This window comes from Pleurodeles waltl, chromosome 3_1 (assembly GCF_031143425.1).
Source record: "Pleurodeles waltl isolate 20211129_DDA chromosome 3_1, aPleWal1.hap1.20221129, whole genome shotgun sequence".
NCBI classification, from domain to species: domain Eukaryota; kingdom Metazoa; phylum Chordata; class Amphibia; order Caudata; family Salamandridae; genus Pleurodeles; species Pleurodeles waltl.
Genome location: NC_090440.1, coordinates 1066532033 through 1066676211, shown reverse-complemented (window position 1 = coordinate 1066676211; position 144179 = coordinate 1066532033).

Sequence of the window (144179 nt, the reverse complement as noted above, 5' to 3'; positions counted from 1 at the left end):
GGAGCCTTTCTGCCACCCTCTCCTTGGTCCGGGAGCAGAGGTCATACCACCTCTTCCTTATGTCCTCAATTGTCCAGTGGCTCACACCCAGGGAATTAATTTTCTCTTGCATTTCGTGCCAGATTTTCTTTTTGGTGGCCTCAGGAACAGTGTGGGCTGCTCTCCCAAAGAGCTCATCATGGTGCTGACAATATTCTTCGGTCAGCACCTCAAGCTCCCTCTCAGAGAATTTCATTTTCCTTTTTCGGGGGGTTCCCTCCATGGCTGCTGCTGCTTGTTCAGTGTGAAGACTGGCAGTTATAAAAGGGTGTGGTCCTGCCTCCTCCCAGGTGTATTTGTTAACTTCCTGGCTGTGATGTCATCATCATGTGCCAGGAAGTGTTTCCAGAGTGTTCTGGTGTGCTTTCTGGAGTGTTCTGCTGCACCTGCAAGCAATTTTGAGGGTACTCGCAATTTGCGACACCCATTCGCTAATTGCGAGTTCGTTTTTTGCACACTCGCAAACAGCGACCTCGCAATCTCCGGACTCGCACACAGCCTTGCAAGTCCGGCTGCGAGTCGCTAAATCGGACCGGTTATTTTCCTGGCATACCAAATTGCGAGTCTCATTTTGCGAGTCTCATTTTGCGAGTCGCATTGACTCGCAAAATGCGACTCGCAATTTTTATTTTTCCTACATCTGGCCCATGGATACATATTTTTAATGAAATGTGTTATATCAAGGAAAGAGATTAATAGGCTTGTGCTTCACAGTGAATCAAAATATTAAAAATTTTCTGTTGTATTACAGATATGTGTTTTTTGATCATCAATAAGTACAACAATAAAAACATCTAATTGGACATTACTGTATTTCAACATACTTGTTCGTCTCTGTAATATTATACATTTATGTGTGCTTTGGTCTAATTCCATTTGCCTGCTGATTGGCTGCTGACTACATGAAGGTTTTATTTCACCACTTCTGCTCCTTTGACACTTCTGTTATATTGAGTCATGCACAGATATATTAGTGCCACTTGCACCTTCTTCACTTGCTGGTGTTGTAATGGCAGACCTTTGAAGTGAAGTAAGGCTCACTTTAACTTCCAAGACGTAACAAATTTTTTTAACGTCTTATTCAGCAAAGTATTTTATTAGGTTATTTGGGCCTCGGAATGTAGTAATCTGAAGCACATTGATGTGGTGCTAGTGGCTAGTATTCCAACAGACCCTTATTGCCATCGCAGTCGGGCCACCGCCAAAGCTGTGGTCCCACCGCAACATTACGACCATGGCGGTTGTCCCATGGTCGGACCGCTAGCGCCGCCACTTTTTGACCACCCAACAGCCTGGTGGTGCCAGTGATCTCAATCCACCACGGCAGCACTGCAAGCAACGCTGCCCTGGGGATTATGACCCCTCGTCTCTGCCGGCGTTTACATGGTGGTTTCACCACCATGTAAAAGCATGTGGAAATGAGATGCCAGAGGTCCGAGGGGGGCCCGTACTGCCCATACACTTGGCATGGGCAGTGCCATGGCCCCCCTGCCCAACCATGTTGCACAAATCACTGTCTGCTTTGCAACCCAACCTGATTCCTTTTGATCTAAGAAACTATCGGCCGATTTCCTCCTCTTGGGATAAGCAAAATACTGGAAAAACATGTTAATGTAACTATAGTGGAATTCTTAGACAAATATGATATCCTGCATTCTACACAGATTGCTTTGCAGACAGTGATTGGCACCCGATGCACAACAGCATTGCCGCCGGCTATATTATGAGCCAATGTCAATGTTGTTGTGTGTTTCCCACTGGTCCAGTGGGTGAAAACTTTGTTTCCGCCCGTTGAACCAGCAGGAAACTCATAATATGGTCACTGGAGGGCTGCTGTATAGGTGGTAACCCAACTGCAGGAGTTTGGTGGGCTGCCTTTTCCACCAGCCAAATTCATAATTAGGGCCTCAGTCAGTATTTTAATGAAAATATCAGACTTGAGCTGCTTATCCCACTCTTTGCTCCTCTCTTCCATATAGATTTAACATAGTGCTTCTACAACACCTGCCAGGTCTGAAATACTCTTGGACAATTATATAAAACCTGTGTGATTAGTTTATTTTGTAAATCAGTTACCCTATGCGACAAATGACATATCGCTCTATGTTGTTTTTTTTTGGACAGTTAACATAGTACTCTCCAGTTTCTGAAAAAATATTGTGCTAAGGGAACTGTATCTTTCTGTATATTTTGTTCAATTCTCTTAGGCTTCGACCTGTTTGTCACAGAATCTAGTCCAGGCTGTCTATCTGTGACAGAAACAGTAGCAGCAGTGGTAGTTCTAGTTTTTGGACAATTGTGTCCTCAGAAGTTGTTTGTGGCAGGATGTGTTCTGGTTCAATATATTCCAGATTCAGTACTGTATAGATCTCATCATCTGTGGTGTTTGTGGGAGTATCCTGTGGTTCTTCTGCCTGGAACGTTGCAGCTGCCTCTTTTTGACATTCTGCAGTGACAGTGTTGATGGTTTCTTTGTGTGGGAAATACATTAAAAGAAAGCATTATTAACTATTTCTATTTTATACTTCTGTTTCATTTGAATATTCTCATATGTGTTATGTCGATGATTGTTACTCAACTATGTAAAGTATTTAGTTATAGTTTTATTGCAATCTGTAATATACCCCAAACTACATTTCCCACAATGCGTTGCAATGTTGCTACATGTACATATATAAATAGCTCGATAGTGATATAGATAGATAGTTTGATATTTTTCACAATTTTTTTCAATTCATGAAATTGACTTCTGAAAATAATACAGTAGCTATTACACAACACTAAACGTACCACTTAAAATGACTCCTGTGCTCAAAGCGCCAACTGAAGATTTATTGCTGATCGCTTCTGGATGAAATGCTGTCGCAATTAGCTCTTCCATTTCACTAGGTAGATTTTCAGTACTCGGCCCATCTCCATTCGCAGTTGTATTCTTTCACATTGATGCTAACCTCTCCGTTCTTACACCTCTTTCTCACTTCTTCTGAGGCACTGTTGGTGACTCAATCTGCATTTCTAGTATCCCTGGATTGCGCCCAGATAATCTTTTGTAGATTCTGGGTCACTGAATTAGGCATTTCTAAAACATTTTTCCTTTTCAGCCACGCACTCACGCACTCAACAGGTATTTCAAGTTCAGCATCGCTTCTTTGTTTCTGCTAGCATCCTGTGCACTCCGGTAGCATTCCTTTGTCAACTCAAATTTGTCAGTGTTAGCACCTACCTACTGCACAAACTTGCTTGCTCCTCTGCTGCAAACACAGGCATTCTGCCTTTTTACTTCATGGTTTGCTGATGACATCATGAATGGACATGGTAGCATTTGCAATTTGTGACTGCTATTCGCAATTTAGAATTCGGTTTTAGCAATTCCTTATTTAGAGATACTGAATTACTATGGCGAAGATCTACGTAGCTTCATTTTTGGGATTTCCTAATTACAAATCTTTGCGATTTGCAATTAGAAAATTGTAAACAAGTATGTACTACACTGTGTTTTACACTGTTTGTGTTTCCCACTGGGTCCCAATCGGCCTACCCTTATGAATATTCATGAGGTAGTTTGCAAAATTCCGACCCATTGGGAACCGCTAAAAACACAAGGATGGTGGCCTGCTGGGTACAGCATACCACCATGTCTGTGTTTGCTTTTAAAAAAAATAACTATTTTTTCTGAATGCAGCCCTTTTTCCTCAAACGGGAATGCAGTTGAAGAAGAAAAATTAAACATTGGCGTTTCATTTTTTAAGAGTAGGTAGTGGTCCATGGGAAAAAACGTTTTTGCATGCATTCACAAAGGGGAAGGTGGCCTTTGGGGGCCCCTTCCCATTTGCGAATGGGTTACCACTAAATTGAATTTGGTGGTAAAAAGCGAATATTTTGTGACCGCAATTCGGTTGCAAAACGTTCATACATACCACTGTGAATCACTATTCGGAAGAGATGCCCTGACACGCCTTTGCCTAATACTGAATCGCTACCTCATTTTGTGCTTCAGTAATAGGTTACCAAATTGTAAAATAGGGTTTAGTACATAGGAAAAGGCTTTTGTTGGGTTGTAAACTGCCATTTTCGTTTGCAACCTGAAAAAAAGCTTCCACATCTGGCCCTATGATTCATTAACAATGGAGATCAAGGGCAACATGTATCAAGCGTTTTTGCATTCGCAAATGGTCAAATCGCAAAATTCGGCCGTTTGCGAATGCAAAAAAGGCTTTCAAGATGTATGAAAGGCATTCACTGTGCAATTTTAAGGAATCGCTAAAATATTGATTTCCTAAAATTGCGACCCCATTTAGAGAATTGCAAATTGCGATTCTCTGAATAGGAAATCGCAAATAGAGAATTCCTATTTGCGATTTCCAAAGCACATGTATCAAGCATTTCCTAAATGCGAATTGGGCATTTAGGAAATGCAATTACCACCAAATCCAATTTGGTGGTAAGCATGTGCAAATTTTGAAAATGCATTCTAAATAGATTTTTAAAATTGACATGTAGCGCACACATGCCCCCAAGGCATGTGTGTGCTTCACATGTCCCCCAAAATATTTTTGGGGTGCATCAGAATGGGCCTTTGCATTTCCTAATTCGCGAATTCCTAACTGGAATTCACAAATTGGAAAATGCAAAACCGTTTGCACCTCTGGGCCTATAGGCCCATAGGGTTGAACGGGGTCGCATTCTCTATTTGGGGTTCGGTAATAGCATTTGCAAATTTTAAGAAATCACTATTACCGATTCGCAGAATTCATACATACCATTTTGCATTTCTCAAATAGCGATTTCTTAAAATTCACTATTTAAGAAATGCAAATCGGTTTTTGATACAGCTGGCCCTAAAGTTTATTACGTTATAAATAGGAAGTTGCAAACTACAAATTGGTATCATTTGGTATTTTGCAATTTCTTATTTGTGTCTTTCATACCTGACGCAATAGGGGCATAAAAACATGTCTCTGGGCTGAGCTAGTGAAGTACATTATGTGTCCAGCGTCTCTATACACACACTTTAAATATTTAAATACCCCTCTCATTTCAGAGGCAGTAAGTTCCTACAGTTACTTAGCAAATCAATCAAGAATAAAACGTCAAACAACACAAGTGATACTAACTAATACGCAAGTTAGACATCACCCAAGCACTCCATGATAGGAATATCTAATTAGCGCGAATAGCAAATCTACCCTCCAATTTTGTAAAATGCCCATCATTCTTTGCTACTTATTCCGGACATTTACTTTACAGGCGTACATTCGGCTCTTGTTATCCTACAGCGCACAGAAAATGCAAGAAAATGCTAAATGTATTTTATGGTGTCTATTGTCCTCTGGCGCAGCCTAACCAAGTAAAGTGCACCACTTCATACGATGCACACCATTCTTCGGCTCAAATTCCAAACGCGCACACGTGCCCTCACTGCACACGAATAAGCACTACCTGTTAACTTCTGGCATGAACTCTGTGTTACCTCACCTCACCCACCTGTACGGTGCCAATCGTCCTCTTGAGCCAGTCCACTCACGCACACCCCACATAGCAAAAACCCTGCATAAGACAGCAATCAAGGTAGGAACGTGCAGCTTAAGGCCTCCAGACGTAGTTCATGGCCCTTATCATGCAACACTTCATAGACAATTATGTCGTCCAATCTCAGCTGGGAAGACAAACTGCAAAGATTTCTCACTATGTTTAAAGCGAATCTCGCCGCCCTGCTCTTCTTTTTAAATACATCCACTATATTCTGAATAATAGGCACCAAGGCAGACTAGGACAGATACATATAGCAGTATATTTAGGAACTCCTAGCGCCATTCCAATGCCACATTGGTGTCATTTTTTTTACGCTAATGTGGTCTTAGTAGGCCAAAAACGCTGTGCCATACTTACAAAAAGGTCAATACATGCATTGTGCCACTTTGTAACCCTTGGTGCTACATTATGCCTGCACCAGGCATTATGTATGCAAAATGGGCGTACCACCATTAGGGGCACCAAAAAAATTGTAATTTGCGCCATTTCTTTGGCACTTTTAGCGCCTGCTCAGGAGGCTTCTGTTGATTCTGGGTGCTCTGCAGGATTAGCGTCAGAACGTTTTACGCTAATCCTGCAAAGCGCCGGACTAGCATAAAAATTCAGATGCTTGTCCCCTAACTACGGCCGTAGTGTGCAGTATTTTAAAAACGATGCACATATGGTGGCATTAAGGGGGCTCTAAGGGGCGCAAGAAAAGTGCACTGCTCTGTGTGCAGTGCCACTGTTCATATATATGCCCCATAGTGTATAAAACAGTGATTTATAATGTGCAAATTCCACTTAGAAACATGGAGTAGATACATCACATTAAGGGCCAAATTTAAGAAGGACCTAGCATCAACTATCGCCACATTAGCACCATTTTTCCTGCACAAATGTGGAGATAGTGTGGCAAAAATGCTGCACCATATTTACAAAGTGGTGCAATGTATGCATTGCACCACTTTCTAAACCCTGGCACCACATTACACCACATTATGCCTGCTCCAGGCATAATGTATGCAAGGGGGAGTGTTCTCCCATTAAGGGGCCTGCAAAATTGGTGCAGTGAAATCTGTGAGGTTCCACTGCATCATGTTTAGCAGCATTTTTAACACCTGCACAGAGACAGCGTTAAAGGGAGGCACACCATTATTTTTACTAGCCCTCTAGTGCATCCCTTAGGGCCCCCCCAGAGCCACTATGTGTGTGCCGTATATGACATACGGCGCACCATGGCACAAGTTAGGGACAAAAGCATCATCATTATTGATGCTATTGTAGTACATTGCAGGATTAGCGCCAAAAATGTTGCTACTAATCCTGCAAAGTACATTGGGCCAATTAGGAATAGCCACTAAAAATAGAGCACTGGAATCTAACAGGAGAACGCCCACCTTGCATACATTATGCCTGGTGCAGGCATAATGTGGCAGAAGGGGTTAGTTACAAAGTGGCGCAATGCATGATTGCACCATTTTTTAATTATGGCATGGTGAAGGACCACGTTTCCTAAATACGGGCCTAGATTCACTTCTATACTTGTAACAGGGCAAACATTTAACAGGATGTTATGCATCTTTGAATCCAATGAATCACTTGTCTGTGAGCACTTTTCACCTATATTCTACACACCTCTTTAAGGCAATAAGTAGTTTTCAGCTACTAGAACAGAACTGTAAAGTACTATAATTCTCTGAACATATTCATTCTTACATCATGGATAAATATGAAACCAAGCATCTCGACGCACAGCACTATAAAAATGAATCTGACACAGGAACAGGCTGAGGAGAGCCCCTTTGCGCACAACCTTTTCATTTCAACGGAATGTAGCCCATTTTGTTGATTTCTGTGAAAGGTTACATCCACATCAAAAATATCATCTTGTTCCTATGACCGCTATGCTGACTCTCTTTTATTTTATTTTTTGATTTTTTCCCATAAACTTTTCAAAAGTCATAAATTAATAAAGCTTGACGTCCGAGCATACTTGAGTCCAGACACCAACAGCCTCTTTTTGGCACTGTCATTCAACATGGTTACAGAGGCTTCTGCTAGTCAGCTAACTACAATTTGCGCTCTCGTCATGCATGGCTTATGAGATATCGCATATTACATCGCTCACGAAAAGTTCAATTACATCAATCATGACATCACTTTTGACATCTCAAATGATATTATTGACAACAGCAATGATGATGTCACTGATGGCACCATCCAAAGTACTGCTACTCGTTTTAAGCCTATTTATATGTATATCATTACTATTATTACTATTTATATCATTTTTTTTTTTTAAGTTGGTGAGAAAGGGCTTGCACTCATATACCAAGGAATGACTCTGCGTACAGATGTGCTTATGTCGAATAGAAACAGTGTAGGGCCTGGAGCCGTGTCAACCTGAACATGGTGAGAGTTATATTGTGCACGGTGTACCTACCTGTGAAGTTTCAGGAGCATTCAGTAGTTCTTATTAAACAAGATAAAGCACCTGGTGTGGGTTGTAGAGGCACATGTCTAAGCAGGTTGCGGTTTAAGGCCAAAGCCTGTTATCAAAGACCTGTGTGAAAAGCCAAAGCTTCTGTTCACAATAGAGTATCCACTAGTGGACTTGTTATACAGTCCTATAGAGAACTCCTATGTAAAGTATACATTTATACGGTCAGAATGTTTATTTGCAGATATCCTGTGAAGATTTTGGGCCATTGCAGTGTTGAATAATGTACCAAATAAGGGTGACACTTTTAGAGACAGTTTAACTCCCAGTGTAGTTGTAACAATGGCTTTAAGACTGTATGACATTCTTGGCACCTCAGGAATGAGTACTGTGTATTTTACCAAACTACAGGAGGTTGTCCATAGGCCCTGGATGATGATGTCTTATGTGTAGCAAATGCATGCCTTGATTTTAAATTGAGGATTGATGAAGCAGAAAATGAAGGTTTTGATTTATTAACGCATAAACGTAGTGTGAAATAATCATGTGTGATATTAACCGAACTAATAAAGATTGTACGGGGACAAAATGTGCCCTCAGAGTAGTTTGCCAACATTTATAAGCGTGCTTTATATAACGTGGTGTATTAGAATTGCACTAATCCGACATAATCATAAACGTGTGCTACGATTTGCTTGTTTGAAATGCTTTAGCTTAGCAGTCTCACGGTTTAGATGTTCGTATTTTCCAATGTGCTATTAAACGTGTATTTCTGCTTGAAGCTGTACTTTTCCACAGAAACTGTTCACATGCTTATCTTAAAGTTTCGTGCCAGCCTGGCATATTTTCTCTTTAATTCAAGGTCGACTTGCAGGTGCGGACAATGGAGGCTCTGAAAGTGAGCTAATTGGGAGACAATGTTGCGATTTGCGTACCCATCTCCAAGGATAATGTATGCTTAAGTAAAAGCTTGAGAACTGTCGTTTTTGATTGGACAATTTGAAGCTAACCTATGAACCCTCCAATGGAGACCCTACTGGATTCGAACTGTTGTCTATAAAAACCAGGTGCACGAGAGGAAAGCTCTCTCCATTTTTGGACATCCCGCCATTTTGCAGACTTCGTAGCTATTATGGCCCACTTTGCTGCGACGCCATTTTGAGAGACTTTGATGCTTTCTCTAGTCGAGAGAAAGAGACTTTAATGATTCTTGCCCTAGAGACTTTAACTTTGATTGTCCCTTTGCATGAAGTAGTAGTCTTAATTTGCCGCCGTGAGGCGATTGCCTCGTTCACCCCTGCCCCTTTGTCCCGTCCCATGCTGATCGAGAAACGGTACCTGTGAGACGAAGACTTCCTTGTACGCTGATCGTAATTGGTAAATATGAAAGGAAATTGTAAAATTGCATTGTGTTCCTTTTAGGTAACCAACTGCTGATTTTTGATAAGATCCCTAGCTAGGAGTTGTTTTCTAAATTAATGTTGCTAAATTGTTTTGCATGAAGTCCCACATGCCGATGCTAATTTGAGGTTAGACGAGGATTCCATATATCGCACGATGCAATTTGAGATCTTGTTATGCTGACTAAATGTACGCAATTAGTTCATTACAGATTATCGTATTAGTGCTTTGCATTGCTATTATCGAATGCCTTGTGATTCAAATGCTACATAGATTGCACTTGTTTCGACGATATGGACAGCTATTAATGTTCATTTATGTTTATCATTTGGTGTTGAGACACATCTATATTGTGCTAGCTTTGTTAATATAGGGAAATAAATTCACTAACTTTGCAATAAACTGGTGTGGTTATTCCTGACTGAAAGGTCAGGGTTCGCCGAAATGTATTCTGGATTGATCGTTAAGTGTTATGTTGATCAAGGTATTGCTTATGTACGTTATTGATTATTGATCTGATGCGATTGATTGATTAATAGTACAGAGAGTTCCCACTTAGTCAAAAGATTCATCGGCCTAAAGAGCGTCCGGACACAGGTAAATTGTTACCACGGTTCGCTCTATCAGTAGATGGTAGCAGAGGACGGTTTCGTCTTTTGGGACCCTGTACTATTAAAATACATGGTGTTGAATTAACGGTTACGCATTTTGAGGACACATCGAGAAGTTGAATTAGATTTTTCTTGGATAAAATAGATTGAAAGAATGATGATGGGCTAGGTCCACCGCGACTTTCCCGGGATCTCGGAGCTTGCGAATGGAGAGAACGGAGGTGTGGAAACAGCGTTGGCGGTACTAGTGATGGTATGAGTGAAGTTAGGGTTTTGCGCTTGCACAGCTTATTGCCGCAGGGTGTGTGAAAAGGTTGCGAGGATTTTTTTCTTTTAAAGGATAGCGGAGGTGCGACTCCGAGTGTAGAAGTAGAGAAGTCGTCGAACTTCGTAGAAACAGCGGAGGTGCGGCTCCGAGTGTGAGAGTAGGGAAGTCGTCGAACTTCATGTGCGTGTGGCGCTTTGTGCATAAAAAGGTCCACGTGGTTGTTGTTGTTGAGACGGGCCCTGCGAGGTCAAGAGACTCCGGAGTATGTTGATCCATGTTGTGGTCTGGGCGGTTTAGTAGGTTGATCGGGCGTGGTCAACAAGTCGGTACGTGTGTTAGGGAGTGAAAGAAACTTCGACTTCGGGCTCTGACAAGATTCTAAGTGCACTAGAATAGATCATTGACAAGTTGAGAGTAGGTCTGCAGGTCAGATTTGCTTGCGAATGTGGGGACTGAGAAAGACGGAATAGCGGCCGAGGCTAGTGAAAGGTCCCTAAGGTCCTGAAGCGATTGTGTTACCCTTCCTGTAGTAAACCGACAGATCTGTTTTAGTTTTTGGTAGCTCGCGATACATGCAAGAAGTTGTTACGAGAGGAGCTGAGTGAAGGAGGACTAGCCGCGAGGCTTTGTCAGCCGCAGTGTGTGTGAGTGTGACGTCACTAGGAACCGCGCTGGGATAGGTTGGTTGGAGAGAAGGGTCGCGCACGGATTGGACGCAGTCCGTGGGGCTCGTTTGAAAGGGGAAAGGCAAGCGAAGAGTATTCCGGGAATTAAAGTCACCTATTGATTACAAATTTTGTGGAAAAAAAAAGTGACCTATTGATTATAAACTTTGTGAAATAAAAGGCGAGAAAATGAAATTCCTTAAAGCATTTAGGAGTGCGATGAAGGGGGAGTCTTACATTAAAGTGAGCGTAGGAGAGGAGACGCCGCCCGAGGGCACACCAGCTTACATTGTAATGGAGGAAAAAGGGGTAGCTCCGTGTCTTTGGCTAAAGCAATGGCACAAACTGACAGAGAAACATGGGAGCGTAGCATTCCCGATACATGGGACATTCAATATAAGGATCCTAGAGAATTTGAGATTCACGATGTATGACATGAAGGTACCTCCAAGGCCGGCACAGTTTGGGGCTCTAGCAATCTGGGAATTAATGGCTAGACAGCAACAGAAGAATAAGTTTGAAACAAGGATGAGGAAGGTAGAAAAGACACTAGCGGATGCTAGGTGGGATAATGCGCAGAAGGTGTGGAGGTCAGATGTATTGCAGGGAATAAAATTGTTTCCCGCAATTACTAAGGAGGAAGAGGAGACAGGTAAGAAAGCTACCTGTAAGACAGACAGGAGGTGTTCCAAGGATAGAGAGGACGAGGAAAAATTGAGGAGAGAAGAGGAGTTAGAAGATGAGGAGTTAATAATGCAATTGCTGAACGACCGTCCACCACCTTAAGCGGAAAATGGACAAGGTCCAAGTACCAGTTCTGCCCCTCCGGCACTGGTACAGAACAGTGAAACCCAGAGTTCAGGAGCGTCATCGGGATCTAAGGACCCGAGTTTACTGTTCACCCCGCAGATACCGCAGGTTAGGAGAATATATCCAGATGTGCCCATAATGAAACCAGCAGAAAATTACCAACTGCAGATGCCAGGGTACTACAGCAGTGACAATAGTGGAGGAATGGTTCTAGAACAAACAGTGAGGGGAGTACAGAATGGTCACAATCCAACAACGACACAGGCTGAATCAACTCAGTTTATGATGCCTCAAAAGCAGATGCAGGGAGGAAACGCTCATGGTCAGATGACGGGGAGTCAGATGGGCATGCCGACAATGATGACCCATAATATGGGGATGAACATGCCTCAGAACATGGGAAATGGACAGAACCCAGACGCGATATCACTACCCATTACTGTAGGTCCACCGGTACCTCTGTATAGTCAGCCTAACTTAGGTATGAGCGGTCAGGGATCAATGCTGCAGAATGGGACAGAAAGGAGGTGCATAGAGAACACTCCAGGGATAACTCCTATAGCGGCTCAGCCAAGTGGATCTGGATCCTTGATGGAGTTTAGTCCCATATGTGCTCAGTCTACACTGGTGAGGTCGAGCCCCCCACTGATAATACCTTTAACATCGAATACTGAAAAGTTGCCGCAACCATCAATGGCAGTCGATGTGAATGCTACACTGATGGGGGTAAATGCGCAACAGCTGACACAGTGGTTCAACAGTCTAAATTCCACACAAAGTTCAGCCAGTGGGAAAGGAGAAGACTATATGAATAGGGTCAGGTTGAACATGGAAGCACAAGAATTGGTGGAAGGGACTATGGGTGTGAATAGGTTAGAGTCCTACACGGAAGAAGAGCTGAGATACCTATGTCCAAAGATTACGAAAGGAGTGAACAAGGTACATAAAAGTTTGCAGGAAGTAGCGGACAGAAACGGGATTGACATAGGGAAGACGAAACACTTGAGCAGGAGCTATAGGTTGGATTTTGGGACCACAGATTTTGAACACATGAGGTCAGCAGGCATGAAGGCACACCTTAGAGAATTGTTGCAGAGTGCCCAAGTGTGGAGGTGCTTAGACAAGTGGGAAAGCAGGTGGGTAAAGAGGAAGGATAAGAGGAGGGACAGTGCTACAGAGCACAACGAGAAAAGACCGCAGAGCAGCGAGACAGTAACCATGTTACCAATGAGGGAGACAGCAGGGGGAAAATTAATACATGTACCATGGCACAGAAGCGACATTCAGTCATTTACGGATGATTTTCCCAAACTGAGAGAGAAGCCGATTGAATGGTATCAACAGACTGATAGGTTTGTGAAGCTTGCAAAATGTCTCTGGGAAGACCTGAACACTCTCTTTGAGATTGTGGTTCCAGCAGATTTGTGGGAGGATTGCAAAAGAGCTGTAGGTTGGCCGACAAGTGAACCAGAAAGAGACAGGGAGACGGGTGCACCATCACCTATGGTGATGAGCTTGTACTATAAGGTGATTGAGCATTTGAAGACGAAGGTTGCCGCGAAAAATGTGGATTGGCAGAAGATTGATCGAACTGCCCAAGAGGCTAAAGAATCGATTCATAGTTACTATGAGAGGTTGTTGAAGGCGTTCAAGAATTACAGTGGCACGGAAACAATTGAGGCGAAAGACATGCTCCATTTTGTGTTCAGATTTGTGGAAGGGTTGAGACCAGAGATAAGTCAGATGATAAAGTCGCATTTGATTTGTTGGCAGTCTAAACCGATTGATGAAGTCTTGACTTATGCGAAATACTGTAGCGACGAAATTGAAGTGAAACAGAAAAAGCTGAAAGAGAAGGTGATGATGATGCAACTTAAAGCAGCTCAGACAGGTTTGCAAGGTCTGCAAGGTTTGCAAGGGATGCAAGGGTTCCAACAGCAGGTACCGCAACCGCAGCCGCAGTTGCAGGGAAACATGGCATTTCAGCCACAGGCGAGAGGCAGAGGCAGAGGAGGTTTTGTGAATAATGGTCCGGATTTAAACACTGTTGTGACGGGTGTGCAGGCAATGAAGAAGGTGATGCCGTGTCACGTGTGCGGAATTGTAGGTCATTGGAAACGCGAGTGCCCGATGGTGGTGCAGGAAGGTGCAGGTGCAGGTGTCGGTCAGCAAAACAATGATGTCAATGCATTTCAGACAATGAGGGGACCGAAAATGAGAGGTCCAAACCCAAATTTTCAGACCGTAAATCAATTGCAGGGATTACAACCTATGCAGCCGCAGCAGATGCAGATGCCTCGTATGCAGATGACGCAAATGCAGCCGATGCAACAGCAGTTACCCATGGTACCTAATCAGCAAATGCAAATACCTTTGGCACCAATGAGTCAGCAGCAAGTGATGGTTCCTCCACAGGTCTCGGGTCAGGTAATGAGTACAAATGGCACCGTACAACAGTTCCCATTACACAGTGAGAGTGGAATAAACAATGTATGGGAGAGTGAGAGCTCAGAAGAGGAAGGAGATTGTGTGCTTGCAGCATCCTTAGAAGTTGATCAAAAGGGTCCGTACGTAGAGGGAAGAGTAATGGGTCATCGTGTTTCATTCTTGGTGGACACGGGAGCCACACGTTCAACTGTTAAGAGCAGTGAAGTACCAAATTTGCCACTCTCAGGGAGGACAGTTCAAGTGGTGGGAGTAGCAAACAGGCACCTGACGAACCCAATAACTGATCCGGTACCAGTCAGCATCGGTAACTATCAAGGGGTACATCAGTTTGTGGTATGTGACTCAAGCCCAATAGCACTGTTAGGGAGAGACCTATTATGCAAATTGGGTTGTTCGATCATGTGTTCGAACGAAGGAATAACGATACAGACGAGCAGTGATGGGGAAGAAGAAGACAGTGTAGAGGGGGACGAGATGGAAACGGTAGATGAAGAGTATCCTCTGATTTGTCTTTTCCCGATGATAACTGAAGAAGATATTCCAGCTGAATTACGGGAAACAGTCGGAAAGGAAGTGTGGGACATGACAGGGAAAGAGGTGGGATTGATGAAAGGAGTGGAACCAGTGAAAGTGACGGTAAAGCCCAATGCGATCTTTCCCCAGACCCCACAATACCACATGCCACAAGATACCCTCATGAAAGTTGCCCAACTCATTGACGAATTTGTGAAACAGGGGGTACTGAAAGAAGTGTTAAGTAGTCCATGTAATTCACCAATAATGGGACTAATAAAGCCAAGTGGAAAGGTCCGACTTGTGCAAGACTTGAGGAAAATAAATGACATCATAGTCAAATGCTGCCCTGTTGTACCGAATCCAGCTGTGATAATGTTTCAGATCCCTTGCAATGCTGAGTGGTTCTCAGTCATTGATTTGTCACAAGCATTCTTTTCTGTGCCTCTTCATGAGGACAGCCAATTTCTCTTTTGTTTCAAATTCCTAGACAGAGTGTACAGTTGGTGTCGAATTCCTCAAGGGTTTTCTGAGTCACCGTCGATATTCAATCAGATTCTAAAGAAAGACTTGGAAGAGTTAGAGTTGCCATTCGAGTCAACCCTAGTACAGTATATTGACGACTTACTGGTTGCATCAAAGACAGAAAGTGGCTGCACAGCCGATACCATTGCTCTGTTGAACCATTTGGGAAGAAACGGACACAAGGTGTCTCCTTCCAAATTGCAGTTCTGTCAGAAGAAAGTGAAATACTTGGGTCACCAGATAGAGAAAGGATCACGGAGAATAATGAAGGAAAGGATTACAAGTGTACTTCAAATGAGTCCGCCTAAGACGAGAAAGGAGGTGAGGAAGTTCTTGGGAATGGTGGGCTACTGTCGCCAGTGGATTCCCAACTTCTCGACTCTAGCGAAGCCTTTACTGAAACTGACCCAGAAGGATGCTTTGGATCAAATTGAGCTGAAAGGAGATGAGATGGATGCCTTTGTTGAATTGAAAGAATGCATGTGTAGGGCTCCAGCTTTAGGTATGCCTGATTACACAAAGCCTTTCACATTGTTTTGCCATGAACGTGATGCATGTTCTTTGTCTGTCTTGACTCAAGCCCATGTTGGCGTAAACAGACCAGTAGCGTATTTTTCAGCTACTTTGGATCCGGTCGCAGCAGCACTCCCAGGGTGTTTGCGCGCCGTAGCAGCAGTTGGTATCAGCCTCACTCAGAGTGAAGGAATAGTGATGGGACACCCAGTAACTGTCATGGTCCCTCACTCAGTTGAGATACTTTTGACCCGCTCCCGAACGCAGCACATGACTGGAGCAAGACTCACAAGGTATGAAACGATTATTCTGGGCTCACCGAACGTGCAGCTGAAAAGGTGCACTACGTTGAATCCAGCTACCTTGCTTCCTGGAGAAAATGCTGAAATTGAGAACGCTGAAGACGTCGAGCATGACTGCCTTCAGGTGACTGAATTTTGCACAAAACCTCGACCGGACATCAAGGATACTAAGCTTGATGAAAATGACCAAATTCTTTTTGTTGATGGATCATGTCTAAGAGACGGGATGGGGATTTTGAAAGCAGGATACGCTGTATGCACTGTAACAGGGGTCTTGGAAGCGGGATGGCTTCAAGGAGTCTATTCTGCACAAGTAGCAGAACTTGTAGCCCTTACCAGAGCATGTCAACTGTCTGCATTGATGAAAGTCACCATTTACACTGATAGTCAATATGGGTTTGGGATTGTGCATGACTTTGGACAACTATGGTCACAGAGAGGGTTCCTGACTTCTTCAGGATCCCCAGTGAAGAACGGGGAGAGAATAAGGGAATTGTTACATGCCATTCAAGTGCCAGCTGAAGTTGCAGTGGTAAAGTGCAGTGCTCACACGAAAGGACAGGACTATGTTTCTCTGGGAAATGCATATGCGGATCAGGTCGCAAGATTTTGTGCCTTGAACTGTATATTACTCAGAGATGAATGGAATTCAATAAGTGAGCCAGAACTCGAACCAGCTGAAGCATTTGCCTTGAAGGTCGTAGATACAATAGAGGAACTAAAAGCACTACAAAATAATGTCAGGGAGGATGAAAGAGATTCCTGGATCAAATCACAATGTATAAAGAGACAAGACGAGTTATGGGTTTCACATGAGGGAAAATTTGTTTTGCCAAATAGTCTCTTATCACAGCTTGCGCGGTTCTATCATGGGCAAGCTCACCTAGGGAGAGATGCCATGATAAGATTGTTCAAAACTGACTGGTTTAACCCCAGATTTCGTCAAGCTGCAGAAGCAGTTTGCCATCGATGTGTCACTTGCCAGCAGATGAACCCAGGGAAGGGAACAGTTGTGAACGCGAGTCACATTGGTAGGGCAAGCGGGCCTTTTAGTCGTATGCAGATGGACTTCATTGAGATGCCTGTGCATGGAGGTCTGAAATATGTGTTGGTGATTGTGTGCATTTTTAGTCACTGGATTGAGGCATACCCCACACGTAGAAATGACAGCCTTACAGTTGCCAAGCTATTATTGAGAGAGTTGATACCACGTTTCGGATTCCCGATCTCTTTAGAATCAGATAGGGGAAGTCACTTCAATAACGAGGTGATAAAGTTACTCTGCGAAGCACTGAACATTGAGCAAAAACTGCATTGTAGCTATCGCCCTGAAGCATCAGGACTGGTGGAGCAGATGAATGGTACATTGAAATCAAGAATGGCGAAAATATGTGCATCGACAAATTTGAAATGGCCTGACGCATTACCCTTAGTGCTAATGTCAATGAGAAACACTCCTGATAGAAAAACTGGATTGTCTCCGCACGAAATTCTCATGGGCAGGGCTATGAGACTTCCTGCAGTTCCTGCAAACGCGCTTTTGAATATTACAGATGATATGGTGTTAGACTACTGCAAAGGTCTGGCTGACGTGGTTCGCTCTTTCTCTCACCAGGTGGAAGCAACCACCTTGCCACCGATCCAAGGTCCAGGAAACGCACTGAAAGCAGGTGACTGGGTCGTGGTAAAGAAGCACGTGAGGAAGTCGTGCCTGGAACCCCGTTGGAAAGGCCCTTTCCAAGTGATCCTGACGACAACTACCGCTGTGAAGTGTGCGGGGGTTCCCAACTGGATTCACGCCAGTCACACAAAGAAGGTGCTGTGTCCCACAGATGAGGAAGTTGAAGCGCTGAAATTGCCAGTGCCTGATAAAACAGTGCCGAGTGCTGAGACAGAACAAAAGCGAACTGAAAGCGAACAAGCAGCAGCAGGAGAAAAAGAGATATTATTGGAGAACGAAGAGTCCGACTCACTTGGGGAAGACCAAGGAGAAAGTTCAGACAGCGACGAAGAAGCTGCAGGTGACAAAGAGCCTGAAGCAGCTGAGGGTAGCAAAAAGCCTGAAGCAGCTGAAGGTGACAAAGAACCTGAAGCAGCTGAAAGTGATACAGAGCCTGACGAAAGTAACGGTGACGAAGGGCTCGAAAAAGGTGAAAAAGCAGGAGAGCCTGATCAGAAGGGGGCTTTCCCAGAAACAGACGATACAGAAAAAGAAAAAGAGAACGTGATCGATTCCCCTGAAGGAGGGGACAAGGCAGAGCAGGACGAAAAAGTTCAAACCTCTACAGAAAAGGTCGCAGGTCCATCAAATGGACATGGTGCAAAGAGGAGACTAAGTATATCACCAGTAAAACAAAGGTCCGGAGAAGGTTTGAACGACGGAGAAAGGCCAAAAGTAAAAGAGAAAAGAAAGGAAGTGTCTGTCGTGATACCAACCTCGAGTGAAGAAAAAGACTTGACAAAAGAGGAAAGTACCAGCGAGGCAGAATCGAAAAGAGAAGCAAAATTGAAAAGGAAAAGGATACCGAACAGAAGGTATTCTGGTCCTGAATGGGCATATGCGGTCAATGACGATTGGACTGACGAGTTTGTATCTCTAAGCATCGAGAACGAAGAAGAGGAAGAGATACCAATAGAAAAGAAAAGTTTTATGGACAGTGTTGATTGAAGGGGTGATAAATGACATTGCTTGCTACAATCTAACGTGAAATAAACAACCAGCTGAGACATTGCTAAACCGGATGAGACATTTGCTAAACCGATAAAGACTGAGTTATTGCCGAATTGAGACAAATGCTGCTAACCGATAAGTGACTTGGCCTCTTGAAGAAGACGGTGTGAACATTGCGCTCGCTCAGCTTTGTAACTGAATTGCTAAATAAGTTTCATTTATAAGTGCTTCTAACTCTCTGATTCTATACAGATCATGACGCAAAACAATAGAAAGAAATATTGTAAATATGTGTGTATAGGCTTGGTAGTTACATGTGTACTAATAATAATGGCGATTGTTCTTGGAATACATGGAAAGGGTGAAAATGAGACTATTGCTGCTTCTACTTTTGCTCCTGTTACTGTCACTGAACTAACCGCATTGAAAAGGCTAGCACTGGATGAGAGACTCTTGCATGAAAGGAAAGAGCTTTCGTATAATGTTTTCTATCGCTTACTAACAGAATATGTTGAGACAATGGATGCGAAAGATTGTTATGTGTGTACCCAGATACCGACATCAGTAAAGGAAGGGGTGACATATCACCACATGCCTCTTACATACGGGATTACATGTAGAATAGTAATGTCTAGGTTTTATGGTCAAACTAACATACAGTATTTTTACTCAAATTATGATGTTACCTTTGCTTATGTTCCTATAATAGCGCAGCTAAGCCAGACTGCAAAAGATTGGGATGCTAAAATTATGAGGGAATTTTTCGAGCCAATGCTACCTTTTGAAACGGCTCACGCTCATAGGGAAAATCTTACCTGCTCACTCTCTCCAGTAGAAATAAGCTTTTTAGATCGCACAGATGATAGAAGGGCTCAAATGAAGGCGAAATTAGAAAAGGAGTTACATAAGAGGACTTCAGTAGATAATTATGATTTTGCTGCAATAAAGACACAAGGGAAGATTGCTTTAGATGCTTGGCATGTAGGGAAATTTTGTATATATCGAGGTGAATCTTATTATGACAACATTTTTGTAGGGGCGAGTGAGTGTAAACATACGTTTATCTTTAAGGCCAAATGGACATTCATGATGGACGGACTTGACCCTGTCATTCCAGGGGTATATTACATTTGTGGGTATAATGCCTATTATCGTCTTCCAAAGGGATGGTGGGGAAGATGTTATTTGGGTATAGTGTTCCCAAAGGTTTATCAACTGGATGACCTATCGATGATTTAAAAGACATCTGGATCCCATCGTATCCAGAAAAGAGAGACCGCAGCTGCTGTGGTAGGTGATATATTTGGAGCCATGATTCCTTCATTGGGAGTTGTGCTGAATTCCATCAAAATAAGAAAGTTGTCTACTATAGTGGATAACATGTTGACAAAGTTTTCAGGTGCTATAATCCTGATAGATGCTGAACTTGCAGCGGAAAGAGCTATGACTCTTCAAAATAGGCTTGCTTTAGACATTCTTTTAGCAAAGGATGGAGGTGTTTGCAAAATGCTTGGTGCAAGACACTGTTGTACCTATATACCTGACGATAGTGTGAAAATTAAAACTATGTTTGCTAATCTAACAAAAGAAAGTGCAGATTTGAAGGAACTGAAAGAACCAGGAGTGTGGGAGAAGGTTGGAAAAGGACTTGCTTCAGTGGGACATTGGATTGGGGGAATTTGGAATGGAATATTACTAAAAATAATAGAGGGAATTTTAATAGTGATAATTTGTATATTTGGAATTTGGGGAATAAAAAGGGGAATAATATAGATTATGGAAAGAATTAAAAGAAGAAAGGAGGAGAAAATTATGAAAAGAATGGCAGAAGAATACAAAGCGCAAACTAGGGGAACTAAAAGGAAAAGGGAACTGACAGAATTTTAATGGAATAAAATTTGTGGGCTAAATTTGTGTGATGACAAGTAGTCATCAGAGGAGGGATTGATGAAGCAGAAAATGAAGGTTTTGATTTATTAACGCATAAACGTAGTGTGAAATAATCATGTGTGATATTAACCGAACTAATAAAGATTGTACGGGGACAAAATGTGCCCTCAGAGTAGTTTGCCAACATTTATAAGCGTGCTTTATATAACGTGGTGTATTAGAATTGCACTAATCCGACATAATCATAAACGTGTGCTACGATTTGCTTGTTTGAAATGCTTTAGCTTAGCATTACTTTAGCGGAGGCTTTGGCCTAGTGGCCTGGTCTCACGGTTTAGATGTTCGTATTTTCCAATGTGCTATTAAACGTGTATTTCTACTTGAAGCTGTACTTTTCCACAGAAACTGTTCACATGCTTATCTTAAAGTTTCGTGCCAGCCTGGCATATTTTCTCTTTAATTCAAGGTCGACTTGCAGGTGCGGACAATGGAGGCTCTGAAAGTGAGCTAATTGGGAGACAATGTTGCGATTTGCGTACCCATCTCCAAGGATAATGTATGCTTAAGTAAAAGCTTGAGAACTGTCGTTTTTGATTGGACAATTTGAAGCTAACCTATGAACCCTCCAATGGAGACCCTACTGGATTCGAACTGTTGTCTATAAAAACCAGGTGCACGAGAGGAAAGCTCTCTCCATTTTTGGACATCCCGCCATTTTGCAGACTTCGTAGCTATTATGGCCCACTTTGCTGCGACGCCATTTTGAGAGACTTTGATGCTTTCTCTAGTCGAGAGAAAGAGACTTTAATGATTCTTGCCCTAGAGACTTTAACTTTGATTGTCCCTTTGCATGAAGTAGTAGTCTTAATTTGCCGCCGTGAGGCGATTGCCCCGTTCACCCCTGCCCCTTTGTCCCGTCCCATGCTGATCGAGAAACGGTACCTGTGAGACGAAGACTTCCTTGTACGCTGATCGTAATTGGTAAATATGAAAGGAAATTGTAAAATTGCATTGTGTTCCTTTTAGGTAACCAACTGCTGATTTTTGATAAGATCCCTAGCTAGGAGTTGTTTTCTAAATTAATGTTGCTAAATTGTTTTGCATGAAGTCCCACATGCCGATGCTAATTTGAGGTTAGACGAGGATTCCATATATCGCACGATGCAATTTGAGATCTTGTTATGCTGACTAAATGTACGCAATTAGTTCATTACAGATTATCGTATTAGTGCTTTGCATTGCTATTATCGAATGCCTTGTGATTCAAATGCTACATAGATTGCACTTGTTTCGACGATATGGACAGCTATTAATGTTCATTTATGTTTATCATTTGGTGTTGAGACACATCTATATTGTGCTAGCTTTGTTAATATAGGGAAATAAATTCACTAACTTTGCAATAAACTGGTGTGGTTATTCCTGACTGAAAGGTCAGGGTTCGCCGAAATGTATTCTGGATTGATCGTTAAGTGTTATGTTGATCAAGGTATTGCTTATGTACGTTATTGATTATTGATCTGATGCGATTGATTGATTAATAGTACAGAGAGTTCCCACTTAGTCAAAAGATTCATCGGCCTAAAGAGCGTCCGGACACAGGTAAATTGTTACCACGGTTCGCTCTATCAGGATCATGTGGAGTCTTCAAGAGTGTGAGCCATTGAAGGTGAATAGAGAATTATCACTATTTTGTGTAGCTTGTTCAAGGTTTAATAAGACAAGTGGTTGACTAGTATAAAATGTAAGCAGGTATTTTGTTTGTTATTTGGTTAAATGCCAGTCAAAACAAGAAAACTTCCCTCAAATGTGGATCAGTTCTGGGATTTCCTATATGTCCTTCTTACAAAAGATAATGGCCATTATCTCTTGAGTGATAAAAAAACATAAGTACAATAGTGGCTTGTTGAATTACTTGCAATCCACAATGCCTAGAGCACACTGTTACAATCTTCGGATGATTTAATCAATGATGTTGTCAGTGGTGCATCAAAGATGCTATTTAATGTGCCACACTTGATGTTATAAATGACGTCATATGCTGTGCGTGGTGGGGGCGCAGTTATAGTTAATTGACAAGTGATTTTTTTTATTTTTATTCTAGCATCTGTGACATTCTATCATCCAACTACAACTGTGTTTTAACCTTTGCTTTTTCAGTGAATTTCTGGGGTTTTCTTTTATTTAAGTTGATATCTTAATACCACCTATCACTGAATATCCGTTTTTTTGCTCATATTCTAAAAGTATCATGAGTAATATTTTCTTCAGGTAAATACCCCAACTGTGTATGTCATAAGGCCATGCATAGTGGGGGTTTTGACAAGGCCTCATCTCTAGCCAGACCTTGCGGCCTACACTTTGCAAACATTCTACCTAAGCCCTTCTGCCAACAATCTCTAGTTGTGTGCAGAGGATGTTGCAGGGCTTTGCCAAGGGACAGTCTGATATTTAGTTGTTTTTTCTAAGGAGGTTTTTCTTATCTTTTTTGCTTCAAAACATTGTTAAACTTTGTTAAACCTTTTTATTTCTTTTAACATTGATGAAAGACTGTTTTTTAACTTTTTATTCTATAGGTAATTGCTTTTTGTTAATATCTTTGGTTTTTTGCACGTCTTTGTGGTCTTTTTGATATAGTCCTTCTTTGTTTTCACAAAAAATATTTTATTTGTCTTACCAGAATATATGTATGACCTTGAGGTAGTATTTTTAATAAATAGCAAAATATTGAGTAAAATTGCCGTCGTCCTCCTCTTCCTGTTGACACTGTACTCTCACTGGTGCGAGATCATCGCCTTATGTTGCTTCCTTAGTTCGTTCCAGTTCTCCACAAGCTATGTGACTGGAGTGCATAGTCCACAGGTATTTTCATATCCTGCTCGTATCCATGGAGTACTGCCCAGAGTTAACCCACTACAGCACCCATTTGCACAAGATGCATGTAACGTCTTGGGCATTCATTTATTCTTGATGGGCTGGTTGTGAAAGAACGTCTACGTCAGTGGTTCCTTATCAGGGCTAGTTGGTTGTGCTGCGCAGAAAGTAAAAGCAGTACAATATCACCATCTTCTGATGTCCCATTTGTTGAGGGGTCAGCGGATGTTGTTGAAGGTTGCTGCTGGTGTGGAGATTTTCCTGAGGCTATGATGAACTTCGATTTTTTTTCACAGTACTGTTCCTCTGTATAACATCAATGTGTTAAAGATGTTTAGAAATGTGCCTTTGTTTTTTTGTCAGAAGCTTATTATTTGAGTGATGTACTCTGGGTGGCCAATCAGATGGCTGCCTACATTTTTATATTTGTTTTGGTGTCCGATGAGTTCTGTAATATTTTTGTGAGGTTCAGTAAGCCAAGTGTAGAGTGCCAGGTCTCTCCAGCGAGCCCTTTACTCCCTCCACAGATTAATCTGTTAATTGTTTTTACGTTTGAAGCAGTTGTTTGCTGACAGACCGCAATAGCTAAGAACCTGTGACTGTACTATTGTACCTAAAAATGTAGGTAACTGTAAAACCACTGGTAGTTGGTTGCGGCATCTCATATAGAATATCACTTGGTTTAAATCTTGTGCAGTCAGTTCTTGTTTTTTTACTTGTCTCTTTTTGTTGGCGAATATTCCAAAAATGACATGGGGAATAGTATCAGGAGGAGACCAGAGACACTTGAGTGCCCTCTCAGGGAGGAACAGCATCTAAGCTCTTCTCCCAAGTCAGTTGTATGAGAGTTCTTCTTCATCCTACTTAGAGAAAAGAATATGGGCCGAATTTCAAAAATGTGGTGCTGCATCCAATGCAGCGCCACTTTTCTTGATACCCCTGCATCCCCTAAATGCCACCACGTGTGTACCATATTTATGATACAGTGCACCATGGTGATAGTGCTCCACTTGCGTCAAATATCTTGACACTAGAGGAACAAAGTGCAAGGAGGCCAATTAATTGCAATGGATGCATCCTTTTAACGCTTGCTTCCAGCAGGTGTTAAAAATGACCCCAAAAATGGCGCAATGAAATCTTGTAGATTTAATTGTGCCATTTTTGAGGGCCCTTCTTGCGCTGGAATGCCCCCTTTGCATACATTATGTATGGCACATGCATAATGTGGCACAAAGCATTACTAACTGGTGCAATGCATGTATTGCGCCACTTTGCAAATATGGTGTAGGGAAAAGGTGACCTGAGCGGCGCCTTAGGGTAAAAAAAATGACACTAAGGCAACACTATAGTGGCGCAAGGGGCTCTTAAATCTGACTGTATGTCTGCAAACCTGGCCTTCTGCATATGGTGCCAGAGAAGTTCAGCAGAGGTACCGTACAGAAGTATTTGATAATTTTGGTATGCTAAAGCATAGCATAAGTGGTAGTTAAATACTGTAAAGCAGAGATAACAAGAAGATGAAGGGGCGTCTACTTCTTCTGATGCAGTGCTGAGTCTAAAACCTTGAGATCCTGTTCAGTCTCAAGCCCTTGTCATCCAACAACAGAACTTCAACCCTTTTTTATTCAACCATGGGGGTTTTATTGTATTCAGTGTTCTGAAAATAATGCCTGCTGGTGAGCAAAATACCACATCTCACAACAACCAGGTTTCTGCCCATCGAGCACCCTACAAAATTCTTTTTGTACCCATGTTTTGATGTCCTATGTTGTTATTATTTTTAGTTAAACCCAAACAAATAGAACATTTAGAAAAATACAAACTTAGAGACATATTATAAAAAAGGGTTCTTGCTAGAACTACCTTTATTGGGTAAAACATAGGTAAATGTTTGCTGTTTGTCATATATGCCCCTAACAGTTAAAGTATATTACTATGAACTTGTGTTCAGAAGTAGTGAGGTTAGATTTGCAGAAAGGAGTTACAATATTTTGCATTGCCTTTTTCAAAACTAACAATAGTTTGTGAATGACCTATTTGCAAATAGGTTGATTTGCAAAATATTGAAATGTAGTTGCTCATCCTCCTAATTCTTTCATCAATATTATGATAAATGCTACAAATTGGAAAGTGATTTTCTGTCATCACACAGATGGTGACCTCCTGAGGTCAGTAGGCACTGTGTTTGTGACCACTTCACCAAGTTACACAGTAGGATTGGAAACAAGTCCTGGTCTTGAAAAAGTCTCTGCATTTAAGCAGTTGGGGCAGCTAACCCCCACCTTTGACTGCATGCAGCAGAGATTAGCCACAAGGGGTAGTCAGCAGCTGGGCTGTATGTTCACCCTTATGGGGAGCAGTCAATCCTCGCTCTGTAAAGCCTTTGGCACAGCAGGGCCAGCCTGGTCTACAGCCAAGACCTGCACCCAACCATCTGTGTGGTGCACCATACAGTTTGGCTGCAAGGCTAAGCATGCATCCAGTCCCACAGGGAGTTGCCAACCTGTGCTGCTTATGGCCCTTAGGTGCACATCTAAAGCTAGTGATGGGTCCTGACCTTCATCTTACCGACCATGAGACATCTAACCCCTGCTCTTCATGACCTCAAGGGCATAGCTTGGTCAGTAACATTAGGTGGGGGGGGGGGGTGAGATTCAGATTTTCCAACAATCACACTGGTATATAATGTTCAAATATATTACACTAAAGCAGGGCCCATGAGAGGGGTTAAAAGTGCAGTAGAAAGATGAATGTGGATTGGTAGGGGTACTAAGTGAGAGAAAACAGAATAGTTTAAAAAATAACCAACATTTTTGAAGACAATCAAAACAGAGAGGTAGAAAACGTGTGTGCTTCTGTCTGCAGTAAAACAACTTGATGAAATCTGACAGAAATCTCACAATACCTGACTGGAAACCCTTTTATCCAACTATTTACAAGTAAATACATTTATTAAGGGTGAATTAACACCCCAAACACTGCATCAAAGCTATGCCCCTGGCTGTGTTGGATTTGCAAGACCATGCATCTGACCACTGGGGTGGCTAAACCCTGCTCTGCGCAGCTGTGTGGCATGCACAATGGGGATTGCCCACAAGTCTTGGCCTGCATTAAGTTGCCTTGGCTAACCAGTGGGGAGAAACTAATCCCTGCTTCATATAGCCTTTGGCTGTGCACATAGGTATTGGTCGCAAGTTAGGACCTGTTCCCTGTCTCCAAGGAACAGCCAACCACAGGTACACATAGCCTTCTTCCATGAACACTGGGGGTTGGCCATAGACATAACCTGTCCTGGAGTTTCCAAACTTCACAGCAAACAGCCTTTGCTGTGTGCAGTAGGGATTGGCTGCAGGATTTGGCCTGTGGCCAGACCCTGTATCCAACGTGCCATGGAGAAACCAACCCCCACTGCACACTGCATTCACAGAAGGCGGTCAATCTCTTTTTTTAAATAATGTTATGGTACTGTGGCACTCCTGTAGCACTATCACTAGTACAGTAGTACAATGGTGCTTCAATGATCCTCACTGGGTTCTGTCTTAATACAATAGTATGCCAGACATAATCAGGTTTACAAAAAATGAAATAATGGGGGGTCTCTAAAAGACACCTACCCATTTTGGCCCATTAGTCGAGGTGTGCTCACCATTTCGTAGACCCCGCTAAAAGTTACTTTATCTCCTGCCATCCGCTCCACCACCCCGATGGAAACCTTTTCCTGCAGGATGAAATACAAAAACGTATGCCTGGCATGTTGCCACCCTCAATCACTATCCTGAGGAGAATACTGCCTTTCCCCACTCAATGCACAAATACACAGGGGCATATTTAAGTGCTCCTAGTGCCTCCTTGCGCCACATTAGCATAATTTCTTTTTTACGCTAATGTGGCCCAAAGAGGCCAAAATCGCTTTGCCAAATTTACAAAGTGGCTCAATGCATGCATTGCACCACTTTTAACCCCTTGAGCCACATTATGCCTGTGCTAAACTTAATGTATGCAAGGGTGGCATTCCCCCATTAGGGGGCCGAAAAAGGGCACAAACAAATATAAAAGATTTCCTTGCATCATTTTTTTGGGCATTTGTAACACCTGCTCCAAGCAGGCATTAAAAGGCGGCTGTGCCATTTTTTAAATGGGCCCCTGTGTACTGTTCAAGGTTAGCGCCAAAATTTAGGCGCTATCCTACAACAGTACATTAAAAGCATCAGAAATTCTGATGCTATTGCCCCCTATCTTTCCCCATGGTGGATCGTTATTTCAAATATGGTGCAAGCTGCAATCTTTTACCACCACCCTACAGCTTCCCTCCTCTTCCCCACCAGAAGCAATAACCTGTGAGCAAAATGTACAATGCTTTGTTTCTGGTTGCCCACGGCATAATTCTGCAAATCAGGCTCTTTGCAACCAGAAGTACAAACCCCATTTTGAGATTCGGTAATTCATTATCGAATTGCAAAATGTTTTTGGGAGTTCGCTAATACCATTTGCGAATTTTAAGAAATCGCTATTACCGAATTGCAAAATTCATACATACTATTTTGCATTTCTTAAATACCGATGTCTTAAAATTCACTATTTAAGAAATGCAAAACTGATTTTTGATACATCTGGCCTTAAGTCAGGTAACCATATAGTTCACCTCTAGAGGGCATAACCGTATTATAAGAAAATGGCAGAATGTAATGCAATGTAACCATATATCTAGGGCCATATGGACGAACACTTTTTCCCATAGACACAGAATGGGTTAAAACCTTTGCTACATTTGGCCCTTAGTCCCTTTAGGACATAGGGGCATATTTATACTCTGTTTGCACCGAATTAGTGTCATTTTTTTTTACTCTAATTCGGTGCAAAACTAACTCCATATTTATACTTTGGTGCTAGACACCTCTAGCACCAAATTTATAGATTTAAAGCCATTTTTTGAAAGTGGAGATCTACTTTGCCTTAATGAGATGCAAGGTAGGCGTTCCTGTGCAAAAAATGACTCTATGGCCTTAACGCAATATTTAGGGGCATATTTATACTCTGCGGCATATTTATACTCTGTTTGCACCAAATTAGTGTAATTTGTTTTTACTCTAATTCAGTGCAAAACTAACTCCTTATTTATACTTTGGTGCCCATCTAGCACCAAGGCCCTGATTTAAACTTTTTTGCACCGCATTAACGTCATTTTATGACACAACAGAGGCGCAAACTTACTAAATATTGGCCCTTATTTATACTTTTTGCTGCCAAACTGCACTAACTCAGTTTTGCACCAAAAAGTTTAGCACCGGCTTGCACCTTTTCTGTGCACCAGCCGGGCACCATATTTATGGAATGGTGCAAGTCGGTGCAAAGGGTAGGCTAGAGTTTATAAAAATTACTTAAGTCGGGTGGGGCTGGCAGTATAGAAGAAGAGGGTTTAGCGCCAAAAAATGGCTTCAGGCAGGTTAGAGTAAAAAAAAATGACTCTAACCAGATTAGCGTCATTTTATGGTGCTAAACCTACCATGCCATATGACTCCTGCCTTAGAAAAGGCAGGAGTCATGCCCACCACCCCAGTGGCCAGCACAGAGGCAGGGGTCCCCTGGGCATGGCCATTGCACCCTGTGCCATGTATGGGGGCCCATTTCAGGGCCCCCTATGGCACTTTAAAAAATAAAATGCACTTACCTGTACTTACCTGGGATGGGGTACCCCATCCTCGCAGTCCCTCTAGTGTGTGTGGGGGTGCCACTAGGGTCTAGGGAGGGCACCTCTGTTTCACCATGGAAATAGGGCCACAGGTCCCCTAACGCCTGCCCTGACCCAGGTCTTAAAAAATGGGGCAAAGCAAGCTTTGCCCCCATTTTTGACCCCTCCTCCCTCCCTTGCACCATTTTTACATGGGAGTATAAATATGGTGTTAAGGCCATAGAGTCATTTTTTTGCACAGGAACGCCTACCTTGCATCTCATTAAGGCAAGGTGGGTTTCCACTTCCAAAAAATGACTTTAACTCCATAAATTTGGTGCTAGACGGGTCTAGCACCAAAGTATAAATATGGAGTTAGTTTTGCACTGAATTAGAGTTAAAAAAAAAATGACGCTAATTCAGTGCAAACAGAGTATAAATATGCCCTTTAGCGTCAAAAAATGATGCTAATCTGGTCAGAATCATTTATTTTGACTCAAAACTGCCTAACGTCATTTTTTTTAAGCTAGCCTACCCTTTGCACCGGCTTGCACCATTCCATAAATATGGTGCCCAGCTGGTGCTAAAAAATGGTGCAAGCCGGTGCAAAACTTTTTGGGGCAAAACTGCCTTAGTGCAGTTTTGCACCAAAAAGTATAAATAAGGCCAATAGTCCCTCATCACGACTTAGGCGGTCTTTTTTGAAGACCGACGAAAGCTCTGCAGCCAGCAGACCGTGGAAATTTGACTCTGTCGACCAGGCCGACGGAGTTGAAGAGGCAGTTCCACCACAAGCATCGCCACGCCAACAAGACTCCGAACGCTGTATTATGATGCGTAATACGGCATGGCAGAGTCCTGTATGGGGGTTTGGTGCTGATGGTGGAAAACACCAGGAGCCATCCCCTCCCGGATGACCACCTCGCTGGAAAAGGTAAGTTGATTGTCCGAAAGGGGGGGTGGGGGTGTTGGGTATATGTGTGTGGTGTGTTCGTGTATGTGTGCCTGAATGGGTGTGCATGAGTACATGTCTTTGTGCGTGGAGGGCATCTGAGTGTGCATGTGTGTGGATGAGTGTGGATGAAGGGGGTTTGTGGATGAAGGGTGGGGGGTGTGTGCATGAGTGTGAATTTGGAGGGGGTTGTGTGCATTTATGCTGCTGAGTGCGGGGTGCATGAGGGTGTGTGGACATGTGTGTTTGTAGGTGTTGACGACAGGGATTCCTGTGGCCGGGTGCATGACCGCTAGCATTTTCATGATGGTGCGACTGCCACGAAAATGCTGGTGGTCTGCCGAGCCGTAATACCGTTGGCTGTATTACGGCCACCGCTGGGTCGGAGGTTCCAAACCACCAGTCGTAATATGGCGGTCTTAACTGCGGCCCAGGGGCCGTAAGACTGCCACCACGAGTCTGGCGGTCCAAGGACCAACAGACTCGTAATGAGGGCCAATAGTGCCAAACATATTTTCTTAGGTAACAGGCCTACTGCAATGAGCTCACACAGACACTGAATGGTGGGATGGGTCATTATTTTGGGGTCCCGACTAACATAGTGTGGTGACCCAGAATTTATGTAGGAAGAAAGAGCATGTTGATGCAAACATTTTGGTGGTGGTCCCATTGTCCGAGGACCCCCACAGGCTGAGTTAGGAGCAAAAATGTTTTCTAAAAGAAATGGCCTAAAAAGCACTGTGGGGCATGTTTCTCGAGTGCAGTGAATTTGTAGTATTATCTCTCCCGCTGTGTCGGGAGAGCTGCTTTGAGGATTTCTGTGTTTTTTACGTGAAGCATTTATCAATTACAAGTGTTTTTGTGAACACTATGGAGCGTGAAGGGGAGAGGCAAAATAAATGATTAGGTAACAGTTTGAACAATGTGACCAGCACTTCAATACAGCTGATGGAGTTCATGCTGTTCTGTGCTATTTGCACTGTGGGTGCAATGACTGCCACGGAGCCCGAAAGGGCGGGGTACTAAGAAAGAAAAGTTCACATAAGCTGAGGTATATCGGCAATCGTGTAATAATCCATGTAACAGGGTCAATCTAAAAGGAGGTAACAAAACCTTGTCAAGGCGGGACAAACATAAAGCATTTACGAACAACACCAAGGGATTTTTTGAAGCCAAGGCCATGAATGAGGGAAATTGATGGGCATGAGATGGGCGTAGTTAAAAGCCCACAGAATACTTACAACAGGTCGAAAAGCGCTTGCGTGCTCGACCTAAAAGTGGTAAAGTTCAAGTTTGACGATTTACCACAGCTCAAAAGAGAACAGTCCAATATCAGTGTGCATCTGCTGTGCCCTCACTGGTCTTTTTTTTTTTTTTTTCTAAAAAAGGTTTTGGAGCACAAGGAATATTATAAGGTCATGTAGAGTGCTCTAACCAAAATAAAAATAAAAGTAGTAAGATTCACCAAGCTTCAGCAGTGAAATGATGCAGTCCAATCAATCAGAAACATGGTGAAACAGCTATGCTCCCAGGGGTGGAACAAATACAAGATTAGAAGAGTAAACTATTTAACAAGAAGCAGGGAACAGAAATAGACTAAAAAGCCATCCAATCATGATCAACGGTTGCCACAAATCCAACTCTATGTGTATTGTAGCACAGACAATAGTTTTTTGACAAAAGGCAGTTTAAACTTTCTATAGATTCTGACCTAAAAGAAAATATATACAGAGAGACACACAAAAAGAGAAATACATTCAATAGACAGATAGACAGGCAAATAAACAAAGTGAGAACAGGGTTTCCACCCTCATCACAAAACATACCACATATCTGGAGGTAAGGACTTCCATAAGAGTCAAGAGCTGGACTTAATCCAGCAGTTTTTATACTATCCTCTATATTCCTTATTAAGACATCAAACATGTCTCTATTTGCTTCTAAAATCATTTAATAATAGTGCAAACAAAACTAGAATCATTTTGATTTAGATGTCTACAGCAAGAGTCATAAAGAGCCTAAACCCTTTCATGTTCCAGATGCAAAAGTATGGTTGATAATGTTGTTAGTTATACTTTATTTTCCATAATAAATGCTACTTGAATTACTGTATGCTGCTATTGTTTTTGCACTGACAGTTGGTGTTTTGTTTCAATTTTGTTCACATTTCAAGTTCCGTTGGTTGACCTGTTGTACTTTCTTTATTTCCTATTGGGTAAAGTGTACATACTCCTTACCAGAATAAAGTTTTATACTTTATTCAGCTGCCTCATCATTAGTACAATATTTGGTGATGCATTTCTCTCCAATGAGCCCATTTATCGATTTCAGTCGAGCATTCCCAGGTAACCTTAGTGCCTAGCACCTGTCCCTCAGTGTATGGAGTGGTTTCATGACTATTCTGGAAGCTTTCAAGGCAGGAGATGGTTTAGGTTCACAGGTTACGTCTATAGCATTCGTCTACATAGAAACATTTGCCTGGGAGTGATCATCAGAAAGTGTAATTGTATCTGCCTTGAAGCCTCACTTTATCATAAGCACACAAACTGATTCCCCTTTTCAGTGAGATTCCAGTGCCCCAGGAGCAATCTCTTCACTCCATAGAGAGTAAAGCTACCCATTGAATAATTCAACAAGGGTCTGCCCACAATTCAGCACTTTCTTGACTGTACCATGTGAGTGGGATAGTTGGGAATTGATGATGGGGATTGAAGAAAGTGTAGTGGGATACGCATAAACAAAAAGAGCAAGGGGAGAGAGCAAGGATACTCATGCTCTCCCAAGCAGTACTGAATATAATAGAAATTTATGGCCAGATGTATGAAACTTTTTTGCACTTGCAAACGGTGTGACCTGGTTTTGCCAGTCGCATTTTGCGATTCGGTATTTCCAGTAGGAAATTGCGAGGCGCAAATTGCGAGTCACAAAATCCAAGTCGCAAAGAGATGCATCAAAAATCGCAAATTGCGATTTTTCGCAGAATGGCATTTTGCACATGCAAAATACCACTAAGTGAAACCAGGTTGTAACCAGGTGCAACTTATATAACGAGGCCCAGAATGCCTCAGACTCTTTTCCACAATGGCTGCGCTCTACGTCATGGCGAGGAGGATGAGGATCTTGGCAGGTTTGTGGAGAGGGAGGAGGAGCGCATTTTCAGAGTGTGCATTACACTTTTTAACCTGACAGAGAAGGAAATATATGAGAGGTATAGGTTGAACTCAGCCATGATACTTGATCTGATAGCTGAGCTACAACCCATACTGCAGGGCAGAACACTAAGGACTCACAGCACACCCACCAATGTGCAGGTATTATGCTCCCTCCACCTACTCACCTCAGGGAGCTATCAAGGGGTCATAGCAGCATCTGGAGTGATCTCACAGAGTACCCTCTCCAGATTTTTCAACGCATTTATCAACGCCATGCTGAGCAAACTACACCAGTACATCAGATTCACCCACACCCCACAGGAAATACAGCAGACAAAAATCGAATTTTACCAGATAGCACAGTTCGCCCACATCCTAGGTTCCACAGATGGGACACATGTGGCAATATGTCCACCATCAGCCACAGAGTATGTTTACCGCAACCGTAAATACCAACATTCAATGAACATACAGGTGATTTGCAATGCCTCCTACATCATTACTGATCTCGTGGCCAGGTACCCAGGGAGCACACATGATTCGTACATCTTTCGCCATAGCGGCATTCACACAAGACTGCTAGCTGGGGAGTTTGGAGAAGGATATCTACTAGGTATTGTCCCTCTATACAATGGCGCATTGATGGCGTGCTGATGTCAGATGGCTCAGTTACTCATCATACCCACTGTCCCTTCCAGGAGACAGTGCCTACGCAGTGCGCACCTGCATGATGACGCCCTACCTCAATCCTGCAACACCTGCTGAACGGAGATACAATTCAGCACACAGGGCAACCCGCAACGTGGTGGAGCACACATTTGGACTGCTGAAGAGTCGCTTCCGGTGCCTACACAAAAGTGGGGGGGCACTACAGTACATTCCAGAGACCACATGCAGAATAGTGGCTACTTGTTCAATCTTGCACAATATAGCTACCATCATGGGGCATACCTGTAGAAATATGTGATACTGAATCTGAGGAGGATGATGATCCCATACCACCCCTACAGCCAGCAGACAGGACCAGTGCAGCAGAGGGAAGGCAAAGGTGTGCTGACATCACACACAACCATTTCAGACGTAAGTATGAATGACACAAATCCACTGACAACTGTACCTGTAGTGAAATAAATGTATTACCTTAAGTCAGGTAATGCTTGTTTGACAAATTGCAAAAAAAGATTAAGGGAAAAACTAGAAACAATGAAGGACCTGAGTAATGCACTATTACGTCATAGTGAAAACATAATTCCACTGGCAGCTACAGTCATTTTTTGCGGCCACGCACACCACTCGGGTGCCCAGTTACCTCACTGGCACCTCTATTGTCCGCCTCAGTGGCAGTGCTGTGCCTGGTACGGCGCCGTCTGGTGTCCAATGCTGGTACAGCTACACTGCTGAGGCTGGAACTGTCCACTGTGTACCCCAGTGCAAGCTCACTAGTTGTGGCTGACCTCTGTCCCATTATGCTATTGATCACATTGGTGATCTGTACCAGTCCGTTCGCAACATCCCTGCTGTTGTGTGCTGCCTCCACTTGTGCAGCCACTGCACGACGTGCAATCAGTGACATTGCATTTGCCACCCTGTTCACAGAGCGACAGAAGCCGCCAAACATGTTCATAAATCTGCACTCCTGTCTGCGGTGGCTCACCCTCTCATGGCGCAGCTCCTGGCATAGTTCACGCACAGCACTTGTGAGCTCTCTGGTGTCCTGTGATGCCTGCACCTGTCCCTCATGCAACAGTTCTATGTAGGAATTCAGGGACTCAAGCTGGCGATGCAGGCCCCCCATGTTGGTGTTATGTTGGCGCAAATTCTTTTGTAATCCCAGGATCCTTTTATTTTGTAGGTGCTGCTGCTGCAACATAGCAGCTTCCAGCCCACCAAAGAAGGAGAGACCCTCATCTGCCTCATGCTGCTGTGCACCGGAATTTTTCACCATCCTGCGGGGTGCTGTGGTCTGCTGACAACTGACCTCCTGCATCTGGCAGCGCCTGCCTGTTGGTGATGGGGAAATTGGCCCTTCCTGCTGCTCACCTGAGTCCTGGCTGTGCTCTGGCAGTGGCAGTGCCCTGGGCCTGCGTCGGACAGGCGCAATGGTGAGAGAACCCACTGGTGTTGGAATCAGAGGCCGGATGGGTGTCAGTCTCGCCTACGATTGCTGATGCTGTGGCTGCTGGGCCTGGCCCACCTGCAACGACAATATGCAGCATGTCAGTTATGTTTGTTACAATTACGGTCACACAATGGTAATAAAGGTACTGGTACTTCTCTTCACTGTGTTGTGGGAGTTGTGTTCCTCTTCAATACATTGTATGTGCTACTTTCAGCTATGGGTTGTGGACTGCCACTCCCATAATGCATTGTTGTGCTGTTTCTAAGATGTGGACTGGAGTACTTCTCACAATGTTTTACATTACTTGCTAATTCCTAAGGGGCTTTTGTGCATACACATATGGGGTTACAAATCAATATTGCACTTACCTTGGCTGGTACTTGGTATGCCGGAGGTGTCTATCTCTGTGACTCCTGTCACAGCTTCAGGGAGGACTGTCGACTCCACTAGGTTCTCTAATGGGGTGGATGGTGCCTCTGTGGGTGGACCGCCTCCTGTGCCTCTGGCCTCCTGCAGTCTTCTTGCCACCCTCTCCTTCGCACAGGACTGCAGGCCATACCACCTCTTCTTAATTTCTTCTATGGAGCGCTGTGCCACTCCAATTGTGCAGATTTTGGATTGGATATCTGCCCAGAGTCTCCTTTTCTCACTCTCAGGCACCTGGAGTGAGCTTTTGCCAAAAAGGCAGTCATGGCTCCTGACCACCTCCTCTGTCAGCACCTCAAGCTCTTGCTCGCTGAATTTGAGCTTCCTCTTTCTCTCACCCTTCTCCTGTCCTTGGGCTGAGGTGTCCATCCTTGCTCAGGTGTGCTGCCTCCTTCAGAGTGTTGCTCTGTTTGGCTGGGCTGCTCTCTCTCTGGATGCTGGTTTGGGTGTGGCACCTGAAACTGCCTCACTTCCTGCTTGTGATGTCATCAGGCTCCTCCAGGTTTGCTTTCTTGCAATTTCTCGCAATTTGCGAATATTACCGATTTGGTAAAAAATAATAATTTGCGAAAAGTTTGTTACATGGCCAATTGCGACTCGGAAATAGGGATTTCTATTTCGCTATTTGCGATTCGCAAGACCATTTTTTCATACATATGGCCCATAGTCCCCTCTAGAATCCATGGAATAATATAGCTCATCCAATCATACTACTGTGAGATCAAAATTCTCCTGGAAGGGAGAGCCATAAGAATTGGATCAAGAGCAGAATTGTGTAATCGAAAACAAAGGCATTAGTTACAAGTTTGATGATAAGAAACACAATACTTGAACATTGGGTAAATACGAAATTTGCAGGTTTTGTAAAATAATATATATCAGATGTTTCTCACCTTCGTGCCTACTAAATCTGAATTGCGGCTATGCAGAACAATGTAGCAGGACCTGTGATGAAGAGACACCCACTGGCCATTCCCCTTCTGCAAACTGGCTTGCAAATAGATCCAGGTCTTCTGTTGGCTCTCCAGGCAGAAGTATTTGAAAAGGTTTCTAAGTCACCTATTGTGTGGTTGGCTAGGGTGAGTACACTCTGAAACTTATCTAAGGGCCCCATGACCTTAGGGGCACCATTTAGAGATCAGGACTCACTAACGGAGAAGCCACCAGGGTCTGGGGGAACTGGTCAGTTGGCCTCTTGAGGAAAGTGGGTTTCTTGCAGCTTTTGTGTGCCTGTAGCTTATCCGGAAGACAATGGCCTAAACTTTTGAGTCCACTTTTTAGTTCTTGGTACAAGTCAGAGCAAGTTTTATTCTTGGGGACCTACTCACACGTCACAACAGAAGATGCAGTCATTCTGTCTTCCACAGGACCAGAGTTATTCTGAAGAGGGTACCTGGAGTGTCACATTTGTGACTAGCCAGTCTGAGGATGGGGAAAACTCCTGGCAACTCTCACACCGATAGGTTAAAGGTTCCCAAAGGTGACCCTGCCCACTTTGCAGCACTTTCTGTGTATTTTACTATAAAGTATCCCATTTCTTTCCTTGTTCAGACCTCCTTGTGCCCAACCAGAGGTTAAGATGAAACAGTGCATGTACAGTGTTTTTTTCATTATTTCGTTGACCTTGGCTTTTTGTAGCTTTTACTACTTTTCTTTCATTCCTACATTTTCAGGAAATGTTACCACTTGCTTTTGACTGGCTATATTTTAAGGTGGTATTTTTCACTTATTTTCAATAGTTTTTCATGCTTTTAGTTGGGTGCTACTTACAACATGTATTATTTTTCACATGTGGTAAATATCACGAGTGTTAAAATCTGTTCACAATAAATAGTGCATGTGGAACACAGCCATGCATTAGTTAGAAAATAGAGTATTTAGCACGTGCAAAATGTCACATGCAGGTTTTACTCATGATTAGACAAGTCAGTAAATTCATGGCCTTTTTATCCAGGCATGCTGTAATTACCACTATGACTAACGTATATTCAGGCCCAAAGTCTTTGGCCATAAGAAACGGTCTGAATTGAAGCTCTCTGTAGAAATATGTTGTGTTGCACACAACAGGCCTGTCTCCCAACACCTAAAAGTTACTTTAGCTGAGACCTAAAAACCAAAGCAGGATAAAAGAGAAATATAAAAACACAAACACTCAAAAACTTTGAAATTATAGGGGCGTAACTCCTTCCTGTCTATATATATATATATATGTGTGTGCATGTGAATGTTTGTCTAAATTCATAGTTATTGATCACTTGTCTTCAATAGAAAATATTATGAAAGAGCAGCAAATCACAAAACATTGGAACTGATTACAAGTGTGGCGGTTAATAATCTGCCACATCCGCGGTGGCATTCTGGACCGCCACCCATGGGGAGGTCCAATTGTCCCATTACAACCCAATCTTCTTGGACTTGGACTTTGTCCTTCTCTGACGGTGGCAGAGGTCCTAATCCCCCAGGACAGCGCTGCAAGCAGTGCTGCCCTGGGGATTATGACCTCGTTCTCCACCAGCAGTTTCATGACGGTACTACTGTATGAAAAGACTGGTGGAGAATAGGTGTAGGGGGCCAGAGGGGGGCTCCTGCACTGCCCATGTACTTGGCATGGGCAGTGCATGGTCCCCCCTGGCCTGTACCCTACAGGCGACAGCATTGCCATTGGCTCAATTACGAGTTGGAGACAATGCTGTAGCCTGTTTCCTGCTAGGCCACTGGGTGAAAACTTTGGTTTCCACCTGCCGACCTAGCAGGAAACCCATAAGAGCTCAGGAAGGACGCAGGGAAAACTCCAGCCAGAAAACTCGCAATCAACCTCATAATCTTTTAACAAACATGTTGAAATATGAATAATAAAATCAGTTGGAAATTGGAATGGAAACCTCAGACTCAAGGCAGCTCAATTTTAAAAGCTGTCATGAAAGAAGTTGACTATAAAATATGTGTATTAGACTTTACAGTCCAACCAGTAAAAAAGTAGATATCAATTCTACACATCTTCTTTAAAGTAATTTGTGAGGGAATTGTCAGGGCATGGTAAAGGAGTGAATTATAGTTATAATGCCCTGCAAGTAGTGTCCTTAGAACAGGTAGGGGTGCCACCAACCCTTTTTTTAAATATTGTCACAGGCTGCACAGAATGCAGCCGCCCTCACCACCATTAAAACACAGTCAATCTTGTGGGTCATTAAATCCATGACTCCAGGTCAGCTTACCATATTTTTAGAGCACTCCTAGCTGGAGCTCTATGCTCTTCAGCTAGAGTGCAGAGCCCCCTTGTGGTTGGTTCTATGGCTGCACTTTGTAGCTTGAAATCTGTTAAAAAAAGACGTGTTGATTTTTCAATAGTACTTTGTTACAGTTTTTATGACAATTGCTTTTATTAAACATTCCATTGTTTGGATTAATTAAATATACATTGAAATTAAATTTTTGATAAATTTTTTGACAAAGACAATAGGCGTGTCTTAAGTATGTTAATATGCTGACCCCTCCGTAATGCCAATACGTCCACTTTTTTATATTTTGATGTTCTTTGACTATTGACAAAGTCTGTATTTCTGGCTTACCTAAAATTGAATTTTTTTATTGTAACATCGCTTAGCCAGCTGAGCACAACTGTGTGGGTTTGGGCATCAGGCTCTGTGCCTAACCTCCCATCAGTGGGTGTGGACGGCATGGAGTTGGCTGCCCATGGGAGGATGGAGGGAGACCTTGTGGCCAACCTCATGTCACGCATAACTTTTGCCCGAGCATGGTATGGGGTTGCCATTATGTATGGTGATAAAATATTATTTTACAATAAAATAACTCTAGAAATGCACTTTAAGAAACAAAAGTTAAACTGACATTTTACATAGGTATGGTAATAATAGTTTGCTTTCCATTAAAAGAAACCCTAGAAATTCACTGAAAAAAAGTCAAGGTTAAATACTTTTTAAGATAGTTGAAAATGCCAATTAAAGCACATGGTTGTAATCTAGCAAATCCACAGAAATTCACCAGTTGTAATTATCTGAAGTAACTTGTGACCTAAAAGGACTCTAAATTGCAAAGTGGCTGTACACTAGTTTTGATCTCATATATAGGTTTAGAGTGGCTTTGTGCTAATGTCCCTTGTAAACAAAACAGAGTATGAAAATTAACCTCAAATAATTCTTAAACCAATATATATAATTGATATACACGTAACACTAACAAATGAAACCTCTTCAACTGAAACAAATAGGCATTTGGGCCATAAAGATTTGATAGAATGAAAACAACAACAAACATCCCTGAAGATATATAGAAGGATCTAAACTGTGAGAATGGATGTAGAAATCATTTACTGCATTTAAAAAAAAATAATGTTACATAAAAAAGTGCATTAAAATTGTTTAATTTACTACACATAAAGTGTCAGTAAGAGCTATTTATATCAAATCTCAGAAAGGCAAAATATTATTAAATCATGTGGGATATACTTACAGCAAAGTCATAGAAGCAGTGGGAAACATTTTGTAAATGTACAAAGTACTATTTTAATGTATATTATAGGAAGGCAACAATTAAAAATGAAATTGATGAAAATGTTAGAGAGCACAATTTCCAACTAGACACTATAGAAATGGAAGTGGGAAATGTTTTACAAGACCCCAAAAAAGCTAGCATAATCTCATAAGGACATAAAGGAACAATTTTAAAAAAGGACAAAAAGAAACAATAAAAAAGTAATACCCAATGTTCTTGATTGTACTACAGGTAAACGCACAGGTTTCCAGAATTTAAACAAAGACTGGCAGAACCAGAAAAGCCACCACAGACACCTCTTGGAAAAGATTCCAAGAAATAAATATGCTCAAATAATTAACATACACACTACAATGAACCTTTCCTTTCATATGACAACACCAAAGATAAAAGAGAATAATTGTATAGGCAACAGAAATCAACCTACTGAGATTAAGTCAGAGCAAAATATGGATGAGGTGACAAATTAACAAAAAATACCAAAATACAAAAAATAAAAAATACCAATTAAAACAATGCATAAAAAAAATATATTCTTAAACAATAAGATTAATTCAAAAAAATTAAAGCACGTACATCTTTTCTTACCCTTTTCTCCCATAAGCCTTACATCTCACATTAAAAACATTCAAATATAGCACGACAATTAGTACATTCACATACAATAAAAACAATCTAATGAAACATTATATAAATTATGTAAGTAAATATTTTCTTTAATACTAAAAATAGTGTAAAAAAGTTTACTTTCTAAAAACACCCCACCCCATCCCCCTTTGAAAACAAAATTTCACTACTAAAAAATGTAAATATTTTAATTAAAATATATTAGAATAAACAAAATATTGAACATGTATATTACACAGGTCAATACTAAGTATATCAGTAGTATTTATAGTAATATTAAATAACACTTCAAAATTATTTTTGCCTTCAATATTTAAAACTATGGTATTTTGTTAATCATTGTATAAGTGCAACACATTTATTGTAACACAATGGGGCATATTTATACTCTGTTTGCGCCGGATTTGCGTAGTTTTTTTTTACGCAAATCCGACGCAAAACTAACTCCAAATTTATACTTTGGCGTTAGACCCGTCTAGCGCCAAAGATCTTGGAGTTTGCTTCATTTTTTAGCGTGGGCACCTACCTTGCGTTAATGATATGCAAGGTAGGCGTCCCCTTCTAAAAAATGACTCTGAGACATGTGCGCCGTATTTACACTCCCGTGCAAAAATGACGCACAGGAGTGGGCGGGTAAAAAAAAATGACGTCCAGCCGCTTTTGCGTCATTTTTTAACGCCTGGTCAGGGCAGGCGTTAAGGGACCTGTGGGCTCGGAAGGAGCCCAGAGGTGCCCTCCCATGCCCCCAGGGACACCCCCTGCCACCCTTGCCCACCCCAGGAGGACGCCCAGGGATGGAGGGACCCATCCCAGGGAACTTAAGGTAAGTTCACGTAAGTAATTTTTAATTTTTTTTTGTGGAATATGGGTGCCTGATTTGTGCCCCCCTACATGCCACTATGCCCAATGACCATGCCCAGGGGACATAAGTTCCCTGGGCATGGCCATTGGGCAAGGGGGCATGACTTCTGTGACAGGAGTCATTTCAATGGGGGTTGGGAGTAAAAAAAAATGGCGCAAATCGGGTTGAGGCCAAAATTTTACCTGACTTGCCCCATTTTTTGACTCCCAAGCTCCATTTTCCCCTATGCCGGCGCTGCCTGGTGTAAGTCATTTTTTTGGACGCACACCAGTCAGCTCCGCCGGCTAACGTCATTCCATAAATAAGGCGCCCGCATGGTGCTTTGGAATGGCGTTAGACGGCGTTAACATTTTTGACGCACAACTGCGTTGGCGCAGTTGTGCGTCAAAAAGTATAAATATGGCCCAATGGCCCTCATTACAACTTTGACGGGCGGCGGAGGCCGCCCGCCAAAGTTGCGCCGCAGGAATACCGCACCGCGGTCTGAAGACCGCGGCCGGCATTCTGAGTTTCCCGCTGGGCAGGCGGGCGGCCGCCTTAAGGCCGCCCGCCTGCCCAGCGGGAAACAACCTTCCCACGAGGACGCCGGCTCGGAATCGAGCCGGCGGAGTGGGAAGGTGCGACGGGTGCTACTGCACCCGTCGCGTATTTCACTGTCTGCTATGCAGACAGTGAAATACAAGCGGGGCCCTCTTACGGGGGCCCCTGCAGTGCCCATGCCATTGGCATGGGCACTGCAGGGGCCCCCAGGGGCCCCGCGACACCCCCTACCGCCATCCTGTTCCTGGCGGGCGAACCGCCAGGAACAGGATGGCGGTAGGGGGTGTCAGAATCCCCAAGGCGGCGCAGCATGCTGTGCCGCCTTGGAGGATTCTGACGGGCAGCGGAAAACCGGCGGGAGACCGCCGGTTTTCCTGCACTGACCGCGGCCAAAGCGCCGCGGTCAGAATGCCCTAAGGGGCACCGCCAGGCTGTCGGCGGTGCTCCCGCCAACCGCGAGCCTGGCGGTCACAGACCGCCAGGCTCGTAATGAGGGCCAATATGTTTTCATGTTTTAGTAAATTATCCCTAAATATTGTATTAAGAATGAATAGCAGAGACACATATAAATGTCCAATGCATTTTCCATCTAGTTAGTGATTTCTTCCATCCTGCATAATTCAAATACTCTAAGGCAGATTTTGTAAATGGATTTTCTTTTAGAAAACATGGTCCAAAATGGTGATGAAATTGTGACACAAAGCTTTGTAGTGGTGTAAGGAATTGAAGTACTAGCACAGGGGGTAAACACTCACCTCAATTAATAACCACACTTATTAAGGTGAACCCCTAAAGTCAATAAATGAAGCTGAACTCTATCATTTGGCATTTATGACACAGAACAGACATGCTTAGGCACCTATTTGTAAAGTATTTATGCAGTACCAAAACAGTAATAAAGTCACAACACAGCACAAGAAAATTCTCAAACCTATTTAGAAAGGTAGAGTAAATGTTGATATATAGAACAAAATCAAAAAGCTAAAAATCTAAGAAGGAAAACTGGAGTCATGAATTTTTAAAGTATAAGGTTCAAAATAGCACCAACAAGCTTTAAGGCTTAAGCACCAACCACTGTCATCTGGTTGCACTTGACCAGTAATTATGCACAAGTTAAGGCCAACCTCAGTGGAACACAGGTCCATTGCAGAATGCAGATTTGACATGGTTTCCCTATTGGACTTATTTTTGGATTTCAAAACTCCTCAGCAGGGCAAGGCAGCATGCTGTGGCTAGAAAGGGCACCATGTTGTTGGATATCCGCTGGATGAAGTCTGGGTGAGGTAGTTGACATGAAGGGAGAACTCTAACCAAAATAAAATTGAATTTCATACCCAGGAAAGGTCCCTAGCAGGCCACCTTCATTTGGCAAAGATGTCTACGCTCTGACTTTGTCACTTTGTTGGAGCTCGGATTCGTTCAGTGGTGCAAGGCTGCAGCACTAACTGAAAAGATGTCCATGAGGCAAGATATCTACCCTTTGAGGTTCAGCTGAATTGTATTTTCTGTTGTGGAAAAGCTAAGAGTGGGAGCAATCTGAATCCTTCGCCCAGCGGGAAAGCACCTTCGTCTGATTCGCTTGGTAGGTCTGTCCTATCTTCTGAAGGTTCTTGATGGAAACATTTTTTTACATCCCAGTTTTTATGAGATGATATGGGGAATACACCATTTGACACCATTCTAGTGACCAGGGCTTTGTTGGTAGAACTTGGCACTCACTTCTCACTCCACTAGAGGCCAGCAGCAGGGTCCAGGGCAGGTCCAGCTGGAACTGGTTTGCTGAGTCATTGCACAAAAGGCATATTGTAGTTTGTTGTGTCCCTGTAGCCTGATTAGGAGGTCAACATTATATCCCTTGTAGTCACGTATTTGTCCTAATTACAAGATGAAGAGCGGGTTCAGTCTCCCAGGCATTCTTCATGTCACAGACAGCCGGCCCAGTCCTCTTCTGTTTTTTCACAGGACCTGAAAGTATCCTGGGGTGGCTACAGTGGGCACCGCATGTATGCCTGGTATCAGCCTGTGGGCTTGGTCCCTCCCTCACCAATATGTTGGCATGGACAAAACTATTTGTGCATCCCTTCCTGTGTGCTCTATTGCAAAACAATAAATTTGTTGGAAGAGAAAAGCAGGGCCATGCTTAAGTATCAGCTAACATTTGCCAACAACAGAGTAGACCTCTTTGAAGGTCATTCTGCTAGAGAAACAGAATACCTCCTGACACTCAAGACTTTGTCCTTCTCTGGGCTAGTTTTCACACCTCATCATGTGGGCTGTTCAACTGTCAGGTGACAGCTGGAAGTCAGGCAAATGGGACTCCAGACGTTTTTGGTATAAAAGGTAACCATCTAAAAGTACCTTTTCCAAAACAAGGATTACAAATGTGACTTAACTAGTTAATTGGGTATTTCCTAAATATTTTTTAAAATCCCCCCCCAAAAATTCTAGATTTTCTCTATCCAAAGATAACATTAAATTTATACTGCATCCCAAAGCTTTCCCATGGAAAGCTAAGCCTGGGAAAATAGCTTTTGGGGCCTTTTCACAGTAAAGTTATGTTTAACATTAAACTTTTGTATGTTCTGCTTTTAAATACCATGCACCCTGACTTATGCAGAGTAAGGCTTACTCAGGAGTGATATAGGCGAAAAACCGCGGCGGCCATTCTGGCTTTCCCGCTGGGCCGGCAGGCGACCGCCAAAAGGCCGCCCGCCGGCCCAGCGGGAAAGACCCAGCAACGATGAAGCCGGCTCCGAATGGAGCCGGCGGAGTTGCTGGGGTGCGACGGGTGCAGTGGCACCCGTCGCGATTTTCAGTGTCTGCAAAGCAGACACTGAAAATCATTATGGGGCCCTGTTAGGGGGCCCCTGCACTGCCCATGCCATCGGCATGGGCAGTGCAGGGGCCCCCAGGTGCCCCACGACACCCGTTCCCACCATCCTGTTCCTGGCGGTAAAAACGGGATGGCGGGAAGGGGGTCGGAATCCCCATAGCGGCACTGCAAGCAGCGCCGCCATGGAGGATTCCCTGGGCCAGGGGAAAACCGGCGGGAAACCGCCGGTTCCCCTTTTCTGACCGTGGCTTTACCGCCGCGGTCAGAATGGCCCAGGAAGCACCGCCAGCCTGTTGGCGGTGCTTCCGCGGTCCCCAGCCCTGGCGGTCATGGACCGCCAGGGTCGGAATGACCCCCATAGTATTATTAAAAGGGAAGGTTTAAGAATGTCAAAAAAAGGTTATTTTGACCAGTAAAACTTGCAATTTGAATACAGCACAGACAGGCTACGAAGGGTAGGCATGCAGTAATGTTACAGTCGGTGGTGGATGGAACAATCAAATGCTGCACTTCATTTATGATATTTTACTTAAGGCCCTGGATATACCTATGTACCATATACTAAGAACTTATTTTTGTCAATATAAAATATGCCAATGTCATCATGTTGAAAAGAGGAGCACAGGTAATTTACCATTGGTCAGTATGGCTAAAGTGCATAGAGCTCTACAGCCAGTAAAAAGAGTCAAGGCAAACATCTGAGGGTGAACCACACATTAGGTTGCCATTTCCAACAGGTGGGAATTTACACTCCAACGCAAATGATGATTTTTCATTAAAAGTTGCCTAAAGAGCTATGCACTACTTTGCATTACACAGAAATCTGCACCAAAAAGTATGCCTCCACTAGGCAGGCATAACTGCGCAGCAAGTTTTAAATATCTCCACATTTTTCCAAGCTTACATTGGTTTGCAATGCACATCTCAAATACAAAGTTGAAGTTGAAAAAGCAATCAGACATAGGCCCTGATTACGAATTTGGTGGTCGACACATCAACATGGCGGCGGCAGCTGTCCGACTGCCATTGGGTAGGTGGTTGGACCACCATACGATGCAGGGAGTCCTATAGAGGAAAGCCTGCAGTAATCCCGCTGGCACTGCCAGGCAGCACTGACCGCCGCAGTGGTGAGGCAGGCCAAACAGGACAATTAAGCCAGTGTTTCCATCAGACATATTATGATGTTGCCTGCTGCCGTTGTGACTGTGGCGGTCCAATCACCACATCCCAGCAGCTAGAAACTGAGAGCATGAAGGAAGCAACTCACCTGCAAGCAGCGTTACACATCCTGTGCCTCTGTGGAGCCCATCACACACATTCTCCTGCATTGCTGCACATCAGTGGAGCCCAAAATCCATGCCGCTGTGGACACAACCCACGGTAAGAACACACACCTACCTGTGTCATAGAGTTCAACACCAGTTTGTCATGCCGTCATCCACATCATATGGGGTGTGCGCCATGGGTGCCAAGTCCACTTCCCATTGTGTCCAACACCAGAGTCATTCACAAAGAATGACAGATTCACAGCTATCAAATACCCTCTTTATGCAGATCACTGACACTGTACAGTCACACTCCACAAACATTGGGCCAGATTTCAGAAAAGTGGTGTCGCACCCTCTGCAGTGCCACTTTTCTTGCGCCCCTTAGCACCCCACGAATGCCACCATGTGTGCAACATATCTAAGATTCGGCACACCATGGAGGTAGTTAGGGAGCTAGCATCAGAATTGTTGACGCTAGTTCTGAGCTTTGCAACATTAGCGTCAAAAATGTTGATGCTGATCCTGCAAAGCCTATTGTGGTCCACTGCAAACAAAGGTGTGCTTCCTTTTAATGCCTGTTCTTAGATTTCTTTGCGCTATTTTTTGACCCCCCCCCCCATGGGGGAATGCCGCTTTGCGTACTTTATGCCGGGTGCAGTCATAAAGTAGCGCAAAGGGTTACAAAGTGGCATAATGCATGCACTGTGCCACTTTCTAAATTTGGAGCAGCGATTTTGGCCTCGGGTCACATAAATGTAAAAAAATATGACGCTAATGTGGCGCAAGGAGGTGTTAGGGGCTCTTAAATCTGCCCCATTGTGTCACACAACTGCAACACCACAGCAACATCACTTCTCTTACTTCAACTGACACCCTCACATTGCTCACATGCCTTGATCTGTTATCAGATTGAAGACACATATGTATGGATGTGGCATGGAACATGAATACCCCTTCCATGAAATATCCATGTAATGGACCAACACATCACCCACATTGCAACACAATGGAAGATCAATGGGATGCACAATAGTTTGTGAAACAAATATCCAAAGCTCACAATGCAAACAATACCTGCACAATAGGGATGGGGGCATCCTGAGCACTCTTGAAGGATGCTGCCCTAGGACACATTTCACTTTGCACATTGCTTGTATCACAGGGACATACAAAAGTAGAGCAAATTGACATGTCTATCTGCATAATGTGTATGTGCAAGTCAAGAAAGCACATAGAACAGCATGGGCCATACATCTAGATGAAGTGGCTGCAAGGTACACACATCAAAATGGACATAGGGCCAATCAAAAGCAAAGACGCTAGCATAATCTAACACCCTCTATGTGTGGACCAACAAAACGCTAGCTCCCACATTTGAGGCAAATGTACAGTCCATGTCAGGTATACAAGTGTAACACCAAACATGCTAAAATTGGCCAACACAAGATTAAATACTTAACATAGCAAACATAATACAATGCACTGACACCACAATTGCATTACCACGTACATATCCATACCGTGAACATCTACCCTTGTTTTGCGTGACACCAGCACTGGCCACAAAGTCAGATATTGCAAACAACAGCAAATGGACCAGCAATCATTGAAAATCACATAACTGTGGACCTACAACACAAGTTACTCAGGAACAACAAAAAGGTAAAAAAATAATGGCAGGCCAAATGTGTACCCAAGAAAACAATAACTTGGATTTATTGAATCCAAATGCTATAGAGCAAAGGCCATTGGCCAGTCCATATGAGTTCATGCACAGTACTGTGCCAAACCTTGACTCCAATCACTACCAGGGAACATCCACAGGAAGGGTCATCAAGTGGGCAGGCAGGAATCTGTGGGATAATGCTTGGGTGGGGTCAGATGTGGGGTGGGTGGGTTTGTGGGTTTTCTTCAGAGAGGTGGGCTTCTTTCTGGGGGGATGAATATGGGTGCTTGCAGAGGGGCAGGTGTGACAGAGGAGGACTTGGATGTGAAAGGGATGGGTTGGGCTGTTAGTGGGGGCCTCTTGGGTTTGAGAGAGGGTTTGGAAGTAACAGGGGAAAGGGCATGGTCAAAAAGGAAACTCTCTATGGGAAAACAGGTAGGATCATGAGAAGGGGTTGGAAATTTGGAGGTTGAGGGAGTGATGGGCTTGTCTGTGGTTGTAGATGCATTGAGTGTGTGCTTGTGTGAGGGATGCTTGCGTTTGGGTGGTGTCTGTTGTGTGTGTAGGGGTGGGTATTTGTGTGTCTTGGGGACTGTGAGGTGGAGGTGCTGGGTGATGTGGGAGTGGTGGATAGGTGTGAGTCTGTTGCGGTGGTGTCTGTGGGTAGGGTGGCTGTTGCAGATGTATCTTTGTGTTGGGATGGTGCCTGTTGGTATAGTGGATGTGGTGTATGTGTCTGTGTGTTTGGGGTGTGTCTGTGAGTGTTGTGGTGGTGTCTGGTGTATGATGTCTGGGGTGTGTGTGTATGTGAGTTGTGAGGTGTTTTCTGGGTGCATGGTGTGTGTGGTGGACGTGTCACTGCCTGTTGTGGTAGTGTCTGTGGGTATGCATGTTGTGGTGAGTGTGTTGGTGGGGGTGGTGGGAGTGTCTCTTGAAATGGTGGCTGATGTGGTGTCTGTGGGTAACTGTTGATTGCTGTGTGCTGCTTGTGTGTGTTGAGGTGGGTACATGCGGATGTGTCTGTGTGCTTGGAACAGGTAGGGGAACTGAGAATTTGTACTGGGAGGAGGGAGGTGGTGGGGAGATTGTGGGGAGTGGATGGCTTCTGTCAGTAAAGAGGCCAGAGCCTGCAAAGTTCTCTGTAGGCCAGACATGTCACTATAAATGCCTTTCAGGCACACATTTGTCTGCTCAATTTGGCTTGCCAACCCCTAGATGGCATTCACAATGGCAGCCTGCCCCACAGAGATGCTGCTCAAGAGGTCAATAACCTTCTCACTCAGTGCAGCAGGGGCAATAGGGGCTGGAGGTGAGGTGTCTAGGGTGAGGCAGCATAGTAAACTGGGTCTGAAGCAGCAGGGAGTATGGCAATAGAACTAGGGGTGGCAGACAGGGATGGTACAAGAGCAGATTCTGATGGGTCCGCCACCATTAGGGAGTGACCACTAGAGGTAGGATCTGAAGATATTGATGTTGATCCTGTATCCTCTGTGGCACTCCCTTCACCCTCTGGGCCACTGGGTCCTTCCGTGTTGGTGATGTCATGATAGAGGCACCAAGCACAGATGCTGCTCCACTTGGATCTGACCTGTCTCCTTCACTTGCCTGTGATGATGCTGCAAATACAAAGAGAAAAAGGGTCACCACATGTTCCTGGTGACACTTGAACAAAAGCTGTGATTAGCAGAAATTGTCATGATGTCAAGTAGGCCCTATCAACAACCTACATCAAAGTGACTCCTACACATACCACACCCTATACCATGCATGCCACATGAGCTGGCAACAGATGCCCACAGGAAACTCAAAATCTCAGACAACTCCAATTACACGGGTGAAGTTGTGCAACACAGTAACCACTGAGCGAGTAGGAGACCTCATCACCTTTGTTGCTTTGCCTCATGGAGCATGCCTCAGTTACCTGTTGTCTTACAATATGCCAAGTTCATTTCCACAGATCCCACACAAGATCATGCATACATCTATTTGTCACATACACAATACCACAACAATAGGAAATGATTCCCTAAAATCCTTTTATGTTGCCCGACAGCAGTATAGTAGCCTGAAGAAGGTGGAATGGAAATACTCATGTCACACTGGAAACATATCAACAATACAGTCTTCACCATGTGTAAATATTCCTAATGGTGTCATGAAGGTCGTACTAATGTTGCTCAGATATACAGCACATTTGGCATGGAAATGTACACTGTAGACAAAATGTGCAAATTGTCTGGGAGATATGTCTCTAAAATGCACAACACAATGAATCAGCTAGCCCCAGGGAAATCACCTCAATTGAATGGCACCCCTCACAATGACATACTCAGATTTCATCTGTAGAAGCCGTTAGCCCTTTGTATGTTGGAGAGGCCCAGGGATTCTAAGGTACTTGTAGAAGGCCTGCAACATGTAGGCCAATGGGAAGTAATATCACTGTCTCCATGTTGGTCGTGCAAACCCAGATGTCAGTGGATGAATGGTTGTACCCAAACACATATGATCCCCACATAAATGCAAGTCACTCCATGATGCATGCCAAGAGTCAGGTAACAAACCTTCCTCATTTCACATCTGCAGAGTACTTTGCTACATGATGCCACATCAATGGCATGGAAATGCACATTGTGGCTAAAAGGTGTAGTCCCACTGGTCCTCCTGTCTGTGGCACAACATGAAATATAGCCCCATTACATACAAACACAGGTTGGCATGCACATATATGTGAGGGAATACAAACAATGATCCAACAAACACAGGTAGACCATGCATGAAACAGCAGCTTACACATGTTGTCAAAACATAAAGGGACACGTGCTAACATGTAGGCACAATGAATGGTGGCAACAGTGATGGCACACTAATCATGTCAATGAACATTCCCCACTCACCAAGGGAAAGAATTGATCTGTTGCTGGCAACAAAGAAAGATGTATGCTCTGTCATATTTATGATGGCCACCTTTATATGACAGACAGTAGTGAGGCACCAGCACTCGTCCCACACTGAAGACAAGCATCCTCAGGGGGGGGAGATACAAATTGACTAATTTGACCAGACACATGGCTGAGGATAGTTATCCATCACTTCTTTTTCTCTGGGCTGTAACACTGAGGAGTAGTGGTCTATTGCATAGAATTTAGACCCACAAGACAACAACAAACATTACTTAATTGATCAATGTATACACCCATGTGTTGTCCCTGGAGAGCAATTATTTTGTGGAGTGTACTCAGTTTTATCTTAGCTTCCTGGGCTAATAGGCAAGGCATATCAGTATGTAACAAATTCCATACCTGCACAAAGTTACTCATCTTGTATGTCATACATGCCCCATCCCCTTTCGTCAGGGGGAGATGGCAGAACCTAGCACATCAACTTGACTATGTGAGAGTCAGGAATATGCCATGGTCCCCTCAAATGCCCACCAAGCTCTGAGTAGGCCTCTGACAGAATGTAGGCCAATAGGGGATCAGGCTCTGACATGCACCCTGCCCACGTTGGGAGGACAGCCCCAGATAGACCTCTGCGATCTTCCAGGCCCAGCATCTCAGGTCCCCCTACCTCCTTCGACAGTGTGTGTTCAGCCGGCTATAGATCCCCATGGTCGGCACCTTCCGGGTGATGGCTCTATAAATCCCCTTCTTCTGATGGGGGTTGACCTGTGTGGATGCAAGAGACAATTCAAATGATAACAAACAGAGGCTTTGGCACAAATGGTTGTATCACACACATGTCAGAAACACCAAGCACAAAATGGGCAATTTGTCAACACACCACAAGTGTAAAGCACACATCCCAATAAGTACAGGGAGATGACTACACAGTTTTGGAGTCATCTGCAAATTAACCCACTACCCTGCTCATGGCCTACAATGACTAACCAAGCCTACTGACATTGCGTAGCCCAGCTCCAGCAACAGGTACTGTGATGTGAGCCACAATGAAACACTACACACCATTGTGGCTTCTGAAGGGTAAACTCCCTAGGCTTGACTGGACAAACGCATGTACACTCTGCAACTCAATGCATACAATCACTACAGGCAGCTACTACATTGCAAACTTCAGACGTACACTTGAGTGACAATGAAAGGACTGGCATGGTGGGTCAGAAAGTGCCTTCCCTGTGCATGTGTGTACATGTGGCCTAACAAATGCAGACTCATGCCACTTCAGGGTGTGTGTCTGTGGTATGTACCTGTACCACAGAACACACCTTTAAACATTTGTATCTAACCTACAAAGATGGCATACAACATATTGAGGTCTGTTTTCTCCAATTCCTGCTATCTAACCAAGCTACTGAGTTACATATCAAAGCCACTAGAGTCTCATATTGCCCACATGACCGTAAGTGCAGATCCACAGGGAGTGGGCACAGTGCCACAGTTGCATAGTAACATTGACTCGCCCACATCGTGGAGTATGTCCCATACTGGGAGATTTATTTGACAGGTCCTGGTCTCTGCAGGCTGAGCATTCAGAACCTACTTGACACTCACAGTTACATCACTTCCATGAATGACAGCACATCATGTGGCCATCATCAATGTGGCTTTTGGATTGCGTGGCAACCTCAAGGGCACAGTGAGTCATGATATGCCTTCCAGACAAGAGTTTGGCAAGGCTAGATGTGAGTGAAAGATCTGTGGCACAATACACATGGCTTACAAGATCCTCAAGTGACTCAGACAAGATGCATGCACAGCTCATGCTATCTCACACCTACATGTTGTCTAACATTTACAGCCATCAAAAACAAGATATGTTATTTAATGGCAGTACAGTCTCATTTCCTAGTAATGTGCATCCAACACAGGAAATCTCTAGAAAAAACCTCACACAATACAATGTGAATGAACACAACATATAGTACTGGTCTCCAATACCTGCACCATATGCATCCCATTGATGCCACACAAACTGTAACAACAGGCACACAGGAAGTCAAAATGGCACAAAGGGGCATATTGTAGCCCGGTGAGGAGGGAAAGGATGGTATTGAAAAGTTATTTGTGAGTATGAGACTCTTACTTACTTCTCTGGTGAGCCATAGAGCTGACCATACTAGGGAAGGACCTCGCTCACTAGGCTCTCCGGGTCCTCTGGAGATAAGGCAGGGGGCCTTTCAACAGTTAGTTGTGGCTTGATTACTCCCAGAGGCGGCACACAACAGCTGAAGTGGTGACAGCAGTGTCAGGAGTCAAGAGACTGATTTTGCACAACATAGCATACACTTATGCCATGTACACAGTCATCACCACCGACAGGAAGAGCCATTGGGCTGTGACTGCCATAGGCAACAATGTTAACCTAGGCTGAGTCTGCTGTGGTTGGTACCGCCAACCACTCGGACAATTTCTGCCAATGGATGCGAGCAGTTCCTGATGTCCTGTTGAGGCGGTCAAGCATAGGCCATTTTGGCAGTTTGAAATATTGTATATGGCCTATGGAATGTGTCACAACAACAATGTATGTTTAGGATCATCACAACATACTCAATCTGTCTTGTTGTGTAGGACTGACTACACAGCTACCAGTGTAGTGTGTTGTGGGCGGCAGATGGCATGTGATGGCAGTGCACAGTCCACCTCTGCTGATGGTATTTTTGGCAGTAAAAACAAAGTCATCTTTCGAGGGGCAAATGAGGAGCAGATATTTGGGTGTTGCCCAAATCTATGTCATGGACACATGTGTTGACAACCATGGGGTCACATTTAACCCCTGTGTAGTTGACAGCTGTGATGTGTACTGGGTGTAATGTATTTCCAGTCAAAAATGTTTTGTCACATGATATTGTTGGTATGCATCATGTATGTTGCTATGAACACAGTAAATAATGTACCAAATTATGTATTTCCACACATAGATGTGAGGGAGGATGCAACAACCTCCTGCCTACCGACCATTGCCAGACCTTCAGAGCATTGAGTAATGCCATATTATCCATCTCTAATGACTGACTAGGCAAACAATAGTGGATTTATGCCATCAGTTGAACTCAGATCTGATGCTAGCTATTAGGAACCCATGCTGCATCCCAGCCATTATTCATGCCATGTCAGTATTGCATATCCTGACCACAGGGACCTTCCAACATACAGTGGCCCTATCTGGTGGTATATCTTAACCTGTGTTCAGTATGGTATAAGGAGATTTCCCCTGACGTGAGGATTGAGCCAGTGTAATGGCTGACTTTTATGTTTTTTCCCTCTTCCCACATGTGGTTGGGGGGCATTGATGGCACACATGTTGGCTTGGTACCACTGAAGGCCACTGAACAAGTCTATAGCAACAGAAAGAACTTCCATTCCATCAACATGCAAGTTGTGATCTCTATATCTCAAACATATGTGCCTGTTTTACTGGATCAGCCTATGATTACTTTATTATGCCCAACAGCACCATACCCCAGCTGATGTCACAACTGCGACCAGAGAGGGCCTGACTGTTTGGTAAGTCACATCTGTCCTGATTTTATGTGAGCAATGCCAGGTGCTACAATCATGAAGTCAGTTACTCACTGTTACACTTATGTCCCATTCCTTGACAAGAGGCTCAACATATCCAAACCATCTTTGGTTATTTGCGCAGCTGAGGAATCTAACAACGCCAGGGGAAGTCCGCTTCAATGAGGCCCACGGAAGAACACAGAAGGCAGTGGAGCAGGCTTTTGGGCTACTGAAGGCCAGATTTCGCTGTCTGGACAGGACTGGTGGAGCTCTCCTCTACTTACCCAGGAAAGTGTGGTAGATCACTGTGGTATGCTGTATGCCCACAACACCCCCCTTGGTGAGGAATATCCTGTACATACCAGAGGAGGAGGAGTCTGCAGTGCCACCGGGTAATGCCAACTGAAGATGATAGTGGTGACGAGGAAGGAGTAGACTTGCAAGAAGATTTCATCAACAGCTACTTCTCATGAGTGCATGTTGTGTGATGTCATGACTATGACTGTACAATACACTGTAGTTGTGAGAATGTGTGGAGCTGATACTCTACAAAAATAAGTCAAAGGCTGATTGATGAGCCAGCTTTTGACACATCAGCGCCTTGATGATGTTGCTTTGTTTGTGTCAGATTCCTTGCAATGTACTTTGTTTTCCAGAATCTTGATATGTGACTTGTGTCATATGTGTGGTTAAAATCCTATACTCCTTGTTCTGTCCTTTGCACAGGTACCTTCAACATAACATCTTCATGTAGGCATTTCAGAGTTGTGACATTGGCAGGTATATGATGCTGTTCTGACATATGAAGTGGACATGGATTGTTCCAGGTAATGTAGGTCACAGAGATTAGGTGTGGGAGACCTGTTCCAAGACAACTTGTACACTGTTTGCATGGAAGTTCAGAAGTGTCCATTAGACATGTTTTCTGTCCTGTGGGGAGCCTGATGCATCATGTGTGTCATCATGTGGTCAGAATATATGTAGTCTTGGACCACAACCAAGTTAGCTCCCATTCACATTGGCTAAACACTCTTTTTGTATGACCTGTACATAGCTGTGGATGTGTTTCATCATTGTAGACCACAGTGCCTGTGCCAAAACATTGACATGTGTTTGTATCATAGTAATAAATGCATGAGCTTTGGATAATGATGACCCTGTGATCAAAAGACTGTTGTACTGCCATGAAGATGAATTTTGGATTATGTGACGTTCGGTAACTTTGGTGAGGGATGTGATAAGGCTCAAGTTGGTGACATCATCCACTTTGATGTTTGCCTATTCTACAGGACAATGGCTTGCAAATCCCTTCCTTCCATGGTGTGGAGTTCTGTACCTGTAAATATGATAATTTATTCAGTGTGAGTCAAACATTTCTCATATCCAAGAGTTCAGACATATTGGCATCCTCTGTGCTGAACACTGTAATAACATTTTTAGTTTAACCAGACACTTGTATGTATATGTTTGTGTGGGATGGTTGTGATTCTGAGCTGGACACTGTGAACATATAACATATCCCATCTTGAACAAGTACTTTGGATCATCATCGTATGGTTAACATGGAATGACATATTTACATGTCTAAATATGAAATAAAAATCAGCAGGCAATAAGTCAGATGACAATAGAACATGTGTGCGACATGAATCAACCAAAAAATAAGTAGTGTGAAAGTGTCAGTCATGGTGAATGAAATCATTTGAGTAGATGCCACACCATTGAAAGTCCACAGTATGCAGTAGTCCTTCCATTGGAAAATGAAGTTGGTTCAGCATCAGTCGACAGAGTGAATATATAACACGAAAAAGAGGACCTTAAGGAAAAAAAGTTACTGCTGGCAGTGGTAGATGCCTTGCCATCTTCACCACCTGGATTCTCTGCTTCATGTCCCCTCTTGCGGGGGGATCAGCTACTACAGAGGCAGGGGTGTCTGTGGCTGGCTGTTCCTCTGACCAAGTCTCCCTTCCTGTGGCTGGCACTGATGTCAATGGGCCTGCTGTTTATGAGCCAATGTAAGGGGAAGATTGATTTTGAAAAGCCCTGCTCAGGGATGTGTGTATATCCCTCAGCACCCCTGTAAGAGAGGCCATGTTGGAATTGTGGGCCTCCATCTGTTCACGCATGACTGTATGCATGTCCCTTTGTAGCTTCTTGACTTCCCAGGGTTTGGTCAACACCTGGCCCATCATGCCTTGGGACTCAAGATAGACCTCCAAGAAATGGTTGATGGTGTTCTGGCTGACAGCAGCTCCAGTGGCCTCACTCAGCTGGCCCACAGCTTCCCTTCCACGTACCTTACTCCCACAAACCCATGCCCTTGCTACAGAGTGCCCTCTCCAACTGGGTCTTGGAACGTCAGTGTCCATAGTGTAGATTTGCACCTCAGGATCCAGGACTGGAGGGCACCAGATGGTGGAAACTGTGGTAGGTACACAGGTTAGGGGGTGAATGGTTTCTGTGATATTGATGCAACAGAGCTGGGAGGTGATGTTGTGGGCACAGTGAGACTCATTGTTGCCATCTGACCACATTGCCCAGATGGCCCAGAACCTTCCTCCATGTCCAGAAGTCCAGGAGTGTTGCTGTCTCTGAGGGCTTCATCCAGAGGAGTAGTGCTAGTCTGTTCTGTGGCCTCCATGTGGCCAGCGGAAGATCCACCTGTTGATGAGAGGGGTACATTGTTACAGGTTGAAATGTGACATCTACATCAAAAGGCTTTGTATTACAGTAAGCAGAGACCTCCTTGAACCAAGTTAAGTTGTAGGTAATCCAATTGTACCAAGTAACCAAGGTACTGGGTGACTTGACATGACATGCATCAAGCATGATGGACCTTTTTGAATCAAGCAGCTGATGAGATGTGCAGATCAGTTGCACTTTGGATGATGGATTGAAAATACATTTTGCTGCCAGTGCAGGCAACATAATGGAGAGGCAACATATGGCTTGGACCATTTGGAGGCCTAGTTGATTGGGATGAAGACAAACCCAGGACTTTGTTGTAGATGTGACTGGAGTCATCCTGTGCATACTGCTGTGTCAATGTGTCTGCTGACAATACCAGCACCTTGGAGCCTTAGGATTACTTGTTGGACAGACTAAGGTCCTCATTATGAAGATGGCGGTCACGGCCACCATGCCAGCAGCGGCGGTAATTACCACCACCTGCATGGCGATCCAGACCGCCATATAAAGAATGTGGCAGAACCGACACATTTGAAACGCCGCCAACCGTCAGGGTTCTGCCACCAGGCAGCCTGGCAGTTGGCCGCGTTTCATATCTGACGGGGCAGCGCTGCAAGTAGTGTTGCCCCTCGGATAATGAGTCAGGTTCCACAAGCCTTTCTGGCGGAATGGGTGACTCGGGCACCCATGCACAGCCCTGTCGCGCATTTCACTGCCCGATTTACGGACAGCGAAATGCGCGACGGGTGCTGCTGCACCTGCCGCACTGCTACATTACCACCAGCTCCATCTGGAGCTGGCATTAGAGTTCAGGCCCTGCATCCAGCTGGGCAGGCTGGCAGAAACACTGTTTCCGCCCGCCGGCCCAGAGGAATTTTCTTTATGTGGCCGGCGGGGTTATGCACGCTGGCAGTCTTCTGTTGACCGTCACCGCCGAACTCGCTGGGTTTACCCGCCGAGTTCATATGACAACCTAAGAAAGGTGTTGTTCCTGTCCTCAATAGATTCATCTTTGGTTAGTAAGTCAAGATGTGGCTACATAGTCAGACACGTTCCTGAGCTAAGCATGATCTGTATCTTGGTATCTCCATCTTGATCTGTAACTTCAATAGAGACTTTTCAAACAAGGAAATTTGGACAATTGACCAATGGGCTGGTGTTTGGAGTCACAACAATAGGGCCTATGGGGCTTGGCAGTGAGGTGTCTCTCACTGCTTTATAACACTAGACAAATGGTATACTCCTAGGTGAGCACACTTCATTAGTGAGTTGGCAAACAAGGGTATTTGGCAACTGAACACTGGGCTGGTGTTTGGAGCCACAACAACAGGGCCTATTGGGCTTGGCTGTCAGGTATTACTCTCTTCTTCCCAACACTAGACAAAAGGCATCATCCCAGGTGAGTACACTTCAATTGAGAGATCACAAACAAGGGTATTTGGGCAAGTGACCACTGGGCTGCTGTTTGGAGTTACAACAACAGGGTCTATTGGGCTTGGCGGTCAAGTATCTCTCTCTACCTTCCAACACTCAACAAATGGTATACTTCCAGGTGAGTACACTTCACTAGTGAGTTGGCAATCGCTGGTATTTAGACAACTGACCACTGGGCTGGTGTTTGGAGTCACAACAGAGCCTCCTGAGAGTTGCAGTCAGATCAGTCACTCCACTTCCTAAAACTAGACAAATGGTATAGTCCCTGGGGAGTAAACTTTATTTGAGAGTTTACAAACAGGGTTATATGGACGAGTGAACACTGAACTGGTGGTTGGAATTTTAGACACAGGGCCTCCTGGGAATTGTAGTCAGGTCACTCCATCCACTCTCCCAACACATGACAACTGTTGTTTATTACATATCTCTATTAAGGCTGCATTTAGGTTTGAGCATACATTTACATTTTGGGGCATACAATGAATCCTGGAATGTGTTTTGGGTTTTTTGAAATTTACAGGCACCATTTGGATAGATGGCATGTGATGGGCCTTGGTAGTTGTAAATTTGGGTCCACTAATACACATTGACTGTGTTATATCTCAGATACTCTGGGTATTCAATCGTGGGGAAATGCATGAACAAGACAGTGGGAAAAAGTGAGCTGTGGGCATGCATGACATTGCATTTTTTGTGTTGTAACTTACCAGTCTCCACTCCCCCAGATATTCCTGTCACGTCCTCAGAATGCAGGATGGCCAACACCTTCTCCTCCCAGGGGAAAAATCTTAACAGGGTACTGGGAGGGTCACTACCATTCTTCTTGGCCTCCAGCTGGTGCCTTGAAACCAAGGAGTGGACCTTGCCCCTGAGGTCGTTCTACCTCTTCCTAAAGTCCTCCTTTGTGCATATGGTGGTGTCTACAGCATTCACTCTGTGGACAATCCTGTCCCACATTTCCATTTATCTACTGAGAAGAGTGTGCTCGACTTGGGCTCCAAACAATTGTGGCTCTACTCCTGTGATTTTAACCACCATGACTCCCAACTCATCTTCAGAGAAATGGAGATTTGTGGAACGTGACATGGTGGGAAAAAAATGGGTGACAGGGACTTACTTAACAGGGGAAGTGCAACAGGGACTGAATAGACACAAGTGTGTGCAATGTGTTATAAAGGATAATGGAAAAGGGGTGCCTAATCTGTGGAAATTTCAAAAACCGGTGGTCATGGTTCTTTGTCATCCTGTGGAGATGCAAAAGATGGTGGTCTTTGAAGGGGTCTGTTTTATAGTGTTCTTTATAGTTGTGTCCACTGGAGCAATGTGTGTCAACTGTGTTATCTTTTAATTCATCCAATATTCACTTTTCTGTTACTTTGCTTACCACGGACCGCCGGTAATTGACTGCCATTGGCTAACCGCTGCCAGGAGAGCACCACAGCAACTGTGTGATTGTAATAGGCTCAGTGGTTGACCACGGCGCTGATGGTGCTGAAGGCCGGACTGCCTCCATACAACCTAGCAATTTGCCTCTTTGGCTTGGCAGTCAGCAGTCCTGCCTGTATAACTCACAATAGGGCGGGCTGGGGACCTATTGTTTTGTGTGAACTCTCCTCTACTACTATAAAACTATGATTGACATAACTATGATGCACTTGTACTTTGTAGCAGGGCAGCTTAAAGTGTGCCAGGGCTTGAAAAGAGGGAAACAGCATAATTTTTCAAACCTTTATTGCAGGTGTTGCCAAATGCACAGGCTGGTGCCTCAACAGGTGTCGACAAACCATGTCACACATTCTACTTTGCCAAAAGAATCCACATGCAAACACAGGATCTTATTCCAGAAAGTTTATTGACAAGCAAGCGCATTTCTGTTTATTCGTCTTTGTCTTTGCAACGTGAGTAAAGCGGACATGATTTAAAATATGTATTAACATTTCATTGGATATTGGTGCAAACTTGATCATGAAATGAAAGACAGACTGCCATGTGCACCAAATCATGACAGACATGTGTATGTGGTTAATTCCACCACTTCCTAGCACTGAACTACATTGTTTTGTCACTAGATAAAAATAAATATCGTAACAGATCACCCAAATTCTAAGCTAAAATGTAATCAACAATAAAAAAATATAATCAATGATATTCAGCATTACAAACTGATCTGCATTATCATCATGCTGAGTTCCTTTTCAGTATCTTAAAATCTACTGTAAATGGCCGTTTCAAGGTGTAGTCCCACTTCCGAATTACTGCGGTCTAATGTTAGCACAAAAAGTTATGTTGAATAGGTCGTTACCAGCTTCACCGCCTTTCTCAATATCTGTGTGGGCCAATGACAAATATAGGTCAAGATGTAGGAAAGGATTTGCGAGTCGCAAACGGCAAAAATTGCCATTTGCGAGGCGCAAATCTCATTTTCCTATGCAGAAATGCATTTTGCGAGTCGGACCGACTTGCAAAATGCATTTCCGAATCGCAAATAGGAAGGGGTGTTCCCTTCCTATTTGCGAGTCGCAGTGGAATGCAATTCCATTTGCGACCGCATATGCGGTCGCAAATGGAGTCGCAGTTACCATCCACTTGAAGTGGATGGTAACCCACTCGCAAATTGCAAGGGGTCCCCATGTGCCCCTTCCCCTTTGCGAATGGACCCACAACTATTTTTTCAGGGCAGGTAGTGGTCCAAGGGACCACTACCTGCCCTGAAAAAATACCGAAACTAAAGGTTTCGTTTTTTTTTTAAGTGCAGCTCGTTTTCCTTTAAGGAAAACGGGCTACACTTAAAAAAAAAAAACTGCTTTATTTAAAAGCAGTCATGAACATGGAGGTCTGCTGACTACAGCAGGCCTCCATGTTTGCCAGTGCCCATAGTCGGTATGGGGCCGCAATTTGCAACCCACCTCATTAATATTAATGAGGTGGGTCATTGCGACCCCATACCGACTCGCAGACGGTGTATGCATTGCAAATTGTGACTTGCAATTTGCGAGTCGGAAGGACTCGCAAATTGCAAGTCGCAATTTGCTATTTTCCTGCATCTGGCCCATAGTTCCAAATATCTACTTACATGAATTCAATATCGGTGCATTCGTAATTGTGAGAAACTCAGCCTGTATCGCAAAAAAAAAAATAATAATAATTTTAGTAGTCAAGATGGAATAGTTAATTCTTGCGTATCTTTGAATTTATTCTAGAGCATTGCAGCACACAACAAACACGTTAATTTGAAGCCAAATGATACCCTCGCATTCAAATTAAGCCAAAGTAGACTGAACTTAAAAGCGGGAGGTTGGTGCAAAGAAGATGTCATGTATTTAAATCGATTTGCTCTCAATTGTAGATGTGGGACCCTTTTGATTCCTCGATCCTCTCTGGGGACATAATCCAGACAAAAATACCTCATAAGATCTTTATCACTGTTGTGAAATAATTCAAAATGTCTGGCTCCTGGATATGATGAAGCTCTGTTACCCGTTGCCCGAATGTGCTCCAAAATGAGTCGTTTGGTAGCATGTATCATACTCTCAATATATTGTTTGACGCAAGGGCAGACAAGACAATTTTTAGTATAATCAGTATTACATGTCATCATAGGCTTAGTTTTAACAGGCTTAGATTGCCTTGGTAGTAAATATTCTCTGACTCTGTGGCTGCTTTTTCTCCTATAGACATAATGTCAGCTCTACTTCTTAACCCCTTGGCTGCCAGTCCTTTCCCCCCCTGTGCCGAGCCTTTTTTGGCTATTTGGGGCAGTTCCTGCCTAGGCCCTCATAACTTCCTGTCCACATAAGCTATCCACGCCGAATTTGCGTCCTTTTTTTCCAACATCCTAGGGATTCTAGAGGTACCCAGAGTTTGTGGGTTCCCCTGAAGGAGACCAAGAAATTATCCAAAATGCAGCAAACATTTCGTTTTTTCACAACAATGGGGAAAAAGGGTTGAAAAAGAAGGCTTGTGGTTTTCCCCCTGAAAATGGCATCAACAAAGGGTTTGAAGTGATAAAATCACCATGTTCCCAACTTTCAGGCCAGGAAGACTTGAATCAGAAAACCACACTTTTCAACACAATTATGGCATTTTACTGAGACATTCCCCATTTTTACTATTTGTTGTGCTTTTAGCCTCCTTCCAGTTAGTGACATAAATGGGTGTGAAACCAATGCTGGATCCCGGAACGCTAAACATTTCTGAAAAAAAGACAAAATTCTGAATTCAGCAAGGGGTCATTTGTGTAGATCCTACAAGGTTTTCCTACAGAAAATAACAGCTGAAAAAAAAAAAAATGAACATGAGCATTTTACTCTGTAACTTTTCCTGCAATGTCAGATTTTTGAAAGCCATATACCTTTATGTCTGCTGGACTCTTCTGGTTGCGGGGATATATAGAGCTTGTAGGTTCATCAAGAACCCTAGGTGCCCAGAGCCAATAAATGAGCTGCACCATGCAATGGGCTTTCATTCTAAACCGGGTATACAGCAATTCATTTGCTGAAATATTAAGAGAGAAAAATAGGAAACCTTTGTATTTCCAAAATGGGCATAAGATAAGGTGTTGAGAAGCAGTGGTTATTTGCACATCTCTAAAGACCAGGGTGCCCATACTTACATGTTTATTACAGGGCATTTCTCAAATAGTCACTTTTTTTACACACTGTCTTACATTCAGAAGGAAAAAATGTAGAGAAAGACAAGGGGCAATAACACTTGTTCTGCTATTCTGTGTCCCCCTAAGTCTCCCGATGAAAATGGTACTTCACTTGCGTGCGTAGGCCTAATGCCTGCGACAGGAAAGGCAACATGGACAGATCACATTTTTACATTGAAAACTGACGTGTTTTTTGGAAAGTGCCTAGCTGTGGATTTTGATCTCTATCTAAGCCGGCACCTAGGAAAACCTACCAAACCTGTGCAGTTTTGAAAACTAGACACCTAGGGGAATCCAGGATGGGGTGACTTGTGGGGCTCTCACCAGGTTCTGTTACCCAGAATCCTTTGCAAACCTCAAAATTTGGCCAAATAAAACTGTTTCCTCACATTTCAGTGACAGAAAGTTCTGGAATCTGAGAGAAGCCACAAATTTCCATCTACGCAGCGTTTCCCCAAGTCTCCCGATAAAAATGGTTCCCCACTTGTGTGGGTAGACCTAGGGGCATATTTATACTCCGTTTGCGCCGAATTTGCGTCGTTTTTTTCGACGCAAATTCGACGCAAAACTAACTCCATATTTATACTTTGGCGTTAGACGCGTCTAGCGCCAAAGTTCATGGAGTTAGCGTCATTTTTTTGCGTGAACACCTTCCTTGCGTTAATGATATGCAAGGTAGGCGTTCCCGTCTTAAAAAATGACTGCGATGCATATGCGTCATATTTATACTCCCGGGCGTGGGCGGGACTAAAAACCCCGCATTTGCGCCTCTTTTTAACGCCTGGGTCAGGGCAGGCGTTAAGGGACCTGTGGGCTCAGAATGAGCCCAGAGGTGCCCTCCCCTGCCCCCAGGGACACCCCCTGCCACCCTTGCCCACCCCAGGAGGACACCCAAGGATGGAGGGACCCATCCCAGGGAAGTAAAGGTAAGTTGTGGTAAGTATTTTTTGTAAAAAAATTTGTGGCATAGGGGGGCCTGATTTGTGCCCCCCTACATGCCACTATGCCCAATGACCATGCCCAGGGGACATAAGTCACCTGGGCATGGCCATTGGGCAAGGGTGCATGACTCCTGTCTTTGCTAAGACAGGAGTCATGTTAATGGCGTCTGGGCGCCCAAAAAAAATGGCGCAAATCGGGTTAAGACGATTTTTTTGCCTCAGCCTGACTTGCCCCATTTTGGGACACCCAAACGCCATTTTTCCCTACGCCGGCGCTGCCTGGTGTACGTCGTTTTTTTTCACGCACACCTGGCAGCGCCGGTCGGCTAACGCCATTCAATAAATACGGCACCCGCATGGCGCTTCAGAATGGCGTTAGCCTGCGCTAATTTTTTGGCGCAAAACTGCGTTAGTGCAGTTTTGCGTCAAAAAGTATAAATATGGCCCCTAGTGCCCACAACAGGAAATGCACCAAAACACAACGTGGACACCACATTTTCCCAAAGAAAACAGAGCTGTTTTTTGCAAAGTGCCTAGCTGTGGATTTTGGCCTCTAGCTCAGCTGACACCTAAGGAAACCTATGAAACCTGTGCATTTTTTAATACTAGACACCTAGGGGAATCTAATATGGGACGACTTGTGGGGCTCTCACCAGGTTCTGTTACCCAGAATCCTTTACAAACCTCAACATTTGGCCAAAAACACACTTTTTCCTCACAATTCGATGACAGGAAGTTCTGGATTCTGAGAGGAGCCACAAATTTCCTTCCACCCAGCATTTCTTAAAGTCTCTTGATAAAAATGGTACCTCACATGAGTGCGTAGGCCTAGTGCCCACGACAGGAAATGCCCCAAAACACAAAGTGGACACATCACAGTTTCCCAAAGAAGACTGAGCTGTTTTTTTCAAATTGCCTAGCTGTGGATTTTGGCCTCTAGCTCAGCTGGCACCTAAGAAAACCTACCAAACCTGTGCATTTTTGAAAACTAGACACCTGTGGGAGTCCAGGGAGGAGTGACTTGCGTGGCCTAGTGCCCGTGAAAGGAAATGCCCCAAAAGGCTATCTGGACACATCAAAATTATCAAATACAAAACTATCTGTTTTTGCGGGGGCACCTGCGTTTTTGGTCCTGGGCTCAGCAGCCATATAGGGAAAGCCTAGCAAACCCAGACATTTCTGAAAACTAGACACCAGCGTGAGTCCATGGAGGTGTGACTTGCGTGGATCCCCCGGTGTTTTCTTACCCAGAATCCTCAGCAAACCTCAAATAATTTTGCTATAAAAATCACATTTTTCCCACATTTCTGTGTGGGATCACCGCACCAGGACAAATTTCCTACCACCCAATGTTCCCTTCAGTGTCCTGGTAAAAATGATACCTCACTTGTGTAGGTGGGCCCAGTGTCTGTGACAGGGAAGAGCCCAAAATATGTCGAAATTGAGGGGGAACCAAAGCCGGTCCAAAAGGACTGTTTGAAAAAAATAATTTTTAGGCTGACAAGTGGGCATAATTTTTATCGGTATAGATGAGAAAATGCTGGGTGGTAGGAATTTTGTGGATTCCTGCAGATTCCGGAAGGTCCATCACAAAACTGTGGAGAAAATGTGTGATTTCCAGCAAAGTTGGAGGTTTACAGGGCATTGTGGGTAAGAAAATGGTGCGGGTGCATGTGAAGCACACCACCCTGGACTCACCCAGATGTTTAGTTTTCAGATTTGTCTAGGTCTTGTGGATTTTTGTACATGGCAGCGTCCCAAAGTCCAAAAAGTGCACCCTCACCATTCCAAGTGGGACGATTTTGAGAGTTAGCCAAGCTCTCATGGCCCAAATGTAAAACTAAAACCCCAAATAATCAAATGTCCTTTTGCTTGCCATGGGATCAGATGTTTCAGTGGCTGGGGGAGAGCTGAAAGACTGTTGCCGCCTTCAGTTGGGGTGGGGGCATAACCAGCCCCATACTGGTTGGTAGCCACCAGCCCACTTTTTTTTTTAATTCCATGGCATCTAGTAGACTTTCTGCCCACTGGGGTGTGGATCGGGGGTAATTGCCCCATCTGCCCACTGGTGGGCAGAACAGCTTTGGCCCCATTTATTTGGGATGGGGGTATGGCCATACCCCCACCCTCTTTTTTTGAAAAAAAAATCTTCCCTGGTCTCTGGTGGGCCTTCCAAAAATAGGCTATTCTGCCCCCAAGGGGGGCAGATATGGCCAACAGTAATGTGCCCCCATGGGGAGTGACCCTTGCCCAAGGGACTGCCCCCCAAACAAAACACACACATACACACACACACCACTCCCTGGTGCCTAACGGGTTTCTGCCCCCACCCCCTTTTGGGCAGATTGGCCTAATAGAAATAGGCTGATCTGCCCCAAAGGGGAGCAGAAATGGCCTAAAATAAATCCCCCCAAGGGGAGTGACCCTTGCATAAGGGGTTGCTCCCCTTGCATGAAATCGGCACAAAAAAAACCCGGGGCCTAGTGGTTTCTGCCCCCCTTGGGGGAAGATTGGCATAATAAGAATGGGCCGATCTGCTCTGGCCTTCAACAAATTTGTTCCCCCAGGGGAGCGACCGTTGCCTAATGGGTCGCTCCCTTCATGTGAAACTGACAGAACAAAAAAAATTCCTGGTGTCTAGTGGTTTCCGCCCCCCTTGGGGGAAGATTGGCCTAATAAAAATAGGCCGATCAGCCCCCAAGGGTGGCAGAAATGTCCTAAACACAATTTGCCCCACAGGGGAGCGATCCTTGCTGAAGGGGTCGCTCCCCTCACGTGAAACTGACAAAAAAATATCCTATTGTCTAGTGGTTTCTGCCCTCCTTGGGGGAAGATTGGCCTAATAAAAATAGGCTGACCTGCCCCCAAAGGGGGCAGAAATGGCTTAAATATAATTTGCCCCCCAAGGGAGCGACCCTTGCCTAAGAGGTTGGTCCCTATGTCTGAAAAACAACACAAAATGATCCCTGGCGCCTAGAGGTTTCGGCCTGGTACCAATAGGCCGATCTTCCCCCAGGGGGACAGAAAAGGCCTTGAAAGTAATTGTCCCCCTGGGGAGCGGCCCTTGCCCAAGGGCTAGTGCTCCCTCCGAGCTCCGGTGCTGGGACATAATGGTTACGTCCTCGGCACAGGAGTACTGTGCCGTGGGATGTAACCATTATGTTCGCGGCACAGAATCAGTTAAAGTAAAGTTATTATGTACCAACATGTCTCACAGAGAAATACCTCTTTTATTTATACTCAATGGATGATCTGGCAGGGGAGATCCCTAAATTATTATCTGACTTGAGGATGTACTAACTTTTTTGCATTATATGGGTGATATTTGGAGCATTGTCTAAAGATTCAATAACCAATTGTAACTCTGAAGTGCCACTGGACTTTTGTTTCTCGTACAGAAGCGCCATTCTGTCTATAGAGTTGACTCTCATATGAGCTGATTTCAAGATTCATTTGGGGTATCCTCTAGATTTGAAATGTGCAATAGTTACCTCAGCCGCTACTTTATATTCTTTCTCCCTAGTTCAATTGCGTTTAGTTTGCAGGAGATCCCCATAGGGGAATGTTTTAATTCAGTTTGCTCTGATGACTACTGCTTACATGAAGCAAAGAATTTCACACAGTTGGTTTCCTATATGTCACAGTACAAATCATGTCCGATCAAATCCACACTGGCTGAGATACATTGCTGATCTCTTATAATCTGGAAAGGGGATGTGACCACAAAACTCTATCTACACTTGTTTTAATATATATATATATATATATATATATATATATATATATATACACACACACACATATATTTATATATATATATATATATACATACATACAGTATTAAATAATGTTTTTAATTTATTAATATGAGTTTTTTTATTTTATTTATTATTTGTAATCATTTAATTATACAATAAAATGAAATGTATAATTATTTAATGGTATGAATAGTAAATAATTATTTAATATGATAATGTGTAATGGTAAAAATATAGGAAATATTTAGTAGATAGGAGAATGTTATAAGTAATGTTTTTTAGTTATTTGAAAAAACGTTTTTAGTATGTTGCATTATGGAGTATATATAGTAAATGTAACCACTTTAGTATTCAAACCATTCCCCAGAATAGTTTAGATTGCAGTGAGAATAGTGAATGTAACTTATTTAGTGTCCTATAATTTTCCAAAAATGGGTTAGTTTGGAGTGGGAGTAGTAAATGAAATTGTAAAAAGGGCATTACTACAAGTGCAGTGTTTGAAGGACCACCACACTCAAGTTGGCAATCGGACAGTCGAACTCCGGGGTTGTCAGATTGCCCACTTATGACCCTGGTGAGCTGACCCAACAGGGCCCACCTTCCCCACCAGGAACATTGTTCTCGATGGGCTGACGGCGGTCTTGGTTGAACTCAGCACTGCTGTGCTAATTACAACCTTGTTCTTTGCCATCCTTTTCATGACAGTTTCGCCACCATGAAAAGGCTGGCAGTGAACAAGTGCAGGGGTCCCCTTGCCCAGCACCCTTGAAATGCACACTTTCTGCTGTGCAGACAGTGCACATTTCAAGGGTGCTGGTGCACCCTGCATGAGGCAGCATTGCCGCCTGCTCTATTATGAGCTGGGAACAATGCTGCCACACCTTTCCCACTGGACTGACAAGTGGGAAACTTGGTACATGCCCGTCAGTCCAGTGGGAAAGTTGTAATAGGCCAGGTGACCTCTGTATCCATGGCGGCCTTCTCACTACGGGGCTGGCAGGCTGACAGTCAGCCTGTCAGCTTGGTAATGAGGCCCTAAGTTTTCAACACCTTCCTTCAACTGGTTTGGATTGGAGTGGGAATAGAAAAGATATCCCTTTGATTGCCCAAAACATTCCCCAAAATCTTTTTAGAGTGGAGTGGGATTAGTAAATGTAATCCCTTTAGAGTGCAACACCTCCTTGAAATGGTTTAGATTTGAGTGATAATAGTATGTGTGACCTTTTCCGTGTTCAACATCTTCTCAAAAGCCATTTAGATAGGAGTAGGGAAAAGGTCAAGATTACATAGGAAGACTTTTTTAGACACACAGGGACGGTTATCAGAAGGGGATTTGGGTGTGGATGTATGATGTATAGGTGTGGATGATTTGGGTGCATGTTCATGGGAGGTGGCCTTGTGCGTGGTGGGTGGATGAGTGAGGGTGTTTATATGTCTTGGGCTGAGGGAGGTAGAGGTGCTGGGGGATGGTGTGGTGGGTGGATACCTGTCTGCTGGAGTCATGACTACAAGTATGGTGGATGCGCTACATGTAGTCTGCTGAGGTGGATGATTGCAAATCTGTTGGTGTGCTTTGGCTTGGTCAGGGAAGGGGGATTTGGACTGGGAAGAAGAAGGTGGAGGGAGGATAGGAGACAAGGGGTGACTGGCTGCCATCAGTGTGGAGGCCAAAGCCTGAAAAGATCTCTTTAGGTCAGCCATTGCACCGTGAATACCCTCCAGGAATGCATTGCTCTGTTGGATCTGGCTTGGCAGTCCCTGGATGGCATTCACAATGGCCGTCTGACCCACAGAGATCGGCTTCAGGAGGTCAATAGCCTCCTCACTGATGGCAGAAGAGCTAATAGGGACTGGGGCAGAGGTGCCTGGGGCAAAGGAGACACCTACCCTCTTAGGTGAGCAGGCATGGCCAACTGGGGGGGCAGCTACAGGGAGGGTGGTGATAGAAAGTGGGGTGGTGGACAGAGATGGTATTGGGGGGCCCTGATGGGTCTCTCACCATTAGGGAGTGGCCACTCAAGGAGGATTCCAAAGATGAAGTGGAAGATCCAGCTTACCCAGTAGCACTCCCATCGCCCTCAGGGCCACTGGGTCCCTCACTGTCTGTGGTGTCTTAACCGGAGGTCCTGTGGCCAGAAGATTCCCCACTTGGCTGTGCTCCATCTGTTTCACCTTCCAGTGCTGATGCTGAAAACACATAGTGAGGTAGGGTCAGGACATACCCCACATAGGAAGAGGCCGAAAAATGCCAACATCATGTAATAACACAACAATAAATTTGTATCACATTCATTAGAGAAACACACCATCAGAGCTACCTATTTGAAAATCAAATTAGCACACATTACTTAGAACAACCACACAAACTAAACCATACCTAGGTGACCTATTTACCAATAATGGGTGTCTAATACTGTAATTAAAAAAGAAACAGTAGACATGCAATGGATTCCCATTGCCAAGGTAGCTAAAGATTGACACAGGCACAATATTCATCCTCACCAAGACCTTGCCTGAAATCATTTATTAAACCATTACATAGATTCCCAAGTAAAGGTAGACAATCCTGGTTTAAGCAAGTGATATGCACATCGAGTGACATTGGATAATCTAAATCACCATGGACACATACCATCAATTGACATATCAACATGTAACACCTGCCCACTGCAATAAGAGAAAAGTATCCTTCACATTGTGAACAGCATTGTGCAGGGGAAGGAGGCAGAGCCTGCTATCACTACATGGAACACACCTAATATCAGCAGAATGAAAAACAACATCAGTACACACAAATCAGACATGGTATGCATGTCATCCTTCAGTGGGGTAAACCCAGACTCGCTACATCAGTAAGATGAACATGGTTGGGACACATTCCATGATGGGAAGCGACACTCAGTGGACACATTCCAAACTATACACAGGTGTATTAGAACTAGCACAACAGCCCCAATGATGTCAAAATGCAAACATAACATGGCCAAAAACCCCATCCTCATTTGTTAGGTAATTCATAGCCATAGCAGGGACATATTCCAAAATTAAATTAGTGAGGTATTTTCATTGAAGGCAGTATACACTTGATGTTAACACATGACTGTGCAGTCCATTGCTATGCTTTGACATCGATTGCCTATGTACCATTTCCACTAATTGTGTCAGAAGGACACAATTGTCAGAAGGCTTATGCATGAGGACATCATCATGGCTGTCACATGATTACATCTCATACACCATACTGTGTGACACTAGAAAACTAGCTCAAGCACACAGGCATTCAACATGCAGTAGGGCAATTTGTGTGTAACATTACACATGGCTATGTATATAACTCACTTACCAAAGGAGATAACCCTGCAACAGCTGACAAAAGGTTATCTCAGCAACTCATGTAACATGTATGATGGACACAAATGCATCACATAAAGCTGTGACACATAAGTGAGCAACATTCAATAGAGATGCCTTGCCCATTTCTGCATCACACACTCACATTGTTATATCCTATGATACATAATAGTGGACTGTGTGCTAGAACCCACCCACCTTCCTACTGTAACATTAGGGAGGCTCTACCTCTTGTGTGAAGTTACACCCACCAGTTACAGCTGATTATACTAAGACAATGTGAATTTAAATGTTAGCCATGCTGTGGTATAGAAATAAGAGGAATTCATGGTATGTACTAGACCTAAGCCCAAATGGATGTGCACACATGTTGGCAATAGATGACCCAAGTATAACAATGTGGGCACAGAACTACTGTGACACATGACACTTCCCACATACTCAGATGTAGCATTGAGTCCTTCACTCATTCACCTGGTAAGTGGTCAAACATGAGTTGGGACTGCACTTACCTCCTTGTGGCTTCTGTGCTCCCTTCAAACGGCCATCCAACTCAGGGGAGGTCACTGCCAATATGCAGGCCATTAGGAGGGTCATGGTCTGATGGGTACCTTGTCCTCGCTGGGCCTCTGCAATCTTCTGGGCCCAGCATCTCAGGTACTCCCACCTCTTCCAACAGTGGGCACTTCACTGGCTGTGGACCCCCAAGGTATGCACCTTCTTCTGATGGGCATTGACCTGGAGGGATACAGAAGACAAGAAAGAAAATCTGTAGGAAAGTCTTCCTTTTTGCCCTAGTCACCCCCACACTTTTTGGACAGGTACTGGTGGTTACTGACTCTTGGCTGTGCCCTGGGTACTGCTTACCAGTCCCAGGGCCAGTGCTCTGTGTAAAATGGATATGCAAATTAGGCTAATTATAATTGGCTAAGTTAACCTACCTATAAGTCCCTAGTATATGGTAGGGCATGTAGGTTTAGGGACCACAGCATAGGTAGTGCACCCATAAGTGCACTGCTGAGGTGTCCAGTGTCATTTTAAAGGAAGGCCTGCCTTGCTGGCTGCTTTTAAATTAAAGTTATATGCAAATTCGACTTTGGAATTAAAAGTAGTTCCAAAGTCTTAAACTACCTTATTTTTACATATAAGTCACCCCTAAGGTGTGCCCTATGTGCCCCTAGGGCTGGGTGCCATGTAACTATAAGCAGGGACTTTATAAAAATAGTTTTATAAGCCCTGGTGAGGTAAAAGCAGCCAAATTCGTTTTTCCCTCATTGTAGTAAATGGCCTTCACAGGCTAGAATGGGGATACTTTATTTTAATTTTTAAAGTCTCCTTAAATGATGCATACCAAGAATCTGGTATCAAATTAATTGTTGGGATAAATCCCACAACTTCCAGTTCTTGGATTTAATATAACTTGTTCAGGTAAAGAGTTTTAAACTTTACCTGAAAAGTTGCCAATTTCAGTCCTGCATTGTTTTTGCTGCTGTGCTCTGATTGGCCAGCCTCTAGCAGCTTGGCCAAGCTGCCTTGATGAGGTGTGAAGTGGCCTGGCTTCACACAAAGTAATGTGCCTGTGGGAAGGAATCTCCCCTCAGCAGATGGTGAGGCAGGAAGGGGAGGGCTGCCAGACTGGTCTTCAAAGGTAGAGAAGGACATTTGGAGCAACCAGCAACACCTCCACATCCTGCAACCCCAGACAACTAGGTGCCCCCTTGATTAGATTAGGAGAGGGCAGGAGAGTGGTGTGTTTATGATTTTTAGCCACACCAGTGGGTGGGCTCAGCCAGATGTAACCTCCAAAAATCAGATTCAGACATGATGGATTTTTAGAGAATGTTGCCTCCTGGGATTGATTTTTGCTACACTTCCCAGAAAGTGGTTATGGGAAGGACCCTGCACCTGATTGGAGAACCAGGACCCCCCTGCTTTTCACCCAGGAGCAGGGCTAAAACTGGCAGACCTGCACCCAGACCTCAGTTCCCTACCACATCCAACAAGGAAGAACAACAGAAGAAGAGGGACTGCCCTGCTGGACCCTTGGCCTGCACCTGGAACATGCACTCAGAAGGACTGCACCAGCTGCACACTTGGGCTTCACCACAAGAATGACTTTGCCTGGCTTCAACTGGTTCAAGGAGGGACTCCCTGTTTGCTACAGGTGAAAAATTGCTATCCAGAGTCCCCTGCACCAACTCCTGAAGAAAGCGACCAGCTGACCACTGTCCAGTGGCCAAAAAGGAGTTTGCGCCAGGTGCATTCTGGGAGTTGTAGTCCGAACCCCCCAAGGACAATCTCAGAATTTCTGGACCCTTGGGGTGAGCTGTGGACCCCAGAATAACCTTAAAAGGACATCTGGGAGAAGCCCCAGAAGTTTGGAGAAGTTTGGACAACTTTTGTAAAAAAGCTCCATAGAGGGACCGACCCGCCGCGGCAACTCTAGCCGGCTTGCCTCAACTGCGACCCAGCCTGATTTGCTGGTTCGTCCCGGTAAAGAGAAATCTCCGAAAAAGATACTAAGTCCGAAGGTAAAAAGTTGACCGGGACCTCCCAGCCAGCGTATCCGAGGAGGGCACCATGGACGTCGGATCAAGATCCAGGTTTACCCCAGTCGAAGGATTTTCACCTCGAAAAAACGACTAAGTCCGAAGGTAAAAATCTCCACCGAGGATTCCAGCATCGCGTATCCGGAGAAGGGCTCCAGGAGGTCGGATTCGACTGGCAGGTTCATCCCGCTGAAGAAAATCTTCGAAAAAAAGACTAAGGGGGTCAGGGCCAACGACCGCGGAAGTACCGCCAACAGGCTGGCGGTGCTTCGCCGCGGTCAGAAACGGGAAACTGGCGGTGTCCCGCCGGTTTTCCGCTGCCCCAGGGAATCCTCCACGGCGGCGCTGCTTCCAGCGCCGCCATGTGGATTCCGACCCCCTTACCGCCATCCTGTACAGGATGGCGGTAACGGGTGTCGTGGGGCCCCTGGGGGCCCCTGCAGTGCCCATGGCATGGGCACTGCAGGGGCCCCCTAACAGGGCCCCACATTGATTTTCAGTGTCTGCCAAACAGACACTGAAAATCGCGACGGGTGCCACTGCACCCGTCACACGCCTTCAACTCCGCCGGCTCCATTCGGAGCCGGCTTCCTTGTTGAAGGCGCTTTCCCGCTGGGCCAGCAGGCGGCCTTGTGGCGGTCGCCCGCCAGCCCAGCGGGAAAGCCAGAATGGCCGCCGCAGTCATTTGACCGCGGTGCGGTCATTCGGCGGCTCCCGCCGGGCGTGCGGTTACCGCCGCCGGTGGGAGTCGGAATGACCCCCTAAGTGTGAAGGTAAACTTTTAACAGAGGCCTCCCGCGGCCTGTAGCCGAGCAGGGGTCCATCGCGGTCGGCCTTAAACTTTGACTTTGCCCCGGTCGAGGTGCAACCAGATGACCCGATTGGCGCTTTTTGTTTCTAGGTGCTAAAAAAAAAAATATTCTCCAAAAATTCATATCTCCGGTTCCCCTTATCTGATTTTATTCGTTTTGGTGTCATTCTAAAGATAAAAATATAATCTATTTTTATAAATTGGTTTTGGATTTTTAAACTGTTTCCTGTGTTTTATTTAATTACTGTTTTGTGATATTTGAATGCTTTACACTCTGTCTCCTAAGTTAAGCCTTTACGCTCGTTGCCAAGCTACCAAGGGTTGAGCTGGGTTTAATTTACTGAGACCTAACTGGACCTTAGTGGAGGTTAGTGGCCTACTGCTAAGTGTAGGTACCTACCTAACCTTACCAGTAACCCATTTTCCAACATTTTTGGTGAGCAGTGGTGGGATCCTGTACTTGTGTTCAGTAACACGTTACAGTTTTAAGTAAAACAAATTAAAAATCCTTTAAATTGTCCTAGTGCAAAAATGGTTTTTAATTTTTAATTTGGATTAATTTCAATTATTGCATTTTTGTGATTTTTTTTAAATTCTTGTTTCCAATTTTTGCAAAAAGTTTTTGTTGACACAAAACCAGGGAACCATGGAGCTTGATCTGGCTAGCCTACCCACACTGACAGTAGTCCAGCTTAGGGGGTTGTGTACTGAAAGAGGGTTGCCTGCAACCACTGACCTCATGAAGCATGTCCTGATCACATCCCTGACTGCATGTGCTGAGGCCAAAGAGGTAGACTCAGAAGAAGTTCCAGAGCAGGGAGAAGTAGGGGAGGATGCTAGCTCCAACCACTCAGGGGAGGGAGGGCATCTGAGCCTAAGTGAGGATGAGGAAGACCGGTCCTCATTACATACAGTCACTAGGGGCAGACTCAAAGCTAGTTGGGGGAAGGGGGTCCCTTCAGGAGGAGAGAACCTGTCCCTCAGGGAAAGAGAGCTGGAGGCCCAGCTAGCATTCATAGCTTTGGAGGCAGAGAAGCTGGCCCTAGAAGAGAAAAAGTGGGCAAGGGAAGATAAAAGAGATGGTGGCAGCGACAAAGAATCTGAGGTGTCCCTGGGTGGTTTTTTTTCCCCCAGATTACCCAAAGGGGTGGTTCCTGCCTATGTAGAGGGGGATGATATAGATAAGTGTCTGGGGGCCTTTGAGAGGGCCCTCCAGATGAGCAGAGTCAAGCCTCAGTACTGGGGTTCACTTCTTTGGGAGTTGGTTCCCAGCTCTGGGAGGGATAGGCTCCTAACCTTGAGGGGGGAGGAGGCAGACTCATACCCCAGTATGAAGAGATGCTTGACTAAAAAGTTTGGTCTGACCCCAGAGCAGTATAGGCTCACGTTTAGGGACACCCAAAAGACAAGCACCCAGTCCTTGGTGGACTTTGTGGACATTTCAGTAAAAGCACTAGAGGGCTGGATACAGGGCAACAAGGTAAGTACCTTTGAGGGGCTGTACAATTTGATTATGAGGGAGCACCTTCTAACCAATTGTGTCAAAGAAAAGCTCCGCCAGTATCTAGTTGACTCTAAGTTGACCAACCCCAGAGAGCTGGGGGAGGCAGCAGATGACTGGTTAAGAACTAGGGTTAACCAGAAACCCCCAGGGGGTGATCAGAAAAAGGGAGGACATGGTTCTTCTCAGGGGAAGAACCAAGGGAAAGATGATAAAAAGCCCAAGGAGTCCTCACAAGAGTCCCCAAAAACTTCTCAGGGTGGGGGAGCCCGAGCCATTCCACTTCTAAGGGGAAAGGGTATCAGGGAAAGAATTATGATCCTGCTAAAGCAGGAAAGTTTCAGGAGCTTGCTAAGGCTGGCAAGTATTTTGAGTGTCATCAACCTGGACACAAAAGAGGAGATGCTATCTGCTCCAAGAAGCCCCCCACTGGTGGGCAATCCCAGGGGATTGATAGTGTTGGGTTGGGGGTGGAAGTTGTCCCAGGGCTGGGATCAGGGTACACAGAGGTCACCTTAGTATCCGTGGGTTGGGTGGACATTGCAACTATGGCCACCTTACCTCCCAGCATGGAGAGGTATAGGCAGAGGCCTAAAGTGAATGGGACTGAGGTGGAAGCTCTGAGAGATACAGGAGCCAGTGTGACAATGGTCGCAGAGAAGCTGGTTTCTCCAGAACAGGTCTTACCTGGTGTCTTCCACCAAGTGACTTATGCAGATAACAGAACCAAACTCCATCCCATGGCCATGGTGAGTCTGGAATGGGAAGGTGTGACTGGCCCTAAGAAGGTAGCTGTAGCTCCTGCCCTACCAGTGGAGTGTCTGCTGGGAAATGATCTTGAAGCATCTGAATGGTCAGAGGTGGGGAGAAGGGTCCATGCACAGATGCTGGACCTCCCTGAATGGGTGTGTGCTGTGACCAGGTCACAGGCAGCACAACAGGTAAGGGCTGGACACTTGGACCCTGGAACAATGGGACAAGCCTCCAAGAAGAAGAGAAAGGGCACTGGGTCTGGCTTGCCAGCCCTTACAAGTACGGAGGGTCAGGAGGAATCCAACCCTGAGGGGGAGGATCTGACCTCTGAGGGAGGGACACTCCCCCTGCAAGCTCTGCCTGACTTGGCGGAACTGCAAGGGGCAGGTGAGCCCACCAGAGAAGAGTTGTGCCAGGGACAAAGAGAGTGTCCCACTCTTGAGGGCCTGAGGCAGACTGCTGCCAGGCAAGAAGAACAAGGGGATACCAGTGGGACCCACAAGGTTTACTGGGAGGATGGAGTTCTCTACACTGAGGCAAGGTCCCTTAAACCAGGGGCCACCAGGAGAGTAGTGGTCCCCCAGAAGTATAGAGAATTCCTCCTTACCTTAAGCCATGATATCCCCTTAGCTGGACATTTGGGACAGACCAAGGCCTGGAACAGGCTAGTCAACCATTTTTATTGGCCCCAAATGTCAGAAAAAGTCAAGGAGTTTTGCAGCTCTTGTGTCACCTGCCAAGCCAGTGGCAAGACAGGGGGCAAGCCAAAGGCTCCCTTGATACCACTGCCAGTGGTTGGGACTCCCTTTGAGCAGGTGGGGATTGACATTGTTGGTCCCCTAGACCAACCAACTGCCTCAGGTAACAGGTACATTTTGGTGGTTGTGGACCATGCCACCAGGTACCCCTGAGGCAATACCCCTCCAGACAGTCACTGCTCCCACAGTGGCTAGGGCCCTACTTGGTGTGTTCACCAGAATGGGGTTCCCAAAGGAGGTGGTCTCAGATAGGGGCACAAACTTTATGTCAGCCTATCTGAAAGCCATGTGGGATGAGTGTGGTGTTACTTATAAGTTCACCACCCCCTATCATCCACAGACCAATGGTCTGGTGGAAAGATTTAATAAGACCCTGAAGGGCATGATCATGGGTTTGTCTGACAAACTCAGGAGGAGATGGGATGTTCTCCTCCCATGCCTGCTGTTTGCCTACAGAGAGGTGCCACAGAAGGGGGTTGGATTCAGCCCCTTTGAGTTACTGTTTGGACACCCTGTAAGAGGCCCATTGTGCTTGGTGAGAGAGTCTTGGGAAAAGCCTCTCAGAGAGTCCAAGGAGAATGTGCTAGATTATGTGCTGGGCCTGCGGTCACGCATGGCTGAGTACAGGAAGAAGGCAAGCAGAAACCTGGAGGCCAGCCAGGAGCTCATGAAGCTCTGGCATGATCAGAAGGCTACCATGCCTGAGTATCACCCAGGACAGCTGGTGTGGGTTTTGGAGCCCATGGCTCCTAGGGCACTTCAGGCCAAATGGACTGGACCCTATCTAATTCTGTAGAAAAAGGGTGAGGTCACCTACTTGGTTGACCTTGGCACCCACAGGAATCCTCATAGGATCCTGCATGTTAACAGGCTGAAACCCCACCAGGACAGGGCAGACATGACCATGCTGATGGTCACTGATGAAGGGAAGGAGGAGGAGAGTGAACCTCTGCCAGACCTCCTGTCCTCAAATGCACAAGATGGGTCAGTGGAGGGAGTGGTACTCTCTCCCAAGTTGACAGACCAGCAACAAAAAGACTGCAAACAAGTTTTGGAACAGTTTGCTAGTCTGTTCTCCCTGACCCCTGGACTCACCAATTGGTGTGTCCATGACGTTGACACTGGTGACAGCTTGCCTGTCAAGAACAAGCTGCACAGGCTGTCTGACCAGGTCAAGGCCAACATCAAAGCTGAAGTGGCTAAGATGTTGGAGCTCAAGGTAATTGAGCCCTCTGACAGTCCTTGGTCTAGTCCAGTGGTACTGGTGCCCAAACCTAATCCCCAAGGTGGGAAGAAAGAATTGAGATTTTGTGTGGACTACAGAGGTCTAAACGCAGTCACTAGGACTGATGCTCACCCCATAACTAGAGCTGATGAGCTCATTGATAGGTTGGGGGCTGCCAAATTCCTGAGCACGTTTGATCTGACCTCAGGATACTGGCAGATTGCCTTAAGTCCAGGAGCTAAGGAGAGGTCAGCATTTTCCACACCAGAGGGCCACTTTCAGTTCAAGGTGATGCCCTTTGGTCTGAAAAATGGTCCTGACACCTTCCAACGGTTGGTGAATAGAGTCCTGTCTGGGTTGGAATCTTTCAGTGCAGCTTATCTGGATGATATAGCTGTATTTAGTTCCACCTGGGAGGACCACCTGGTCCACCTGAAGGAAATGCTTCAGGCCCTTCTTCAAGCAGGCCTGACTATCAAGGCAAGCAAGGGCCAGATAGGGCAAAGCTCAGTTGTGTACCTGGGCCACCTTGTTGGTGGAGGCCATGTACAACCTCTCCAACCCAAGATCCAGACTATCCTGGATTGGGAGGCCACTAAAACCCAGACTCAGGTCAGGGCCTTTCTTGGCCTGACTGGGTACTACAGGAGGTTTGTTCAGAATTATGCGACCATAGTGGCCCCTCTGACTGAGCTTACCTCCAAGAAACAGCACAAGAAGGTCATTTGGACCCCAGAGTGTCAGAAAGCTTTTGACACCCTAAAACAGGCTATGTGTTCAGCACCAGTGTTACTGGCCCCTGACTATAGCAAGGAGTTTATAGTGCAAACAGATGCTTCAGAGGAAGGGATTGGGGCAGTGTTAGCACAAGTTAATGAAGAGGGCCAAGATCAACCAGTTGCCTTCATCAGCAGGCGACTACTCCCCAGAGAGAAAAGATGGAGTGCCATTGAAAGGGAGGCCTTTGCTGTGGTCTGGTCCCTGAAGAAGTTGAGGCCTTACTTGTTTGGCACTCACTTCCATGTACAAACTGACCACAGACCTCTCAGATGGTTGATGCAGATGAGGGGGGAGAACCCAAAACTGTTAAGGTGGTCCATTTCCCTACAGGGGATGGACTTCACAGTGGAGCACAGGCCTGGGACTGCCCATGCCAATGCAGATGGCCTTTCCAGGTTTTTCCACTTAGCTGATGAGGACTACCAGGGTGTAGGTTAGTACCCATCACCTTTCATCTGGGGGGGGGGGCAGTGTAGGAAAGTCCTCCTTTTTGCCCTGGTCACCCCCACACTTTGTGGACAGGTACTGGTGGTTACTGACTCTTGGCTGTGCCCTGGGTTCTGATTACCAGTCCCAGGGCCAGTGCTCTGTGTAAAATGGATATGCAAATTAGGCTAATTATAATTGTCTAAGTTAACCTACCTATAAGTCCCTAGTATATGGTAGGGCATGTAGGTTTAGGGACCACAGCATAGGTAGTGCACCCATAGGTGCACTGCTGAGGTGTCCGTGTGTTATTATAAAGGCAGGCCTGCCTTGCTGGCTGCTTTTAAATTAAAGTTATATGCAAATTCGACTTTGGAATTAAAAGCAGTTCCAAAGTCTTAAACTACCTTATTTTTACATATAAGTCACCCGTAAGGTGTGCCCTATGTGCCCCTAGGGCTGGGTGCCATGTAACTATAAGCAGGGACTTTATAAAAATTGTTTTATAAGCCCTGGTGAGGTAAAAACAGCCAAATTCGTTTTTCCCTCATTGTAGTAAATGGCCTTCATAGGCTAGAATGGGGAAACTTTATTTTAATTTTTAAAGTCTCCTTAAATGATGCATACCAAGAATCTGGTATCAAATTAATTGTTGTAATAAATCCCACAACTTCCAGTTGTGGGATTTAATATAATTTGTTCAGGTAAAGAGTTTTAAACTTTACCTGAAAAGTTGCCAATTTCAGCCCTGCATTGTTTTTGCTGCTGTGCTCTGATTGGCCAACCTCTAGCAGCGTGGCCAAGCTGCCTTGATGAGGTGTGAAGTGGCCTGGCTTCACACAAAGGAATGTGCCTGTGGGAAGGAATCTCCCCTCAGCAGATGGTGAGTCAGGAAGGGGGAGGGCTGCCAAACTGGTCTTCAAAGGCAGAGAAGGACATTTGGAGCAACCAGCAACACCCCCACATCCTGCAACCCCAGACAACTAGGTGCCCCATTGATTAGATTAGGAGAGGGCAGGAGAGGGGTGTGTTTATGATTTTTAGCCACACCAGTGGGTGGGCTCAGCCAGATGTAACCTCCAAAAATCAGATTCAGACATGATGGATTTTTAGAGAATGTTGCCTCCTGGGATTGATTTTTGCCACACTTCCCAGGAAGTGGTCATCACAGGGGGAAGGACCCTGCACCTGATTGGAGAACCAGGACCCCCCTGCTTTTCACCCAGGAGTAAGGATACAACTGGCAGACCTGCACCCACACCTCAGTTCCCTACCACATCCAACAAGGAAGAACAACAGAAGAAGAAGGACTGCCCTGCTGGACCCCTGGCCTGCACCTGGAACCTGCACTCAGAAGGACTGCACCAGCTGCACACTTGGGCTTCACCACAAGAAGGACTTTGCCTGGCTTCAACTGGTTCAAGGAGAGACTCCCTGTTTGCTACAGGTGAGAAATTGCTATCCAGAGTCCCCTGCACCAACTCCTGAAGAAAGCGACCAGCTGACCACTGTCCAGTGGCCAAAAAGGAGTTTGCGCCAGGTGCATTCTGGGAGTTGTAGTCTGCACCCCCCAAGGACCATCTCAGAATTTCTGGACCCTTGGGGTGAGCTGTGGACCCCAAAAGAACCTTAAAAGGACATCTGGGAGAAGCCCCAGAAGTTTGGAGAAGTTTGAACAACTATAGTAAAAAAGCTCCATAGGGGGACCGACCCGCAACAGCAACTCTAGCCGGCTTGCCTCAACCGCGACCCAGCCTGATTTGCTGGTTCGTCCCGGTAAAGAGAAATCTCAGAAAAAGAGACTAAGTCCAAAGGTAAAAAGTTGACCGGGACCTCCCAGCCAGCGTATCCGAGGAGGGCACCATGGACGTCGGATCAAGATCCAGGTTTACCCCGGTTGAAGGATTTTCACCTCGAAAAAACGACTAAGTCCGAAGGTAAAAATCTCCACCGAGGATTCTAGCATCGCGTATCCGGAGAAGGGCTCCAGGAGGTCGGATTGGACTGGCAGGTTCGTCCCGCTGAAGAAAATCTTCGAAAAAAAGACTAAGGGGGTCATTCCAACCCTGGCAGTCGGTGATAAAGCGGCGGCCAACCCGCCAACAGGCAGGCGGTTAAAAAAAAGGAATTCTGACCCTGGCGGGAACCGCCAACACAGCCCGCCACTTTAACACTCCGACCGCCACGGCGGGACAGACAAACAGCGCGGCGGTCACTGCCAACAGGCAGGCGGCAGACAATGTACCGCCCACCCTATCACAACTCACCAATCCGCTACCTTTTCCGGGGCGGGAGCCCCGCCGATAAAAACATGGCGGAAACAGACTACGAACGGGAAAACGCTCACATATACACACTCCACGAGGAACCTGGACAGCATGGAACCCGAATTAAACATCCTACCAGCTATTGTCCACCTGCTCACCTACCACGAGTACGAACGCCGGCGCAGACGACAACGGTGAGTACTGCACCTACGACACAGGGGAGGGGGGAGGAGGAAAGATTACGTGCACACACATACGCCATACACCCACCCCCCCCCTCCCAACTATCTGCACACCAATGCAGAGCAACAACTCAGAGGTTCATTGAAGTCATGGAAAATCATCTATTTTAAATATTTAAAAAAACAAATGAACAGTGCTAAATCTAAATACATAGGCAAGAAGTCCAGCTCATTTCGTTAAAGTTCCACAGTCCGTGGGCCAATGTCCACAAACACATGGGCAAAGCCCACACAGGAGACCAGATACCGTTGGAGAGAACACTGCTGGGGCATCAGATGATAAAACTACAGGCACCTCAGGGGGAAGGGAAGGGGGGGCACCTCAGCCACAGGAGTCCACGACGCCAGATTCACGAGAGGCCTCCATGGCCACTGTGCCATCCTGGGGAGTGCAAAGCCACAGTCTCACAAGTCTCTACAGTGGGTGGGTTGCCCACTGTGCCATCCTGGGGAGTTCAAAGCCACAGTCCATCAGATGGATAACCGACTCCACTGGTATTGGAGGAGGCAGGGTGCTCAGAGTGCAGCGTGAACACCAGCTTGACACAGAACCGGCACTGTCAATGGGCCAGCGGTGCTTGAGACGGCGGGGCCCAGCGGAGCGGTGCTTGACAGGAAGGGCCCAGCGGAGCGGTGCTAGAGTTGAAGGGCCCAGCGGAGCGGTGCTTGACAGGAAGGGCCCAGCGGAGCGGTGCTTGACAGGAAGGGCCGAGCGGAGCGGTGCTTGAGATGAAGGGCCCAGCGGAGCGGTGCTTGACAGGAAGGGCCCAGCGGAGCGGTGCTAGAGTTGAAGGGCCCAGCGGAGCGGTGCTTGACAGGAAGGGCCCAGCGGAGCGGTGCTTGAGATGAAGGGCCCAGCGGAGCGGTGCTTGACAGGAAGGGCCCAGCGGAGCGGTGCTAGAGTTGAAGGGCCCAGCGGAGCGGTGCTCTTCACGGCGGGGCCCTCTTCAGCGGTGCCTGTCTTGGCGGGGCCCTCTTCAGCGGTGCTTGTCCTGTCTTTCAAGGGAGCCAGACCTGGTCAGGACTCCCCGCTTAGTCGCCCTCCGACCGTGCCGTTGCTGGCCCCTCCTGTGATGGAGTCCTGGGCCCGTGGGTGTCCTCCGTCACACCCGGTATGGGGCTGGTGGGGCCCTCCTGGTCCGCGTGCCTGCTGGCTGACTTCTCCGCCCTGCTGCCCTTGCCCTCCTTCGATGAAGCTCTCTGGCCCTTGCCTCCCCTTGATGTTGTGGCAGGTGACGGGCCACGACTACGCTCCTTGGTGGCAGCCGTCTCAGCCTTCTCGCGCCGGCCCTTTGTTTTTCGGGTTATCTTCCCAGGGGGTGGGCTGGCTATCTCCTTGCTGCTGGCCGATGTATCTGCACTCGGGAAAGGTGGACTCCAAAACCCGTGCACAATGGTCGCCCTCGATGCAGGGCTGGTGGTGGCTGAGGTGCTCTTAGGACTCTTACCAGATGGAGGGGGTGGGTCAGTGATTGGAACGAGCTCAAGGTTGGAAAGGAACTGCACTTGGGAAGGACAGGGACGGGTAGGTGTAGTGGGTATGGAGTGGAGGAAGAGGATGTGGTTGTAGGAGAGTCAAGTGTGCTGTCTTTGGGTGCAGGTGCTTGTGACGGAGGCTGTGGTGAGGTGGATGGCTGTTGGGTGGGTGGCTGCCTGCGTTTGTGTGTTTTGGAAGAGGGGGTGACAGACACACTGGGAGAGGACACAGGGGACGTGTAAATGGCAGTGGGGGTGGTGACTGCACGTGTGCGGACTGTACTGGAGGGTGTTCTGGTGATGGAAGTACTGGCTGATGGTGGTGTGCATGCAGGTGTGAGTGGAGACGTCACAGGGAGGGAGGAGGGAGACGAGGAGGAGGGGGACACAGAGGTGGTAGTGACTGTTGCCATGTCTGCATCTGGATGTTGTTTGTGTGAATGCTTGTGGGATGTGTGGTGCTTATGTCTGGATGAGCTGCCCTTGGGTGTTGAGGTGTGTGCAGGCTGGTCTGATGGTGTGGATGGGATAGGCAGAGGAACAGGAGACTGGGACTGGGTGGAGGCAGTTAGAAGAGGGAGGCTGGAAACCGGGACAATGGCTGCCGTCAGTGCTGAGGCCAGAGCATTGAACGATCGTTGATGGGCAGCCTGACCCGAATGAATGCCCTCCAGGTATGCATTGCTCCGATGCACCTCCCTTTCTACACCCTGGATGGCATTCAAGAGGGTAGACTGCCCAACAATGAGTGTCCTGAGGAGGTCAATGACCTCCTCACTGAGGGCAGCAGGGGTAACTGGGGCAGGGCCTGAGGTGCCTGGGGCGAAGGAGATGCCCGCCTTCCTGGGCGAGCGGGCACGGAGCGAAGGCTGAGGGGCTGCTGGGAGGGCGGGGCTGCTGCGCTGGGTGGCGGCTGTACCTGTTGTGGCGGTGGGCACGGATGTTGCCGCCACCGCAAGAGAGCTCCCTTCCGAGGACGTGTCTGTGTCGCTGACGTCTCCACGGGTCCCCGTTGTGGAGCTTCCCTCGCCCTCCGTCTCACTGGTGAACTCGGTGTCTGTAGCATGGCCCTCCGGGGCCATGTGAGGTGCAGCTCCCTCGTGCTCCGATGGCAATTCTCCTCCGCTTGATGATGCTAATGCACACATGCACAGGAAGATAAAGAAAATGGGTTGGGGGAGAAATAAAGACAGGTTGAGTGCATGCATTGGCAACACCGTTGGTGGAGAGGACAGACACAGAAGCCCCCTGCACTACGCCGCGCAATCGGGGTACACTACTCAGTACTTGTGACTAGGCCTACAGGTCTATGGACAACAAATGCACACATGGGTGATGCAGGACCATGGATAGCTCGACTTGGCACCCTACAGAGGTGGGGGGCTGGGGCACAGGGCCATGCCTAAAAGAGGGGACTAGCCTACAGAAAGCGCCCTGGCCTAAAGTCACCCACAGCCCTCCTCCCCAACCCAGACACCTCCACTGCGCGCAAAGATAGCAGAATGTGCTGATACTCACCCCCTTGTGTCTGCTGTGATGTCCTCACGCACCCATCCAAATCGGGGTAGGCCACCGCCAGGATCCAGGACATCAGGGGGGTCAATTGGCGGCTGGCACCCCTCCTACGTTGGGAGGCCATCCCCAGCAGAGACTCGCCGGTCTTCCTGGTCCCACGGCGGATGTCCTCCCACCTCTTTCGGCAGTGGGTGCCCCGTCTGTTGTGGACCCCCAGGGCCCGGACGTCCTTGGCGATGGCACGCCAAATCTCAATCTTCTGATGGGCGCTGACCTATGTGACATGTACAGGGTGGGAAACGAAATATCATCACTTTTCTGCATGGTAGATGTGAGTGGCCCCCCCTCCCCAACCTTGGCATGTGGCACATGCTCTCATCTGTCGTGCGTTGCACTCCTCATTCGCTCCCCTCCCCACCATCTTACATACACCCCACTCAACACAGGCATAGCCCATTCAACGTGCACCCAGTGTACTCACCTGTTGGTCTGGAGGACCGTAGAGTAGCGCATACTGGGGGAGGACCCCATCAACAAGTTTCTCCAACTCTTCTGAAGTGAAGGCAGGGGCCCTTTCCCCAGTCGCAGCAGCCATAGTATCTCCCAGACCGAGGTCACAGCAGCACTTGCAGTATAGGTCCTCTCCTGTGGATGATCAGGTCTCGAGTGATTAAGCAGCTAGAAAATGGCAGTCACGCCCGTGGCGGTGCGCACCGCCGCGGTGCGTACCGCGACCGCCGGCGCACATCGTCATTGGCTACTGAGACCCATAGGGTTCAATGTTAACCAATGCGGCTTCGCACCGCGGTCTTCGACCGCCTACCGCCACGGTGTGCCACGCCAGCGCATTGACCTCACATCCCATTGTCACACTTCACAGGTCAGGCAGCCGCCATTTCAAAGGCCCACATGGCTTAATTTCTACTGCGTCACACAGGCCTAGGCCGTGCATTGCCACTCATACACGCCTTTCACTGCATTGCGATTCATTTACTATGCAAGCTGTTTGAACGAACCAGTGGCTTGCTTGACTCTGTACTCCATGTTGTCCTTCCTAGGCACCGTCCGCTGGGACTTGCGAGGAGAAGGATGAATCCTCCCGTGTACCGACCGCTGGTGGACCTGTCGACAATGGAAGAACGACATATTATACTTCGTTACAGACTTGACAGAGCCACTATTCATGAACTGTGTGCCCAGCTGGAGCCAGACCTGATGTCCCCCATCCGCCAGCCCACAGGGATTCCCCCTCTGGTGCAGGTTCTGTCAGTACTCCATTTTTTGGCAAGTGGGTCTTTTCAGACAACAGTGGCCATGTCATCAGGGATGTCTCAGCCTATGTTTTCTAAGGTTTTGTCCAGAGTGTTGTCTGCCCTGATGAAATACATGCGGAGATACATTGTTTTCCCTGAGGAGGATGATTTGGCTACAGTGAAGGGTGATTTCTATGCCCTTGGACATATCCCCAACATCATTGGTGCCATTGATGGGACCCATGTGGCTTTGGTACCCACCAAAGGCAGTGAGCAGGTGTACAGAAATAGAAAGAGTTATCATTCGATGAATGTCCAGGTGGTCTGTTTGGCAGACCAGTACATCTCCCATGTGAATGCCAAGTTCCCTGGGTCAGTGCATGACGCGTATGTTATGCGAAATAGCAGCGTCCCCTATGTGATGGAACAGCTACAGAGACACCGTGTGTGGTTATTAGGTGACTCTGGTTACCCCAACCTCTCCTGGCTATTGACCCCAGTGAGGAATCCCAGGACCAGGGCAGAGGAACAGTACAATGAGGCCCATGAGCGAACTAGGAGGATAATAGAAAGGACCTTCGGGGTCCTGAAGGCCAGGTTTAGGTGCCTGCATATGACAGGTGGATCCCTAATGTACTCACCAAAGAAGGTGTGCCATATCATCGTGGCCTGCTGTATGCTTCACAATCTTGCATTGCGACGCCAGGTGCCTTTCCTGCAGGAGGATGGTCCAGATGGTGGTGTTGTAGCAGCTGTGGAGCCTGTGGAGAGTGAAGAGGAGGAAGACGACGGGGACGACACGGACAACAGGGATACAGTTATACAACAGTATTTTCAGTAGCACACAGGTAAGATTCACCCACGCCATTTTACATTTACTTGAGGCCTCCTGCGTCTCTACTTTCTGTGTTTCCCACCATTTCCTTTTAGCTGAATTGTGACTTTCCCTTCACTTTTCAGAGCTGTTTGACCAACTGCGTGACTTCTGCTTTGTATGCCCATGGACTACAGCTTTTTGTCATTGGTATGTTGTCATTACAATGTAACAGAACATAATTGCACCGTTATGTGTGATACATAATAGTAAAATAAAAGCAGACTCCTGAAATTGTAAGTGCAATAGGTGATTTATTATAAGTGCTAGATATAGGTACATGATAGTAAAACGATGATGGGTGGGGGTGGAGAAATGTCCATGGCAGAGTCCAGTTCTCAGTCGCACAAGTGCATTGTCCATATGCCTGTGGAAGGATGGAGCAGGGGCAGTTCAAGGTTGGACAGGGTGACAATGTGGGACAGTGGGATGACATCAGGGGGTATCTTATGCTGGCGGGGGTCTTGCAATCCTACTCTGTCTTCTTGTGTGATCTCAGGTTCCGCTTGCGGGGTGGTTGTTCTTCAGCAGGAGGTGGGGTTCTGGTGGCATGACGTTGTGTGGGGGCCTCCTGTCCACTAGCGCCGGCAGAGGTGGTAGGCTGTTCCTGGCCTGGGCTAGTGACAGGGGCCCTTTGGGGTGCCACATGGTCCCGTAATGTGGTGACTATCTGGTTAAGGGCCAGGACGATGGTCCCCATTGCGGAACCGATGTTCCTCAGTTCCTCTCTGAACCCCACGTACCGTTCCTCCTGCTGTGCCTGGTTCTCCTGGAACCTGGCCAGTACCGTCGCCATCGTCTCCTGGGAGTGGTGGTATGCTCCCATGATGGTGGTGAGGGCCTCTTGGAGAGTCGGTTCCCTGGGCCTGTCCCCCCCCTGTCGCACAGCAGCCCTCCCAGTTCCCCTGTTTCCCTGGGCCTCTGTCCCCTGGACGGTGTGCCCACTACCACTGCCCCCAGGTCCCTGTTGTTGTTGGGGTGGTGGGTCAACCTGGGTGCCCTGTAGTGGCAGACACACCGCTGATTGACGTGTCCTGGAGACAGAGGCATGGGCCCGCTGGGTGGGAGCTGTGCTGGTGTTCCCAGAGGGGGTTAGGTCTGGTGTAGCCTGTGGCTGTCTGTGGGGAATTGACTGTCCAGAGGTCCCCGATGGGCCGGGCTGGTCATCAGTGTCCAGGTCGACAGAGCTGCTGTCATCGCTGGGGGCCTCTTCTGGGGGTGGGATGGACATCTCTGGACCCCCCGTAGCGGTGTGGTGGCGTTCGGGTCCTGCAGGGGTATAAGGGTATGGTTATTGGTTCTGTGTGTGGCTTTTCGTGGGATGGATGGGTGTCCGTGTACCCAAGTGCAGGCATTCCCGTGTGGGGCCTTTTGTGAGGGTGGCTTGTGGGGGAGATGGTTATGTGCAGTGGGCATGCTTTGGTGATGGGTGTCCATGCTTTGTGGTCGTATGCAGGTCTAGGTGTTGGGATGGGTGGGTTGTGATGGTGGTACATTTGGAAGGAGTTGGTGTGATGGGGGTGGGGGTGAGGGTGGGGCTATGTGCTGGCATGCAGATGGGATGGGGGTGGGAAGTAGTAGTTAAGATTTGACTTACCAGAGTCCATTCCTCCAGCTACTCCTGCGAGGCCCTCAGGATGCAGGATGTGCAAGACTTCCTCCTCCCATGCTGTGAATTCTGGGGGAGTAGGTGTGGGTCCGCCGCCAGTCTTCTGCACCGCAATGTTGTGCCTTGATACCATGGAACGCACCTTCCCCCGTAGGTCGTTCCATCTCTTCCTGATGTCCTCCCGATTGCTTGGAGGCTGTCCCACCGCGTTGACCCTGTCGACTATCCTTTGCCATAGCTCCATCTTCCTAGCAATTGTTGTATGCTGCACCTGTGCCCGAAGAGCTGGGGCTCTACACGTACTATTTCCTCCACCATGACCCTGAGTTCTGCTTCAGAGAACCTGGGGTGTCTTTGGGGTGCCATGGGGTGGTGTGGATGAGGTGAGGGATGTTGTATGTGTTGTGGAGTGTGGTGAGTGTGGTGGTGTATGGTGTTTTGTGCGTTGTAATTGTGTGGGTGATGTTGTGATTAGCCTCTGTGTGATGGTCTACTCTAAGCAGTGCTGTCTCTCTCTGTTCTTGATTCGCAATTGTGGAAGTAAGGGTTTGTGGGTAATGTGGGTGGGTGTTTTATATTGTATTGGGTGTGTGGGGGTGGTGTGTGTATGTGTCTCAGGTGTGTGTATTTCAAATTGTCCAATGTGGTTGTGTTTTGTAAGGGTGTGTGTATTTTGAGCGCGGCGGTGTGTACCGCCAATGGAATACCGCGTTTGAAAGACCGCTGCGTGGATTCGTGGGTCGTAATGGTATGGGCGTATTTCTGTTGGCGTGACGGTGGAGGTTTGGTCATCGCCTTTTTTTCGCTGACCTTTGGTGTGGCGGACTTTTGTGGATGTCGGGTTTTTGGCGGTTTGCCAGTTGCGGGTCAGAATGACCGTGGCGGTTTACCGCGGCCGCGGCGGTGTTATGGCGGTCTTCTGACCGGCGGTAAGTGCCTTTTACCGCCGAGGTCAGAATGACCCCCTAAGTGAGAAGGTAAACTTTTAACCGAGGCCTCCAGCGGCCCGTAGCCGAGCAGGGCTCCATCACGGTCGGCCTTAAACTTTGACTTTGCCCCGGTCGAGGTGCAACCAGATGACCCGATTGGCGCTTTTTGTTTCTAGGCGCTAAAAAAATAATAATTCTTTAAAAATTCATATCTCCGGTTCCCCTTATCTGATTTTATACGTTTTGGTGTCATTTTAAAGATAAAAATATAATCTATTTTAAAAAATTGGTTTTGGATTTTTAAACTGTTTCCTGTGTTTTATTTAATTACTGTTTTGTGATATTTGAATGCTTTACACTCTGTCTCCTAAGTTAAGCCTTGACGCTCGTTGCCAAGCTACCAAGGGTTGAGCTGGGTTTAATTTACTGAGACCTAACTGGACCTTAGTGGAGGTTAGTGGCCTATTGCTAAGTGTAGGTACCTACCTGCCCTTACCAATAACCCATTTTCCAACAAAATCATGTTCACAAGTCCCATACAAGAACAGCCAGTGTCATGGTTGACTAATGCCCAAAAATCAATGAGAACCTGTCCAGAAAATCTTGTCCCCCTGTGGCACATAATAGTCAAAGGAAAAATCACTGTACACACTCACCATAAGGGTGCCCATCATACACATGTGTATCATTTCCATGGTGGGTCAAAGAACACTCATTGACCACTTTACGTGTTGTCTCTGGACTCTAAACCTGCCACCTCATGTACTTACATGCACAGTAACTCTACCATGTATGCACACTGATAGCACCTACAAGGATTAAATGACACAATTTAACTCTTAACCCATACACTGGGTCAGGACTAACTAATGTTGGAGGTGAGCAACTGAAACAGATCTGCACATGGTGCTCTTACCTGCTCCTCTGGGGCACCTAAGAGCAGTCCATATAAGGGAAGGACTTCCTCCACAAGCTTCTCCAGCTCTTCTTGTGGGAAGCAAGTGCCCTTTCACATGTAGGATGTGGCATGTTTGCTCCCAGAAGCAGTACACAGCAGCTCAAATCGTGGAGGTCTTACTGACAGCAATGTCAGGAGTGAAGTGACAGATTCAGCAGCAGATGGTGGCCATGCCCACCACGTACGCGACCGTCAACACCGGTGCACACAACCATTGCCCTATGAGCACCATAGGCAGCAATGTTATCCAATGGTTATGTCCGCCGCAGTAGCAGCCGCCTACCACCAGGATGACTTCTTCCGACAGTCGTTTCCCATTGTCCAATGGTGTATGTCAGGCAGTCGCCATTTTAATGCCTTTATGTGGTAGGAATATGGCATTCTGATAAATCACAATGTTTGAAACAGTACTACATCCTACACATTTCTGTTGGCCTTGACTACAAATATGTGTCTCCACGGATAGATGGGTCATGTTATTATGTTGGCATGCTCATCTCAAAGAAATCGAGAGGGGTACTATCACCACCCTCTCGCCATGGTCAAACATGTGTTTTGGGTAATTGACCACAGCCAATGTCTGATGTTAATTTCACATATTGTCACTGTGGTATGATGTTGGGATATATTTATTTATTTGGACAATATGAAGAAATGTCAGTATAATGCCACTGATTCCATTGCTATGTTATGTGTGACATGTTTTCTCTGTTTCAATTGGCATGTCTATGTTTTTATGTGAAACATGTAGTGTCACGGACAAATGGCACAATTATTGTTGGAAATACCTTCTTATTTCCTCTCACATAATGTTCCTTGAATAATAAGAGTCAGACAACCTCCTGTGTACCATCCACTGGCAGATTTGCAGACGATGGAGACTTGTCATGTGCTACAAATGTACCACCTGGATAGGCAGACAATCAAGGACCTCTGTCGTCAGTTGGAGCCAGCTCTAATGGCTGCCATCCGTCATCCAAATAGCATACCACCCATTGTGCAAGTCATATCTGTGCTGCGTTTGCTGGCTACAGATTCTTTCCATAATACAGTGGCACTAACTGCTGGGATGTCGCAGCCTATGTTCAGTCTTCTCTTGAAGGATGTACTATCGACATTGTTAAACTGGACAGCTACATACGTTTTCATAAACATGAGAATTTTGCCCACGTGAAGGCAGAGTTCTATGGTTTTGCACAAATCCCACATGTAGTGCGATCCATAGATGGTACCCATGTAGCCTTGGTACCTCCACATGGCAATGAACAGGTCTTTCAGAATAGGAAAAACTTCCATTCAATAAATGCCCAGGTAGTCTGTTTGGCGGTCCTCTATATCTCCCAAGTATGTGCCCAATACCCTGGTAAGTCCATGATGCCTTCATCAAGCTAAACAGCACTATTCCTCAGCTGATAACATGTGTGTTAGTATGCTATGTCTGCTGTTACATGTGATGATGCTCTGGGCTTATGTTTCTACCCATGTTGAATTCAATTACAGGGGACTGTGCATAACCAAACTGTACCTGGTTGTTGACACCAGTGAGAAACCCAATTACCCCAGGGGAAGTCCGCTTCATGAGACTCATGGAAGTACTAGGTGTGTTGTGAAGCCGGCTTTTGGGCTCCTGAAGGCAAGATTTTGCTGCTTCGATAAGTCTGGTGGAGCCCTCCTCTGCTCACCTGCTAAAGTCTGTCAAATCATTGTGGCCTGCTGCATGCTTCTCAACCTTGCCCTGAGGCAACAGATACCGTACAATCCAGGTGAGGGGGAGCCAGCAGTGCCACCGGGTGAGATTGAAGAAATACCAAGTGAGGATGACAGGTATGTGGATGAAGGTGGAGACATAGAGACATGATCTCATCAATCAGTACTTCACCTAATTGTAAGTATAAATCATCTGTGATTTCACTGATTTCTAGGGGTACTATGAGGTTTATGGTTCTATGTGAAGGGTCTCTGTGTGATCATCTGACAGGTCATTTGATGCTATGCAGTATGCAGCAGAGGATTTCTAGGTTTTACTAAATTGCACTTGTGAGTTTTGTGTGGAACACCTTAGATTTCGACATTGCAAAGCTCATTCTGAGTTAACTAACAAATTGTAATTGAAACTTGTAGGTCTTGTAAGGCTTCACCTTGCTAACATTTCTGTATTAAACGCTTATCCTTTTAGGTCCCTTCACTATGCCATCATCAGAAGGACACATCTGAGTTGTGTCATTGGAAGATGGATGAAGCTGGTCTGACATGTGAAGTGAACATGGATTGATGCAGGTACTGTGGTAAAACTAATTGGGGTTTATGTGTCCTGTGCCCAGGCTGCCCGGACAATGGGAGGGCAGAGACCTGTGCTACACAATGGACTTGTTTGCCATGGTAAGTGGGTACAATAGGGTCCCTTTTATGATTTTGTGTCCCTGTTGTATGTAATCCAGTGCAAACCATTCCCTCTGCCTTCACATTGTGTTGACAATTATCCTGTGTGACTGGAATGTAGCTGTCATTGTGTTCCCTCATTGTGGGACAACACTGACATAAGTGTGTTACATGCCTACAGATGTCTGGTCATTGAAAGTGGAATGACTTTTAAATAGGGACTGCAGTACTGTTCTCTGTCTATACAATGGGATATGTAGTTTTGCTAGGCATGGTGTAGGTATGGGATGAGGGTGAAGCTGAAGACACTTTCAACCATTCTGTTGGCCTGTTCAATCTGACAGATCCTGACATGTCCATGACTTCAGTGACCATTGGGATGGTACTTATATATACCAAAGCAAAAGAATATATTTTTGGGACAGACTTGACTATGACAGACCTGACAATTGTGCTGGCTGTGTGCTTCACAGTGTAACAAAAATGTTTTTAGCAAATGTTTGACCTGGGTATTTGTGTTGTTAGGGATCCTCAGCATGGCATTACCTGTGACATATCCCCCTTCTAATGTTTGAATCAGGCGCATGTAACAAATTTGACAGACATCCACTCACATTGGTGATAAATTCTCACAACACATAGATGGTGTTTTAGTACAGTTTATTTTCTTTTGCACAGGATATTTGGCTGATTGTTTGTGAACAAAACACAAACAGTGAAGGGATCAGTAGTGGTGGATGTGATAGTTAGAGTAGCAGCCACAACATTTATAGTCCCAACTCCAGTGTCCCACTATCATGCAAAATGGAAAGTGGCTTAAGAAAAGTCAACAGGGTGCAGCTGTGGCAGACAAATGGGTTCCATCAGTAAATGGCTACTTCCTGGCAGTGGTTAGTGTCTTGGCATCTGCACCTCCTGGAGGTCTTGGTACATGTACTCACTTGTCGAGAGGGGGTTCTCTAGCTACAGAGGCAGGGATGTCTGAGGAAAGTCATTCTTCAGGCAATGCCTCCCTTCCACTGGTTACTACAGAGGTAGTAGGGACTGGTGTCACTCGAGCAATTGAAGGGATGCGGTGATTTTTCTACTCCAGCTCAGGGTGTTTTTCATGTCTCTCAGCACCCCTGTGAGGGCAGCCATGTGGCCATTAAGGGCGACCACTGTTGCATGACCTCCTGGGGGTTGTCGCTCTTCATCTGTTTGATCTCCCCCAGCATGGCAAATACTAGGCCCATCACGCCTTAGGATTGTTGGTAAGCTCCCAAGACAGGAGAGATTATGTCCTGGCCCGAACTGCCCCAGCAGGCTCATGGTGCAGACCCTCACCATCCCTCCCATGCCCCCTATCCCCATGTGCCTGTGCCCTTGGCACAGTTTGGCTGTTGCCACTAGTTCCAGGTCCATCATTGTCAGGGATTTGGAGTTGTGAGGCCAGTACTTGTACTGGGGGGCACAGGATGGTGGTAAACGTCCTCAAGACATGTGGGTGCCTGGTTGCCTGTGATGTCGATGCGACAGGGCTGGAAGGAGTCAATGAGGGCAGGGTGAGGCTGAGAGTTGTCGTCTGACCAGGTTCCCCACACGGACAAGATTCATCCTCAACGTACACACAGCCACTAGTGGTGTCTTCACTGAGGTCTTCATCCAGAGGGAAACTGGCAGTCTCAGGAGTGGTTTTAGTGGTCCCAGTGGCAGGTAGACCTGTTGAAGATGCGAAAAAGACTGTTACTGGTTATATTGTGACATGTGCCATCCTTTGCTAACAGTTAGTTATGCTTTGGACCATATACAAGTTGACCTTGCTTGATGCCGTTATGTGACAGGGACTTCAACTTTCAATATTACTGTGCTGCCCTTTGGGGTTTCTGAGGATTTTATTTAGGTCACCCTGCTACAGGATGTCTGGGTATCTTGGCACTTTTACACCTGTTCATAGACCTATATCTTGGCAGCAGTGGAGCATCATCGGCTTCATGCTACCTCCCAGTTAGGTAAACAACATGTTTAAGTTAACAGACAGCTGCACATTGTCATGTGGAAATCAGATTTAGATTGACCATTCTACCTGGCTCTAAGGGGAAGTTTATACCAAGTACAACACACTTCATAAATATGAGATTTCCTCAGGTGAGTGCAGTTCTATGGGTGATGGGAGTTAAAAGGGCCAGAGTATCAGTGGGCACAGTAGTAGCGGGTTGTAAGTATTATCCCAGTGATAGCTGTCCTTAGCATTCCTGTCATTAAGGGCCTCATTACAACATTGGCAGGTGGCAAGCGCCACCCGCCAAGTTGTAACCGCTGTGCGGCCGCCAATGCGGCCGAACTTCCGCGGTGCCCATTTTGACATCCCCGCTGGGCCGCAACATGGGAGCCGGCTCCAAATGGAGCCGGCGGTGTTGCGGCAGTGCGACGGTGCAGTTGCACCCTTCGCACTTTTCACTGTCTGCATAGCAGACAGTGAAAAGCCACATGGGGCCCTGTCAGGGGGCCCCGCGACTCCCCGTACCGCCAGCGTTTTCCTGGTGGTTCAAACCGCCAGGAAAAGGCTGGCAGTCGGGGACTCGTAATCCCCTGGCTAGCGCTGCTAGCAGCGCTGCCCTAGCAGATTACTACCGCCCGGGTCATTGTAGCGGAAAACCGCCGGCCCGGTCATAATGACCCAGGAAGCACCGCCAGCCTGTTGGCGGTGCTTCTGTCATTTTAGCCCTGGCGGTCTAGTACCGCCAGGGTCAAAATGACCCCCTAAGTGTCCTATGCCCACAGACTTTACAATTATCAGCCCGCCGGGTGACTACGGTTCTATGAGTGATGGGAGGTAGAAGGGACAGAGTAGCAGAGGACACAGTTGTAGCAGTGTGTAAGTGGTTTTGTATAGGCAGCTGTCCATTGCATTGTTGTCATTGCCTGTCCTATACCCACAGTGTATACTGATGTGAACCATTCATTTGAGTATTCTCCATTTTTAAGTTTCTGAGCATGGCTATTACAAATTGGTACACAGTTGTGATTTTGGTTATAATGAAACAGTGCCTGCTGGGATTTGTAGTGCTGTCAGTCCTTGTAATACCCACACCACACCCAGATAGTATGCCCTCAGGTGAGTTCTCTCTACATGTGAAATGACAGACAGTGGTCTTTGGACAGATATACACAGTGTGAGGAGACGTGTCATAGTGAAGTTGGCAAAAGGTGATGATTGAGCATGCATGCAAATACATTTAGGTGACATTGTTTCTGTATGGACTTACCCGACTCCACTCCCCCAGGTATTCCTGTCCGACCCTCAGGATGCAGGATGTCCAAGACCTTCTCCTCCGATGATGTGAACTGTGGGGGAGGAGGTGCAGAACCACTGGCAGTCCTGTGTACTGCCAGCTGGAGCCTGGCAGCCAGGGAACATACCTTCCCCTGAGGTCATTCCACCTCTTCCTAATGACCCCCCTTGTGCAAAGGTAGGTGCCTACAGAAATGACCCTGTCAACTATCCTTTGCTACATTTCCTTTTTCCTATCGATAATGGTCTGTTGGATTTGTGCTCCAAAGAGTTGAGGCTGTACTCTGATAATTTTATCCACAATGACTCTTAACTCGTCATTTCTGAAATGGGGATGTTTTTGTGGTGACCATTATGGGATGCAAGACAAATGTTAAGAGATGGGGTACAGGAGCTGTGTGGTGAGGGGCTAATAGCTATGAAATGGGGTGTAGAGGTGCTATTGTGTGTGGTGGGTGTATTGTGCGGCTGTGGAACATATGGTTGAGAAAGTTGAAAGGGTTCCTATTCTTTGTTTTGGGTATTGTTACTTGCCTCTATCTGTCTCTGTGTGGCGTAGTAGTTGCAAAGTAATGTGGTTTGTGAAGTGGTGTGCTTTATAATGTAATTTGTAGGTGTGCTGGGTGTTTGTATGTGTGTCAGTTGTGTTTTTTTCAAATCTATCCAATGTTGTATTATGTTGTAGGGGAATGATTGTGATTTGTGACTTGTAATAGGTTCAGTAATCTTTTGGCGGCCGCCACCACGGCGATCTTACAGTCAGACTGCCAAACTGATAATTAGGCCCAAAGACTTTCACCAAAATGGTTCAGAAAGGAGCTGGTTTTGAAATTTTCACATACCTCATTAATATTTATGTATTTTTAAATAATAAAGGTACATAGCACAGATTTTAATTTTTATATTTATGTAATGTGTTTTTAATATGTATGTTTACGGTTTTATTACATATATTTTTTAACATATAAATTGTCATACTTATATTTAAACAATATTTTATAACATAATGAAATAGAACATGGAAATAATATTTACAGCGTTGAACATTTCTACATTTTTTTTCATGGTAGTACATTTATCTTTTGAACATTAATACAGTTGTTCCACATACAATTTTACATACTTTTTAAAGTTTAATTTAAATAATACTATTGTTTATAATACTATTTTTTTTTTTTATAATTTAAAAAATTGTTACATATTTTCATAACATTTATGCACGGTTTTTTATTAAATGTGTATTGTTTTTGATAGGGAGATAGATTTTTTTAAATTTCATTTAGCAATCATTATTTACAAATAGCTTAACTTTTGTGGTCTATTTAGTAGTAGTAGTAGTTAAGACTTTATTTGACTTTCCAACAAGTCATAAAAGCAACACATAAAAACACATCTTATATGTAAAAGCACAATAAATACAATAAAAAGGATAAATACCAAGAATAAAATACATTATCATATTAATTAATCCAGTCACAAATATTTAAGTAGCCTAGTTAGCTTGATGCCAATGCACCCATAGACTTTCTTACAGTTATTACAGAGCATAGGATATTTGCCAAAATTCCACATATTTCAATGGAAGATAAAATCTGTAAATTGATGTATGCAGTGCGACACTGTTGCACATTAATGGATCTTAAAAAAGGCATTAAGAGGCGCTGTCTCTCTTTTTCATAAAATTTACAAAAAAGGACCACATGTATCGTAGTTTGTGCTGCCTTTGCATCACAGGGGCATGCCCCTAAAGGTACACTGCAATCATTCATGCTCGGAAAAGTTACTAAACGATGGAATGTATCTAGCCTTAATCGTGTAAGGACAAAACGATGCTGAGGTTTTACCATGTTTACCATGTTTACCATGCTTACCAGGTAGGGCTGCATGCCCTTTGTGGACAGAATTAGTTGGTTGGACATGACACTATGCTTTTTTGACTCTACTTCCCATTGCTGATCTTCTAGGTACTTCAAGGTCAAAGCCCTCAATTCCTTCCTAGTGAGTCTTTCCAGTAATTCTGGGTTGGTATAATATTCTTTAGGACCCATGTTTTCAAAGAAAGTCATAATATACCTCAGCCATGGGACTCTTAAAGAGTGTGTTGATGCCATACAATCACGTAAAACTGCCTTGTTTAGACTGAAGTCCAGACTTTCTGCCATAATAAAAATGGCTGTATCTTTATTAAATCGACTAGGAAGGGAGCCCCCAGTTCAGCATGGCTGATATATGATGAGGTACCATTTGTTACCATTAAAAAGTATCTCAAAAAATCGTTTTCCACCGTTTGGATCAGGTTACAGTTGGTATATCCCCATATACCTGATCTATACATGGCGGCCGGCATACATTTGGCCTATAGACTTTTACCATATTCTGTGGGGTAATCACCCCCAACCTTTTTGAAAAAATCTTCAGTGCTGCCGTTGTTTTCATGATCTGGACTTTTTTCGCTTTCACACAATGTATCCAGGAACCATGTTTATCAAACATTATACCCAGGTATGAGAATGTTCGCGTTGTGTCCATTTTTTGCCATCTTGTGTAGTGACGTTGTAGGTCTTACTCGATTTCCTACAGCAGTTCATTGTAAAAGTTTTAGAGCGATTGACGGTGAGACCCAAGTCTGTCATAAAAGTTATACAAGTGGTTACAAGTTTTTGAAGGGCTAATGGAGTCCGGGCCATGAGTACAGCATCTTCTGCGTAGAGTAAGGCCGGGATAGGGCGGTGGCCTATTTGAGGGAGGTCTTTGCATTTACTTATTAATTCACATTCTAGGTTGTTTATATATAATGAAAACAGGAGTGGAGCTAATACACAGCCTTGACGTACTCCTCTGTGTATGCCGAAGGGCCTGGTACATTCCCCTCTTATCCCACATCTCACCCTTGCTCTACACCCTGTATACAGGTCCCGTATGAACTGTATTATTGTCAGTTCTACCCCTATACTACTTAAAATGTCCCATAATTTTTCATGTATTATGCAGTGAAATGCTGAAGATAGATCTATAAAGGCCAAATACAGATTATCCTCCCTGATCTTTGTGTATTTCCCAATTATGATGTTTCAATTCAGTCCTTGTTCCACCGTACCTGTTAGAAATGGGGTTTTTGGTTGGCAGTCAGGTTACCCTCTGTCCAAGCAAAAGCCCTCACTCTAGTCAGGGTAAGTCACACACTATCCAAGATTATCCTGTGCCCACCCTCTGGTAGCTTGGCACGAGCAGTCAGGCTTAACTTAGAAGGCAATGTGTAAAGCATTTGTGCAATAAATCATACAACACCATAGTATAACACCACAAAAATACACCACACAGTGTTTCGAAAAATATAGAATATTTATCTGGGTAATTGTAGGTCAAAACGATCAAAGTTGCAATACGAATTTGTAAAGATATCACTGAAAAGTGATATTAAGTGTCTTTAAGTCTTTAAAAAGCAATAAAGTGTCTTTCAAGCACAGAGTACCTGGTTTCTGGTGGGAAATCTCCTCAGAGGGCCACAGGAGAAGAGATGCGTGGAAAAAGGGGTGTGTGCGTCGATTTCCTCTCAGCACACACAGACTTGCGTCGTTCTTTTCCACGCGGGGAAGTCGGGCGTCGTTTTCCGGCGCGCAGACAGTCTCTTTTTGTGGATCGCGGGGATTACCAGATGTCCCGGGTCTGTGCGTGGATTCTCCTGCTTAGTTTCCGGCTGCGCGTCGTTCTGCGGGGCTGCGCGTCGAAGTTTCGATCTCACGGTAGGCGTCGCGTCGATTTCTCCTTGGAAGTCGGGCGGCGTTGTCCTTGCGAGGCCGTGCGTCGAAATTTTGGTCTCACGGCAGGCGTCGCGTCGATTCCTCCTTGGAAGTCGGGCGGCGTGGTCCTTGCGAGGCCGTGCGTCAAAGTTTCGCACTCACGGTAGGCGTTGCGTCGATTTCTCCTGGAAAGTCGGGCGGCTTTGTCCTTGCGAGGTTGTGCGTCGAAGTCTCGATCGTCCCGAGGGCGTCGCGTCGATCAGCGTCGGTGTGCGGCGTTTTTCTCGCCGCGAAACAAGCTGTGCGTCGAAATTTTCGCGCACGGAGCGTCCAAGTGAAAGGAAGAAGTCTTTTTGGTCCTGAGACTTCAAGGAACAGGAGGCAAGCTCTATCCAAGCCCTTGGAGAGCACTTTCACAGCCAGACAAGAGTTCAGCAAGGCAGCAGGGCAACAGCAAGACAGCAGTCCTTTGTAGAAAGCAGACAGGTGAGTCCTTTGAGCAGCCAGGCAGTTCTTCTTGGCAGGATGTAGTTTCTGGTTCAGGTTTCTTCTCCAGCAAGTGTCTGATGAGGTAGGGCAGAGGCCCTGTTTTATACTAAGTTGTGCCTTTGAAGTGGGGGTGACTTCAAAGAGTGTCTAAGAAATGCACCAAGCCCCCTTTCAGTTCAATCCTGTCTGCCAGAGTCCCAGTAGGGGGTGTGGCAGTCCTTTGTGTGAGGGAAGGCCCTCCACCCTCCCAGCCCAGGAAGACCCATTCAAAATGCAGATGTATGCAAGTGAGGCTGAGTACCCTGTGTTTGGGGTGTGTCTGAGTGAATGCACAAGGAGCTGTCAACTAAACCTAGCCAGACGTGGATTGAAGGGCACAACAAGTTTTTAGTGCAAAGAAATGCTCACTTTCTAAAAGTGGCATTTCTAGAATAGTAATATTAAATCCGACTTCACCAGTCAGCAGGATTTTATATTACCATTCTGGCCATACTAAATATGACCTTCCTGCTCCTTTCAGATCAGTAGCTGCCACTTCAACAGTGTATGAGGGCAGCCCCAATGTTAGCCTATGAAGGGAGCAGGCCTCACAGTAGTGTAAAAACGAATTTAGGAGTTTTACACTACCAGGACATATAACTACACAGGTACATGTCCTGCCTTTTACCTACACAGCACCCTGCTCTAGGGGTTACCTAGGGCACACATTAGGGATGACTTATATGTAGAAAAAGGGGAGTTCTAGGCTTGGCAAGTACTTTTAAATGCCAAGTCGAAGTGGCAGTGAAACTGCACACACAGGCCTTGCAATGGCAGGCCTGAGACAAGGTTAAGGGGCTACTGAGGTGGGTGGCACAACCAGTGCTGCAGGCCCACTAGTAGCATTTAATCTACATGCCCTAGGCACATGTAGTGCACTCTACTAGGGACTTACAGGTAAATTAAATAGTCAATCATGGATAAACCAATCAATAGTACAATTTACACAGAGAGCATATGCACTTTAGCCCTGGTTAGCAGTGGTAAAGTGCTCAGAGGTCAAAAGCCAACAACAACAGGTCAGAAAAAATAGGAGGAAGGAGGCAAAAAGTTTGGGGATGTCCCTGTCAAAAAGCCAGGTCCAACAGTACCTATTCCTGTGCGGAAGCTGCACTGTAATTCAGATAGAGTATCATTTTCCTCAACCCAGGATTGCAATCTATTCAAAATGATTCTCCCCGCTAATTTGGCTCAGGTATCGGGTAAGGAGATTGGTCTATAACAAGCTGGATTGAGGCGGTCGCCTTTTTTATATATAGGGACAATAATGGAATCTAGCCACGATGGTGGTGGTCCTTGCATACAGGAAGCCCTCAATACCTGCGTCAATAGAGGGCCCCATAATTGTGTATTTGCCTTATATAAGTCTACCGGGACACCATCAGGGCCCGGCGCTTTCCCCGTTTTACTTGAGTTTATGGCTTCTACTACCTCCTCTAAACTGAACTGGGGTGTTATAATCATGCAAGGGTTTTCCTGAACAGCTAGGCTTGTTAAGGAATCTATTGGTTCTTGGAGAAGTAATCAATCCAATCCTCTTCTGAAATTGCAATTTCCATTCTGGGGACATGTCTGTCCCCTAACACGGGGGTGTTTATTGTTTTCCAAAAGAGGATGTTATCATTTGTAAGGCTAGCTTTGTGTAGAGTTTCCCACAGGTTTTCTTTCAAAGTAGATTTCCTTTTTTTAATGGTCACCTTATATTCCTGCCTCCGCATACGTATCTCATTCAGGCATCTTGTTGGGGCACTTAAGACCTTTTTTAGTCTCTTATGTGCTTTTGTACAGTCATGGACAAACCAACCCGTTTTCCTTTTCTTTCCTGCCTTTTCCATTTTATTAGTAAGGGCTTCTTTCACACCTTGTGCTACCACCGCGAAAGCGCTTAGGCATTTTCCAAAATCTATATAATTGCTAAGGCAATCTAAAAAAACTTTGTTATGGTCACAAATTAGCTGTTTCAATAGGACCTTTGAGTCTATCTGCGACCATCGCAATGAATATCCGTTACGCAAGGCTAGTTCAATATAATTTACCTGCACGGTTTTATCCTCTAATGCCAGTATAGGGGGAGTTAGTGGAACTTTCAGAGTCTGGGGAAAATGGTCACTTATCGGAATATCATGGAGTATATAATTAGTAAGGTAATGTGCGAAATGGGTAGACATTAAAACATAGTCAATCACTGTGTCAGCGCCCCTTCCGTTAAAAGTTGGTTTGAACTGTGGATCCTCAAAATAAAGTGCGTCTACAAAAGCCAAGTTACATTTTTGCGCCAGTAAATTAATTGCATCACCTTGCATATTATGTAAGAAATGGGGCCTCAGACCAGTATCTTCCATATCCCAGCCACACACCTTCTGCGAGGTTTCTTTACAGAGATAGACATTAAAATCATCGCCCCATATAATGAGGCTTTCCCGTCTAGTATTTGCACATATTTTCTCTAAGTTCTCTCCCATCTCTGCACAAGAGGCCGTAATCAGCAGCTTTCTTTTGGTGCTTATGGCCCTGGCCTGAATTCATGTGTGGGCCATAGTCAGAGAAAGCTGCAGTTTCAGTCCTTGTTAGTGCACAAGTGTGCACAAACAACAACAGCAAAAAAGAGACGAGGAGTTACCTGGGTCTTCCCTGGGGTAACTCCTCTCCTCGTCGTCCGATGACGATTAGTGTTCTTCAGCGTCTGCCTCCTGTGCTCCACTGCATGCTGCAGCCTAGTTATGGACTGCACAGCGCAAGTGCAGGCTGTCTTTGCTTCCACTGTGCAGTTCATACTGGGCTGCAGCACGCACCAGGTGAGCTCCGCTCCCCTGGCTAGCACTATTCTGCCCACTCTCAACATTGCAGAACCCTTCTCTGTTTGTGTTGTACTCTCTAACCCAACCCAAAATTGTGGCTACTTTGGGGGCGTCACTCCCCTTGGAAAATGTGCTCTCTGCTTGAGATGCCGGTCTGTCTGCTTAAACAAAAAGCATCCCTGTCTTCATGTGATTAACACCTGCCCTCCAAAGGTGGATTCTCCTTTGAAGCTCTCCATGGCAGATCCATTGTTTTGCTTCCTGAGAGTCACACTCACCTTCCCTCAGGAGGCTAGAAGGCTGTTTTGAGAACAGAAGCTCATGTACAACTGTTGAAAGGCTATTAGACGCTTTGAGACTGATTACAAGTACAGCGGTCCTAAGACCACCGTATCTACGGTGGCCACCTGACCGTCACAACCTTGGCATTCAAACAGCCATATTATGATGAAGGCAGTCAGACCGCCACAAGACCACCGCCGCCGCCACTATCGTGTATCCCAACTTTGGAGGCAGTGAAAGCTGTGGTCAAGCATTGCAGTGCCGATGTTGGCAATGCCATACTGATCACGACTTGCCTTCTTTTCTTGGTTGGGGTTCCCCCCATGAAAAGGCTGGTGGAAACGCAGAGACGGGGCCACAGGGGGGCCATGTACTGCCCATGTCATGGGCAGTGCAGATGCCCCCCTGTCAGCACAGGGGAATACGCACTGTCTGCAATGGAAGACAGCGCACATTCTGACTGTGCTGGCAGCACAGTCAATGCAGCTGGCATTGGCCTTGGCTCTCCTTTAGAGCCGAAGCCAATGCTGTTGCTCTGACTGACCTGCCAGCCCCTGCAGATATCCACAGTACCATTTACTAAGGACTTGCAAGTAAGTTAACTTATGCCATTTGTGACCACTGGCACTGAGGCCTCTTTGGCAAGACTCAGTGCACCTTCATAGTCTAAAAACCAGCCCCATAAGTCCGCAAGTTAGAGTGGTGATCATCCACAAAAAAGGCATTTCTTCACGGAAACGATGAATAGGGTTTTTAACATATTTGGACAAAGGTTATTTATGAGAGTCCACCCACAAATTCTTGCAAAAGAATTGCGATGTTTGGTGAAAAGTTGTGTGCAATTTATTACTGAAACGTAGATGCCTTTTTATTCTTTGATATATGTAAATGAGTGTTAGTGAAAAGTGGAAGGGCTTTCTTTTAATGTTAAGAAGCGATTGTTTGGTTGTTTTACACAAAATAATCATTTAGCAAAATGTCAAAGAAAGGAATAAATGGTGCTTTGGTGCTAATACCTAAACATGCAAAAACCAGCGTCCACCTTCAAGATGCTTCTAGCTATTTCATTAGTGTTTTCTTGTATAGGAATTTCACTTAACAGAGCATTATCTATGTGAATTAAGATGAATTTGTTTGTTTGTACGCTGCACTCATTATTGATTATTCCATTAACATTGCTGACGTTTTAGCAGCGGTACCATTAATAATCTGCTTTGTTGTAAGCACAAAAGATTTTCCTTTTTTCGGTGCTATAAAAAAAATAGAGCAGACAAAAGTTGTTGTTTAATGTTCAAAGGAGTTAATGTTTTTTTTAGCATTTTGGGCAAATAGAGACGTACGCACTCTAAAGTGTAATTTTCAATGCTGTGTAAGGAACAGATTTACTCCTCGTATGTCTTGGAGAAAATCAATCACTACATATGGCCATTGACAGGTACTACAACAAACTCTCAAAGAAAATAATGGTAGGAGGGAAAAACGTTAAAAGTTAACACTAACACCACAGACAGAAATTGTAACATAAATCAAATTGAATTCAAATTGATGCTACATTTAAAACATGTTTACCTGTAATTTTTATAATTAGATAACTTAATATGTATATTAAAAAATTATGTTTAATTGAATTGTATTTATATTGTATTTAAATGATTACATGCATACAACTACATTTAAAATACTAATGAAATAAACCATAACTAGCAACTCATCTTTCAACATATGAATGCAACTAATAATTTAGGAGGGAAATTAGATTCATAAATGTTTTAATTTGTTTAAAACAATATAAATATATAGCATGGGACTGATTCACAAAGTTAAACTTGCACTTTGTGTACGTTTGCACTTTAAGTGCAATTCACAAACTAAGTGCAGACTGTTCTACCTTTTAATGTGCAGATATCTCCACCCCGACTACAAAGTCTCCACACATGTAACTTTAAGGAGATTTCTACCTATAACAAGATAGGACACACTGACTCGTAAAACCCTGCATAGTTTGTGGACTGTACTTTGTACCACGTTTTCTAGTACTACTAAACATTCTACTAAGACTAGTTTGTGAATCAGGTCCTATGAATAGAAAAAATAATTAAATAGTATGTCACGTTTTGAGCTGCTTATGTTGTCACTTGTTAATGTGTTAATCCTAAGTGATGAGCAGTATGGGAAGAGTGTTTCATTTTTTTATCTCAAGTAATATGTTAATGTTTAATAATCTCTATCTAACTTTGCTTTCAATAGGGAGAACTCCACAATGGTTTTGGAAATCTGTACAAAGAGCTCAAAAAATGTGTTTAGTAACTATGGGACAGATGTAGGTAGCCGTTTGCATGGTGCAAACTGCGAAAATCGCAGTTTGCGCCATGCAAACAGCCTAACGCGGTGCTCATTCCCAAATTGCGAGTTGATACCAACTCGCAATTTGGGAATGCGACTCGCAAATAGGAAGGGGGTGTTCCCTTCCTATTTGCGACTCACATCGCAATTCAGAATTGCTTTGTGACCGCGAATGCGGTCGCAAAGCAACTTGCAGTTACCACCAGTGTCACACTGGTGGTAACTCATTCGCAAAAGGGAAGGGGTCCCCATGGGACCCCTTCCCCTTTGTGAATGTCGCCAAAAATATTTTTCAGAGCAGGCAGTGGTCCTATGGACCACTGCCTACTCTGAAAAAACGAAACCAAATGGTTTCGGTATTTTTTTCATTTTGCAACTCATTTTCCTTTAAGGAAAACGGGCTGCAAAATGAAAAAAAAACTGCTTTATTTAAAAACAGTCACAGCCATGGAGGTCTGCTGACTTCAGCAGGCCACCATCCCTGTGAGTGCAGGGACTCGCTATGGGGTCGCAAAATGCGACCCACCTCATGAATATTGATGAGGTGGGTTTTTGCGACCCCATAGCGAGTCGCAAACGGTGTCTGAGACACTGTTCTGCATCTGAGATTGCGACTCGGAAATTGCGAGTCGGACAGACTCGCAATTTCCGAGTCGCAATCTCGGACCTACCTACATCTGGCCCTATGTATGTAAATTTGTTTGCGGGTGTCTCCAAGTGACTCGAAAATCTAAATCAGCTCTGAAAAGGTGAAATCCATGTGCAAAGATCACTGCATGTAAACTTATCTTTATGAATGGGAACTATTATCTTACAGATACAGGACTGACATAAGCAAAAGTTACACACACCTTTGGAATGAGGCATAACTAACGCATGTGTAGTTTCCTAATTTGCAGTAAAAAAGGTATGTGTGGGAAAACTGGGCTGATTGCAGAAGCCCCCTAACATTTTGGCCCTATTTTTATTAGCTGATATTGGTATTTTCTGACTCTGGATGTGCCCTGGGTACTGCTGACCAGTCACATGGTCTTTGCTCTGTGCAAAAAGGTATATGCAAATAAGGCATAATTGGTATTGGCTCTGACAACATACATATAAGACCCTAGTATATGGTAGGGCGTGTAGGTTTAAGGACCCCAGGATAGATAGTGCACCCATATGTTCACTGGGGTGTGCCCAGTGTCATTTTGAATGCAGGCCTGTATTGCTGGCTGTTTTTAAGTTAAAGTTAACCCCAAAGTCGACTTTTGAAATAAACATACTTCCAAAGTCCTAAACTACCTTATTTTTACATATTAGTCACCCCTAAGTTCTACCCTAAATGCCCTCAAGAGTGGGTGCAGTGAGATATAAGTAGGGACTTTATGAAGGATGTTTTATAAGCCCTGGTAAGAGAAAAACAGCCACATTTGGTTTTCCCCTATGTAGTCAATGGGCCCCAAATGCTAACATTGGAGAATTAATTTTAAAATATTGGTCTTATTTTCAATAGAGATGAGCTATATATAGCAGGTTTAGCACCATTTTAAATGCTATAATAAAATCAACAACTTGCCAATGTTGAATTCCATATAACTAGCAGAGGGAAAGAGTTTTAGAACTCTTACTTAAAGTTACCAGATTCAGCCATGTAGTGCCCTTTCCCGATTGGTCAGCCTCTGGAAGCCTGAGCCTGGCTGCCCTAATTATGTGTGAAGTGGCCTGGGTTGACACAAAGGAAGCATCTGAGGGGTGAAGAACTGCTACATCAGATGGCAGAGCAGGATGGGGGAAGAGTAGGCAAACTGGTCTTCAAAGGAGGAAAGCCACTTGGGGCAGAAATTGAACCTCATCCATTTCCTGTACCCCCAGAGAGCTACGAACCCCACTGATTAAATTGAGAGGGGCTGGAGGAAGTGTTATAGGGAAATTTGACTACACCAGTGGGTGAGCTCAGCCATATGTAAACTTCCTGGAGAGATTTCATCCATGTTGGATTTTTAAAGAATGTTGCTTTTTTAAATTGATTTTTGCCACACCTCACCTCAGAGGGTGGTGGCCTGCACCCCACTGGAAAACACATACCCTGCTTTCCACCCCCAGTAGCAAGGATAATTATGGTAGAGCTGCTCCACAATTCAGATCCCTGCTGTAAGAACATACTAAAAGAAGAAGGACTGCCTTGATGGACTCCTGGCCTGCACCTGGACAGGGCACTCAGAAGGACTGCACCAGCTGCACACCGCCGACCGCGACCTGGCCTGAATTTCAGGTTTGTCCTGCTGAAAGGCTCTGGAGTGCCAGACTTCCAGGTTTTTTTAGAATGAGGTGCTCGCAGAACGGCAATCCGACGACATCCCTTTGAAACCAGGTTGCTGAGGAGGACCATCCAATGTCAGAGAAGAAAAGCTCCAGAAAAGTTTGGTGAAGTGTGAAGGTAAAAGTTTGACCGAGGCCTCCCATGGAGTGTATCCAAGACTGACTCCTTCACAGTCGACCTCAACTGTTTACTTTGTCCCAGTTGAAGAAAATCTCCAAGAAATGCTCTAAGTGTGAAGGTAAAACTTTAATGAGGTCTCCCACTCAGTGTATTTGAGCAGGGGTCCATCGTGGTTGGCCTCAAATTTGACTTTGCACTGGTCAAGTGTGACCAGATGTCCCCAGTTGGCGCTTTTGGTTTTTAGGTACTCAAAATAAAAAAAAATCATTTAATCTTTAAAAATGCATAAATCCGGTTCCCTACATTGGATTTGTGTCGTTTTGGTGTCATTTTAAGGATGAAAATATTTTCTATTTTTATAAATTAGTGTTGCATTGTTCTTGTGTTTTGCGTTTTACTTATTTACTGCTATGTTGATAGTAAATGCTTTACACACCTGTCTCCTAAATTAAGCCTAACTGTCTGTGGGTCAAGCTACCAAGGGCTGAGCAAGGATTAATTTACTGAGACCTTGACTGGACCTAGGTTTTTTTTTTGCCTATTGCTAAGTGTAGGTATCTATCTGCTCTTATCAATAATCCACTTTCCAATGATATGTAGGTGAAAATCAAGTCTTAAATATTTTATAGAGGAAGAAACTTTAATAATCTAAAATTATTTCCAAATATATAGATATGTAAAAAAATTGGATTTCCCAGCATAATTCATAGTTTTAGTACCAAAAATAAGACTGTGTAGGGTATGAAAAAGTAAGTGTCCAATAACTAAACTATCAGCTGGTTAAGGGCATATATTTAAAAAATAGAAAGATACACCAGAAGAAAAAACACAGGAATATCCTTGAAGCTAAAAAGGCTCCTCATTAGTGAAAGTTTTATTTGTGGACACAAACATTTAAAGTTGAAATTCATGGCATATGGGTTCAGCTTTGAGGAAAGTCTCATATGAGCACACATTACAGTTAAGCTTACGGCATCGCAGTAGACACTCTCAGCTGTGTTTCTCTTGAGGATGATGTGATGATGATGAACGAGAATAATAATAATAATAATCTATTTTTGGTGTTTACATTTCCAGTTTTTATGTGGAGACTGCCCAGCGTATAACAAAACTGATGAATACATCTATGTAGATGTCATCAAAGACAAATGCCAGTGGTTGACGACTGATCTCCATCAACACCATTAAAATGACTGTCCTGTTTAAAATTTGCTGTGTGCCCACTTCCGTGAGGGTAGAAGTATTGAGGGTTCCATGCTCTGTTTTGATTTACCCCCACTGGATGTCTCTCCCATAGATCATCGAGCGGCAGGAAAGTGTCACTACTAGCAGGCTTGGAGCATTACATTTCTCCTTTGGCTACAGTGCCCAAAAGCTAGGAAACTTTTGCCACCTTCCCAAGGGTGATGTTCCATGGCATTCCTAAGTTTGCCTTCCTATGATGGATGACAACATTTTGTTACCGATTTGTGGATATTTTTCTATAGTTGCTGACATGAAGAAAGGTAGATGGGGAATGTGGTATTTTGGAAAGTATTCAACTTATTTAGCTTTTGTGATATTTGTGGGTAGTTTTCTGCAGGAGTACTTCTGAGGTAAGGGGGCAGGGAAGTCCCTGGAGCTCATTTTAAAGTTTATGAACTCAGACCTCCTGAAACCTGAAAGCCATAGGAAGCCATTAATAAAGAATTCTGTATGAAAAACTAGGCTCCAGTCCTATGTCGACTGGATGCAGATCCACCACCTCCTTCTGGTTTCTAGAGACCTCATTAGGCAATGAAATGGTGATTGACAGTCCACAACCTCGTCTACCCCTTTGTTGTCTCGATAGCACCAAGAGAGAAGGGAAAGTATGTCACCACTAAGCCATCAGAAGCCATGTTATTTTACAACTCTGCATCATGATGCATCCTCAAATTAGAAGAAGGTTGGGAGCAGATTATAGGTGTGAGATCATGCCTGCACTCTGACAAGTCCTTTATTGAAAGGCTGGCCAGCTTTTTGAAGCTGCAGTCTGCCTTTCACTGTAGTCAGTGTCCTGCCGGAATTTGAAAGGAGGCAGGGATCACCACTCCGGTGTGTGTAGCCTTCGACTGAATTGTCTTGCAAGGGGATGGAAAAAGGAACCATGGCAGCCGCATCTCCTCCTTCCAAAAGTCCGCCATCAGAGGGCACACTCTCTATACACCAACTCCATACTGACCGGAAATGCCTGCCTCTCACAAGCTACCATGGAAAAAGAAGCACACAACTCTGGATTGAAAACACGTGCTTTATGTGGAATGCAGATTACTAGTGCATTCAGTACCAATTCAAGATTTTAAAAGTGACATGAGTAAGTGATGTAGTGAAACTTCTTAGAAGCCCTAATCTACTAGCATATACTAGCTTCCTAGGAAACACCCAGGACCTGATTAACATTACAGATCCATGCGACTAAATAGGAAATATGATTTTCTTGCTAATCACTGCATTTGCTATAATCCTTTTCTTATTGCTGTGCCTTCCCCTTTGAATGTGAAAGATAGATGAGATGAACCAATCATTGTACTCACGGCTGGCTTCTGCTGGCGAAACCGCTCCTAATGTGTGCTTTCATTAGAGAGCAAGTTAAAAGTCTGTGTTTGCCTCAGTCCAGCATTGGTCAATAATGAGCCTTCCTGTTCTTCTGACCTTTTCATTATTGAGCTTCCTGATCCCTGTGCTATATCAGTTCTTTATTTCTTAGACTAACACTGCTTAACACAGCAGTCTTGTTTCTTGACTCACCCTTTTCTGCAGTACATTGTTTTGCCTAAAGCTGCACAAGATATAATTATCTTTCTTTCTTATTAAGCACAACTACTCTTTTGGTCCATATCCATCATCGTTGTGTACTACGTTTGCACCTTTACTGTTATTGCAGTGTATTGTTGATATCTGTATGTTGTGCATGTACTCAGTGTCATAATTTATGAACGCTGAACGTCTTTTGAGTGCCAGGTCTTCAAGAGCCTTCAATTTCTTTGTTGCCTGGCATAGGGGTTACTCAATCAAATTCTGGACCTGAATTAGATGTTTGTGTTAATGGTCCTGCCGTCGATTTTCCTATTGAAAATCCACCAGCAGCCTTGGTGGTCTGCCCGCTAGAATGAGAGGTTGGCAGTCCTATAGGTGAAAGGCCACTTGAGTCCTGCCAACTCTGCCAAGGAATCCCATCTGCTGTTGACAGAGCCGTAGGCAACAGTGGGTGATGGCTGGACTCCAGCTACACTTACCGCTGAGCAGATATGGATCTGCCTTTTTACCCAGGTAAAAGTGGCAGTCCGACCTCCAAGTCTGAGTTGGCGGATTGAGGGGGAAAAGTGGTGAAAACCCACCTTTTTTCCCTCATTCCACTCTCATTTATGACTGGGCATCACTGGACAGGACCCTCTGTTGCTGCTGTCGTGGGACGGCAGACAAAAAATTACCTTCCAACCATTCGTCATGAAGGTAAGAAACTCACATTAGCTGTGTATGTGGGGGGTCACTGCACATGAGGACAGGACCACTGAAGACATATACTTGTTGCAGTAATTTTTATAAACTACATTGACATGCTTATGTCGGAGACATAAATGGAACATACAAGGTGGGGACACACTGATACAAACACATATTGCACACATATACAACTGTCATTATGGTGCCAGTATTTAAAGGCAAATGTGTGTACATTGCTAGTGAGCTTGTCATGTTGTGAGTGTGAGTCAGTACATGTATGTGTGTGTGCCGTGTGTGCGATTGACTGGGTGTAGTGGATGGAGTTTGAGTGGGTGATGAGGTTGTGTCAAGGTGTGTGCCACTTGCGTATGGCATTGTTGTTGTGTATGCTGTGTTGTGTGTTGTGTTGCTGCATGGAACATTCACGTGAATGGTGTTGAGTGACAGTTGTTGCAATGTATGTAGTTGTGCTTGTGTGTGCATGTGTTTGTGTAGATGAGTGTGTAGTTGTGTTTGTTGTCGTGGTTGTGTCGTGTGTGGGTACTGTGTCAATATTGTGTGTATGTTGTGTCACGGATGTATTTTTAAAGAACAAGGCCCCTTTTCAGCAAAATTGAATTTCTTGTTAGGATTAGAGATACAATGAAGTCAATGAATGATATCCAAATGGAAAGAAAATTTGTATTTATTAATATAAATAGAATATAATAGTAGTGGAAGAACAAACACAAGAGAAAACAGGTGAAGCTTTCAACCTCAGGCCTGTTACAGTGACACAATGCAAGACAAGTGTTAAGTGACATCCTGTTGGTACCTATGCTCATACAAGAAATAGTTGCATATTGCAATTGAGTCACAGTACATTAGTTGATGATGTTTCGATCCCTTAGCATGATGAAGGGATCATCATTAGGACATAAGAAATTGTGCCTGGGACAACAAAAGGGTAACTACAATTATAGACCAATGGCAACAAATTTAGTACGGGATAGCCTGGAAACTCAAAATAGGGATCCAAGGAAAGCACATATAGGATAAAAAAGGTAGGGCCACGATGATACCGTTGTCTGAACCATTAACTGGAAGCATACACACTCACCATATTAAAGTAAGCACTGAAAGTGACAGCAGGGATAACAAAAGTTGTATTGGTTGCATAATTTGCAATCAAACAAAAAGTGAGGTGAAAGGCCATACTGAGTAGTCGGAACTGTATACCAAGTCCGTACAACTCAGAATCCAGCTGGAAATTCAGAGTTGCTGGGAGCAACATGCAGGTGAGTGGTGTTGTGTGGCTGTTGTTGTTGTGATGTGTGTCATTGTGTTTGTGTGTTCATGTGTTTGCGTAGATGAGTGTGCAGTTGTGTTGTCTGTTGTGTCGTGTGTGGGTGCAGTGTCCATGTTGTGTGTATGTTCTGTGATGGATATAAATGCAATCTGTGTTTATGGCATGTCCGTTTTGTGTTGTTGTGGAATGGCAATATGTATGGGCATGTATGTGGTGTACTGTGTTGTGTATGATGCAAGTGGACACAGGTGGCAAGGGTAGAGTGTGTTATTAACTTACCGTTATTTCATAGCTACTGTCATTGCATGATTTCCATTGAGTCCCTCAATGTCCTCCCTCCATCAGTGAACTGCCACCAATTCACTACCAGAAGGTCTGTAACATCGAAATACGGCGGGCGGAAGACCGTCACCTTGATGGTCTTCTAGGGTGTGCTGCCTCAGCAGCTTTGTGGTGCAACCACCAAGATCTAAATCAGCCCTTCATTTTTTTCTGATTTCCTATGTGATTTTGAGTATCTCTCTTGCCAATACTCATTTCCCTTTATCTACTTTGTCACAAAGCCTTGAAAAACCCTTCATAGAATTTAGTGATGAAGTTAATCCTCTAATTTAGCAGCTTAAGCAGAGGCTGCCTCTAGGGTGGTGAACTGGATCTCACTGAAACATTAATTATTTATTTAGAAAGAATAAAAGAGGAAAGCCAGACTCGAAGAGTGGAAGGAAAGAGGATAGAAAGTGGAGTGCCTAGAAGGATGGAAGAGTGGAACGAAGAATAGATCGAAGAGTGAAAGGATGAACAGGTATAAGGTTTAATAGAAGGAAGGACGGGTGAATGGACAAATGCTGGAAGGTTGGCGAAAGACAGAGTAAAGGATACATGGATGATGAGATGTATACCTGGATGAATGGGAAGGCGAAAATTACTGATGGGTGAAAGGATGGTTGTACATGTGGATAGAAAATGAAGGGGTGGAAAGGACTATTCTAAAGAAGGGTGGATTTGCTCGCTTCATGTGCTAATGTGATTAGTATGGTGTTTCTGGTTACTCCCTTGATAGATTGCAATAGTTTTTAGACAGTAACATTGAATCTTGTTATAATTTTGAGCTTTGTATGTCCTCCCTGCTGTGCATTTTCACCTAGTTTTTTAAACTGATGAATTATTTAAATTGTCTTAACTGTCATATTTCTGCCATGACCGACTAGGCAAACCCATGTGGGTGTGGATCACCAGCTCCCATGTCTCTCTTAACTTTTTCACTAAATCCCCCTTCCCATTCCTCCTAATATTCTTCTCCCAAAAAGGAAGATTTATAGTGCTGCCATCTGGTATAGTTGGTGCATTTAGTCTGTCTGCATGAGAATTGAAACATTCATTAGTCTATGAAGCGTAATACAAATATTGCCTAACCCTGAATTTATAACTTACATGGAATACAACTGTTCCTATAAGTTGAACAAGGTTTGAACTTTCGAAAATATAATACATTTTAGAGAAACATTGGGAGGTGTGTGCTAATCTTGAAGGGTCGCAACATAGCTACAAGGCAGTCTCTGCTCAACCCTGGGTAGGAATAGCAGGAGCAACAGAAAATTTCACAGTAAATGTACTCTGATTTGAAGCACAATCAAACATTTTTTTACAACTCTCATTATTGGTTTTCTCAACATATATAATCAACATTTTTAAAGTAAAAAACATAACAAATAAAAGTCTGAAATCAATTTTGAAAAGTACAAAAAAAAGATTCAACAAAAAAAACACAAAATTCATCAAAATAGGACAATTTGAACTGAGACATGAATTGTTAAATCTTTTAGGCAAAACTGCCTACAAAATATAAAACACCAATCAGAATTCACAATTTTCATTTGACAGTGACCAAGGCAACAACAATGTTGCATATGTCAGATAGGCCACGTAGATTACGCCGCTCAAGGTTTTTACCTTTTGAAGTTCTGAAATCTCCAAGTTACTCAGTAGGGGAGGAAAGGTAAGCAGCAGGAGCTGAAGCCTTTTATTTTGGTGAAAAAGCTCAGAAGAGGGCCAAACAGGATTCTGCAGCCACTAAGGCCAATTTGCCACTGAGGCAGATTTCTCACCCGGAACTTGAAATGGAATATGTTTTTAGCGTCAGTCTTGGCCACATGTTTGGTTCTTGAAATCCTGTAGCTCAGCAAGATTGTAAATTGCAGTAGGGCAGGGTTCTGTGTTAATGTCTTTTTAAACATAGGAAAATTCAGTAATTAAAGGTCTCTATGGGTAACCTAGACACCTTAGAAAGCAATCAAATTACAGTTCTACAATAGGTCTCCAGAGTTCTACCCAACATCTTTAGTTTTGGGGGACTTTATAGGAGATAGCAATCTACTGGGACCTTCTCCACCAAACATTGAGTGGCGTAGAGAAAAATGTAACATCCATCAGAGTGCAAATAAGCTGCAGTTGAGAGGGAGAGATCCACTACAGTACTTCAACCTCAGTTATCAAATATTTGATGATATACAGCTTTTGTAAGATGCTGTTTCCCCACCTCTTCCATTTCTTCTGAATCTACCTTTTGTGAATCTCCACTGGGAGATCTTGCTTTTAGGTCCGTCCAAACAATAGTGCTATAGTAGTTTTCCAGCCATGAAGGGGATGAAATAAAAGAAATATGGGGTCCATTAGGAGCTGAATTGGTTCAAGTTTCAGGATTGGGTGTTACTGGTGAAGGCAAAGTAGATTAGTGGAAAGAGTAATCTAGTGCAATAAATGAATTGAATGTAGGCATTTTAGAAAGGAGTAGCAGGGGAGGAAACTATTATTCCCACGTTGGGATTCTGGGACATTGTAGGGGTTACCTCCTCCAAGACTATACTTGCCTGGATACCATGGAGGAGAGGTGTAAAGTAGGCAAAAATAGAGCGAAGGGGTGGGAGGCAGAAAGACTACTGGTTCACACTGAGCAGGGGGGCATGGGAAAGAAAGGCTGTGGTCAGTAGGAGGGCTAAAGTAAAAAACAACAGTAACCAATGGCATCAGAGGAGACAGGCCTGTTAAGATGATAAATCAGTAAACAACCATTTGTGTTAATGGATGTGGAAACATAGGCCGATTCCTGCAGCCTTGTTAAGCAAATGCGGTTTTATCAAAGTTACAGCCTTCATTAGAAAGGATGAATCAGCAAAAGGTTTCCCAATGACAAGAAAAAAGACAAAATCGAGGGCAACTTCAAAACAAAAGGAAGCTTAATGTACAAAACTAGTTTATTTTTGTCATCCTTCCATTTCTACTGTCTCCTTTTGTTGGCATTGAAACTCTATTCACCTGATTACAACCTTTGCAGGGGGGATTACTCTGTCACAAATGTGACAGATATCCCATCCGCCGTATTATGAGTTCCATTATGTCCAATGGAACTTGCAATATGGCGACAGGGTATCTGTCACGTTTGTGATGGAGTAATCCCCTCGGGCAACGTAGTAAGCAGGCCCTAAATGTTATGCCACTTATAAACAGTGTGGCAGCATGATTCCACTCTAAAAAGTACTGTGCACTGTTTCACCTAATTGGTTCTTTTAACTTTTCATTAAGGCCACTATAAATGGCTCAGAAATGCACAATTTCTGGGAGAGTTAAAGGTATTATATGGCCAGCATTGTGAATTAATACCATCCACATATGTGACAGAAATGTGTGGCTCCAGAGAGCACCAGTGATCTTGCTGAGTTAATGATTAAAAGTACTGCTGCTCCACATTGCAAGAAAAAATGTCTCTTCCATCTAGAAAATCCTACATTTATACACTAGCTAAATCACCCTTTAATTGTGACTTCCAAGAACATGCAGCTTGTTGCTCAATATATAAAAGTGGGAATGCAAGATATTTGAATAAATGTGCCACAACAGAGCACAGTGAAATGGTTTTGAAGGTAAAGCTTCATTTTTCAGGGTATGGCCTAGTTATAAATACATTCACTTTTCTTACTTATGCTAGGCAAAATATTGCAAGGGTTATATAAAGATATTCCTCACTTAGTTTTCACAATCTATTTCAATTGTGAAAGTACATTTTTGATACATTTAATAGACATTTACCTTTATTAATTGTGCTTTTTGCTGTTTCAAAGTTTAGACCTGGTTTGTCTTGCAGATCTGCTCTGAGAACTGCATATTTATCTCTGGCTGGCTGTTAGCGACACTATACCGGGAAGACAAAGGCTTGGCTTCTGAAAGGAGGAAGGCACTATTGGTATTTGAAGTGGCTACTTAGGAGATACCAGCCATTTGGGAAGAGACTGGAATAGTTGGCATTACAATAAGGGGCTTTTACATTTTTTTTTAAACTGGCGTTCCAAAATGGAAATGTCAGAAACTATAACCATTAATTCCCAGAACCACTTTAGACTTTTTGTTTCTGCCCCATGAAGGAAGGCAAACCAGATGTTGTACTGACAGAGGGGATGACACCTCAACCCCTAAGGGGAGCAGGTAGAAGGAGGGTTTAGGCTTCTAGGAGAAGGCTAGGGCTAATTTGTTTAAGGGATTGAGAAAATTAGAACTGAAAAGGGAGATAATAAATCTGTGAGAAAGCTGACAGGATTGGGTCTAGAGAGTTCTCCTGTCTTTGGCTATAGCGGGGGATGAGACTGATTCCTCACAACCAACACTTTAGAACGTTTGTAGACACAGAACAAAACATTCTAAAAGAAGACTCTGTCTTGCTGCTGGAAAAAGGAAGATCTATGGACTCCTGACTGTGCTAGCACTAAATAAGTAGAAGCGGCACTAATCATGAAATAACGTGCCTCCTGCTTACATACTACAGGGGACACAAAAAGCAGAAGGACTCCTGATTCCAAGTAGGCCAAATTGATCACTGTGGAATGGACGATGCAAGAGCCCATGCTAGAGAGAGAGCCTGTGCCACACACTTCCCACATCAGTCCAATACTAATCTGTATTAGGCTGCAAATACATGTTGAATGAGCTGAGAGCATGAAATAATGGCTATTGACAGCGATTGAGGTAGTTGATCATGGTCCTTGCCTAGGTGAGGAGAGGTCTATGTTTGGGGGAAAGTTTTAACAAAATTCACACCAAATCGCCTAAATTTTGACTCACAAATTTGAGATTAGAAAAAACAGAATCACAAATGTAAAGTACCAAACATTCTCAATTTGTAAGCAGCTGCAAAAAGTTAGTAGATTTTGCACTCACAAATTACCACAGAGTGGAAGCAAATGTAACTAAATTCAACTAGGTGCAACATCTAAAAGGAAGCCCTCAATCCTTTTGACCCAAAAAAGCGGTGCTTGTCCCCGGGTAAAATTAGGCCTTAAAGGGGGGGTCCACACAGCCCCCCTTCCCTTTCCTAGATAGGTCTTGCCCCATGAAGGTGGTGGTCCCTGGGGCTATAAACAGGCATGGGAGGAGGGATGTGTGTGCCTCCTCTCCATCATCACCTGACCGGCCTGGGGAAGAGGTTTTATGAAGTGCTGTAGACCATGCTTGCTTTTTTGATTTTTGCAGGGATTTGCAGATCCTCCATGATTTTTGTGGCAAGAATTGTTTTTTAAATGCCTTTGGCCATTGGGGGTCAGGGTATTCCTATCCTGCCTCCTTCTCTTTGTATTTTACTTTTTTGGGGGGCTCTGCTGCGTCAGAGTCCCAAAATGGCTCCCAACTTCCTGGCTGAAGTGCTGGCAGTCAATTAGATCACAGCATGAGCTCTGTCAGACCAGTAGAGGATCCACATCCCTAGATATACAAATGTCTTTTTTCTTTAATAATGCAAAAACTACTATACAGATTTACACCAAATCATAAAGAGAGATCTTTGTGGGACAAAATCTATCATTCTGCCAAATTTGGTGTATTTCCATTCGGAGGTTTGGGCTGTAGTCGTGCTCAAAATCTCTATGGGAAATTGCATGAGAAAAATTTATTTTAGGTCCCCCTTTTTTCTTGGCCCCAACTTGACGGATCACTCCAAAAGTTTTAAGACAGCAGCTGAAGTAGTTAGTGTACCAGTTTGGAAGATTTAGTGAAGATTCATCAAAGGATACCAAAGTTATTGGCATTAACCTAATTATCTGTGACCACGAGACCTACTTCCCATAGAAAAAGTGTTTTTGACTCACCTATATTTTTGCCATTGTTTGATGAATCTTCACAATTTTTTTTTTTAAAGTGCCCGGTGATTCTAGTTGTGCACGGGAAGTTTTGGGATGATCCATCAAATGGGGGCCAAGAAAAATGAAATGGGGGGCTAAAAAGCTAAATTTCCTCTGTTAATTTCTATAGGACCTTTGAACAAGGCTACAGCCTGAACCACTGGATAGAATTACACCAAATTTGGAAGAGAGCTAGGTTTCAGTTGGTAGATCACGCTTTTGCATATTTGATGTAAATCCGTTCAGTAGTTCAGTAGTTTATGAGAAATTCCAATTTGTATATCTGAGATCACGATTAATTGGCAAACATTCGAAATTTTTCACTAATGTGCCTACGAATAGAAGCACTGTAATTGGCTGTCCACAACCTGAACAGAAAGTTGTGGCCCCTGTTTTATGTTACAGGAGAGGGTCCATTTGAAAAACAAAAAGAAAAGCAGCATAAGCGGTCAGAGGGGAGGTACCCTGACCCCAGGAGTGTTATATAGGGGTGTGTGAGGGACAAATTATGGGTTTAAAATGATTTTTCTTCACCATGCACGATATTCACGATTAATCAAGATTAAATATGAATAAGACATTTAAAAAAAAAATCACAGACTCATTCTTACACTAATTCATTCACTCATAAATAAACTCAGAGACTCATGCGCCCACTCACAGACCCACCCAGACACTCATGCATCCACTCAGACCCACTCACAGACTCCAACACCCACTATCAGACCCATCCAGACACTTATTTACCCACTCACAAACCCACTCAGGCCCTAATGCACCTACTGACATACCCACTCAGACACTGTTGCACCCACTCACGGACCCACTCAGACACTGATGTATCCACTCAGAAACTCACACATACACTCACAGATCCACTCAGACACTCATGCACTTACTCACAGACCCACTCAGTCACTGATGCACCCACTCACAGACCCACACGCACCCTCCCACAGACTCACTTAGACATTCATACATCCACTCATAAATCCTCTCAAACCCTCATACACCCACTCACAGACCCACTCAGCCACTGACAAACCCACTCACAGACCCACTCAGACAGCCATGCGTGCATTCACAAACCCACTCAGTCCCTCATGTCTCCACTCACAGACCTACTGAGACGATGATGCACGTATTCACAAACAACTCAGACACTGATGCACCCACTCACAGACCCACTCAGACCCTCGTGCACCCACTCACAAACCTACTCAAACACGCATCAATCCACTCACACACCCACTAAGACACTGATGCACCCAATCAAAGATCTACTCAGACACTGACACACAGACTCACAGAACCACTCAGACCCTCACACACCCACTCACAGACCCACTTAGACATTCATGCACCCACTCACACACATACTCAGACCCTCATGTACCCACTCACAGACCCACTCAGATACTGAAAGACCCATCCACAGACCCACTAAGACACAGATGCACCCACTCACAGACCCACTCATATTGTCAGAGTGCTGAAAGTTTTGCAGTGTTTGGTGAAGGTTTGTGAAGGAAAATGGGGGGCACTAAAAGAGGCTTGAAATGCAATACATTCTACATAAACCTTTGTATTTTGAGATTTTGAGTAGAGAAAAAGCAGCCAGTTGGATGTTGCTGAAATTTGGCAGCATTAACCACTTTGCTGCTAGTCCCCCCCCCCCCCCCATGGGCGCTTTTAGCCTTTTTTTGTTTTTCAAGCTTAGGATCACATAACGTTTTGTCCATATGAGGTGTCCATGTCACATTTGCGTCCTTTATCCTTTATCTCAAACACTCTTGAGATTTTAAAGGAACCCAGGGTTTGTGGATTCTCCTGGAGGGGATCAAGAAATTAGCAAAAATGCAGCTAGATTTAGTTTTTTTCTTGATAAATGAGGAAAAATGCAGCCAAAAAAGGGGCTGTTTTTTCCCCTGTAAATGGCATCAACAAAGGGTTTGTGATGCTAAAATCAGCATCTTCCCAGATTTCATGAACAGCCAGAAAATCAAAGTTTTCAACGCAATTTTAGCATTTTACTGGGGCGTATCCTATGTTTTGTGCTTTCAATCTCCTTCCAGTTAGTGGGAGAAATGGGTGAAAAAAACAATGGTGGATCCCAGCTATACATTTCTGAAAAGTAGACACAATTCTGAATTTAGCCGGAGGTCATTTGTGTTATCCTTCAAGGTTTTCCTATAGAAAGTAACAGTTGAAATAAAAACATATTGAAATTGAGTTGAAATGAACAGTCATTTGTGTCTATGTTTTCATCTATAACTTCTTCTAACAATGGCAGATTTTCAAAAGCAACTTAATGGTACGTCAGCTGGACTCCATTGTACAACACTGTACTATATTGTATGCTACTGTACAACACTCTGCTTCACACTACTCTACGACACTCTAGTCCACTATGTACACTGTGCATGCCTTTGTTTATGCCACTGCACCCCACTTTACTCCACTCTGATACAGTATCCATTCTACTGTACTATTCCACTGTTTGCCACTCCACTCTACACCACTCAGTGACATTGTACTCTATAACACTACAAGCACACTCTACAACAATGTATTATAATGTACACAACTCCACTTTACAAAAATCAGCTAGGTTGTAAGCTACATTATTCTACTGTAGCTTACATCAAACTGTATGACACCCCACTACACTCTACTGTACAACACGTTACTCCAATTTATGACATTTTACTTGACTGTGTGGTACGCCACTCCACTCTATTGTACTCCACTCCACTGTAGTCTACAACACACCACTCAACTCTACCTTAGAAGACATTTCTTCACTCTATACTATCGCAATCCATTGTACTCCACTGCACTATATCCCACCCAATGCCACTGTATTATCCTTCGCTCTGCCCTGCTTCACTGTCTGACACTGTACTCCATTGTATGCAACTCCACTCAACAACACTGCACTGCACTCTATGTCACTCTATGAAACTCTACTGCACTCTATGCCCATCTACTCTACCCCATTGTACTACACTGTATGGCACTCCAGGGCACCCAACCCAATTCCTCTCTATGATATGCCACTTATATGGCATGGCACTCCACTCAATGATGATCTCCTACATTCTACAACACTCCACTTTATGAGACTCCACTCTATGACACTCTACTTCACCCAATTCTACTTTAAAACACTCTACTCTACTCTATGACAGTCTACAGAACCCGCAAACTCACAAGGTGTGGGGTGGTATAAGAGAGGACAGGTATCTTGTGGCCTGTTCCAAATATGAGGGGCTGGGACACGGGCCATTTAGGTGCACGAGCACGTTGCTGCCTTTAGAGTAAGTGTGACTACAAGGGGCAAGCCCCCACTGTCAGATCCCACAGCAGAGGCTAACCACCTTTTTTCTCAGGGCCTTACCTCCTGAATTTCCCCAGGTAGGCCTATTTTCTTTGAGCACTTATCTTCCTAATGAGCATATAATTTTGCTCCCCACCTTTAGGGATCCATGACCCTGATGAATGCCCCAGACCTTTTAGTTGTTTGTGTGGGCAGAAACATGTTGGTCCTCAATTTTTAGACCCCTTGAGTCACCGTACTCAAAGAAGTCTCCATCCCTGTTTTTACTCTTAACTACGAACACCTACATTAAAAACTTCTTAGCAAAACAGGTGATTTATAAGGTAATATTATTATTCACTACCCTCATCTGGATCTCTTGCATTATTCAGCAAGATTAAATTTCAGCACTCCCTCTGCAGTTCTTTTAACAATGAGGTTGAGTCCGTCCAGGTACTACCACCTTATGTGGGTGGGGCTAGGTGGTCATATGATGAAGCATGACACTATAATGTGTGTGAGACCACCTAATCCGTAAAGGGAACTCCCTCAAAGGTCTAGCCACCCATCACACTCATACATCCTCTCTTATTATATGCTCAATCAGCGCATTTGGAACAGGCCACAAGATACCTGTTCTCTCTAATACCACCCCACACACCTTGTGTGTTTTGCAGTCTCTAGCTTAAACAGGAGTTAGTGTGGGGTTGGATCACTCTTGATACTCTCCCTTCATGTGATAATAGTCCACAGAACCCTACTCTCTTGTGCAACTTGCCATTCCTCTGTACATCTCCCTGCTCGTCTACGATACTTGACTCCAGTACATTAGACACGATGACACTACACTATATAACACTATCTAACACTTTACTGCACTGTACAATACACTACTACACTTTATTCTGTTCCACTACTACACTTTATTCTGTTCCACTCAATTACAAACTACAATATTCCAGTCTATGACAATACATTATAAAACACGTTCCTGCATTATACTGTATGACACTCCATTTAGCAACTCTCCACTTGTGACACTGTTAAAACACATTTTTATTAAAATTGACAAAAATAATTAAATTCAGTGACAAAAACAAAGGTTATAACTTACTTATAGTTAGGAATTATAGTTAGGAGAGAAGTTGAGCATAATGAATGGTAGAGTGGCAAGTTATAGGTAGGGCTGTCTGATTAGTGAGCTGAAAAGAATGTGTAATGATGTCCTCTACCTATAATAATTTGAAAGTGGTGGATGAATTGTAAATGAAAGTTCTAACTATAACTATATAACTATAACTATATATATACACACACACACAAAGTATATATATATATATATGTATATATATATATATACACACACAAAAATAAAAAAATAAATATATATATATATATATATATATATATATATATATATACTTTCACTAAAAAAAAACAACGGTTAAGGTAACAGTATAGTTAGATTAATATCTCAGTGACAATATGAACATTTTGAACCAAAAAAAAAAAAAAAGAAATTCACCAGCTATATTTAACAGAGCTAACTATAATTGGCAAACCCACCATGCACTGCTCATGACCTCACATATTACATCAATGATGACATGTTCTATGACATGTTTCATGACATCACGGATGACATTTCTATGACATAATTGATGACATTACTGTTGATGTCACTGATGAGATCATCCAAGCTAATTTTGTACACACTACTCTATAAATTAGTATGGCAGATGCCTGAAAGTAAGTACAAAATATCTCATAATAATGCAAAGCATCATTAATGTATCACAGTTACAACTCCCTTAGGTGTAACAAGCATGTGTCATGCGCAACATTGACAGTATATCATATACTTTATGGGTAGCCTAGTTCACATTAACATTCATCTACAGATATATGGGGAATCCTCATTGCACACAGTGTTCAATATGTATACAACTGTTCAGAGAAATCTAAGTTCATCAAAATACTCAAAGTCTGTTCCAAAATTAATACCCTTGTTGATACTGATGAAAACGATGTCAATGTATCCCTTGATATGTGTGCGCATAACAGTGAACTTGCATCAGTGTTGTCGATTTCACCCGATGTGACCACCTCATGAAACCAGAGTCAGGAATATGTGTTCAGGCAAACCCAGCGACCTAGGCCTAAAGCAAGTTATTGACAGATCACCTGTGGGGTGACATGTAGCCCTTAGACAAACGTGTGAACAGGAAAAACCCAGATCAATCCCTCACATAGGCAGTGATACACAATAGTCGTAGGGAATTGTACCCCAATAAAACACATTTGGCTGGAGGGATGTATGTTCACAAAACACTATAAAAGTTAGATGCCACATGAAGTTAGGAACAGTCAGCCAATCAGAACACAACTCACTATGTAGGACATCTCGACATGTTACCTACTGGCCCACAATATATCCATGCAAGGTCGAAATCCAACTGTGTACTTTATCATATGGTCAGATTTACGGCTACGTGACTAGGCACAGATTCCTTTCTCCAAAGAATGCATAGAATTGTTTTATGACTTTTCCAGAATTGTATATGATGGCGCTCAGAACTATGTAACTTTGAGATACAGGCCATCAGACCCCCGACTCTGTACTGCTTTCCCGTCCACTGTGCTTAATTAAACCAACTGTTTCTGTTTCGCTAAACACCTCTTGTCTTTCATTTTTATAAGGTAAATCCACATTTGAGCAACACCCTACTGAAGAAAGCTTTTATCTGTATCAAACCCCTTAGAGTGACCAAACCTTCATTGAGAAATTAAGTTAATGTACCCAGAAAAGTGGGTAGTGGAATCAGTGTTTACTCTATAGAGAGAATGTATTTACTCTCTACCACATGGTTTGCAGACATTGAAACTCTCATGAGAAATACACTACAGAGTATTAAAAAAGCTTCTACTAGGAACAGTGTACACTTTGCAACACATGCCAAAAATACACCATTCACTTAAATTATCCATCGTGTGACCTATGTAATGATTCCTGGTGGCCTCTGACAACACAGTCTATGTAGGAATCACCATGCACCTCCTGAAGAGACTACAGGCCATACGGAATTCAGCAGCCAGACTCATCCTCAACTTCCCCAAATGGACCCACATCACCCCTCACCTCCACAATCGCCTTTGGCTCACCATTCAGAAAAAATGTCAATTCAAGATGCTGATCCACATCTACAAGGCATTTCACGATCAAGGACTGCCATACATTAACCACCGCCTGAACATATACCAACCCTCCAGGCACCTGCACTCTGCCTCCCTCTCTCTCGCACACAACCCTCAAATCCGCCAAAGCAACAGTGGAGAATGCTCCTTTTCCACTCTCACATCGAAATCCTAGAATGCCAACCCCCTTCACCTACTGACCTCATCTTCTCTTCTAGAATTCAGGAAAAGACTTAAGACCTGGCTGTTCAACAGATCATACTAGAAGCAGCTTTGCTCACAGCGTATGGATACCCTCATGCGTAATTAGCTGCTCTCCAAATTCATATTGATATGACTGATATGAAGGTGCTAAAGATCATACTATCCCCAGCCTTCATACTTTGGTGAATCATTTACAGATAGTCCGTCTTTTGAAGTTAAAACAAGCACATGTACATGAGTTAGTACCTGATGCACACAGTTTTCTATGTGAAGTTGAAATTGACATGCTACAACGATTCTCTAGGCTGTTTACAATACTTGAGGGTTTAGTTACAATCCCTCCTTGCCACCAGAAGCATCACATTTTTTGTTGCTCCAGTGGTGCACAGTGCAGACACATATCTACAAGGCAACGCAAACCCAGCCTGCGTGGCTTCACATGGCCTTGTAGATATGATGTAAGGCAACACAGCGCTAGTCGATGCGTTGCCTCACATTACATGGTGTTTGACACTGCCCTAGATTTACAACATAGCATAAATTTAAGGCAGCGCCAAAAACGTACACCTTCACAGAGCAGATGTAAAGAGGAGAAAAGTTTACATTTCTCATTGTTTTTTCCTTTTTCCATGTGTTGAATTCTGCAGCACACAAAGAATCAGGAAAATGCCTCTTGTGATTGTTTGTTTTTGTGCAAGAAGGTGCACTTTCCTGCATAAAAACAATATTGCTGACAATGAAGGCACCCTTGCACCATGGCGCAAGGATGCCTGCTTTGTCGCTCGGCTGCAATTTCAGCACTGGTGCTGGCTGAAAGGAAAGGAATGCACCCTGTCTTGTAGACATAATGAATTCCTGCCATTTCTATTTGGCGTAGGGAAGAGCAGCTAAAAAGGCCTACCCTATGCCAAATGTTTTTTAAAAAGGCCATGAGTGTCTATTATGGTGAATATTTGTCCTGTTGGAAACTTTTTCTGCAGACCTAAAAAACGTGAGCTGTACACACTGGACACAATTGTCATCTGCACACAGAGTTACTCTTAAATACAAAGATGTATAAAGTGTTCAACACCTCTGCACACCTATGATGCATTAGAAGCACGTGCATTTTATCATTAGTAATGTCATCAATTAAGTCATTAGAGCTGTCATCAGTGATGTCATAGAACATGTCATGAAAGATGTAACAAGGGAGATCATAAGCAGTGCATGGTGAGGGTGCCAGTTAGGTATGCTAACTATGACTAGTGAACTCCTGTGTTTTTTTTAGTTCAAAGCGTTATTGTTGTCAATGACATATTAACCCAAATATAAGGTTACTTGAACATTTGTTTTTTTTTGGTGAATACTATGTCATTTAAAAAAATAACTTATCTGTCTGGTTAAGTACTGTTTGTAAAGGTGCCTTTAAAACAGGCTTTGCAGTATTTATCTGTGTCGTGATGCTGCTGCGTGGTAAAAGTTGCATTGTAATTGTGACATACCGCTTTTAGGATATTTTATTTGGAATGTGGAGCTGTAGAAAAAAGCATATGCAGTGCCGCTGCAGAGAAGAACTTCTCAGGACTGAATTGTACGATGAAATATAGACTTGGGAATTTCTGATTATTATTAGAGTTACTAAGGTTTGGTCATGAGGTCCAGGAGTGAGTCGTATTTAACAAGCTTAATAAATTATTCCCTGCCATGTTTGATTGTTTAATTGTTTATTCCACTTATGATTAGTTATTATTGATCACAAGGAGACCTGCAAAATAAGTGTATAAAAGACATTCCACATAAAGTATGATGTGGCTTAAGGCTGCAATCAATAAAAAGTGACAATTAAAGGATGAAAAACAATCATATGTATGGTGTGTGTGCTGAGATGGAAAGCAATTAGAGTCAGAAAACCAAGCACAACTACCTTAATGTTGGGCACTCAATTATAATAATGGCCATTTCCCAACAGATACACATCTCGTCTGATGGTTTCTCCTTTATATTTAGCAATGGTTCTCTGGCAGTTAACATTTTAGCATCTCAATTCAATTTTCCATAATTGCTTCATAGAAATGGAGCTCTCAATGCAGCCACCGTGCTCCTGAATTTACACATGGACCTTATTTGTACGGGGATATCTTCTCCTCTTTCATGAATTTCCATAAACACGATTTTTAGTTCTTTTACACATTCTGGCTGCTTATGTTGAAACAAATGTTTCATTTATTTCTCATTCTGCTCCTTGAGATGAGTGTAGTTCTTGCCTTTTTGCAACACCTCCAGCCCAACAGCTGTTGCAACACTATTTTGCCACCTTGTTTACAATACTATTTAATTTTATCAACTTCTTATCAGCTTTCGAAATGTCTCCCGTCAGCACCTAAAATGCCCTTTTTTATACTGGACCACTAAATCCTTGCCACAGACTACACAATACACGAGAGGCGCTAAAAGAATCACTCGTGGCATTCAAATAAAATGTTCACTGTAACTTCGTATGAATAACCCTGTTAACTAATGTAAAGACAGCCTTCAATACAGAAATATAGGGCCAAATGTATCATCACGGTCCTTTGCGATTCGGTAATAGCGATTTTTAAGAAATCGCTATTACCCACTCGCAAAGTGCCATGTATCACATTTGCGATCCGGTAATAGCGATTTGTTAAAAATCGCAAATGCTATTACCGGATCGCAAACTGCGATACCGGCCCCATTCGCAGCTATGGGCCTTTTGGCCCATAGCTGTGAATTTTTTGCATTTCCAAAATTGCAATTTCTGAACCAGAAATCGCAATTTTGGAAATGCAAAAGGCCAGGGTGCTGGGGGCCTAAGGCCCCCTCTGCTGCACCCCAAAATATTTTTTTGCAACATGTAAGGTACACACATGCCTAAAGGGCATGTGTGCTTTACATGTTCAATTTAAAAATGCAGTTTAACCGCATTTTTTAATTTTGTACCAGGTTACCACCTGGTTGCATATCATGGTATTTTGCATGTGCAAAATGCCATTCTGCGAAAAATCGCAATTTGCGATTTTTTGCAGCATAGCCTTGTGACCTGGAATTTGCGAATCACAAATTGCGACTCACAATTTCCAGGTCGCAACGCAAGAAATCGCAATTTTAGCGATTTCTTATTTGTGGTCTGCGAATGCCTTTCATGCATCGCAGACCACTGTTTTGCACTCGCAAACGGCCGAATTTACCGATTCGCACCGTTTGCAAGTGCAAAACATTTTCATACATCTGGCCCATAATTTCATAGTGGTTGGGATACTACCAGTTTCAATGGTGGGCAGTTCTTTTGTCATATTGCATTTGAGAAATACTTCTTCCCTGCTTCTTCAGTATGTACTTTTAGGCTTAAACCCTGTCTTCTGAAATATTTTAAACAAAATCCAGGGTGGCTAAGAATACAATAGCATGTCCTGTGTACTGTCTTCTCAGCTCAGTCTTTTAAAGCATGGTGCCATTTCTGTTCAAGAAGCACAGAGAACCACAATGTCAGTCTACTGCAATCTTCTTAACATCATTTACCAATGGGGCTATGTATTGAGGGACTTCTCTTTCATGAGTGACATTCTCTGACATTTTTTTAAAGCTGTACAGCCAGGTTTTTGAACAAGTCAGCGGATACGATGTGGCATGTAACAATAATAATCTTTGACAGTTAGAGAAAGCAGGGTATTAAAGAACTGTACAGTACAAGGAACCCCAAAAATTAGAACATTGGTTGAAAAAGCGGTTTCAAAGACCCAATTTCAGTTGCAAATAGGGGTACAGCATTCAAAAACAGAAACAAGCACTTGAAGTCAGCATTTTTTAGACAAAATGATAAACTTAAACACAAGTGTGTCGAGTGTAGTTTGACTGAAATAAAAGACTATAGCAGGAGCCATAACGTATTATTCAGTAAGCAGTACATACCTGTACTTTATTATTAGTACATGTTCGAGAAATTAAAATCATTACATGTATAAAACTGTACATAGCAGCACATAAAAAGAGTGGTTAGTTCAACCAAGTCATAATTAATAAGAACATGATTATTAAGAGTCCATATCACTTTGGGACCTTTAAAAGGACAAGGCATTCCTAAGTGTTGGAAAGTGGATTCTTGGTAAGGGCAGGTAAGTATCTACACTTAGCAATATGCCACTAACCTCCACTTAGGTCCAGTTAGGTCTCAATAAATTAAACTCAGCTCAACCCTTGGTAGCTTGGCAAGGCTTAACTTAGGAGACAAGTGTGTAAAGCATTTAAAAATCACAAAGCCGTAAATAAGTAAAACACAAAACACAATACAAATCCAACACAACAGATGTGGCTAAAAATACTAAACCCACCTCTCTCCTGCCCTCTCCTAATCTAATCAAGATGGCACCTAATTGTCTGGGTTTGCAGGAAGACCCGTTTGTCTGCTCTCCCTCATCCTGTTTTACCATCTGATGAGGCAGCTCTCCTCCCCAGGCACATCCTTTGTGTTCCGCCCAGGCCACTTCACACCTCATTGGGCAGCCTGGCCAGGCCTCCAGAGGCTGGCCAATCAGAGAAGGCCACTACAGAGCTGAAGCTGACAACTTTCAGGTAGAGTTTTAAAACTCTTTTCCTGAACTAGTTATATTAAATCTAACAATGGTAAGTTGTGGGATTTTTTATAACAATTGATTTGGTACCAAACTCAAGGTGTCTGTCTCTTATGGGGACTTTGTTAATTAAAATAAAGCCTGCCCATTTTAGCCTATGGAGTCTATCCACTGCAATGAGGGAAAAACAAATATTTCTAAATTTCGTCAGAAGGACTTATAAAACATATTTTATAACGTCCCTGCCTGAAGTTATAGTGCACCCACCCCAGGGTCAGCTAGGGCACACCTTAAGGGTGAGATATATGTAAAAATAAGGTAGTTTAAAACTTTGGAAGTACTTTTAATTCCAAAGTCTAATTTGCAAGTAACCTTAATTTAAAAGCAGCCAGCAAGACAGGCCTGCCTTCACACTAATTCTGGGCACCTCAGCACTGCACTTATGGATGCACCACCTATGCTGGGGTCCCTAAACCTACATTCCCTACCATATACTAAGGACTTTTAGGTAGGACAATAGCCAATTATAATTACCATAATGTTCATACTCATTTTACACAGAGCACAGGCCTTGGGACTGGTTAGCAGCATCCAGGGCACCCTGAGAGTCAGGAAAACACCAGCAAAAAGTGGAAAATGGGGGCAAAAAGAGCCATGTTTTCTCACAATAAGTCTAAGGAAAAATCACCTCCTCTGTACATAGCATTAGCATACAAAAAGAGTGGTTAATTCATCCAGCCCATAATTAATAAAACCATTCTTATTAAAAGCTCAAATCACTTTGGCATCTTCAAGAGGACAAAGAATTCATAAGTCTGAGGAAAGAAAGAATCAACACCTCAATCAGAAAGACTGGCTGAACACAACAGGTGACCCTTGATGTTAGCTGGTCTGGTTACAGGCTCTCCTAGCACAAAGTGATATGGGTAAAAGCTACCAATGGCAGATTTGGAGTGGGATTGGCAGATGATGTATGTCAATTTCTTTAGGGTGGCTAGAGGGCATGGGGAGTTTTCCACAAATCACAGGTACGAGGCCTCCCAACAATGCCTGACTCCTTTTGAGCGAAACAATGAAAAAAGTAGACTATGACTCACCACTGCAAGTTCAGGACAGAAGCACAGCAGGTGATACCAAGATTCTTTATGATAGTTACAAAGTCTACATGCAGCTGTCTCCCTTTGACAGGCCCAGGTCAGATTAAAGTCCCAGACTGGTAGTGTGATTAGCCTCATGTAAAATAATTTGCTGAGGACCTGGGCTTAAAGAGCATGGAAAAGTAAGGCTGTGCTTTCCCTGGAGAATAAGATGCATCCAGAGCCTCAGCCACAGGGCTGGCATGAAGTCTTTCGGTGTTCTACTCATAAGAGGCACTTTTCATCTGCCTGTTCACAGCTCTTTTCCAAACTGAGTATGTGATTTCTTGAGTGTGCAGCATGTTGGTTGATTGCCTTTGCCAACCATGTTTGCCGATACATACCTGTAGAGCAGAGTGATAAATATAAAGTGAGAAACCAGTCTACCTGATTAAGATAAGAATCTGTGATGACTGAATCCACCTAGAATAAAGTATACACACAGGTAATAAATCAGCACACCTGATATGTGCAATTAAAGGAGAAAGATTCAGGCATTTCTCAAGGCCCATATTCTTTAGGAGCGATTCAAACAATTTAAAAGAAGGATCATTCTTGACATAAAGATGGAGACTGCTTCAGATCTGATCGGATTGCAGGAGACACATCAGTGTAGTATGAATTTCATTTTGAAACATAGAGCAGATAGAATTTCATTTCAAGACCTGAGGCTACCATTATGCATTAATCTTTTAATTACCACTCTTGCAGCACATTTAAAGAACTTTCAAACATTAAGGGGGTCATTCTGACCCTGGCGGTCCATGACCGCCATGGCGGAGGGCGGCGGAAGCACCGCCAACAGGCTGGCGGTGCTTCCTGGGCTATTCTGACCGCGGGGGTAAAGCCATGGTCAGAAAAGAGGAACGTTTTTCCCCTGGCCCAGGGAATCCGCCATGGCAAGCGCTGCTTGCAGCACCGCCATGGGGATTCCGACCCCCTTCCCGCCAGCCTGTTTCTGGCGGTGTCCACCGCCAGACCCAGGATGGCGGGAATGGGTGCTGTGGGGCCCCTGGGGGCCCCTGCACTGCCCATGCCAGTGGCATGGGCAGTGCAGGGGCCCCCTAACAGCTTTGCAGACAGTGAAAATCGTGACGGGTGCCACTGCACCCGTCGCACCCCTGCAACTCCGCCGGCTCCATTCCGAGCCAGCTTCCTCGTTGCAGGGGCTTTCCCGCTGGGCCGGCGGACGGCCTTTTGGCAGTCGCCCGCCGGCCCAGCGGGAAAGTTGGAAAGACCGCCGCGGTCTTTTGACCGCGGTGCGGTCATTCGGCGGTAACCGCATGGCGGGCGGCAAGTCACACCTCACCTTCACAAGCGTCAGCATTTTTTAAATTGTGAGATTTCTCACCTTCATCTAGAGCCCTCAATCTTTAGGGCAATGTGAGTGCCCCTCTATGAGACTGCGCTCATGAGTTGTGCATTTATTTAATTCAGTCCCATAACCAGAAAACATTTAAAAAGGGCCTGGCAGGCGATCCTGCGAGGCAAGGAGGCCATTTTGGCTCATGCTGCATTAGGGTATTTAACCTAATAGCCCATAAACATATAAGAAAACATCATTATTTAACAGAGACCAGATAGAAAAAGGCTTATGCTCAGGAGAGGGGTGATTCAAAGGTGGAAGAGAGTTTATTAGAAATGTATTCATGTTTGTGTCTTATATTTGTGTAAAAGTTTTGTATATCTCTTGAAAAAGATTTTTTAGTGTGTTATAGTTTAGAGGTTTTCAAGGTTAAGTAGTAGGCATGGATTCAGAACAGAAAAGTAATTTGGAAATATCTGGTTCAAATATGGGTTAGGAAGTTATTAGAAAATTAATTCAACATGAACTGAAGGCACTTGTTAAGGAAACAATTGATAGTGTCATGAAAAATAATAAAAGAAAGGATGTTGGTTCAGGTCATACATTTAACTCCTATTCAGAAAAATAGGAAGTAAGAAGTAATAAGGGTAAAAAACAGTTGAGAAAGAGTGAACATTCAGAAGGAATAAACATGTCAAAGAAAAGGAAGGATGGATTAAACTCCATCACTAGGAAAGGTGTCCAAAGCGGCCTGAAAAGGAAAGGTGTCCAAATCAGCACACAGCATGGTGAATTTTTATGAGATGGAGATGGGACAAGGATATTTGGCAGATGACAACAAGAATTATGATGAATATGTATTTGATATTCAACAGGATGCTGAATTCAGTGCTGAATTTCAGAACAGTGAAGGTGCTACCTCAGAAGAGGTTATCCTGAATCCTTTAGGAGAGGAGATGTTTTCACCCTAGAATATAAGCAGCCGAGGAGTGGTGACTGGTGGCCAATGGAGGATGTGAGCAAGTTTACTAAATGGCGGTTGAGAAGACCCTTAGATAAGGAACGGAGAAGGATTTTGAGAGCTTAATGCTCAAAGCCTGTACTCGAGAAAGTTTGATGCACACCACATTTAGATCCAGAAATGATTAGTTTTTTATTTTGAGTGGGAGAGACCCACACAAAGGTCTTGAAAGATCATTAAAACAGTGCCAAGATACAGCTATAAATATTCTAAGTCCTTTAGCAAAGATCTTTGACATGGTGGAGGAGGCTCATGCCAATGACTCATCTGTGGACATTGAGTTACTCTGTGAAAAGGTATTTTGATGAAGATTAGTCAAAACTGGGAGATACGACTGAGAAAGAACCAAGCAAAAATGTGAAAGGTTTATTATTTGGAGAAGGCTTGATTAAGAGTTTAGGAAAGTATGTTTCTAAATTTACAATCTTGGATAAGGCTCAGGTAAACAAGAGAAAGGTATTCATAGAAGGTGTTTTTGGACGGACCAGTAGAAGTGAACTGTCGACTGGCTCCCCTTCAAGGTCCCAAGACAATAGTCAATATAGAGACTATGGAAGAGGATATCAACTCTCTACTAACGTCTACCCAAGTAAAGGAAGAGCAGGAAGGTCAGAAAGAGAAAGATTGCACGCAGACAGGGCCAGAATTATCCAGGATCTCAAGGTGAGTTTAGGGACTTTTTTCCACAAGAAGAGTAGGGGGTAAATTAACGGATCATGTAGAGGAATTGAAGAAGGTAACACAAGATCAATGGGTATTAGGTACTGTGCTAGGTTATGAAAATAGAGTTTGTGGACCTACCACAACTGGTAGAGGAACAAAGAGAAATACGTTTAACAGAGGAGCAAAAAATTGTAGTGGATTCATACCATAGATTCTGTGATTCAAAAAGTTGCAATAAGTGCCAGGAATTATATGAACACTCTCTTTCTAGTAGAGAAAAAAGACAGGTTGGAGACCAGCATTCATTCTGAGGGATCTAAACAAATATTTGGTCTACAGACATTTCAAGATGGAGGGAATCAATTGTTCCATTGTTTAAGGGACTTGCTATTGAAAAAATGATTGGTTATTGGAGTTAGACCTGAGGGATGCATATTTCACAATTCTAATGGGGAAGAGAAGTCAGATGTTTTTATAGTTCAGATACCAAAAATAGTTTAAATTCCTGCCTTTTGGTTTGTATTCTGCTCCTTCGTGCTTCACAAAAGTGATGAGAGTAGGTAGTGATGACTTATTTCAGAGAGAGAGGTATACAATTAACAGTGTACTTGGATGACATATTGATAATGTTCCAAGAATTGGAAGAATTGAAGAATGATTTGATGTTAGTGAAGACTTTATTGGAGAAATGTACATTTTTGATAAACAAAGAGACGTCAATAATAACACCCTCACGAAAGATGGACTTTTTAGTAGCCTAGATAGATACAATTAGGGTTATGTTACAACTGCCAGAGAGAAAGGTGAAAACGATAGGGAAGGAAATATTGCATGTTTTGAGGAAGGACATGTTTTTATTAAGAGATTTAGCTCTGTTTATGGGAATGTCTTGAATCCAGACAATTTTCCAAGGACCTCTACATTGCCATGCATTACAGGGAATAAAAGGAAAAGCTTTGAGTAAAGGATTTTTACGTGGAGACAGAGTAGTGCTGAATCAGGAAGTGAAAGAGGAATTGCCGCACAGAGCCTGGTGGGACTCTAAGTCCCAGGCTCCTCTTCCCTGCTGTCTGCCCTCTGCTGCCCCTCACATGGGGCCACTTTGATTATATCGCGGGCGCTATAAAGCGCACTGCACAACACAGCTCCTGGTTGCCGCACAGAGCCTGGTGGGACTCCAAGTCCCAGGCTCCTCTTCCCTGCTGTCTGCTGCCCCTTACCTGGGGCCACTTGGATTATATCGCGGGCGCTATAAAGCACACCGCGCAACACAGCTCCTGGTTGCCGCACAGAGCCCGGTGGGACTCCAAGTCCTAGGCTCCTCTTCCCTGCTGTCTGCTCTCTGCTGCCCCTCACCTGGGGCCACTTTGATTATTTCGCGGGCGCTATAAAGCGCACCGCCCAACACAGCTCCTGGTTGCCGCACAGAGCCCGGTGGGACTCCAAGTCCCAGGGTCCTCTTCCCTGCTGTCTGCTCTCTGCTGCCCCTCACTTGGGGCCACTTGGATTATATCGAGGGCGCTATAAAGTGCACCGTGCAACACAGCTCCTGGTTGCCGCACAGAGCCTGGTTGGACTCCGTGCCCATCAGAGACCGAAGGAGACCGGGCTTCCCCCCCCCTCTGGGCTCTAAGGTACAGCATCAGGCTACCTAGTGCTGGGTAGTATTCAAAAAATCCTTTTTTACATTGTGCTGTAGTTTTACTTTTCAATGGGGAAGCGCAAGGCGAAAGGCAGCCCTGCATTGGGCTCTGTTAAATCTAAAATAACTAAAACCAACAAGGCCACGCTACCACACACCAATTGTGTTGCTAAGGAAATAGACGACCTGATTGAAGTAGTAGAACAGATCTTAAATAATAAGGAGAGGGTTTGACGAAAGGAGCCAAAATCCGGTACTCTCATTCCGTTTTTAACTTCAAGATCGCATACTGCTTCCAATTCGCAAACTGTTGCTTCACCTCATCAGCTGTCAGCCTGCCAAGGCCCCATTAACAGTAGCAGTACTTCTACTCTCTCCGCACTTCACCTCGATTCTGAGGCATTTAAAACCAATGCAACATACCCGACAATTCCTTGCTCTAATCGCTTTTCTCCTTTGGCCCCCCAAGATCTGAAAAATCCTCGACTAACTCCCATAACCTCGCTACGCACGGAGAGTGCTCCCCTGCAAAATGACTTGTTAGCACTGGTGTCTAGCTTTAAGAGCGAGATCTCTACTGCTTGAAATCACCACTCTTCTCAAAAGCAAACATCTTCTCCCTACTTGTGAGCCCAAGCCAAATCCTGCGACAACCAAACATTCACTTGCAAAAGGCGTTTTGTCAACTGGGCCCCTGCCACTGCCAGCAAGTGCAGCAGGCCTTATGGAAGAACAGTGTCCCCATAGCCGGCATATGTCTCCTCTCAAAAGTAGTATTCCTCTTCCTTCTAATGTTCTTTTTAAATTGGACACTACTAAAGCCTCCAGCCAAATTTCTAATTTAACTAATAATAACTATATATACATGTGTAATGTTCCATTTTTGCCTCCAAACACGCGAGAAGATAAAACCTCACTAGTCAACAAGGTCTCGCACTGGCTGAGACACGTCAGAGGCTGTGGTTCAGTCATACATGATGATATTTTATCTGCGGAACGAGCAAATGGTCCTCCTGGTTGCCGGGACTTCATAAAACTCAATTTAAAAAATCCCCATTTGGTAACAGGTCTCCTAGATATGGAAGCACGCAATACAAATAGGAAGTCTTTTGCTATTTTTCTCAGCGTTAGCCGCCCCACTGCCGGCCACATGCTGCCGAATCCTCTTTCAGAACAGCCAACTTGGTCTCAAGCCGTTCTGCAAATTACCAAGATCTTAGGCAATCAGGCCACCAGGTCTGTAAAGGATTACCATCTGATCAAGCTCCCATGATCAGCTCCGGTCTTATCTCTAGTGACCAAACAGTACGTGATCTCGATTTCCAGGGGGCTACTTCTGACATTGATTGACTATGTTTCACTAATCCTTGCATTTCCATTTTTAGCCCAGATTCACCGGTTATAGATTCTTCACCTAATTTACTTAGTCCAGGTGTCGTCCCTTCTCCGGAGTTACAATCTGATACTATTAACAATTTGACAAATTCCTTAATGGTGAAACTTATCGACAGCCATCCTCCAGACGACATTCTCATGAAATCAAGCTGCTCCACTGCCCAGAAAATAGCAAAACTTCTGTCCTGGAACGTGGCTGGCATTAATGGCAAACTCGCTGACACTGAGTGGGGGGCATTTGTCAAAAACTTTAATGTCTGTATGTTTCAGGAAACTTGGGCAAAACACTGCACGTACAGACAGGCGTTTAGCTCCTTTTTTAAACCAGCCAAGCCATCTTTAGCAGGTAGGGCGGTGGGGGGCTTAACTACCTGGGTAAAATCAACAGAGGTGGGAGGAATAAAGGAGATATATGTGGATTCCTATGATATTTTGGCTGTTGCCATCCAACCAATCTCAGGCTCCCCTGTCCTCTGTATAAACATCTACAGAAGGCCGGGACCTTCTAACCATCGCTCAACTACTATCGAGCTATTGAATACCTTAATCCCGGACCTCCGTCTCAAATATCATATTATAATAGCAGGGGATTTTAATGTCCAACTCGAATTTAATTCAGACCTCATAGAGGTTATGCAGCATGAAGATAGTGTATGGAACATTCTTCCCTATTCCATTCCCTATTCCATTCAACAAAATTCATATAAACCTTGTGTTAAGGCTACGCAGGTAATAGACCTTATGATATCTCATTGTCTCCACCTTGGTAATGGCCGCTTTTCAGCTGACACTCCCGCCAGACCAACTTTCTTCAGGGGTTTATATAGCAATAAACTGGATTACATTTTCTTTGATTTAAGAGCTTGGCACCACATATTAGACGTGGAAGTGGGTAATCCACATACTAGTGATCATGCCCCTCTCCAGATCACGTACAAGAGATCTCTTTTAGCAGGAGCTGTATTTCCTCCTGCTTCTTCTGTTGTTATGGAGTTGTCTAGCAATAGGCGCACGGTAAGATGGGACTCCTTTGAGAGATCGAACAAGCTTCGAGAAAAACTGTGTGCTTTAATTTCTTCCCACCAGTTATTTGATGATAGCCTTATTTTTGCTCCAACCGAAGTTACGTCTCTTCATTTGGACCTCTTTGTTACCCTGAAAGAGTTGTTTTCCAAATGTGCTAGGGCATCGACTAACTCTTGTGCCCAACCCCACTCTAAATGGTTTAACAAGAGGTGGAGAGAGGCTAAAAATACCTTGGTCAATGTGTTAAGGACAAAGGACATACTGGGTATTATCAATGATAGACGTCATTATGCTTCTACATGCAATAAAAGCAAACATGAGTACGAAGAGGGGCTTTGGAGTGATCTATTTGAGGCAGCTAGGGTCCATGACTCCAAACGGTTCTGGTTTCTGGTCTCTCGTAGCGACCAGAACCGAGCACCCTATCTGGAGTCCCATATTACCCCTGATGCCTGGCTCTCCCATTCCAAGGAACTGTATGGCCCCCCACTGGCCTGCGATGCACCAAGCTTGGGAGAGCCGACAACTTTGGGAGAGCCCACGTCCTCCTTGCCTCCCTTCACATTGAATGATACTGTGCTGGCCATCACTGCTCAATAAGCAGCGAAGGCCCCAGGATCGGATGGGATCCCCTCTGATATGTTTAAAGCGGACCAGAACACCTGGAATCCGTACATTAACAGGCTTTCTAACACCATTTTGATTACCAGATCTTACCCTGACTCATGGAAAGAGGCAATTATTTTGCCCATCTATAAGAAAGGAGAGAGGAGTTCCCCGGGAAATTATAGACCTATCAGCCTTCTCGACAATCTTCAAAAAATATTTTGCCATCAACTGTTGAGCAGGCTGAGCAAATGGATAGTGGAAAGCCAAATCCTAAACCACCTCCAAGCGGGCTTTAGAGAAAAAATCAGTACAATAGATCAGATATTCTGCTTCATTTCCATCAAATGGAAAGTTGTCGATGTGGACTTAGGTCATCTATTTGTAGCATTTGTTGACCTAAAATCAGCTTTCGATTTAGTACCCCGCTACAAATTGTGGGAGGTCTTGTCTAAAATGGGAGTCCCTTGCTCTATTCTAAATATTATCAGAGATCTCTATACTGGTAATTATGGCAGAATTAGATGGGGTCGGCAAGGTGAATTAACTGAAAAATTCCCTACTGCTCGTGGCATAAGACAAGGCTGTGTACCCGCCCCTACCTTATTTCTCCTTTTCACAAATGCATGCATTCCTTATCTCTTGGAGTGTTCTAACGATGCCCCCAAATTAGGAGGGCAGAAGATCCCCTGCCTCCTATTTGCTGATGACACCTTGTTGATATCCCAAACAGCCACAGGTCTTTCAACCCTGCTTTCGAGGTTCATGGACTTCTGCAATGACCATGGCCTGGAAATTAATCGACTAAAAACTAGGTGTATGGTGCTTGTGGATAAAAAAGGCAGGATACAGCGTCCCATTTACTTAGAGGGTGCCGCGTGGAAAGAGTTGGCGATTTCGATAACCTAGGCCTGAAATTAGAAGACTCGCACAAGTGGTATTGTCGTCTTCAGAAAGCTAACTTCCGCTTGAAACAACGGGTGAGTGGTATTGTAAGATTTGCAGCTAGATCTCCTAGCTTTGCCATGACGCCCGCTATCGAAATTTATATAACACAAGCAAGGGGTGGGGGGGGCCTTTATGGAGCCGAACTGTGGGGCCACTGCAATTTAGACGATCTGACAAAGGTGGAAAATTATTTTTTAAGGTCGTTGTTAAGAGTTCCTTCTAGCACTCCAATGCTCCCTATTCGAATGGATTTAAATCTGCCTTCCATTAGCCAGATCGCTGCTTTCAGGCTTTTGCTGTTTTGGATTCGCCTATGGTCACTAGACTCTCTTATTCCCTATAGATGTGGGCTAGTCAATTTGATGGTCAATAACACTAGGTCAAAAATCAAGTGGTGTGTGTATGTAGAACGGACCTTCTCACTACTTGGTTTGGAGTCTTATTGGAAGGATCCACCACCTATTCCAAAAAATGCAACACAGATATTGAAGGATGCATTTTGGCTCAATGTCCAACTTTCACAATTGTCTGCTGTTTCAACATCTTCCATGACGGGAAGTTTTTTACAAATTAAATGCCACTATGAATCTGCGCAATACATGGACATAGTACTCTCTCCACGTGCACGTGCATTGTATTTTAGATTTAGGATAGGCTCTCTTCCTTTGCGCATCCTAACACATAAATGGACTAACACTAGTTGCACTTCTAAGATGTGCCTGATGGGCTGTGCCAGGGAAGAATCCATAACCCATGTCATTTTCCAATGTCCTGCATACCATAAACAGAGAGTTTGTTGGATTATTCCTTTATGTAGGAAAATGGGTTTTAAGAACTGCTCACTGGCTTTGAGAATTCTTAAATCTGATTCATCTGTTTAAGTGGCTTGTTGCCTGGCAAAATATCTAGATTCTATTTGGCATTGTAGACTGAATACGCTTAAAAAAATAGAGGAAAACTTAACAATAGATGTGGGGAGTGGCCATTGATGAACCCATTTGTGAATTTTAATGTATGCACTTATCACTTTTTATTGTCTAATGTATTTTTTTATGTTTAGATACTTTTATATTTTTTTAAATAGAAATGTTTTATTTTATGTGATATGTCTGGTTAGGTTTGTATTTGACTGTTGATACCTATCATGCAAAATCCTGCATTCTTATACGATTCTATAATACGGTATGAATTTTCAGAGGGAAAATGCTTACACTTAACATTTTTTATGTAGTTTAACTTTTTATGTCTGAAATCTTTTTTACATAGCTTGTTGTCTTGTAAAACTATGAAACTGTGAATTGTGATGTGCTTTTATGGTATTTACTTTTACCGAAATAAAGCTAACGATCGAACGAAAGAGGAGTTGAAATGGTGGTTAAAAGATATGGGGGCATGGAACGGTCAACCTATTTTTGGATGTGTCCCAGATTTTGTTTTAGAAAGAGATGGTAGCTTGAGAGTCTAGGAGGCGTGGTTAGGAGACCAACAGTCAAGTGGAATATGGACAGAAAAGAAGAGGATGACACACATAAATTATCTGGAGTTAACAGCAGGGTTCTCTGCATTAGAAGCTTCAGGGAGATTTTGAGAGGCCAAACAGTTTTAATGAGGGTTGACAATGTTTCAGTTGTAGCCTAAATCAGCCGCTAAGAGGGAGCAGACCCCTTGGTTTGTCAGAATTAGCTAAATCATTTTGGTATTTTGTTTGGAACACAGGATAAATCTGAAGGCACAGTATTTACCAAGTCAGTTGATTGGAATTCAGGGAAAATAAAGGAATACAGCAACAGGATGATGAACCAGTGACATTTCAGGAAAATAGAGGAATGTTGGGGTCCTCTGGAAGTGGATCTTTTTGCAAGCAGACTAATATTCAAATTATAGGAGTGTATCAGTTGGATACCATGCCCAGGGGCTTCTTCAGTGGATGCATTTCAGCAGATATGGAGGGGGGATAAAAACTTATGTTTTTCCTCCACTTGCATTGATTTGGAGAGTTATATTGAAGGTAAGAACAGAAAAATGGAAATTAGTGTTGGAGACACTGTTTTATGGGTCTCAAGTGTGGTTTCTATCAGTGATGAAATTGGCGTGCAATAGCTTTTATGATTCCAGCAGCGGTAGGTTTGCTGACAAATGGAGAACAAGAAAAACATCCTATAGTGCAGGACAGGGTGTTGAACATTCTTGTATTGAAAGTGTGAGGAGATCTGAATGTTTCAAGGGACTTTCAAGCAGGGCTGTTGAACTGCTGAAGGACTGTGGGCTCCAAGAACAAAAAGAAGATATAAAGAAATATGGGGAATATCGGCTTGTTAGTGCATATGAGGAGTCTGGATCCCGTAGAGGCTCCTATTGTAGAGATGGTTAATTTTCTTGTAGAGCAATTTGAGAAAGGTATGAGTTAGAGAACAATGAAAAGTTATAGATCAACACTTTCAGCTTGACATGTTTAAGTAGATGGAAAAACAGTGGAAAGACATACTATGGTATGCATTGTTTTAATGAGTTAAGAAGACGACATAGAGCAAGGTACAATGTTCTATGGGATGTGAATGTGGTATTGGCTTCATTTGAGTCATAGACAGTACATAAATATTTAGATTTAAAAATAATTTTGGTAAAGTTAGCAACTTTAGTATGTTTAATATCTTGTGGAAGAGTGTCAGCCGCACCCCCGCCGCGGGCATTTGGAGATCCCCGCTGGGCCGGCGGCGGAAACCTGCGGGGATCACGGCCGCAACATAGGACCATGCTCCAAATGGAGCCGGCGGTGTTGCGGCCGTGCGACGGGTGCAGTTGCACAGCAGACAGTGAAAAGCCGCATGGGGCCCTGTCAGGGGGCCTCTGCACTGCCCATGCTAGTGGCATGGGCAGTGCAGGGGCCCCCAGGGGCCCCACGACTCCCCGTACCGCCAGCCTTTTCCTGGCGGTTAAGACCGCCAGAAAAAGGCTGGCGGTCGGGGACTCGGAATCCCCTGGGCAGCGCTGCAAGCAGCGCTTCCCTGGCGGATTACATCCGCCGGGGCCATTGTGGTGGAAAACCGACGGCCCCGGCGGTGCGACTACGCCGGGAGGCACCGCCAGCCTGTTGGCGGTGCTCCCGTCGTTTTGGTCCTGCGTTGTAATACAGCCAGGGTCATAATGACCA